We start from the raw sequence: 144,179 nt of genomic DNA, 5'->3' as shown, positions 1-144,179 counted from the left end.
GGAGAGGGAGGAGGAGATGGAGAGGGAGGAGGAGGAGATGGAGAGGGAGGAGGAGATGGAGATGGAGGAGGAGATGGAGATGGAGGAGGAGATGGAGGAGGAGATGGAGAGGGAGGAGGAGATGGAGATGAGGAGGAGATGGAGATGGAGGAGGAGAGGGAGAGGGAGGAGGAGGAGATGGAGATGGAGGAGGAGATGGAGATGGAGGAGGAGATGGAGATGGAGGAGGAAGAAGAGATAGAGATGGAGGAGGAGAGGGAGAGGGAGGAGGGGGGAGGAGGAGGAGATGGAGATGAGGAGGAGATGGAGATGGAGGAGGAGATGGAGAGGGAGGAGGAGGAGATGGAGATGAGGAGGAGATGGAGATGGAGGAGGAGAGGGAGAGGGAGGAGGAGGAGATGGAGATGGAGGAGGAGATGGAGATGGAGGAGGAAGAAGAGATAGAGATGGAGGAGGAGAGGGAGAGGGAGGAGGGGGGAGGAGGAGGAGACAACAACGACAGAGGAAATCTACTCCCTAACATCAACCAACATATTCCTACACCACATAACTATGTTACAAAAATATTCTTAGGTATCTTCCCCTTTCCATTTTTCTTAAGATTACAACAATCTCAACGAAGAAAGGATGAAACAATCATCATATACTGTGAAAAAACAAAATAAGTCTTTCAGGACTTTTGGAATAGCAGAGAGGGAGGGAGGTTTGGGAGGAGGGAGGGAGGGAGGGAGGAGGAGGGAGGGAGGGAGGGAGGGAGGGAGGGAGAAAAGAAAGGAATGTGGAATCGAGGAAAGAAGTTTTATGATGGAAAGCAAGAGAATGTACTACATGATGATAAGGATGCTGGAGGAAAGAGGAGCTCATGTGATGCTGAGAATAAATGGAACAGCTTCAAGAGAAAATCTTCTGTGTAGTGAGCGGAGCTGGTATCCAAGGTGTAAGGGAAGAGGCTAGCTCCACTCCAATAGCTCTACAATCACATTTGCCAGCACTTCTGCTGGGCTTATCCAGGAATACAACATTAGAAGAAAAGCCTATTTTTGCTGACAGCTGATACTCTATCACTATTTTTTTTTTTTTTTTTGCAATTACAAAATGGACTGCATCTGAACAGTGGCTGATTTTTCCATGCAGCACAATGAAACTTGTTACTTTATCATTGTTTTTTAATCCTCCAACTCTGAGCACCAAGGCCTCATCATAAAGCATAGCTACAAAAATACCTTTAATAGTAAACATCTTTAAAATACTTTACAACTAAATTCTACGTCCTGCCAAACTCTTAAAATACTGCTATTCAGAAAAGTTTAGATCCAAGATGTTTATAAACTCTTAGGTGATTAATTAACTTTAAGAAATCACCACTTTCTGTCACACCACTAACTGACAAGATTTAAAAGATGATTTTTTCCATGTAGAGATAAACATTAAACACATTTATTCATTGAATAAATAAAGTTGAAATTAAAATAAGCACAATTTGAAAGAAGAATTAGAGCCAAGAAAAAAATAACACTATCAGGTTGGAAGTGGGAGATTAACATTTGGCAATTTCCTTGGGCTATTACAACCATGGTAGTAATTACTTCTCTAGGAACTAATAAAAATCTTAATTGTCCCAGAAAGTATTTCATTGTGTTCCTTTGACCCAAGTGGCTTGATATAATAGATAATTTTATAGCAGTCATGGAAAACTGTGACAGTGCTGTTCTGAGAAGCAACGACATCGCAGGTCAGCTCTTTTAGGGCAGACTGATTTCTCTGTTGCTGCTACATGTTCATTGATGTGTAGTTTTCTAATCCAAAATCGACGAGTGGATGGACAATTTAAATAGTGTGACTCAATTTTAACACAAGTATTGGGGTATCATTGCTGTTGCAGGGTTGGATTTTTTGCTTGTTTTTTGAGACAGGTTCTAATGGAAGCCCATATTGACCTCAAATTTAGTACATAACTGGAGCTGACCTTGTACTCCTGATCCTTCTATATTTGCTTTCTAAATGTTGGGATTATAGGCATGTATCACCACATGCAACTATTTATTTATTCATTCATTCATTTTTCTTTAAATATTTTGCATTGGCTTGGATTTTTTGTATATTGATACAAATTTGAGATTATTTCGTTACAACATACTATACATACATTTCTAACTATGCAACTCATTTAACAATGTAATGCAAATTAAAAGACAATTTCTAAATCAAATATTAAGATCCCAAAATTGTAGTAAAATGGATCTGAAAAGAAAACAGTAGGAAATCATAAAGAGTGAAAATCAGTAGCAGCATATAGTACATGCAGCACACTAGCATACTGACTTCCTTATTCCTTAGTCTATGTCACTTGGACGATTCCTTTTGGTGCTTGTGAGAAGAGAGCCCTACCTCTAGTTCTTACCTATCCATTGGGCATAGAATGTCAGGTAGCATTAATATAAACTGCCTCATGTTATATAAAAGCAGGAGTTAAATAGTTATAAATCAAATCTATTTTAAAATTATACTTCCCATTTAAAGCAAGTATTTATATTATATATGGTAAAGAAATTTTTTGTTATAATAATTACTTTAACCCATAATCTAGTATGTCTAATAAGCATGGATACTTACATTAAGATTATATCAAATAATTTATATTTACTCATAGTATCTCAATTTCTTAGACAAGATTATATATAAAAACTCTATTCTTTAATTTAATGATGTGTTAAGATAATAATCTTTGTACAAAGGAGAAGGATTCTTGCTACTAATACAAAAAACTGCATGCCTTCAAATTATTCTAAGAACCTTCTAGCCTCTCTCTCTCTCTCTCTCTCTCTCTCTCTCTCTCTCTCTCTCTCTCTCTCTTCCCTCTCTCTCTCTCTCTCTCTCTCTCTAGGTTTTTCAAGACAGGGTTTCTCTGTGGCTTTGGAGGCTGTCCTGGAACTAGCTCCTGTAGACCAGGCTGGTCTTGAACTTACAGAGATCCACCTGCCTCTGCCTCCCAAGTGCTGGGATTAAAGGCATGCACCACCAACACCCAGCTACCTTCTAGCTTTTCAAGTTAAGATGCTGAGTATTGCTTTTAATCCCACATCAACAGCTGTTAAGGAAAAGAGCTTCCATCCCTTTCTGTCACACTAGGGAACTGACTGACTTAACATATCTGGCTCTCCTCACTGGAACATGAGTTCCTGGGGCAGAGATTTCTGTCTACTCTGGTCACTGCTGGAATCTTACCCGTATTAATAAGTTACTTTTATCTGCACTGAAAGAAGCAATTTACAGGAGGAAGGATTTATTTTGGCTCACAGTTTAAGATGGCACAGTCTGTCATGGAGGGGAAACAACAGTGACAGTGGGAGTAGCCTGCAGCTAAAGTGGGAGAAATTATAACAGGACATTGTCAGAGGCATCAAGAAGCAAAGAACTCAGGAAGACCTGGAGACAGACGGTAAATCCTGCCCTATGGCTCGCTATCAGCCAGCTAGACCCCATGTCCAAAATGTTCCACAACCTCCCAAAACAGTGCCACTAGAAGAGGATCAAGTGCTCAAAAATTGGCTTGTGGATGATATTCATATTCAAACCAAAAACAGTGTCTGTCATATTTTTAAGTATCACAAGGCAATGAATGAGACATCCCAGGTTGCTACTGCGAAGAACTACAGACTAGACAGCTTCAAACAATTACCTTCTACCATTGTGGAGGCTCCAAGTCTATGAGTAAGATGTAGCCAGTGCTGATTTCTCCTGACACTTCTCTTCTTGACAGTAGACTGCAATCTGTTTTCTGTGTCTTCACATGGTCTTCACCTATGAGTCCTACTATCCTTCTCAAGAAGACACCAATTTCCTCACTGTACCTTAATTACCTCCTGTAAAATCTTATCTTCAAATACAGCCACATTCTGGGCACTAAAAGTTAGGATTTTGCTATGATCTAATGTTTGTGTACTTCTCAAATTCATATGCTGATTATCAAATCTCCAAAGTGTTGGCAGTAAACGATGAGGGTTTTGAAGTGTAACTAGATCTTGCAGTTAGTGTCCCTCATAAGAGGTGGAATTCCTTTGCCTCCTTCTGCCCTTCTACTATATAATGACACAGCAAGAAGACACCTTCATCGAGCCAGACAGCAAGCCCCTACCATATAAGTATGCTGAAACTCTGATCCTAAACTTCCCAGCCTTCCAGGGTGATAAATACCTGCTTTTACTAATTACCTAAGCTAAAGTATTTTTGCTACAGCGCCCAAACAAACTAAGAGAAGTTGGGAAGAGACAAGTCAGCCCACAAGACAGAAAGGAAGTCACAGTAACTTTCCTTCACAGTAACTCTTTAATATTACATGAAATATAGAATGTTTCAGTGAATGACTAAATACTCAGAGCATTGATTTTTAAACCTTTTTCAAGATAATAATCCATTAATTATACTGCACATTACCTGTCAACAAAGAGTCTTGTTCCACTCGAAGTTCACGAAAGAGAAGAACCAAATCAACGGCAACGCCAATTGTATCCAGGTTCCTGTATTAAATTTTAAGACAGAATTAAGCTAAATATATGCTCTTCTCTAATACTGAATTTCAAATGCTGATTTAATGTATAATGCTGAGACTACTGATCAACAGTTCCTACAGTGGGCAAAATAACAGCTTCCAGAAATGTGCACATCCTGATTACTAAAATCTATAATTATTACCTTATCTGGTAGAGACAACTTTGCACATAAGACCAAATCAGTAATCTTGAGATGGAAGGGTTGTCTTGAGTTATATGGAGGTTTACTGTACCACAAGGCTCCTTACAAAAGGAACACAAGAAAGTTGGAACCAAGAGAAAAGAGGCTATACGCCAAGAAAAGTGGTAGGCCTGAAAGTTGGCAAGCAAAGAAACTAATTCTGTCACAGAAGCCTCCAGAAGGAAGTACTATTCATGCCAATTTCTTATGAACTGCCAAACTCCAAAACTGTAAGTGTGTGCTGTTTAAGTTTTTGTTGTCACTGCAACAAAAGTAAAGTGACACAAATCTGAGTATCATTAGTGGGGTGCTGCTGTAACAATTACCTGAGAAGAAGGGTGAGACTTTGGTTAGTGGACAAAGGGTAAAAGACACATAACAAAAAAATCACAGTGCCTTAGACAGACTGCTGGTAGAAACACACACATGAAGGCACAGCTGGCAACATTTGGAAAGAAATGAGAACATGTTATTAGAGACTACAGAAATGGTGATCTTTGCTATGCAGTGCCAAGAGTCCTTGGACAGCATCCTACAGCTATAAGGAAAGGAAAGAAAAAAGAAATGCCTAAAACTGCCCCATGAACTGTGATCTTCTGCCTACTGTATTTGAGAAAAAGATACTTATTTCTAGTGTTACAGGTCCCAGAAAAAGTGGAACTTTGTCCCAAAATGGATCACCATCCAGAGTTTCATATGTAACTCAGGTAATTCGGAGGATTAGATGTGGGACTTCTAGGTTTCGAGACTTAGAGGGCATTCTGAACATAAGCTGATGCTATACTAGGTTTAGAATATCAAGACCTTGGGATAGCACAAAAATGTATTTTGAAAGCAACTGATGTGAATGTTTAAGATCAATGTGTGAGCTGGGATAGCAAAAGAATCTAAACTCCTTATCAGTTTTTTAAGTGACCTATATGGGCAAGAGACACAGTAATAGATGCAATCTGTAGTTGGTCTCAGTCCTGAGCACCTGGCACAGAGTTCCTAAAACACTTATACTTTCCTGAAAGACAGGATCACCTGATCACACCTGAGTTTTATGGTTTAAAAGTAACTCAGACACAGCTTCAGAATGGTGTACTGCTGCCAGAGGACCTAACCTGTAAACTTTCAGTCTCAGAGAGACAAGGGAGATGAAAACTGAATTCAACACCCACAATCAATGTTTTAAATCAACCATGGCCATATAATGAAAACTCCATTAAAAAACTAACACTGGAGTCTGGGGAGCCTGCAGGTTCCAGGAGGATGGCACACGCAGGGAGGACATGGAAATATCACTCCACCCTATATACCTTGTCCTATTCTTCTATTTGGATGTTCCTAGTACTATTCTTTATAATGAACCAGAAACCTACTTTCTTAAGTTCTGTGAATTGCTAAAACCGAGGGAACCTTATCATGGAACTCTCAACTTCTAGTCAGTCTTACAGAAATGGGGGTTGCCTGGGACCTGATTCTAGCTAGCATTCAAAGTCACAACTGTTTAATCACAAAGAAGTGGCCCCAAAGTGGTAGTGCTGATAGCAATGCTTCAACCCCCACCTGAGCTTGAGGTTGCTAGGAAACATTAACCAAAAGCATTTCTCAGAAGCCCTTAACAGCTAACTGAATGCTCCTGGAGATGTCAGCACCTGAATACTTCTGACTATTCCTATAACACCTCCTCTATCTGAGCTGCTCTCCACATAACCCTATTTAACCCAGAAACTTTTATAGCTGGCTGCTGGTCTCTACTATCCCAAGCAACCAGTTTTCTTTTTTATTAAAACCATTCTTTCTATCCATGGAGAATGGCTGTTTCGGTGGTTTCTTGCTGCACCTACTTAGCAGGGGAAAAAGACTGTGTTCGGTGGTCTCTTTTGCTGTGCCTACTTACAACAGCCACCTAGGAGTGAGCCTTTTAAATTATGATAATTCCCATAGATAGTGTCAGAACAGGAGTGAGTTATCAAACATCCAGTTAGTATCAGTGATTCAGAATTAGTGTCAGCAATCACACAAGACTATTTGCATGTGATTAAATTAATGACCAATTCTGAGGTGGGGAGATTACACTAGGCAATCTATTTATTACAGGTCTTCGTGAGAGGGTCACAGGAAGTCAGAGCAGAAAGAGAATCTGTTAGACACTACACCATATCCTGATGGTGGAGGAGGAGTGTGAACCAAGGAAAGCAGAAGACCACTAGATAAGAAGAGACCTCTCCAAATCACAATTTAGTGTACGGGTTTTGTCTTGTGTGAGTCAGTCAAAGAAAGAAGTCACTCCAAAATGAATTTTGTTTAAGCCTGTGTGGCAGCCAGGAAGTCCAGCCTCTGATGGACTGAACCTTGAACAGCCCTTAAAAAGGCATATTTATTGATTGTTACACAAAGTTATTTTTTTGGGGGGGGGGGTTTCCTCATACCAAGGTCCCTAATCTAATCTATATACTTCTGCAAAGGAAAGCATCACATCCTTGTTACTTTAGTCCTTATTGTGTACCATTTGCAGTGCCCAATAATCCAAGAGCTCCAGGTGTGCTGGAAGAGTCTTGTGACCAAAGTCATTCAAAGGCTATAACACTTCCTCAGAAAAACAATTATACACATCACAGAAAACAATCACTGTTTTCCACAATGAAATGATTTTTTCAGTCAAAGTACTTCTAGAAAACAACTATTCATTCTAATGTTTACCCTAGATACAATGACTCTGCTAGATTCCTATAACACCCAAGGATTAAAACAAGGTTCTGCAAGTGAAGCACCTCACACCATGCCTTTCCTACCTGCTGAGGCCAGCACAGCAAAGATGCCATGTGCAGGCTTTGTTCTGGGCTTCCCATGCTTCCCCACCTGGGACAGTACAGAAGAAACTGGTACTCTGGCCAATGTTTCCGGAACATAACGTTATGTTTTAAAATACTGATAATGGGGCTGGATAGATGGCTTAGCAGTTAAGAGCACTTGCTGCTCTTCTACAGGATATAAGTTCAGTTCTCCACACCCACTAGCTCCAGCTCCAGAGGATCCCATACTCCCATCTGGACTCCATGGGCACCCATAATACACATGTAGTAGACACACTGACACAAAAATAAAAAAACAATCTTTAATAATGTTTTGAAATTTAATTAGTTTTTAAAAAAGCAAAGTATTAACTATTATTAGCAAGATGATTGTTACTTCTATCCATTTTCTGTAAAGAGATGGCAGGTTTGTTTTAGCACTGATGTTAAGACAACTCCAGCTTTTCTTCCTTTCCTTTCATCTTAAAAATCTCATTAATCATCTTAAAGCCTCAGGTCTAAGACTGTCTAAGCAGCCAAGGGAATCAAATGTCTCCTGGACCAGCTCAACTTCACCCATCACAGCAGTGATGGAGAGGCCTTGAGGCCCTGTTTAGATGTACATCAGGAAGGAAAGGTGAGCATCTGCTTGGGGCTTCTGACTTCAAGTAAAATATTCTAAAAAAGAAAAATTAATAAGAAGTTTGTTCTATAAAAAGCAAGAGAGAAAGCCAGGCATGGTGGCATATGCCTTTAGTCCCAGCACTCGGGAGGCAGAGGCAGGCAGATCTCTGAGTTGGAGGCCAGCCTGGTCTACAGAGTAAGTACCAGGATATCCAGGGCTACACAGAGAAACCCTGTCTAAGGAAGAAAAAAAGAAAAAGAAAAAGAAAAAGAAAAAAAAGCAAGGGAAGGGAAAGTGCTGGGCTCTAGGCGTGAGATCTGCACAAAGGAAAGAGCAGCAGAGAACATCCTATGCTCAGTACTTAACACTACTCAAAAACAGGCACAGCTAAGACAGACAGAAAGTGCCCTGAGCTTTAGAGTCTTAGACACATAGTCTCAGGAACTTATGAAATAGTCCTGCTCAATGTAAATACAGAGCAATTGAAACATTTACAGTTAAAAGGAGACCAAGAACTACAGGTGAACTTGGGCAGGCCAAACCTAGAAATATGGAACCAATGCCAAATTCAAATCACTCATATGAAATATCAAATTCTTCAAAATAAGTTACAAATTGCAAACAAAAAAGCTGAATAATTCCTCTTGTTAAACAAGAGACTACAAGAAATAAAGAATGTTTCCCTGTAAAGGCATTATCAACAGGTAATACTATAAAGCCAAAACATTACCACCACATAAGAAACACTCAGAGGCTTATGTGTCACTACCTGATTGAATTCTGGTTCACAGAGCACTCTATACAAGCATTCCGAAGACATCTGAAACATTCTGTGATTAGCTGAAGACTGGAAGCCAGGTGCTCCACTTGGGAAGGGTCCCTGCAGGCCAGCTCAACAGCGTGAGTAGATTTCTTTAAGATATCCAAGACTCTCTGGAAGATCGTTCTGGGTGCTGTTTCCCTGGAAGAAGATAAAGTTGTTATAAACTGGGCGGGTGGGAGGCGGGATTGGGGGGAGGGGCACTGGACTGACTGACTTACAAATGCCCCCATCCCCAAACTGCTTTACCTACTCCAGAGGCAGGAGGAGCTAGATTTGTCTATTCCAGCTCCTTCATTATGAAACACATGTTATGAACTGCAGTGCAGAGTGTGTAGCTACTATGTGTGGGGCACTGCTGGTAGTGCTTACGTGTGTTTGCTCACTCTACCACAGAAATAATCCTAAAATCAACACTGTCCTCTCCATTTTATAGGCCATGTAAGACAAAGAGCTGCTTGCCTACATCACCTAGCCAATGAATGCCAGAGTCACAATTCCAATTGAAGTTCTCTGATTCCAGTATTTGCATTCTCCAGGACAATCCAAATACAGTCAGATGAACTCTCTTGCTTATGGATCTGCCACTACTCATTGTGGACCTTGTACTGGGCTATGGGAAACAATATTCCAGAAGGGCTATATAGAGGACAAAAGAGCATGTCACTCTTCTCTTTAGATCCCAAGAAGCCAGCAACAACCACACCAAACTTTACATAAGAAACTGCAAGTGAGAGGGAGGGAAAGAGGAAACAGAAGAGGGTTTGTAGTGTGCCAGCTCCCCTATGAGGATGAATGCCCAGCAGCAAGATGACCTACAGCTGTGCTCTCTCTCAGTCACCTCAGTCTTCCCTCATGCCAGAAGTATAGCCTACTATCATTTTTTTGGTGCAGTTTGGTACCTAAATGAAAGCCAATTTCCTCATTCCATAAATCCCCTAAAGAAACAGCAATCTGCTTTTAAAGATAGAAGAGCCGGGCGTTGGTGGCACACGCCTTTAATCCCAGCACTCGGGAGGTAGAGGCAGGTGGATCTCTGTGAGTTTGAGACCAGCCTGGTCTACAAGAGCTAGTTCCAGGACAGCCTCCAAAGCCACAGAGAAACCCTGTCTCGAAAAACAAACAAACAGAAGAAGAAGAAGAAGAAGAAGAAGAAGAAGAAGAAGAAGAAGAAGAAGAAGAAGAAGAAGAAGAAGAAAAGCCTCTGGGATGTTGGTGACGCACACCTTTAATCCCAGCACTTGGGAGGCAGAGGCAAGTAGATCTCCAAGTTCAAGGCCAGCCTGGTTTACAGAGCAAATTTCAAGATAGCCAGGGCTACTCAGAGAAACCCTATCTGGAAGGGGTGGGGGTGGGGGGACTGAAGAAAAACTGTCATGTGAGACATTTAAGAAACTCTTAGGGACAGTCCTATCCACCTGAATGTTCTCCTCTATTCTCAATGTAGAATTACAGGACTAAGCCAGACCACAGAAACTCCAAGCTAGTAAGCAACTGGTGTAATTTTTAAAAGGTGGTACGAGAGAGAAAGATGCCATGTGACAGAGTTCAAGTGGAAGGTTTAAAAAAAAAAAAAATTAGGGAAAGGGGAGGGGAAAGACCGGCCTCCCAGGGATAGGAGCAGCAGAAGAGAGGAAAAAGAGGCAGAGAAAGAGAGAAACAGAGAGAGGAGGATGGGAAGTAAGCAGGGCCCTTTAAAAAGGGAGCGTAGTCAATGTGCACAGTGGTGCTCTTAGTGGCTGCGGCTGAGGGCGTATCCTGTCAGAACCCCAAGGACAGGCCAGTAAAGATCCCTGAATACTAACAGTAATAACCTTGGGCTGCCTGGACATCATCAAAGACATTCCATAAATGTCCCTTCCTTTCCAGGACCAGGGGATATAGCACATGGCTGCTTGTGTATTATGTGGTATCTTTCAGTCTTTTAGAGACAGACATCCCATGTTTGTCTATGTCTGGATCTTTGATAAATCTAGAGGCAAATATATAGCTCATGGGTTTTGTTTGTTTTTTGGTTTTGGTTTGGTTTTTTGGTTTTTCAAGACAAGGTTTCTCTGTGGCTTTGGAGGATGTCCTGGAAGTAGCTCTTGTAGACCAGGCTGTCTCACAGAGAGATCCACTTGCCTCTGCCTCCCGAGTGCTTAGCATGTGGGAGACCCTGAGTTTGGCCTGCTATTTATGTTTGAAAAAAGACACAAGTGAGGAAATTGTGGAGAAGAGAAAAGCCAGATAAAGTGGAATTCATACTGTTGTAAAACATGAGCTATATCCAGGCAGCTGGCTTTTAATCCCAGCACTCGGGAGGCAGAGGCAGGCGATCTCTTTGAGTTCCAGACCAGCCTGGACTACAAGAGCTAGTTCCAAGACAGGCTCCAAAGCTAAACAAAGAAACCCTGTCTCGAAAACTAAAAAAACAAAAAAATCTAAGAAACACACACAATTATCTGCCTGCCCTCACACCCCCCCAGTCAGCATTATTTCCAAGGACAGGTCAGTTCAGAAAATTTTGACACAATGTTTCAGTGACTTAGTAGCCAAACAAAAAAGTAAAATTCACATGCCTGGGCAACTATATGAAGCAATTACAAATGTAAGACATTTTTCCTGCCGATACTCTCAAAAATAATTTTAAAAAAAGAGCAATTACTAACACTACCATGATAGCATTAAGGATTAATGAATATGCTGGAAAAAATACCCAAGAGTTTGAAACACACTGAAGAAAGACAAGAGTATTATGATTTCTATGACAAAGTTAAATCTAATTACCTATATGTGTTCTAATGCATAATTTCAACATTTATTATTTTGTCTTACAAATAAAAACAGAGGGCTGAGGTAGCTCATGGCACTACATTTGACTAGTATGCACAAAATTCTAAACTCAAACTTTAGTAGTGCAAACAGTTCTACAACTAGAATAATCTACAGTAATATATCTATTCTCCTCAGATGGCTAAGAGATGTGAATTCACACCTGTGATGATAGAGCCAGTCCTAATTCTTTCAGCTGGTCCTTCAGATTCTTCACAGATGCCACTGACCACAGTGAACAGTCTTCCCTTGAAAACCAGTCATTCCTTGATCTATTACCATCTGTTTTACCAAAAACTGATGACTGAAGCAGCACACATTTTAGAGCAAAACTATCGCTACAGACTAAAGAAGATCTTTATTCTCAAGAATAATGATATTTTTATAATGTATTAGAACAGTTAATTAGTGAACTAACCTACAAATATATAATCCCCAGTGCTCCATATTCATTTGTCATGGATGCACTAGGTCCTAATAACAACAAACAAAATGGAACTGAATTTAAGATCCATCAAAAGTCTCCTGAATTCCAAATGACTACAAATAGCTTCTACACAGTAAGCAAACATGGCATGTCTGTCAGATACAAAACAACCTGTGTTTGTAGCACAAAGAAAAATAACTTGGGAGAGTGATCATTGTTATTTGCTCTCCCCGGATTCTCGACCCATGAGCTCCAGCAAGCACCATGCACTTCAATCTTCTGTGTCCTTCCACCAGCATACACTTGCCACATTGTCCTCACCCAGTTTTTTGCCTGTGAGAAGTTAACCTGTGATTCTGATTCTAAGGAAAATATCCTACCACTGAGCTATGCCCTCCAGTCTAAACATCTCCTTTTTCAGAAATCTTTTAAGGACCATATCCCTGGTGAAACTTATCCACTACTCCAATCGGTATGCCCTGTAACTCTGTGCTCCAGCAAACTAGAGACTAGCTGACTCTTTTGTATCTCTAGTCCACTGGTACTCACTAACAGATCTTCTCTGCCTTAAACAGCAAGGACGTTTGGCACAATGAAAGTGGTCCAGGCCTGCACCTTGCTGTCCAGGAAAGTCAGTGCACTTGGAGGCAGTGCCTTAGAGATACTAGCTTAATTCTTTTTTCTTCCCACTAAGAGCTCTACATATTCTAGATAAACTAGAAAAACAGTACTTTGTAAAATGTGGCTCTAACGTAGATAGGTATCTTGTGATTCCTATTTTATACCTCCTTCCCCATTCATTACAACAGACTACTTTGTAAGGAGGGTCTATATAGCCCAAATTAACTGTATCTTAAACTTCCCAAAGATGGAGAATATGTCTGAAATGTTTGTTTTCCTCTACAAAAGTTGAGAAAGAAAAAACAAAAATATTCCTCCAGAGTCTTATGACAAATAGCTATGGATTCTATTAAGCCTACCTGAAATATTACAAACATGATCACTGTTTATTAGATTAGGACAAAGACTTTCCTCTCAACAACAGTAAAAGCATTCACCTCTCCCCACTACTCTCCCTTCTCCATAGCCTTGAAAGAAAACTATTTGGCATTACAGTTCTGCACAGCCTATGTTCACAGTCAGGACAATGTAATGCATCTAAATATGTAATGATTAACGACAATGAAATAGCTGGTAAAGATCAGTCAGTCATTCCCATATTACAAACATTAATAATAATTGCTGTCAGTCCTACTTTAACCAAACTAACAAAAATATTCACAAAGGCTTTAAGAAGCTTAGCTACTTCATTCACAGAAGGCAGAGTATTTATGGAGACAATTAAACTTCAGCCGTTAGACGTTCCTATTAGATAGGAATGTATACCCTGAAGACAATGTATAAATGAAATGTTGTGTTAGTGGACAAAAAAATTCCTTTGAGTTACACAAAAGGTAGAATTTCATTTCCTTCAAGTTTCAACACATTTGTTGGTCTTGGCAAGCCCTGTTTGAGTAAAATTAAAGAAAACTACCTGTGATTATATGTCACAGGTTAGACAAGCCTAATACACCATATGTACACACATTTTACAGTTAATTTATCAGTGGACCTCCTACTGAAAAGGAAACTAACTCCTAGACATTGTAACTGCAACTAAGACTATCACACTTGTTTAAAAATTATTCTAATACCTACCACTGCATTTTTTTAAAAGCTGGCTTAAGTATTTAAAGTATTTTAACCATTGTGGTTAAGAAAAATAATTAAAAGTTCAGATTTTTTTTCTAATCCCTAGTTGTTACATAAAACCATAAACTTTGCCTCTTGATTTGATAAAATTGATCAAAAGCATAATAGATTGATAGATATATAAATAGATAACAAGATAGATAGATAGATAGATAGATAGATAGATAGATAGATAGATAGATAGATAGATCCACAAAGAGCCTAGAGTAAAATTCTGAACATCTGAACTCCACCTTTACCAAGACTAAGCCTGTCCTTTGTACATTCTACCTTCTCCTAGCTCCCATCCAGGCTCAGATGGTCCCTGTCAGCCCTAACCAATTCATGTTGCTGGGTCACAAAAGTTATGTATAAAAAGCATCTCAGCAAATATTTTAGGCTCTGACAGCCAGATACTCCCCAAAACAACTTATCAACCCTGCCCTTTATCAGAAAAGCAGCCTTAGATGACACTTGAACAAATGAACATGGCTAAGTCCAAATAAAACTCTACTGTGTTAGGGCTGGAACTGTATAGTTCACTGGTTAAAAATGATTACTGCTCTTACAAAGGACTGGAGGTCCTTCCCAGTACCCTCATCAGGCTGCTTATAACCACCTGCAACTTCAACAACTAGGGACTCCAACACCATTCTCCCTCTGAAGGCACTAGCACTCATGGACACAGACACCCTCCCAAACATACTCCTAATTAAAAATAAAACAAACCTTAAAAACAACTTCATTATGGCCAAGCATGTGGCTTACTATGCTGTAATCCAGCATCTGAGAAACAGAGGAAAGGTGATATCAACCTCAAGACCATCCTAGCCTACAAAGCAAGACCTTGAAAAGAATATTCTCTTGTAAATATCATAATTTAAAATTCCCATCACTTTCAGGAAGCAACTAGTTAAACACAAAACCCACCCTTCATTCATAGGCCATAATATAACAGGTGGTGGACAAAGTCTGGCAACTCCTGTCTTACTAAGATTTCTCTAACATACTACAGTCCTCTCCAAACCCCACAAAACCATGGTTTCCCTTTCCCATCATCCTCATCACAATCACTTTTTTCATTGCAGCAAATGTAGCTCAATGGCATCATGCTAAGTGAAAGAAGAAAGGGCAAAGTAGCATGGAGATGGAAAGCAAACTTTACCAGATACAAGAACCCAAGAAAGAAGTGTGTGTAACAGACACTTAATGGTGTTGGCAGGAAAGGTATGAAAGAGGGATGGCCTACTCCAAGGTGGGGTCTGCACTTTCTACGACAACTGTGATCCAGAAGGCATGCCTAAAAAGTAGCTTCAGGTACACTTAGAACATACAGGAGACTAACCACCAAACTTGGGGAAATTTTTCAGTCTTAGATACAGGATGAACATATGTAAGGGTCTGGAGACATGTCTCAGCAGTGAACACCTGCTGCCCTTGCAGAGGACCTAAGTTTAATTCTCAGCATCCACATGATGGTTTACAACTACCCACCACTCCAGCTCCAGGAGATCTGACACCTTCTGACCTCCACTGGCATCAAGCACACATATGGTGCGCATACACATATAAAGGTAAAACACTCATATACATAAAATAAAAAACCTAAAAAATTAAAAGGATATATGTAAAACATTACACTAAGATGCCAGGTGATGGTGGTGCACACCTTTAATCCCAGCACTCAGGAGGCAGATGTCATTAGTTCAATGCCAGCCTTGTCTACAGAATAAGTTCCAGGACATCCAGCATTACATAGAGAAACCCTGTCTCGAAAAACCAAAAAAAAAATAATTATAAATATGATTAATAAATATAAGTAAATAATTACTAGGAATTTTATTCCCAAAAAATTAGTAATAAGCCATGTATGAGGGGCTGAAGAGATGAGTGGTTAAGAGTACCCATATGGCAGCTCACAACCATTTGTAACTCCAGTTCCAAGAGATTTAATGCCTTTTTCTGGCCTCCTTAGGTACCAGACACACATGTGATACACAGACATATATACAGGCAAACACTAATACACATATAATAAATAAACTTCTCTTTTAAAAAAGCAATATTTGAGTATAGAAATAAGGAATGGGGGTTTGGGGGAGAGAGGAGGAGGCGACCAAATATATCCAATCCTGGAGAATCTGCTAGGAGGCAAAGGCACAGCTGAGATCATAGGAAGTCAGGGACAGGACAGATGAAGCCCCATGAACAACAAAAGATTATTGCAGACCAAAAAAAATTGAAAAGGGAATAAAAATGAAATTTGCAAGAAAATTAATGGGCCTCATAAGTTTATTAAGCAAGGTGACTCAAACTCAGAAAGGAGAAGCTCCATGTTTATGTATATCTCTCGTATGTATATCCTAGCCTATAATGTACACATGTAGATACCCAAACCATATAAATGTGGGGAAAACTTAAAAACTTAGACGATCTAAAGAGGGTAATACTAGGTGATGGAGAAGGATGAAGTATAGACAAAAGGACTCATAAGCCAGTTGTGGCAACACACACCTCTAATACCAGCACTCAGAAAACAGAGGCAGACAGGTCTATCAAAGTTTGAAGCCAACCTGGTCTGCATAATGGGTTCCAAGCCAATCAGGGCTACAGAGTGAGAAGCTATCTCCAAAATAAAACATCATGAAAGAAGATATAAAGCTTTTATTTTTTTATTTTCAACTGAAACACAATTTGGTAGATAACGTCACTTCAACTTCTTATGAATTGAAGTAGCAAGAACCATCTTTACATTCCAAAAGAACATAATGTGTTAGTCTTTTGAGGCAGTGACTGTGAAAGCTGGGCTTTCTTTTGAATCCCATTGACCAGTAGTGCAATAGTAACTAGACACAATTAGTCAATGAATACATTTATTGAATTGATCCATTCAAAAAAAAAGTGATTTAAAAAAATTAATAAGAAGGCAGGGGGTTTGTGAACTGATTTTTTTATTTCTCTCTTTCCTTTTAAAAATATATCAAATATTCTGTTATAATTATGTAATATATAAGTTATGATGCTATACTTGAACGGTGCTGGGGGGGGCGGCAGCTGGGTGGTGGTGGTATACACCTTTAATCCCAGCACTCAGGAGGCAGAGGCAGGCGAATCTATAAATTCAAGGCCAGCCTGGTCTATAGAGAGAGATCCAGAACAGGCTCTAAAGCTACATAGAGAAACCCTTTCTCGAAAAACCAAAAAGAAAGAAAAAAAGAAGATAGGTATAAGAGTTGATTTTTATGTTAATAAACTTTATTTAGTCATTTCACATTACATGGTTACCAACACATCACAGTGTACTCCATAAATGCATATAATTATGACTTATCAAAAATTAAAGTCCAATCAGCAATTTAAAGAGACCAGTAAATGAAGCATAACTACTTTTCCTCTAGCCTAATTCAGTTGTTTGGGTGACAACACAAACAAGTGTAATTTAATTGCAAATGGATACAAGGAAATGTTTAGATCCATGAATCCAAACTGAACTAAAAAGGGAAATGTGACATCAGAAAGGGAATGAAGAACAAAGAGTGCGGGATAGGAAACCCAACCAACAGGCATGTTAGAGTAGAGGGTCCCAGAGAAAAGACAAACCAGGTAGCCAGAAGTAGGGCTACTGAAATTAATTATGAAGAAAGAAGCTAGATTAAAAATAAAGTCCAGAGCTGGGCGTTGGTGGCGCACACCTTTAATTCCAGCACTCGGGAGGCAGAGGCAGGCGGATCCATGTGAGTTCAAGGCCAGCCTGGTCTACAAGAGCTAGTTCCAGGACAGCCTCCAAAGCTACACAGAGAAACCCTGTCTCGAAAAACAAAAAAATAAAATAAAATAAAATAAAATAAAAAATAAAAATAAAGTCTAGATAAAGTGCAACAGGTGGCAGCGTGAAAGTGAGAACGCTTGGAAGTTGAGCTCACAGTCAATGAAATGAGGTTGGGCAATGAAAGAATTACCCATGTAAACACTGAAATGACCAAGATTTAAGACAATTATAGCAATGCACAGTTAACAGTAAGGTAAAGCTAAACTTTTCAAATAAGATGGAGTGGCCCACAGATATTTAAATTGCAAGACTGATTAAACACGCAGTATATTGTCATAGCACAGACAAAAAGTTGGAGAGAACCAGGCACAGTGGTGCAAGTCTGTAATCCCAGCACTTATGAGCTAAGGCAGAAGGGCTGAGCTAAAGGACAGCATGGACTACACAGCAAGATCATGTCACAAAAAAAAAGGGGGGGGGGTCCTGAGAAGGGGTTACCAGTGCTGGCTAGTCTTATAGAGGATGGGAGTTTGGCTCCCAATACCCACTATAGGCAGCTCACAACTGCATGTAACCCCAGCTCCTCTTCTGGCCTCCTTGGACAAGTACACACAGATATAGAAAACAAGAATCAGGGTAAGTCTGACACCATCAGTGACAATCAAAGACAGTACCTAGCCCATCTTGAGCTACAAAGTGCAGAGAAGACAGAAAACACCTCCCACTGTTGAAAGCCCCTGGGAAAGGCTTGTAAGTCTTCTTTAATGTCTTTTAATATAATTTCTATTCTCTATATCATGATCATAATGGTGACCAGAATAAAGATGGTAGCTAACATCTAAATTGTTCTTATGTGCTAGCCAATATTCTAGGTGTTGCACACAAAAACTTCTTGGTGGCAACAATAAATAAGTATCGTGCACACATAACTATAGTTTATCTAGTCTTATGGACAGAGAACCTGGCTCAGATGAATAACAATTCCAGGGTTTCTTTGCTTTTCAATATCCTTACTCACAGATCACTGACAAAGTCCTTGAGTCCAGTAACCACTACAAAAGACCAGAAGAATGAAAGAGCTAAAATGCCCCTCTCCGGATTCTGGTATCACAAACATATCCTTATTTGTTTTGATTTGCTGGTTCAAATTCCTTCCTAACTACTTCATTCACTTAAGATAACTGCATATGAGAGGTGGCCTCACTCTCTGAGCACTTATGTTTTGAAGCTGAGTCAGAACACCTTACCAAATAGCTTCGTGTGTATTCCAGCTCATGGAATAGGTAAAAATAAAGGAGACTGCCATCACAAATTTCTTTTTATAGAGGAACTTGAGGTTTTCTCAAACAATTGAACTGAATCATGGCTGAGTCAAAATGCCATATGGCATCTAAGCTGATGACTTGTCTGGGTTTTTTGTTTGGAGGGGGTTGCTATTTTGTTCTTTGGATCACTCAAAGACTTGCTGGCCACAGGCTCAGTAATGTTTAGGAAAATCCATGTGTATGAGTGTACACAGACAGATTTATATTTTACTCCTGTGGTATGCTGACCTCTGAAGGGCTTAATCTATTTGCTTTCTTCATGAAAGTTAGTCAACATATTTATGCAAGCAACTCAGAATCCTAAGTAATTTTCCATCCCTTGAAATAAGCCATTAGTCATAACTGAGGTTTCCTACATATTCCTAACTATTCTCGTCTGTGCTTTTATTTTACATATAATGGCTCAAGAAAGTCATAAAAATACCATCAAATACCCATTAAATGCTAGATGTGAATTTAAGAATTGGGAATCCAGAGTTAAATAAGAATCCTGCCTCTAAAAGGATAGCAGGTAAGTAAGTGCTTTTAATACTCTGATAGTCTTGAAAAGAGGCAAAAATACAGGACACAGGCCTAGAGATTGCAAAGACTTCCAATATTATCCATTATTTCTATGCCATTATGACCAAATATCTAACAGAAACAACCTGTAAGGTAGAATTTATTTTGACTCACAACATCAGAGGGTATATATACTCAGCCCAAGGTTATCTGGCCCTATAAGCTTGGGTGGAACATCCTGTTGGCAGAAGCATATAGCAGACAAGAATCTCGTGGCAGACAGGAAGCAAAGAAAAGGGAACACATAAGAGAACCAGAGCGTAATATAGCCTCTAGGGCAGCAGTTCTCAACCTGTGGGTCATGACCCCTTTGGCAAACCTCTATCTCCAAAATATTTACATTACAATTCATAAGAGTAACAAAATTACAGTTATGAAGTAGCAATAAAAATAATTTTATGGTTGGGGGTCACCACAACATGAGAAACTGTATTAAAGGGTTGTAGCATTAGGAAGGTTGTGAACCACTCTCTAGCTAGGGTCATATCCTCAGTGACCTACTTCTTCCAACTAGGCCCCACCTCCTGCTTTTTACTACCTCTCAATAATGCAATCATATGATGAATTCATCAAGTGAATAATCCATTGATCAAAGAAATCAAGATCCAATCAATCCCCAAAAACCCATCAGCTAGCAACCAAGTCCTCAATACATGACTAGTGGTAGTCATTTCATACTTGCACCATAACAAAATGAGAATTGAAATGGTAAATAAATTATGAAGGAAAATTACAAGTATGTACATACAAAGAGATAGAAAAGGTTTGAGGCATATGTAAATTTAATGTCACAAAACTTGTGCTATTTCTTCGTTAATAATTGGAAGCAAGCCAAAAAGAGTTCATTTACTATATAAACTATAGTTGCCCCACAAAACTTGGTAAATTCCTTAATCTTCATTGCCAAATTGATTGGATCTGGAATCATCCTAGGAGACACACTTCTAGGGATGTCTATGAAAGTATCTCTGGAAAGGTTTAACTGAGGAAGACTTGATGCCCAAACTGTAAAAGGGGGAAAAAAAGAGAAGTCCAGCCAAGCACCAGCATAACCCCAATTCCCATACCCCCATTCCTCACTACAATGTGAACAGTGCTTGTGGTAGTTTGAATGTAATTGGTTCCCATAAACTTGTAGGGAGTGGTATTATTAGGAGGTATGGCTTTGATGGAGTGGGTGTGGCCTTGTTAGAGGAAGTGTGTCACCGAGGGGGTGGGCTTTGAGGACTCCTATACTCAAGCTATGCCCAGTGTCAGTCTACTTCCTGTTGCCTTCAAATCAAGAAGTAGAATTCTCAGATCCTTCTCTAATACCATGTCTGCCTGCATGTCACCATGTTTCCCACCATGATGATAATGGGCTAAACCTCTGAAACTATAAGCCACACCAATTAAATATTGTCCACAGAGAACACAGTCAACAAGACAAAACAGATCCCTACAGAATGGGACAAGATCTTCATCAACCCCACATCTGACAGAGGGCTGATTTCCAAAATACACAAAGAACTCAAGAAACTAGACATCAAACTACCAAATCATCCAATTAAAAAATGGGTTACATATCTAAACAGAGAATTCTCAACAGAACAATTTCAAATGGTGGAAAGACACTTAAAGAAATGCTGGACACCCTTAGTCATCAGGGAAATACAAATCAAAACCACTCTGAGATTCCATCTTACACCAATCAGAATGGCTAAGATCAAAAACACCAATGACAGCTTATGCTGGAGAAGATGTGGAGAAAGGGGAACACTCCTCCATTGCTGGTGGGAGTGCAAACTTGTACAGCCACTGTGGAAATTAGTATGGCAATTTCTCAGAAAATTAGGGATCAACCTACCCCTTGCATTACCACTTTTGGGCATATACCCAAAGGAGGCACATTCACACCACAAAGACATTTGCTCAACTATGTTCATAGCAACATTATTCGTAATAGCCAGATCTTGGGAACAACCTACGTGTCCCCTCAACTGGAGAATGGATAAAGAAAATGTGGTATATTTACACAATGGAGTACTACTCAGCAGTAAGAAACAGTAACATCCTAAAATGGACACAACTAGAAAAAAACAACCTGAGTGGGGGTAACCCAAAACCAGAAAGACAAATATAATATGTACTCACTCGTAAATGGATACCAGACATAAAGCAAAAGATACCCAGCCTACAGTCCACAACCCCAGAGAAGCTAGAACCCTCTTCCAGAAACAGATGGAAGCAGATGCAGAAATCCACAACTAATCAATGGGCCAAGCTCTTGGAGTACAATCAAAGTGAGGGAGGAGCGATAATATGAACAAAGGAGTCAAGACCATGATGGGGAAACCCACAGAATCAGCTGACCCAAGCTAGTAAGAGATCACTGACTCTGGTCTGACAAATGGGGAATCTGCATAAGAGCAAACTAGACTCCCTTAATATAAGTGACAATGGTGCAGCTGGGACAATATATGAGGTCACTGGCAGTGGGTCCAAGATCTAACTGTAATGTACAAACTGACTTAGTGGAGCCCATTCTATATGGAGAGATACCTTGCTCAGCCTAGACACAGGGGTGTGAGGCTGGAGAGGTGCCTTAGTCCTGCCTCAATGAGATGATGGGACAGACTTAGTAGACTTCCAAAGGGAGGGCTTACCCTCTCCAAGAGCAGATGGGAGGCGGGGGTGAGGGGAGTGGGAGGAGAGAAGGGAGAGGGAACTGGGATTGGAATGTAAAACATAAATTTAAAAAAAAAAAGTGTTTCTGTGGTCATAGTGTGTCTTCACAGTAATAGAAACTCTAAGACAACAGGTCCTACCACTATGCCTTCACACAATGGCAAATTATATTCAGTGAGTTAAAATCTTAAGTTGCTTTTTGTCAGGCATTTGGTCACAGCAATGAAAAAAGCAAGAATATAGGTAGTGAATAAATAACATGGCACCCTGAACAGCTTTTTAGTGTTAATAATTATTAGCTGGGCGTTGGTGGTGCACAACTTTAATCTCAGCACTCGGGAGGCAGAGGCAGGCGGATCTCTGTGAGACCAGCCTGGTCTACAGAGCGAGTTCCAGGACAGGCTTCAAAGCCACAGAGAAACCCTGTCTCGAAAAACAAAAAAAACAAAAACATAAAAAATAATAAATAATTATTATTGACTAGCACTGTTAAGACGTGACTTCCCCCCCCCTCAGTAGAGCCAATTAACTTATCCTCAACATCCTATTCAATTCAATGTTCACTGAGTATCAAAACAGTCTAGGCACCCTGCCAGGAGATGCCCCAAAGATAATAGTTCCTGCCCTCAAAAAGAGTGATAGTCAGTAGGAAAAGACTGATAAGGAAAGGGTATTCTATTATAATAAGCTGGCAAGGTGAATAAGGAAACAAACCTGAAACCTGAGTTCAATTCCCAGGACCCCAATGGTGGAAAAATTTGAAACACCCCCCCCATAAAAGTATAAAAAGAAAAAAAAAGAAAAAAAAAAAGGACGTTCCATTCTGAAATGAAGAGACAGTGAGAAGTTCACATTTTAACACCTCCCTCCTTCCTAATCAATTTAGTATGTTCAGGTTTTATTTTATTTTATTCTTTTATTAGTTCAAATTAGGAACAAGCTTGCTTCACATGGCAATCCTTTCTCCCTCCCACTCCCCCTCCCCCCCAACATCCCACCTGCCCCTAGCCATCCCCCCTCCACTCCCCAAGCAGGGTAAGGCCCTCAAAAGGGGCTCCCCAAAGTCTACCACATCATCCTGGGCCAGGCCTAGGCCCTTCCCTAGTATGTTCAGTTTTAAAAATTAAAAATGTATAGACTAACTTATAAGCAAGATATACACCTTCACACACAGAAACTCAATGGGAACACTCCACTATAATCAAGTCTGAAACTAAAAAGCCAACATATCCACAAAGCAGAATCCTATAACTAAAGCCAGTGGTACACACCTTTAATCCCTGCACCAGGGAGGCAGAGGCAGAGGCAGAGGCAGTCGGATCTCTGTGAGTTAAGAGGCCAGCCTGGGTCTACAGAGTGAGTTCCAGGACAGGCTCCAAAGCTACAGAAAAAACCTATCTCAAAAAAAAAAAAAAAAAACCTTTTTTATTTTTTTTTTAAAGGACTGTAACTAAATAATCCTGACTGGATGCCAAAGGCTAAATATTCCCTGTACATTGCGGTGATCAGAAACACCACGTGGTTCAGAGCCAGGACATGACTCCTCTGCATGTGAAGGATAAAAAGATCTGCAAACATTGTAGCCCACATGCAGGCTATATGGAAAACAGAAGCACAGAGGGCTTCACAGGAAGGGCCTGGTAGAAGATGCTGGCTGCCGGGTAACTAGACACATAGATCTCTAATACTATTACTATCAAAAATCACCAACAAAGTACTGGTTTTTAAGCCAAGATCACTGGATCAGGCACAAGAAAATGTAAAACCTTCACAGTGGGAGAAGTGAGCACAGAAAGGAGACATGGAAAACAGTTGTTGCTAAAGGAAAGGTCTTGAAGTAAAGGTTCACAGAGAAAAATCACAAGAAAAACTGGTTGCTATCCCTCATTATTCCCAATGACCCACTGACAATTTGTGTCCTAATACTGTAACCCTAGGCTATATTGAACTAAGTCCTAGGGCCCAAAAGAACATGTCAGTCTGACAAGATGGCTCAGAGGGTGAAAGCCCTTGCAGCCAAGCCTGACCATCTTAGCTCGATTCCTGAGACTTACATAGCAGGAGAGAATGTAGGCCATAAGGTTTCCACACACAATAAACAAGTAACGACGTACCCTTCAAAAAAGAAAACTTACAGGGGACTAAAGGGCAAAGATGGCAGTTACTATAACACAAAGAATATCAGCTCTGGGCACCCAGAAAAGCCATAGTTTCTTCAACAAGATGAAGGAAGATCTAGAACCCTGGGGTTCACTGGGAAGTCTCAGTACTTCCATGCTTAGTGATCCTATGAAAAAGCAACTGACATAACTCCAGAGTAACAAAGCAAAGGTAACCAAGGGTTCAGACCCCTTAGCAACAGGGCTCGTCCAGGCTGAACCCAAGGTAAATCCAGTATGGTGGATAGAGACAGCTGAGCCTTACCCTATGAACGCCTCTGCAACAGTGTTCCTACTAGAATTCTTAGATTCCACAGGCTGCTACCTTGAAGACTGACAGTGGACAGCCTCAGACCAGAGAAAACCTAAACAGAAGAGCAGACTGTAACTCATGCTACACTTCAGCCCATACCTGGACCTGGCCAGCCAATGACATCAGGATCAATTTTCAACCAACAACCAACAGGCTAATCAACTATTTAAGCCATGCATCTTCAGAAGGGTAAATTGGAGATTGGAGTCCACATGTTTCCTGAAGAATTAAGCTTCAGTTGCCCATCGCAGTTATCAGCCCCACACAGCATTCTTACATTAGTTGTCTTCTGATTTTTTTTTCCCCTAGATTTTCATTCAGTCACAAATCAGTTGGCTCAGCTCAACCTCTAGAAACATAAAGCAAACACTGTCTGGCATAGAGAAAATATTCATGAAGCAAAACCCCCAAGTACCACATTACTCACAATGTTAACAAATAATACCCAATGCTTCTACTTTTCTTACAGCAAATTTTACTATTTAATTTTTACTTTTTTATTTATGTGTACAAACTAATGAGTAAGTGAGTGAGTACATGTGTGCCATGATGCACATATGGAGGTCTGTGTTGGCTACTTTTTTGTCAACTTGACACTGGCTAGTCATTTTGGAAGAGATGGAACCTCAATTGAAAAAATGCCCCACAAGACTGGCCTGTGGGCAAGCTTGTGGTACATTTTGTTGACTGATGATTAATGTGGGTAGTACTATCCCACAGAGGGTGGTGCCACCCACAGCTGGGTAGTCCTGAATAGTATAAGACTGAGCTGAGGCTGAGCAAGCCATGAGGAGCAAGCCAGTAAGCAGCACTCCTCCATGGCCTCTGCATCAGCTCCTGCTTTGAGTTTCTGCCCTACTTCCCTTCATGACAGACTGCGATTGAAATATGTAGGCTGAAACCCTTTCCTTCCCAAGTTGCTTTTGGTCATGGTGTTTGCCACAGCAACAGAAACCTTAACTAAGATAAGGTCAAAGATGACCTTTAGGAGTGGTTCTGTTTCCACTTCATTTCTGAGTCATGATCTTTCATTTCTGCAGGGTTGCTGATTGGCCCACAAGCTTTTTTTTTTTTTTTTTTTTTTTTTTTTTTGGTTTGAGACAGGATTTCTCTGTATTGCTTGGGAGCCTGTCCTGGAACTTGATCAATAAACCAGGCTGGCTTCGAACTCACAGAGATCCGCCTGCCTCTGCCTCCCAAGTGCTGAGATTAAAGGCCTGTGCCACCAAAGCCCGGTGCCACAAGCTTCTTATCTCCTGTCTCTGCCTCCCATCTCGATATAAAAGTCCCAGAGTACCGGGATTATACATATCCAGCTTGTACCTGGATTCTGGGGATCTTGCCATCAGACTAGCATGGCAAGTGCTTTTACCCACCTAGCCACCTTGCCACCCAAAGTTTACTACTTCCATTTTGCCCCCACCAGTAGAAACACTTAAGTTGTGAGTAGAAAAGGCCAGTGATATTTGCTCAAAGTCCTTCAGCCATGCTCAAATGAGTTCTTTTTGGGACTACTGATATAACAAGAATTAATTTATAGGCAGAAAACGACAATATAACCCATCTAGATATGGCACATTCCCTGGAAAGTTCCCTTATTCTTTCCATGCTAATCCCAACCTTCTTTAACAGCCACTGTTGAAATGTGTATTATCACTAACATTGACTTGTGTTCCAGTTGGTAAAAGTATATGCTTTGTAACTGGCTCTCTCATTCAGGGTTTCTGGAATTCTTCCATGTTGTTCTGTGTCAGTAGTTCATGTCTTTTTTTTTTAATAATTTATTTAACTTTATTGTATGTACATGAAGGTAGCAGAACCCCTGCCTTATGGTTCTGATCCTCTGGGAGAACAGACAGTGCACTTAACTGCTAAGCTATCTCTCCAGCCCCAGTAGTTCATGTCTTTTTATTGCAAAAGTTTTAGCCATTCTCCCAATGATAGACATTTAAGTTGTTTCCATTATTTAGTCATATTATTTAAGTTATTTAACTTTACAAAAACCTGCCAGTATGTTTCCCAAAGCAGTTACATCTTTTATAACCCCACCAATAACATATAAGAGTTTCTATTGTCCCCAAATCTCACAAAATATTGAAGTTGTCATATTTTAAATGTAGCCATGTTAATCAGCACACAGTTTGTTGTTGGTGTTTGAAGAGGTTACAGCTGGTGGGTTGGTTTTAATTTTTTTTTTTTGTCTGATTTTTATGTGTATGGGTGTTTTGCCTACAGAGTTGTGTGTATACCCATGCCTGGCCCAAGAAAGCCAGAAGAAAACCTTGGATCGGGTAGAACTGGAGCTACAAACAGTTGTGAATAGCCATGTGGGTGCTGGAAACCGAACCCTGGTCCTCTGGAAAAACAGCGAGGGCTCTTAACTACTAAGCCACCTCTCCAGCCACAGTCTTGTTCTATATTCCAGGCAGGCCTAGAACTCTCTCATAGCCCAAGCTGGCTTCATAATAGCAATCTCTTCCAAGATTTTAGAAACGTATCACCACACTCATATCCACAGATTTTATTATGGTCTTATGTATTTACAAGAGCTCTTTTAAAAAAGAGTTCACACAGAATACAATTCACCCATTTGAAGTACCCAACCACATACAGGATATATATATATATATATATATATATATATATATATATATATATTCAGTGTTAATTTCTTAAATTGTGGTAAAATATCTGTAACATGAAACTTGCCATGCTGGCTACTTTTAAGTCTACAATTCAACAAGTTTACTTTCATTCACAACTCAACAGCCATCATCACTACTACCTATTTCTAAAACTTAAACATCCAAAACTTGAAATTCTTAATCATTAAGTAGTAACTTTCTATTCCTTGCTGCCCAAAACCTGATATCCTCTAAATTCACTTCCCTATGAATATGCTCTATGGTACATAAATGGAACCATATAATACTTATCTTTTTGTAGTTCCTTTAATTTCTTGGTGAATCTATGCTTAGCTTTCCGAAGAACCATCAAACTGGTTTTCATGTAGGCCACAACATTCTACATTCTCACCAACAATGTATAAATATTCAATTTCGGGCTGGAGATAAAATTCAGTAGCCAAATACTAACTCAAAAGTGCAAAGCCCAAGGTCCAATACCCAAAACCACCAAAAAATCCACATATCTTCACTGATGCTTGTTCTTTCCTTTTTTTTTTTTTTTTTTTTTTTTTTTTGGATAACAGCCAACCAAAAGGTTGTAAAATGGTATCTCACTGTGGCATCCACTGCTTTTCACTAGTGGTCACTGAGTACTGAATAATGTTGACTGGCATTTATACATATTTATTAAAGCACAAATGGACTATCTTTCCAGTGAATTGTAGAAATATTTTATACATTCTGAAACCATCTTTTGTTATATATATATATATATATATTACAAATAGTCTATGCCTTGCCATTTTGTCTTACAGAGACCCACCTCTGCCTCAGCCTCTGCCTCCAAGTGCTGAGACTAAAGTTATGCGCCACCACTGCCAAGCCATTATTCTGTCTTTTGATCTAGTATTTAAGTCTATATGGATAAAGTATTTCACTTAAATAGGATGTTATTATATCTTAAATTTAAAAGAAAAAAGATTGCTTAGTAACAGAGGTAGGGGGCACCTATGGGTTAATGAGGGATATGAATGACAAAGTACAATGACATTGTATATGAAAACATAATAAACCCCATTATTTTGTACTACTAAAAGAGACTGATTTTTTTAAGTCTGTCTAGATCACAAGGATACTAATTTCTTCTAGATACTTCAGATATTTAGATCTACATTCCATGTTGAAATATTTTTCTGGATGGTTTGAGATATAGGTCAAGGTTCATTTTATTCCAAGTAATAGACAAATTGTTAACAATGTGCTTTAAGTTGATTTTGGTTTTAAATTTATAAATACTTTATAAACTCTAGCTAGAAATTAATTTTTTCACACAAAATATTCAGCATTCAATAAAAAGAGCCAAATGATCAAACACACACACACACACACACACACACACACACACACACACACACTCGATAAAAAGTTATCAGGCCCAATCTTTATAATCAATATACATAATTAAATGAGAACATCAGTTTCAACAAAGTATAGAAATATAAAAACAGATATATTCAAATACATAACACAATGATAGCAAGTTTGATGAAGAAAAGATGAACAAACTAGAAGGCAAGTTAAAAGAGAAACTTTAAGCAGAAATTTGAAGAGAAAAATAAGTTAAGAACTGGAAAGATCCTCTTGGAACATATGGAGTCTGGGCTAAAAAAACACGAGGTTTACCCAAAAGACACACCAAAAACAGTGAAGAGCACCTGCTGCTCCTGCAGAGGACCTGAATCCGTTCCTAGCACCAACATTATGTGGCTCACTCCCCTATCCCCTAGCCCATTAACTCCACTTCCAGGAGACCCACAGGCCCTGCATACATGCACATACATATAGACAGAAAAAAAAACAAAAACAAAACACTCTCTTTTTTTTCTCTCTCTCTCTTCCATTTTTAAAATGAGGGTATGGAGAGACAGCTCAGCAGTTAAGAGCACTAGCTGACTTTCCAAAATTCAATTCCCAGTACTCACAAGAAGGCTCACAACTGTCTATAATAAGATCTGATGCCTTCTTCCAGTGTACAGACATACATGCAGACAAAACACCCTAATACACAAATAAATAAATCTTAAAAAAAAAAAATTAGACCGGGCGTTGGTGGCGCAAGCCTTTAATCCCAACACTTGGGAGGCAGAGGCAGGTGAATCTCCGTGAGTTCAAGGACAGCCTGGTCTCCAGAGCGTGTGCCAGGATAGGCTCCAAAGCTACACAGAGAAACCCTGTCTCGAAAAACCAAAAAAAATTAAAAAATTAAAAAAAATAACAACAACAACAAAAAAAAAACAATTAGGTGACAACGCAGAACTAGAATCAAGAACTCTGCACCACCATATAACTGCATTCTCCAAGCACCAGTTCATCCTTTCCGAGCTCCAAACTGACTGAAACGGGGTCACTGCTCCACAAGAACCGAAACCAAACCTCAGAAGCATTCTCATCTTCACCCCACAGCAGCGAGCCAGTGGTCCCTGAATCCTACCCATTCAGTTTTACAGATTCCTCAACATCCATCCTCTCCTTCCCCACAATGCTCTAATCTGGGCACTTTTTCACTGGGATTTCTGCAACAGCTGCTGAAACACACCCTTCCTCCTTCATCCCTCTCTCTGCTCTAATGTCTCTCTGTTCTCTTTCCAATGGCAATCAGAAAGACTTTCCTCACAAACACATTTTATCAAACCACTTTTTTTAATGAAGCCATCAGTAGTTTCCCATAATTCCTCTCACAAAAGACCAAATCAAGAAGTCTATGGGCCTTAATCTTCTCAACAAGCTTACGTAAAGGAAGTCAATGTTCAACTGTCTCCTCTGTCCAAGACATATTGTCTGGTTGTTTCTCTGCAACTCTACAAAATCAATATAAGACCCTTTCACAGACACTGCCTTTTCTAGCTAGCCCTTGAATCTCTAGTAATTTTACATGTATGGGTGTTTTGCCTGTGTGTATGTCTATGTATACCATGTGTGTATCTGATAACCATAGAAGCCAGAAGGGGACATCAAATCCCTTTGCACTAGAGTTACAGATGGTCATGAGCTTCTATGTGGATTGTAGGAATCAAACCCTGGTCCTCTGGAGAAGCAACAATTGCTCTTAACCACTGAACCATCTTCCAGGCCCTCTCCAATTATCTGTCTTTCCTGGGCTGGAAGGAAGGACCTTTACTGTGTGGATATCTACTACATTATCTTTACACAGCAATCCCCTGACATGTCTGATGAAAGGAATTATGTCACATTTGTTTTTGTAACTTCAGCCCCCTGCAAAGACTTGTTTTATAGTGCTCAATATACGGTTAATGAATAAGGTATAGGTCCTGCACGGTATAAACACACCCAAGCAGCAGATCAACCAACATTATTTCCCAGAAGTATCACACTGATCAGCGTCCTACCCACAAACCCAAGCAGCAGTACCTTGGGGCCTTCAATACCCTTTTAGATGCACACCCTTCTACTGCGACTGCAGATGGGAAAGTACTCAACTCAGCATTTTTTCTTGTTGTTGCTGTAGTTGGTTTGTGTATCTGTTTTGGGGATAGGGAGACTGTCACAATGTTGACCAGTCTGGCACTGAACTCAGAGATCCACTTGTCTCTGCCTCCTGAATGCTGGGATTGAAGACCTGTGCCACTATGCCTGATTCAGTTATCTGTCTGATTGTTTGTCTGTCCGTCTATCTGGCTGGTTTGGTTTGGTTTGGTTTTTCAGTACAGGGTTTATTTATTTATTCATTTATTTTGGTTTTTCAACACAGGGTTTCTCTGTGTAGCCTTGGCTGTCCTGGAACTCATTCTAGAAACCAAGCCAGGCTCAAACTCACAGAGATCCTCCCGCCTCTGCCTCCCAAGTACTGTGATTAAAGCGATTATCTGTTTTTTACAAAGGAAAAGTTCTACCCAAGCCTACGTGCTCTTTTCCACTCTGATCTCTGCTCTCTATCCACACTGGGATTACATGTTATCTCCCCACAAGAGAGAACAAGGGTTCTGAATCCTCTCACTCCAATAACTAAGCACAGTACTTGGTGCAGGGGAGACCATTACTGTTGAGAAAAAAATACTAATGCCTGTTTAGTGCTAGGTGTCAGGAATGGCCCAAGGCTGTGACATGCATAATCTCATTAAATTCTCACTACCATCCCACTAAGGGGGTACCCTCCAACATCCCTTCCATTAAACAGAAAGGGAAACTGCAGCACCAACAATACTATAAAATCCAACAGGAACTGACAGCCTCCCATACTTCTGTTTCCAAGTCTTATTTCGTCGCAGCATTGGAAACACGCACCCTATGTCCCATTTTTAAGGCTAGAAACAGAAAGGTCGGAGGCAACGCTGAGCAGATGTCAAGAAGCCAGTCCGGATCTGCAGGCTCCCGGGCATCTCCCTTTAACCCAGTGGTGGGAAGCAAGCCTGAACACGCCTCCCCGGCCATCGCCCGCCCTCAGGGCCTCGCCTGAGGAGCCAAACCAACAGCTTCCTCACAGCCAACTTGGGGACCAGCGTTGCCACCGCCTGCCTCCTCGGGGCCTGGGCAAAGCCTCGTCCGGAGCAGGCCTAGGCGCGAGCCACAGAGCCACAACCTGAGCGTGGGCCAAGCCTGTCTCGCCCGCCGCCCCGCCTCGCCCGCCGCCCAGCCCAGAGCCCCTCCATGGATCTTCTTCCACCTAACCAGCAGCCCCTGCACAGTTACCGGTTACGGTACTCCTTGAAGAGCGCGGTGAGGGCGCGCAGGGCCTCCAAGTCCTGGATGGGTGCTGGCACCATAACGCCCGACAGCCGGGAGGGTGGCATCCTGGGCGCCGCCATCTTGCCACTCACTCTTAGCCGAACCTGACGAGGCGGAGAGAAGAGCGAGAGAAGAGGAGACAAGCGACAGGAGAGGAGACAGAGACGCGATCTGCACGGCTCCGGCTTCCGCAGCCCGTGTCACCCAGATCCCGCGCAGCTGCGAGGCAGAGAGCGCGAGACTAGCCGGCTCGCCTCAGGCTGAGAGGACAACGCAGCGCAGCAGGGGGAGGGGGCGAGGGCGGAAGTCCCGCCTGAGGGGAGGGGGCTCAGCGGAAGTCCTGCTCCTGTTTGGGAAAGGAGGGGGGTCTTCGGGTCCTCAGTGGGGCATCGGGGGCAAAGACGCCCCCAAAAGGACAGAATACTGACTGGGACGAAGGGGGCGGGGACGGGGTGTGCTAGAGACTGTCTTGTCAGGGACAGATGTTCACCCTGAGGAAGGGCTTCCATAGGTGGGGCATAAACTGTGCCCCCAGAATAATGGATGCCGTCCCCTGAGGGGTCCGGGGAAGGGGGTTCCTTCAGAAGGGAGGAAAGGGGATACTGGCCAGAGGTGTCCCCTTGGGAGGGGACCTGGAAAGAAGACTTCCCCTCAGGGGATTTGTTGCTGGACCACGTAGTCCCATTGCTAGAGAACCTGGAATAGACTCCCTCCAGAGAAGGGAGGCTAGATTGAAGTGCTCCATGGAGGGAGACCTGAAATGGAGGTTCCCCCATGGGGAAGGATGCTGGCTACCTAGAGCCTGTATACGACGACCTTGGACAGAGGTTTCCCTCACAGGGAGAAGACTCTGAACAGAAGTGTTCCCTTGGGAAAGAACCAGGAAGGAAGCTCTTCCCACAGGGGAGGATGCTGGGAAAAAGTGTCGCCATGAGTGGCGTTTTCATTTCATTTTCATTTGTGGCTGTGTTGCAGCCACAAAATACCTAACAAAAGCAACTTTTAAAAGGATAGGTTTATTTTAACTCACAGGTTGAGGGTACAGGCCAATATGGTAGGGACTCATGGCACAAGTGCCTGAGGCAGCTGGTCACATTGCATCCATAGCCAGAGGCAGACACCAATGGATGAATGCTGCTGCTCAACTGGCTTCCTCTTTTTTATACAGACCATGGAACTGTACCACCTACATTTGGGGCAGGTATCCACATAGTTAATCTATATACTCCTTCACAAACATGCCCAGAGGCTTGTTTTTTGATGGGGGGTGGTTTTTCGGGGTTTTTTGTTATTGTTGTTTGGGGGCTTGGGGGTTTGTTTTTTGTTTGTTTGGTTTTGGGGTTTTTGTTTTGTTTGTAATTCTAGAGTTTGTCAATCTGACCATTAATCTTTGCCATCACAACAGGAGACCTGGGGAGGAGGATCCCTCTAGGGGACCAGATGCTTGTCAGATATATCCCCACATTGGGGCTGACTTTTAGAGTATTTTCTAAGCCGGGCAGTGGTGGTGCGCACACCTTTAATCACAGCACTCGGGAGGCAGGGGCAGGCGGATCTCTGTGAGTTCAAGACCTGCCTGGTCTAGTTCCAGAACAGCCTCCAAAGCCACAGAGAAACCCTGTCTTGAAAAATCAAAAATAAATAAATAAATAAAAGTATTATCTAGTCGGGAGGTGGTGGCATTTGCCTTTAATCCCAGCACTATTTGATACAGAGATTGGACCTTGGCAGGTGAGTCCAGACCCACATCATGCGGACAAAACTTACATGGTAAGTTTATTGGGGGAAGAGAAGGGAGAGGGGGCAAAAACCTGCCTGTCTCTTCAGAGGAACAGCAGGAAAGAGAGTGGGAATAGGTGAAGTTTGTCTCTTAAATGGACCTTTTGCGCCTGTGTACAGAACCAGGGTACTGCTTGCCATGCACAGGAGTGACTGACCACTCTGTCAGGTCCTGGATGCTAACACACACACACACACACACACAAAGAGAGAGAGAGAGAGAGAGAGAGAGAGAGAGAGAGAGAGAGAGGCACACAAAACCAAACCATATCCCTGTAAGAGGCAACCTAGGACAGAAGGCCAAGAGATGCAAAGGAGGTCTCCTTAGGAAAAGATACTGCAGGGGCCTGAGGGGGAGGTCTCAGGCAAAAGGTCCCCCTAAAAAGGTAGAAAACCTGGATCCTCATATTTAAATGTTATAATCTGTGCTCCTCCCTGGGGTGCAGCAACCTGTCACCAGTCTCAGACCCTGAAAGCTGACTTCATTGTGCTTTCTTATCATCTACTGATAATACTTGTCACTTGTCAAGTAATTAGAATAACTCATCAAGGTTTTAAAATACAGAGAGCCAGCAAAATAGCTCAGGCTGCCAAGCTTGATACCCCTGGGGCCACATGGTAGAAGAGGACCAACTCAAACACATTGTCCTTTGACCTCCATTCCTATACCCACATGTACACACACACACACACACACACACACACACACAAATCAATGAAAAAAAAAACCCACACTTAGAAGTTGTCTTAGTCACTGTTCTATTGCTGTGAAGACACATCTTGGCCAAGGAAACACTTATAAAAGAACCACTTAGCCAGGCGTTGGTGACGCACACCTTTAATCCCAGCACTCTGGAGGGAGAGGCAGGCAGATCTCTGTGAGTTCTAGGCCAGCCTGGTCTACAGAGCAAGTTCTAGTTCCAGGACAGGCTCCAAAACAATACAGAGAAACCCTGTCTTGGGAAAAAAAAAAAAGAACCACTTAATCAGGGACTTGCTTACAGTTTCAGGGGTTAGTCCATGATCATCATAGCAGAAAGCATGGAAGCAGGCAGACATGGTGCTGGTGAAGTAGCTGAGAGCCATATCCTGATCCACAGGCAGGCAGAAGAGAAGAGGGTGTGGCATGGGACAGGGGTGGGGGGCAGATGACCAGGACACACACCTGGGTCTGGCATGGGCTTTTGAAACCTCAAAGCCCATCCCCCAAGTGACACACTTCGTAATCCTTCTAATCCTTTCAGATAGTGTCACTCCCTAATGACTAAGCATTCAAATATATACAGGGGCCATTCTTATTCAAACTACTGCAGAAGAAGAAGAAAAAAAAAAAAGCAAAGCTCAATTTGCCAGCAGTAAGGCAAATGTGTTTTTCTAAAGGGAATGAATGTATTTTACCAGAATTAGCTGATGTTGTAACCCATATATTTTCTTTCCACCACTCTCTACTGATTGTACTATAATAGACAAGAATGGTTGTCAAACCCTGTACTGGGAAGTAAACATACAAAGATTGGCAAAAGATGTTCCAACCCTTTAGGAACTCACAGACTAGAGGGACAGAAACAGAAGCAAATGTACTGGAGCAAACTGCTGTGACTGGCAGCTCTCCCAACTACTGGTGTCACTTAAAATATGTAACTATAAAAACACTAATGGTCAAGTGTCATATCTTTTCCACTTCACTAACTCCACATTCATCCCTTCCACAACTATTGCTATGTGACTTACTAGGTGCCAGATATGAGACCACCTGACAGGCAGGCTCGGGACAATTCAGAGTGTTACTCCTGGGTTAACAAGGCAAACCTGCCAATTTTTGTCTTGAGCTGTTGATAGTAAAACACACTTCTCACATATGAAGGTCTTCACCCTTAGTTTCCTGTCTTCTATTGTGAAGCAAAAAACTACACTGAATCCCCCAGAAAATGTCCCCCTGTCTTAGGTAGGGTTACTGCTACTACTATTACTGTGATCAAACACCATGACCAAAAGAAGTTGGGAAGGAAAAGGTTTATCTGGATTACATCACTGTTCATCAAAGAAAGAAGTTAGGACTGGAACTCAAGAAGGTCAGGAACCTGGAGACAGGAGCTGATTGATGCAGAGGCCATGGAGGGGTGGGTGCTGCTTACTGGCTGGTTCCCTAGGGCTTGCTCAACCTGCTGTTTAATAGATCTCCAGGACTATCATCCCAGGGATGGCCCCACCCACAATAGTCTTCAGCCATTAATTAAGAAAATGCCCCCCCCCAGGCGCACGCCTTTAATCCCAGCACTCGGGAGGCAGAGGCAGGCAGATCTCTGTGAGTTCGAGGCCAGCCTGGTCTCCAGAGCGAGTGCCAGGATAGCTCCAAAGCTACACAGAGAAACCTTGTCTCGAAAAAAAAAACCAAAAAAAAAAAAAAAAAAAAAAGAAAGAAAAAAAAAAGAAAAAAGAAAAAGAAAGAAAATGCCCCCGAAGGCTTGCCTACAGCCCAATCTTATGAAGGCATTTCCTGTTGAGGTTCCCTCTTCTCTGATGGCTATAGCTTGTATCAAATTGACATAAAGCTATCCACCACATCCCCTCTATTTTCATTTTCTGGAATATTGCTATGGGCTCCTTATTTATTTCTTAGCTACATTCTAAATTAAAAAAAAAAAAAACTCAGTATTTCACTCTGTTCAAAACCACTGATGGATTACACTCAGATTCCCTTTTAATTGAAATTCTAGCTTTCTCTCCACATTCCATTATGAGTCTATGTCCTCAATTCTTCCTCCTCCCTGTTTTGCTTCAGCCAACTGGCCTCAGGAAAGTTGCCCTCTACCACAGACCTTTGTACACTTTGTTGTACCTTTTGCATGGGATACCTCCCCACAGATAGCTGTATCATAGCTTCCTTCAACTGTCTGCTCAGTATCTTTTTTCCCTTCTCCTCCGATCCACACTAGCATTATCTTCACTTTTTTTAAGGTTTATTTTTTTACTTATGTGTGTGTGTGTGTGAGCTTTCAAAAGGATATGTGTATCATATATATGCAAGAGCCTGAAGAGATCAGAAGAGGGCATCAGATACCCTGGAACTAGAGTTACAGGGGATTATGAGCTACCATGTGGGTGCTGGGAACAGACTCAGTCCTCTGAAAGGGCATCACACATTCTTAGTCACTGGGCCATCTCTCCAGTCTCAAAAATAGACTGTCACTATCTGAATCCATGTTATTGGCATTTGAACCTAGGGCCTTGTACTTGTTAGGTGAGCGCTCTACTGCTAAGCCACATGGCCACCCCCACCTCTGATTTATTTGAGGAACATCTAGCTCACATGTTGTCTAAGATAGTTGTAAACTACTGCACTCGAGCAACCCACCTCTGCCTCCCCAGTGGCCAGGTTTTCAGGCACTGCCAAGACGCCTATCTCAATCGATTCAATGAGCATCCTGGTCAGTTTACTTCAAACTGCAATACTTCACCTAACCCCAGGCCCCAGGAATTTTCTCTATACACCTATTCTAGTTTGCTTTCTACTGCTGTAATAAACACTTTGGCCAAACGCAACTTGAGGAGGAAGGGTTTATTTGGCTTCCAGGTTAGAGTTCATCATCAGGGAAGCCTGAGGCAAGAACTGAAGCCAAGATCACAGAGGAATGCTGATTACTGGCTGGCTCCTCATGCCTTTCTCACCTCAGTTTTCTTTTGGGGGGTTCAAGACAGGGTTTTTCTGTGGCTTTGGAGGCTGTCCTGAAACTAGCTCTTGTAGACCAGGCTGGTCTCGAACTCACAGAGATCCACCTACCTCTGCCTCCCGAGTGCTGGGATTAAAGGCATGTGCCACCACCACCCAGCTCACCTCACTTTCTTTTTTTTTAAAGATTTTATTTATTTATTATGTATACAACATTCTGCTTCCATGTATATCTGCATACCAGAAGAGGGTACCAGATCTCATTACAGATGGTTGTGAGCCACCATGTGGTTGCTGGGAATTGAACTCAGGACCTATGGAAGAGCAGCCAGTGCTCTTAACCCCTGAGCCATCTCTCCAGCCCCTTACCTCACTTTCTTATACAACTTGGGTCCACCTGCTCAGAGCTGGGCATCACCCACAGTTGGCTGGGCCCTCCCACATCAATCATTGATCCAGAAAATGTGACACAGACTTCTTGACAGGCCAATCCAATGGAGGCAATTCCTCAGTTAAGGTTCCCTCTTCCTAGGTGACTCTGGCTTGTGTCAATTTGACAAAAACATGTAATCAACCTAATGCCTAACACATTCTGCACTGCAGAATTTGACATACTGGTTTTGTTTACTATTACTTATCTATATGTTCACTGCTAGACAGCAAGCTGCAAAAGAGTAGAGATTCCTGCTTCTAATGTCATGTCTCCAGCCCAGCACCTGGAAAAATGCCCAATGTATGACTATGGATCAATAAATATTAATGAATGAAAAATAGTTTATAATATATAACATTTTCAGAAAGGATCAAGGAAATGATACACACTCTGAAGAATATAACCGTTAAAAGAGTTCAGAGACAGGGGAAGAGAGGAAAAGAGGAAATAAAAGAAAAATATTTTTTAAAGGCAATATGACATAGAAAAAATAGAATTATGGGTAAGAAAAACAAAAGAAAGTTAAATTTGTCAAACAGCATGTGACATTGACTACCCAGAATCGATGGGGGATCTCAACCTTGACTGAGCGGATGTGAGCAAGTTAATATTTCACTTGGTTCAATGGCATCTTTTTCTGTTATGCAACTGTTTGCCTTAGATAAACCAAATGGGCAAGCCACCATTTGAAGTGTTATAGAAGAATTCAACCTCAGGTGTAGCTTGTGACATATATTTATATCGAGAGCCCACCACACAAAAAAGAACCAAGAGCTTGAGTAATCAAGAAAAAGAGGGGGGATGGAGAAAAGGAAGGAAGGAAGGAAGGAAGGAAGGAAGGAAGGAAGGAAGGAAGGAAAAAGAAAATCGGAGACAAATGTGGCTGAAGTATAAAGCAAATAGACTTGGACCAAATGCACGTGTTTTTAGGGAGAGAAAGAGAGAGGAAGTAGATACTAGAAAGAAGGGAAGATCATCTTACACTCTACAGTCCACCATGGAGAGGAATCAAGGAAGAAACCTGGAGGCAGGAGCTGATGCAGAGACCACAGAGGGGTGTTGCTTACTGCCTTGCTTTCCCTGGCTTGTTCAGCCTGCTTTCTTATGTAACCTAGACCCTTGTGCCTAGGAATGGTACCACCCACAGGATACTGGGCCCTCCTATATCAATCAATAATCAACGAAATGCCCCACAGACATGTCCACAGGCCAATCTGAGGGAGGCAATTCTTCAATTGAGGTTCCCTCTTCCCAAGTGTGTCAGGTTGACAAAGCTAATTGTGACATCTTTAGTTCCTCCTCTGTCTTCGCACTAGAAGTTTTCATTGTGTATCAACTTCTACACGAGACCTGTGTGCCATCAGGAAATGCCCTAGCCACCAGATACCTGTCTTCCCGCTCTTACTGTCCTAATTAGCTTTGTTAACTTGACACAGCCTACAGTCATCTGAGAGAAAAGCCTTGATTGAGGAGTTGCCTAGATCAAATGGGTCTATGCACACACCTGAGGAGCGTTAGCTTGATTGTTGGTTCCTTTGAGAGGGCCCAGCCTACTGTGGGCAGGAGATCCAGGGCTACGTAAGAAAGCTAAGCACAGATATGCAAGCAAACCAGAAAGCAATGTTCAGCACTGTTTCAAGGCCTGGCTCCAAAGCATTTCTCTACTCTGGGTATATGTAATAGACCCTTAATTTAGCTCTTCTGCATTTTAATAGTTTTGTTTCTTCTTGCTGGATAGTTTCTTCAGGTCCATCAACCAACAGGAACCTACACATAAATAAAAACTGAATAAATAAATCTTAAAAAAATAAAAGGAATAGAGAGTGTGGAGAGATGGCTCAGCAGGTAAGAGCCCTGGGTGCTTTTCAACAGATCCTGATTCCACTCCCAGCACCCACAAGGCAGTTCACAGCCATCTGTAGCTCCAGCCCCAGGGGAACTGATGCCCTCTTTTGGCCTCTAGAGGCACTGCTTACCTGTGGTGCACAAACATTCATGCAGGCAAGATACACATAAACTAATACAATTAAATTAAAATCTTAAAAAAAGAAGAAGAAGAAATTCTGGAACAGAGGGATGGGAGGATAGCACAGTAAGAATGTGCCAGGTACAGTTAACAGAATGGAAGAAAGACCCTAGAAAGAGAATTAAGAGCCAGGTCTAGAGGCAATACTTAGCTCTAAACCACAGCTTCAGTGAGCGCAGAGCAGAATGGGTGAAATGAAATGAAATATATTTATAGACACATCAGAGTGAAACTGCAGAGAACGACAAAGACAACCTGATAAGCCACAGGAAACACACAGTTTCTTTTTAAGGGAGTGACAATTCAAGTAGGCTACATTTAAAGCAGAAATACTAGAAACCAAAATATTGTGCTGAGATCTTCCATGTGCTGTAAAATATAAATAACTACCAACAGACCCACGCAAAAGGAAATGGAGAGGAGTGAAGACAATCCCAAGAGGAGGAGGCCATAGCAGAATGAAGGATGACCTTCTGAGGATGCAAACCATTAGCATCACAGAAAGGGACCAAGTGATAACTGATCAAGCAAATCATGGTATGTCCATAAGTAGGATACCTACTCAGCAATAAAAAGAAACAAGATATTAATACAACAAAGTGAGAGAATTGGAGAATCAATTATGCTGAACAAAATGACCCAAGCAGGAGGGACTGTGTACTGTGTAGTTTCACTGTATGAAGATGCATTTGGTGAAATCCAACACAATTCAGTTCATTGTATGAAGTTCTAGTGAGATTATAGCGTAAGGGTGAAACTGGAGAGAGAGAATAGGATGTGAGGGTCAAAGCCAGGAATGGTGGTACAATCTGTAATCCAGCACTTAGGAGGCTGATTTAGGAGGGCACTGTGGGTTTAAGGCCTGCCTGGACTACATAGCAAAACTATGTTCCAAAACAATGGGAAGGGCAGTGTTTTAGGATCATGGAACTATTTTGCCACAATTGTGATAGTCAGCAATTGGGCATTTTGTCTTGAAACCATGTACTTTAAGAAGGAGAATCTGCCTGGGCGGTGGTGGCGCACGCCTTTAGTCCCAGCACTCAGGAAGCAGAGGCAGGCAGATCTCTGTGAGTTTGAGGTCAGCCTGGTCTAGAGAGCTAGTTCCAGGACAGCCTCCAAAGCCACAGAGAAACCCTGTCTTGAACCCCACCCCCCCCGCCAAAAAAAGGAGAATCTGATTTTGCATAAATAATGGATAGTGAAAAAAACAACAATAACAAAAAGTGTAGCTGGCCCTGGTGTGTAACTGATAGATCTGCATTCTTGCTGTGGACAGTTTCCAGACATTGACTAACAGACACCCTAAGCCTGGGATCCCCAAGTAAACAGAGATACGGGAAGCAGATCAACACTCACCTGACCTTTCTGTCTGGACTCATTTCCCAAGTCATAGAAAGAAAGCTGTTACCAAAGACAGCAAGGCAAACTGAGTAAGTCAAAGAGCCAGGGTCACAGACACAACAAGCCCACGTGGCTGGAACTTCTAAAGGTAAGAGCTAAGCTGCTGGGTGATTCCAGAGGCCATCAAGAAGCTGTGTCAGTTTTAGGCTGAATATTGAATTGTGAATGTACTGTGAACCCACTAGGCCAGACAGAGATACCTGGGAGAAGCAGCACCCCTGAGTACCCCAGAAGCTCACACAGAGCCAGATGCCAGACTTCTAAAGAGCTACAGTGAGAATAAATACAATGGGATACACCTCAAAAAACATTGTGGTAACGGAAAGAAATCACACCAAAGACTATTTCTATGAAATCTCTAGAAAAGGAAATACTATAAGGGCAAAACAGAACAAAACAAAACAAAATTTCTGTATTTGCCTAGAGTTGGGAGCAGAAACAGGAACTAAACAAAAAAGACACAGTCTGCAAAAATAAACAAACACAAAAAAGACAAAAAATTTTGTTTTCTGTTTCTTTAGACAGAGTGTCATGTAGCTCAGGGTAATCCTAAACTTGTAAACTTCCTGCCTGCTCTTTCTAAGTGAGTCAGTCACCCTGTCCAGTTTGAAAGTCATCAAACTTGTCAACTATGGTAGCATACACCTTTAATCCCAATGCTTGAGAGGTGGAGGCTAACAGATCTCTGAGAGTTTTAGGCCAGCCAAGGCTGCATAGTAAGACCCTGTCTCAAAACACGCACGCACGCACACACACACACACACACACACACACACACACACACACCGCACACACACAGAGGGATGGGGAAAGAGAAAAGGGAAAGAGAGATAAAAAGAGAGAGATCAAACTTACAGGAAACAGAATCTCCTGGTGATGGGGGGGTCCTTCTGTGTATGTGCTTGTCTTACTGGTTAATAAATAAAGTACTGGCCGGGCGGTGGTAGTGCATGCCTTTAATCCTAGCACTCGGGAGGCAGAGGCAGGTGGATCTCTATGAGTTCGAGACCAGCCTGGTCTACAAGAGCTAGTTCCAGGACAGCCTCCAAAGCCACAGAGAAACCCTGTCTCGAAACCGCCCCCCCCAAAAATAATAATAATAAAATAAATAAATAAAGTACAGTTGGCCAATAGGAAAGCAAGATAGGCAGGACTAGGAGTCGAGGAGGAAGTGATATAGCAGGCAGACTCATATATAAGCAGGGACAAACAGGAAATCGCTCTCTTGCTCTTCCTCCTGCTCTCTGCTCTGGAGACGCCATGTGATCCTGGGAAGAGGATGCCAGCAGAAGCCATCCTCGATAAGACAAGTCTTATAAAATCTATAGACTTATGATAATTAAGACTGAGCTAGCATATAAGAAATCCTAGTCAATTGTCCAGCAGCATTGTAAACTAATATAAGACTCTGTATGTTATTCTGGTTGCCCACATGGCTGCAGAACTAGGGCAGTGGCAGCAGAAAGACTTATTGGTACATCCTGGCTTGTTACTGGCCCTTGTAAAGACAGACAGAGGGCCTGACCAGGATCTCAAGAGGCTGTATGCCCATAAGACCCATTATCATGCAACAGTGTTCATTATAGGATGAAAGACCTTCCCCTGCGATGGAGTACCAGGAAACTCCACATAGCACAAGTCAATGACCCAAGCTCATATCATCCACCATCATATTGCTGGCATGCCCTAAGTTCTTGTGACCTATGACCACAAAGGAAGTCATCCCTTAAGACCAAAAGATGACAAGAGCAGAGGTGTGTAGGGGGAAATGCTGACCATGCCCGCTTGGGGGTGGCACAGGTGACACCGACCATGCACACTTGGGCGTGGTCAGAGTGATGTTGCTAGGCTTTAAATACAAGGGACGCACCCATGTGGCTCTCTTTTTCCCATCCTCCACCTGGCTGAACAGGACTGGCTCTGTTGTGTGAGTACTTCCTAATAAACCATCAGTTTTCAAACTAGTTCTGACTCCATTGCGATCCACATTAATTGTGTTCCACTTTAGAGGTGGGTCACAGGATCATTTGGAGCATTATTCTATGATAGCTGTTGTACAAAGTTAACTCAGAGTTGCTTCAAATTACGAGTCTTGGGTCTGGAAAGATGGGTCAGCACTTGCTGCTCTTCCAGAGAACTTGAGTTCAATTCCCAGCACCCACACAATGGCTCACAATCATCTGTAACTCCAGTCCCAGGGAACCTGACACCCTCTACTGACCCCTGGGGATACCAGGCATACATGTGGGTATACAGATACCCATGCAGAAAAAAGACACCCATACATATAACACACAATATAAATACCAAAAAATAATTTAGTATCTTACCTTTCTGGAATTTAGAAGATTGAAATGCGTCTCACTGAGCTAAAGTCAAAATGTTTACAGGGCCGCTTCCTTCTGGGGTCTCTATGTAAGAATGTATTTCTTTGCTTTTTCCAGCTTAGAGGCCACTCACATTCCTTGGCTTCTGGCACCTTCTTGTATCTCCAGAGCCAGAAAGGCAGGGCTGAAGATTTGCCTTCTTGAACTGCCATCCTTCTGTTTTTATCCTTCTCCTTTTCTGACTCTAACATTCTCCTGCCTCCCACTTTTACTTAGGAAGACCCCCATGATTAATTCTGTGCCCATTGGGGTGATTCAAGGCGAGCTCCCATCTCAAGACCAGCTGTTGAGACCTTTGATCCTCCACCTCCCCGTGGCTAGTAGAACATGGACAAATGCATAGCCTTGGCGAAAATGTCTCCAATGAGACGGGTGGGAGACAGGTGCACTCTTCCTACTTAGGACTCTGCTGACCATATAACCGGAGCCACTCTGCTCCAAATTCTCAGTCACTGGGCTTTGTTCTCCTCTGATGGCACTTAAACAATCTGCAGCTATTTAAGTGACCATTCACTTATTTATTTATTGTCAGTTTCTCTAAAGGGAAAACTTCAAGATGGTAGAAAATTTTCCCATCTCCATCCGATGACCACGCATGCAGTCTGGGATCAGATTGGGGAGGAAGATGTGCGTGAGGCTAAACAAACAAAAATAAGCACAGAGAAAACGATGTGTGGCTGGAGAGAGGCTGAGCAGTTAGTGCTTCGTGCTCTTGCAGAGCATGGCTAATCCCCACTGTCAACTTGACACAAGATATAATCATTGGAGAGGAACCTCAATCGAGAAAATGCCTCCAGAAGACCAGGACATTTAATGAGTAAATAGTAGAGGAGGGCCTGGCCCGTTATGGGTGGTGCCATAATGGTGGTCCTGGGTTTTATATGAAAGCAGGCTGAGCAAGCCAGAAGAAGCATGCCAGTAAGCAGCTCCCCTCCATGGCCTCTGCATCATTTCCTGCCTCCAGATTCCTGTTCTGTTTGAGTTCCTGTCCTGACTTTCTTCAATGATGTGGAAGCCTAAAACAAATAAACCCTTTCCTCCCCAAACTTGCTTTTGGTCATGGTGTTTCATCACAGCAATAGTAACCCTAGCTAAAACACCATGGGAGCAACACTACTGGGTATTTCTGTGAGAATGCTTCCAGAAAGATTTAGCTGAGAAAGGGAGACCTACCCTGGATGTGGCCAGCAACATCCTGCTGTTGGGACCCTAGACTGAATAAAAAGGAGGCGAGGTGAGCACCAGCATTCATTTCCCTCAGGTTTCTGGCTTTGGATTTAATATGAGAAGAAGCTCCACCCTCCTGCTGCCCCCATCCTCTCCCTCTCCCCTTCCCCTCCATGGTGCACAAATCTTATCTGCAAAATGAGAATGGAGGAGGGGTAGCCCAGGATGATGGGGTATTCTTGGTGTGTGTACATAGAACGTGTACTCCTAGGCAGAAACAGGGTCAGGGAAATCTGTACCTGCACATCCAAGATTTCCTCCATCATGAGCCAGAAGACAGAGCACTTGGGAGGAGAGGTTGCTGGTTTGGAAGAGGGTCTAGGAGAGGAGGCCACTGATGGTGTGGAACCAGCAGCTGACTCTGGGTATCATGTGTGGGGGCTTTCTCCCCATGGGTTCATGGAAGCTGGCAGAGGGTGGAGGAAACAGGTGCTGTGAAATCCCCAGCTCAGCCTGGTGAGCAAAGCAGGAAGCACAAGGGCCAAGTAGTTGGGGGCACTGGCAAGAGAAGACTGGCATGATGCTGTGGTTTGGAGGCCTGGAGGTGGGGAGCCGGGGTGGGGGGGAGGCAGTGCCATGGGAAAATGAAAGGAGCTGGGATCAGGATGAGGTCAAGGGACCGGCCAGCTGGAGGCGTGAGAGGCCTGGCAGGCTCGGAAGCTGTGGTCAGGGAGTGGGATCGTGGAGAGAAGTTGGAAATGTCTGGTGATGACAGGGCTGGGCAGTGGGCAGCCGCAGTGCAGTGGAGGTGAAGGTTGGGCAGGGGAGTGTGGGAAGGGTGCACAGATCTGACAGCATCAACCCCATGCAGGCCTTAGGGTGTCTGGGTGACTCACAGATGGCTTCTCTGCCCACACCTCTTACCCTCCCTTTGTCCTTTGATGTCCTACTGTCTTTCTGACAACTGAACCATGTATTCTCACTGCAAGACTTTCCTCAAACCCAACTTATTTTCCTACACTGGACGCATCCCTTTCTAACCCTCCCCATCATCACCTTCCTGGTCCCCAATTTTTATGTCACTCATTTCCTCCTCTTCTCTTCTGGCCTTGTTCCCACCATCTTGTCAGTCATGAATCCCCATGAATTATTTGTCCATAGCATCGTTTCCCTCTTTCTTCCCACCCATGCCTGGTGCTTGTGCTCACTATCTGTGTCATTCCTAAGCATTCAAAGGGAAAATCTGCCTCCCAGAACTGACATCACACATCTAACCAGAGAAGGGAGAGAAACAATTGATTGACAACAGTCACAAAAACAGGCTGGTAGAAGCTCCAAGAGCAAACAGAAACACACAATTCCAAAGTCACACACAAACGGTTTCCAGTTAGGCTCTGCCAATCTTGGAGGTTGAGGATAGGGCAACAGCTTAAGCAAGTCACATCTCTCAGCATCAATTACCTAATGGGTTATTAGGAATACTGGTTGAAATTTGCCTTTGCTATGCCTGGCATCTTCCTTATCTGCAAGGGATGTGCCATGCCCCCCAGCACATGCTTGAAGCCATGGTCAGTACCAAGCCCCCCCATGCTTTCTCATATATATATGAGAAATATTTATATATATATTTGATAAAGCATATTATAAATTAATACAGTAAGAGATTACCAATAATAAAGAATCAGAAAGCCAAGTATGATGGCACATGCCTGTAATCCCAGCACTAACGATGCAGAGGCAAGAGGATTGCCACAGTTTCAGGCCAGTGTGTCTACACAGTGAATTCCACACTAACAAGAGCTACATAGCAAAGTCTTTTCTCTCAACAAAATAAAACAAAACTAAGTAAAACAAAAAAATAGAAAAAAATCAGAATTTACTATAATAAAATTATCTAAATAAGGTCTTTCTCTCAAATTGTCTTACTATACCATATCCACCTATCTTGTTGCTATGCTGGGAGATGATACAATACCTACACGATGAGAAAGAGTGACAAATGACTCAGACATTGAAATATGGTGCTGGACCATATGTAAAGGCTGCTTAAACATAGGCATTGTGACAAGGAGAGAGCTGATAGGATTAACAGAGAAACATTCTGAGTGACTAAAGAGAGGGTAACACACATAGATGGATACACTGCACACCAGGATGATTTACTTGTCAGGCTGCACAGAGTTGAGTGGTAACACTCCATCATGCTGCTTATAAATGTCATGCAATTTAAAGTTCCATAATTGTTTATTTCTGGAATTCTGCACTTAGTGTTTTCAGGCTGTAGTTGATGAACTGAAACCTCAGAAAACAAAACTGAACATCCTGGTTGAACTGCTCTAGTCAGATATGTCCCCGTAGAGCCTTCCCCAAAGTGTAACAAGTAGTGCAGGAGGCTCTGAGCTGGAGACAAACTGCTTGTGAGTTGTTTCTGGGACTCAGTTTTTCATATATAAAATGAGTTACTGACATCTGCTTTGCTTGCTACGAGGGCTGTTGGGAGAATGAATACGCTTCTTAAAATGCTCCATGGAAACAAAAACAAAAAACAAAACAAAAAGCCAGGCACTGGTGGCACACACCCTTAATCCCAGCACTTGGGAGGCAGAGGAAGGCAGATCTCTGTGAGTTCAAGGCCAGCCTGGTCTATAGAGCAAGGTCCAGGGGCAGGTTCCAAAAATACACAGAGAAACCCTGTCTCAACAAACAAACAAACAAACAAACAAACAAACAAAAAAGCTCCATGGATGAGGAAATTTACTCTTGGGTAATTAATACACACCATCTCTGCGGTTTCTACACTAACCAGTGTGATTTCCTCCCCTTTCCTCTCCACCCCCCTGCTTCCTCTACCTCCTCCTTCCCTCTCCTCCCCCAATCCCCTCCTTCTCTACCACCTCCTTCTCTTTTTTTCTTTTTGAGACAGATTCTCATTATGTACCCCAAACAGCTTGGAACTTGGGGTTCCCTGCTTTTGGGTTCACAGATATGCACTACCATGCTGGTTTGTCCTAGCTTCTTATAACAAATACCAGGTCAACATGGAACCTCCAGACTGGGCTCAAGGAGCAAACACTCCAAAGGTCACCTCATTCTTGTCATTCAGCCCGTCCAAGTGTCTGAGAAGAGCTCCACCATCAAGCACCTACATCTTTGCCTGGAACGCTGTCCAGTCCAGGGGCCCAGGCATGCCCCATAACCCCATAACTTAGAGGCTCTGTCTGCCTCTAAGAGGTGCAGGTGGACAATGGTCAGTATGAGCTCAAGGGACAGTCATTGAAAGTGTCTGCTGTGCGGCCAGTGCTCCGTATGTTCACTATTATTATCACCACAGGTTCCCCCTGCCAACTGCATGGTCATCTCTGTCCTCGCCCCCCTCAGGACAGTGACATGACTCAGTGGCCTCGTCTAGACTCCCCCAAGGATGAACACCCACCCAGGATGACCCCCCATCTTCAGGTGCTTTCCAACTTGGTTTTTGTTATTTTTATACTGTACTCAACCCCAGCACCACACAGCCAGCACCCCAGATAGACAATGTTAAGTAATTGGTGGTTTGCCCCTACCCCCTTCCCTGCTCTAGACTTCTGGGAGAGATGTTTGTACATGACCTGCGATGAGAGGAAACAGACTGGATGGGGAGGGGATTGGAATCCCCGGCTACTCCCCTAGAGCCAAGAGGCCTTTGCTCCACACTGGCGTCTCTCGTCTCTGCCTCCAGCAACAGTACTCGCCTTACCCTGCACCAGAGTGTCATGTGTCCTTGCTCTGTGCCCTGCCAAAGTCCATGCCACAGTGTAAATCGACACTGCCCCCAGCCTCTCCAGACAGCTCTTGCACCCTAGCCTAACTTTATCCTCTATTTGAGCTTATGACACTTTGCACCTTTTATGTTTACAGCTGTTATAGTTTTGAATATTTCCTTTAATTTTGTTCCCTTCAATGACATTCTGCCAAAACATTCTGTACTCTATTGTCTCTAGGGAATACAAAGGTTGGAGAGATTCAGTGTGACAGCCTAGAAGGCAGGCAAACCAAGGCAGGCAGACAGAGGTGCCTGGCAGGCCATGCCTTAGACATTCTGTGGTGGGGATACCGGGAAGTCACAAGGGCCCAGAGCTGCAGCTTCCCCCATCTTCTCTCTCAGGGGCTCACATTGGGTCCTTTCCGAGGAATTCTAGGTGTTATTGACCGTGGGTGTGGCATTATTGTGTAGTGAACACATTACAGGGAAAGGGGTCCCTAAAGGGGGAAAAGCATGTTGGAAAGACCAGGAAGGAAGGACAGACAGAATCATGACTGCCTGCAGTGGAGAATTCTGAAATATACTGGAGGCAGAACAAGATAAACTACTAGTCTGGAAAAAGCTACCTCCTGGGGAACAACAAGCAGCTATGGGAGGCCATTGAGTGCCACCTGGTGGCCACTAGGGGAAATGCTTTGTGTGGGTCCGGTTCAGGTGGGCAGTCCTCTACTGCCGAGGTCTCTCAGGGTCCAGGTCAAGTCTCAGACACCGGTTAGAAGTCTCTAGTGTCCCTCAAGAAGTGAAGAGAGAGGTCTGTCCTGGAATTCTCTGCGATTCTCACCCTCTGCCCGCCCCCAGACCACACACACCCCTTCCGTTGCTCCTAGCCGAGATTAAACGCCACCCCGAGGCCCGCTCTTAGCACCGAATTTTGCTGTCTGTAGTGCTGGAAGAGCCATCTGTTGGACAAAGGATGCTAGTACGAGATAACCACGAAGGTGGGGACTAGAAGCTAGATCCTGCTGTTCTTTTAGGAATGTCTCCATTCTCCTTATCAAAACTGCCTTCTCTTCAGTTGTATCCTGTTTGTTTTTGTTCAGACTTCTGTTTTTCACGCAATAAGAACAGCTTTCTCATCCTCTTGTAAACACAGCTAAGTGTCCCCGCTTCATCATTCTTTAGGGTGAGATTCCTAGCCCAGGACAATTTTACCCTTTGGCAGGACAACACTTGTCTAGAGGCCTTTTGGGCTGTTATACTGGAGGAAGGAGTCTGCTACTGACCCCTAGTGAAAATAGAATGACAGTGCACAGGATGGCGTCCGTTGCGTTCAGAGTTAATAACCAAACACCAGCAGAGTTAAGGGTCAGTTCTAGCTGTCTCCAGAACCAGGACCCTTCTAGAGGTCTTTTTCACTCATCTTTCATATGACCATACGGAGCCAGATCTGTCCACCTGCAACTCTGACTGTAGTTTTGGCTCAGCAGCTGCCTGGCTGTCCTTGGTTCTTATGGTCCATCCATCTTCCTTCAGTGTTTCTGAAAAAGAACCTGGGTGGTATACAATTAAGTAAGAGACACACATCACTCTGCAAAAACAGTATTATCCTTTATACATACACATTTGTACTGCATGGGTTTGATTTTAAATTATAATTATTGTATAACTCTTTCCCCCAGCTATCCCTTTAAACAAAGAAATGGTGAAGGCTTGCTAAAGCCCTGAGTAGCAGGCAGAACAAAGAAAAAAAGACTCTTGTCAAGTCAAATATGAAAGCCTAGGGCCCCTAATTATATCTTGGAAGGAAAGCTTTGTCCTAGTGACACTCTGGCTGGCTTTGGGCCAGCTCAGGTTTCCCCCTTGACGATTTTTAGGAAGTTTCATGATATGGAGACATTGTTGAAAAACCAACTGCTTGACTTCTGCTGAGCAATCAGCTGCAGATATCAAACCCACTCCTGCCACTTGGGCGGCTCAGAGTGCCTGGTTATCTCAAGCAAAATGAGCTTGCAATTTTAACCCGAGCTTCTAAGTGAAGTCAGGCCACTCTGCCTGCTTCCCACCTGGTGTGTGTGTGTGTGTGTGTGTGTGTGTGTGTGTGTGTGTGTGTGTTTCACAAAGGATCTCTAAGGAAGCTTGGTTGAAAGGTGCAGACTGATCTCGGATACCTGACATTCTGCATTCATGTTGATCATTAAAGGAGCAACAAATATTGTTTTTCTTTTGTAAACTAAAGAAAAGGTGTTAAGAAAGGCAGCTTCTTTTTCCCCTCCCTCTCTCTCTTCTTCCCTCTCTCCCCTCCTCTCCCCTCCCCTTCTGTTCCACTCTCACTCTTGTGCCTGGGAACAAACCTAGAGCTTAGCTCCATACACTCTGCCATCAAGCTATACCCCCACCCCCAATTCAGTCTCTTAAACACTAAATTCCCAAATGACTCCTGTCAAGATTTTAACTTTTTTGTTGTTGTCTTTTAAGGCGGGGTCTTACACAGCCCAGGTGGGCATTGAACTCCCTTTGTAGCAGAGAATGACTTTGAACTCCTTACCCTCCTGCTTCTACCTCTCAAGTGCTGGGATAACAGTATGCTTTATCACACCCTGTGTTTGCCATGCAGACATGGACCCCAGACTTCCTATAGGCACTAAATGAGCTACATCCATAGTCCAAGTATTTGATGACTTAAAACAGTAAAAGTTAATGGAAGTAACCGGACTGTCATGCTATGCCCCACCCCCTATGCCTCATTCATTTGCTAAAGAAAAGTTTGTTTGTGGGGTCAAGACATGGAGTCGACCGCCTGTTTCTGTGCAAAGTGTTCATTCCTGGGCAAGGAGTGTCTGGAGACCAGGAATATATTATAAATCATATTTTTAGTAAGAATGACAGAGCTCAAGAACCCTTGCCTTAGGGAACCTGCTCAATGTGTCAGTTAGAATTCAGTCCGCTGTAGTAGAACGAGCCTGTTCTTGTCATGGGAGGCCTGGCTCCAGAAGAAAGGGCCTTCTGGGGAGCCATCAGGGCAGACACAGTGGTGGCACCAGGCAGCAGAGTGCAGACACCTTTCTGCACAGAGCTTTGGAGCCCCCCAGAGCTGGCCTCTGTCACTCAGCCATCCAAGCCCTTTCTTGGCCTGATGTGGACATGCAGGGAGCCTGTGGAGAAGCAGGGCTTCCATTGTTGCTCAGGTTTATCATCAGGCTTGGAATCTGTTCCTTTGGGGAACAGAGCTTTGGAATCACTGCATGTGATTCTGAGAAGGAAAAAAGGGTCAATATCAACTCACTGCCCTCCACAACCCAGAGCCTTGCACCAGGTACTGGGTACAGACAGGCTGTCTGCTTGAGCAGGAGTGGGTTTTCATTTTACACCCTATGACTTGATGATTCTAAATGTCTATAGGTCTGAGGAGGTGACTGGGACAGTTCACTGAAGGGCTCAGGAGACATCAGCTGGAAAAGGAGGCTGCAAGTCTTTTGTTTGTTTGTTTTTTTATGAGACAAGGTTTCTCTAGGTATCTCTGACCATCCTGGAACTCACTCTGTAGACCAGGCTGGCTTGAACTCACAGAGATCCATCTTCCTCTGCCTCCTAAGTGTTGTGATTAAAGGTGTGTGCCACCACTGCCTGGCTGTGACACTAAGTCTTAATAATGACATACATTGGGCCTAGAACCCCAAAGAGCTATGTTCCCTCACTGCTGAGTCATGTGGTCTCCACCCCAAACCAAGAGGGAGCCTAGCCCTCCAGCCCTGACCTTCTAAGGCCCTAGTGATTGTTGGCCTTGTGGCTACTATGAAAGGGTGGCAGTGACCCTTAACCAAGACTTTGGCTGTATCTGCAGCCCACTGCTTCAGAAATTCTCATACCAGCTATGCTGTTGAAAACCCACCTCTGGATCCCACCCTGGACCTTTCCAGTTCCGGTTTCTGGGAGATGGGCTGGCTTCTGTGTCCTGCTGTTTTCTCAGAGCAAGCAGCAGCAGGAGGGTTTTCTTGGAGGTGTCACCATCTCCCATGCACCTTCCAGCAAGCAAGGCTTTGCCAGCCTACATGGGTTTCCTGCCTTCCTTCCCCTATAGGCTGTGTGCTAGGCAAGCCTCACCCTGGCATCCCTCATCTCAGCAAGCTCATTTGTCCTGCTTAACCAACTGAGGGGAATGCTATATAACGCCTAGAGCCCCTCCTCATGTGAGTTTCTATAGAGGCCCAGAAAACAAAAAAGGGGATGAGTTGCCAGCTGCACCAGTCTCACTGGTTTCTGCTTCGCTGGCTGTTGTGACTCTAGCTGTGTGTGCAATGCTCTCAAGAAGTACTTCAGGTGGGTGATAGGACCATGTGTAGAGGAGGAAGCTAGGGCACAGAGAGGTGAAGCAACTGGATCAGGCCACACAGCAAGGTGGGAAGACCTCCAGGTCATTCCCTTGCATGTGGTGTTTTTGCCAGCCCTCTCTGCTACCCCAAAGTGTTCCTTACTGTAGAAAATCTAGGTGCCAGGATCATGGATGCTTGGGGTTTGATGGAAGAAGGTGATAGTGAGAAACAAGGCATCTGAGGGTAGTCTGGATCCAAGACAGTCAGAGGGGAAGAGACACGAAGCAACTATACCCCAGCTTGCTTCTCCATCCCTGTTGATCTCTGCTGGAACCTCAAGAGAAGAAAACATCAATTCCTTGTAGCCTGCTGGTCTGGAGTGACGGAAAGGTGGACACTTGTACCATCACAGCAATCTCCTCCTAGGCATGGGTCAGCCTCATGCCACGTTGTCCCAGGCACTCAGGGATTCACAGGTGCTCAGCACCCCAGTAGCCCCTAAAGATGGTGCCTCTTTTACCTGCTCCTCCTTGCCTACTCCATTGCCATGAAATCTAATCACAGGAAAAGACTTCTTTGAAACAGACATGCTCCTGGGCCAGGCCATGTGGCTTGCCTCCTAGTCGAGCCTGTTTGTCAAACCTGAAGGGGCTTTATGCTTAAGTCAAATTGTTCCTAATGCATTTTCTATTCTCTACAAAAACCACAGCCATCAATTAAAATTTTTTAAAAAGCAAGCAAGAAAACCCGTGAAGCACACTTCTCTGTCCTGACTTACCATTTTCTTTGATCCATTAAGATCCGAAAGCGAGCCCTTCTTCGTCTCTGGAGTATGAGGCAAAGAGGGAATAATTATCCATAAAGTGGTCATCCAAGTGTTTGTTTTGTGATGAAAGAAAACTTTTGAGAGCTTGGAAGAAAGAAGGAATATGTAAGTCTCTCCAGATGCCATCAGTAATAATATTAATGAATTAATGATTTACCCGAGTCTTATATGTCTATTTGCTTTGCTGCTCATAAGCATACATCGTTTCCATAGTAACCTTGACATCAGACCAAACTCCATTGCTCTGGGAACCAAAGGGCAGCTCTCAAGGAAAAGCATACAGTCTCACTTGCTCTTTTCAGTGTTTGCCAATGGGAAAATGATAAATTGATATGTTCTAAAGGAGCCGTTTGTCTTTTTCCCTTCCTTCCCATTACCACCGAGGCGTGACATTTGAAACGCCTACTGTATCAACATCTAATTCTACCACCTTCCTTCTCAATGTGCCTTTAGTCTTAGCCAAACACCGCTGTTCTCTCCAACGCTTTTCATTTATTTACATACGTGTGTGCATATGCTCACACACACCATCAACTTCTTACCAACAAACAAAAATGTTGATTTATTTTCTTAGCTGCTTAAAAAAAATGTCCATAATCCCATTGCTCATGCACAATGCTGCACTGCAGACATTATAAATGAGCTGGTAGATGAGGATGGAAAGTTCTGGATATACCAAGTTTTAAAAGCCCATGTCTTCAAAATAGCTTAAACGTCAGTGAGTCGAATTTCCTTAGTACAAATTCACAAAAGAACCTGATTAGACAGATGAATATAGGTATCTAAGAATAGAATAAATACAGATTTAAGACTCTTTTCTTGAGGTGCTGTAGTTTGTGAACACAGTCTTGTAGGCTGGCTCAGTGGCTAAAGGCATTTTGCTGCTTTTATAACTCTGGTTGCAGGATATCCAATGCGCTCTTGTGGTTCCTACGGACATCAAGCATACACATGGTACACTTACACTTAGGCAAAACACTCATGTACATAAAATGAAAATAAATCTTTGGGGTCAGAGAGGTGACTCAATTAGGAGTTCTGGCTTCTCTTCCAGAATTGGGTTCCCAGAACCCACATCAGGCAGCTCACAGCCATCTGAAACTCTAGCTACAGAGGACCTGACACCTCTGGCCTGCAGAGGTGCCTGCAATCATGTTCATGTACCCACATGTGCGCGCACGCGCGCGCGCGCACACACACACACACACACACACACACACACACACACCCCTATACATAATCAAAAATAATAAAGATAAATATTTTATGAGAAAAGAAAATATCTTTGTAAGAGGACTTGATTTCAACTTAGGGAATAGAAAACCAAAAAAATAGGAGGCCCAGGAAGGACTCTGTATTTGCTGACAAGCAAGAAACCAAGGGGTCAGAGCACATTTTCACCCCTTTCAATTTTTAGATCTTTGGTAGCTTCGGGAGAAGTAACCATCATGGTCAAGGCAAAGGCTTAGTGGTGAGGGTGTCCTAGGAGGGTAAGACACACCTTTAGCCTTGGCTAGGCCTTTGGTCTGGATGGATGGAGAGATCCAGGCAGATGTAGGACGGGGTGCTGTAAAGGAACACAAAGAACAGGCTTCATGCAGCCTGAGAGAAACAGGAAAGCATTTCCTGGAGCTAGGACAAGGCCCTGGAAGGCACACAGGTCAGGAGATAGATACAGTTTTAGTGCAGGTTTTGGCTTCTCTGTTGCTCAGACTCAGTGTGATTCAGTAGCACTAACTGCCCTGCCTGTGACTCCCCATTGTCTCTCCCGAGCTGTGGGAGAGACTGGAGAGTCCTCTTCTAAGACCAGAAATGCAGGAGGGATGGTCCAACGCCCATGTTCATACAGAGTCACACAATGGGAAAACAGAATGCTAAAGGTAAAGTGGTCCATTTTGGTGGCTGACAAGTGTCATGTTTTCTGAAATGGACTCAGAATCTGAAGTTTCAGGCTACGAACCTTAGAACCTCCAGAGAAGGTTGGATTTTTCCTGGAGCCAAAACCATAAAAAAACACCCAAAATTCCTGGTGTTTCTCAAGTACGTAGTTCTTTTACTCCTACAGTGTGGTCTTGATCCTGAGGGACTGGTGCATGGGGAGCTCAGCTTGACTGAAGTGTTTGTGGAGAAACATGAAACCAGGCAACCCTATCTCCTTCCTCTCAAGTTTTCCACTAAAAAAAAAACATTGACCAACATTTTAAAAAAATTTATTCTCTCGGGGCTGGAGAGATGGCTCAGCGGTTAAGAGCACCGACTGTTCTTCCAGAGGTCCTGAGTTCAATTCCCAGCAACCACATGGTGGCTCACAACCATCCGTTATGAGATCTGGTGCCCTCTCTTGGTGTGCAGATATGCATGGAAGCAGAATGTTGTATACATAATAAATAAATAAAATCTTAAAAAAATTTATTCTCTGACAGCTTCATATATACACATAATGACTTCTAGCATTTCACCTGTTACCTTCTCACGTCCCCTTCTCCTGCTTAAATCCTTCTTCCAATAAGATCCCTCCCCTGCAGGCCTACTTTCATGTCCTTTAGCACCGACCTACTATGTGTAATTGGGGTGCATTCATGAGCATGATTGAAAGGCTACTTAATAGCACATGGGCAATCAAGCAACTTATTCAGTGGACACACCACTGAAGAAGCTGAGGTGCCCCTGAGCCATCACTGTCAATAGTTTCCTCAGGGAAGGTGGGGGCCTCGTGCTCTTCCTGCTTCTGTGATGAAGGGTTGACAGGCCCAGTCTTGAGTGGATCTTGGAGGGGTGACCGCAGTTGTTCATGAGTACAGTGGCCATGCCATGTCCAGAAGACATTTTTGTTTGTTTATTTGGTTGGTTGATTTTTAATAATTTGTTTTTATTTTATGTGTATTGGTGTTTTGCCTACATGTATGCTTGTGTGAGGGGGTCAGATCTTGGAGTTACATTCAGTTGTGAGCTTCCATGTGAGTGCTGAGAATTGAACCCGGCTCCTCTGGATGAACAGCCGGTTCTCTTAACCACTGGGTCATCTCTCCAGCCTCCAGAAGACATTTTTTAAGACTTATTTTACTTGGTGCATAGAAGTGTTTTGCCTGTGTGTGTGTGTGTGCGCGCGCGCGCGCGCGCGCGCGTGTGTGTATGTGTATATGTGAGTATGTGTGTGAGTATGTGTATGTGTGAGTATGTGTGTGTATGTGTTTGTGTGTAGTGTATGTGTATGTGTATGTGTGTAGGTGTGTATATGTGTATGTGTGTGTATGTGTATGCGTTTGTATGTGTGTGTGTATGTGTGTAGTGTATGTGTATGCGTGTGTGTTTATGTGTGTATGTGTATGCGTGTATGTGTATGTGTGTGTATGTGCATGTGTGTGTGTGTGTGTGTGTATGTGTGTATGTGTGTGTATGTGTCTATGTGTGTGTATATGTATGTGTGTATGTGTGTATATGTGTATGTGTGTGTAGGTGTGTGTATGTTTATGTGTGTGTATGTGTATGCGTTTGTATGTGTGTGTGTATGTGTGTGTGTATTTGTGTAGTGTATGTGTATGCATGTATGTTTATGTGTGTGTGCATATGTGTATGCGTGTATGTGTATGTGTGTGTATGTGTGTGTGTGCATATGTGTATGCGTGTATGTGTGTGTGTGGTGTGTGGTGTGGTGTGTGTGTGTGTGTGTGTGTGTGTGTATGTATGTGCACCCCATTCATGCCTGGTATCCATGGGGACTAGAAAGGGGCACAGGAGCCCCTGAGACTGGAGTAACAAGTGGTTGTGAGCTGCAGTGTGGATTGGGAACTGAACCCATGCTTTCTACAAGAGGAGCAAGTACTCTTATCTGCTAAGCCATCTCTCCAACCCCTAAAAGATGTCTTTTTGCAGCAGGATTCGCATCTGGCTCTTGTGTTCCTTCTCCCTCTTCCTTGATGTTCCTTGAGTCTCAGTGGGGTGATATAGATGACTTGTTTAGGGCCAAGCACTTCACTGCCCCCTTTTCCCAGCACTTCACTCTGTATTAACCACTGCCTGCTGGGATAGCTTTTTCTGTTAAAGGCTGAGAGCATCGCTAGTCCGTGGATATAACCACGAACATTTAGAAGGCAGTTGGATCACATGTCCACTTAACAAGATAATAATAGCGTGTTCCCCCAGGGCCTATGATCTTTCCAGCTGCCAGGACTTATCCCGGTTTATAGTACCAGACATGTTCCTTCCTGTAGAGGGGGCCACAAATCCAATCAGAAAGCAGTTGGTTACCCCCACAACATACGTGCAACTATTTCACCAATGGTCACATCTAACCAGGCCAGTCTTTATCATAGCTCAAAGGGTTGTAACTGTGTAGGGCTGTTGATTTTTTCTTCCAGTTCAGTTTCAGCTTGATTTCTTCATGTCCTACCATCAAAGGGCATGGTGTCTTCAACAATAGAAACCAATGTAGATGGCTGTAGAGGTAGCAGGAACACAGCTGTGCACTTCTCACACAAATTAATCAGACCTCCTGGCTTACAAGCAGATAAGGGAGCCACAGACTCTCAGGGTTGAACCCTGCCTCAGGCTCTGAACTATATCTGCATCTTCCAAGAAAGACTGTGAGGGCTACATGGTTTAGTGAGGAATGAGAATGCTCCAAATGACTAGGGAAATGCAATGCCCTGGCCTGGCTGCTTGGCCTCTGGCTTGGTTAAATTCATAGAAGACATCTACTACATTTCCATATGACACTCGTGGTCATGACACATGTGGACATGACGCCAGTCCTCTTCACCAGCAAAGGCTACTTAGGGCTTCTCAGCTTGTTGGCTGTAGCTGAGGCCTAGCTACATAGTTTAAAACACACACACACACACACACACACACACACACACACACACACACACACACACACACCAAAACAACAACAAAAAAGCAAAAAACAACTTCGGGACAGCCAGAGCTACACAGTAAGACCCTGTCTTGAAAAACAAGCAAGACAACAAAAACAAAACAAGGTTTTACCATGTAGTCTTGGCTAGCCTAGAACTTGCTATGTAGACCAGGCTAGCTTTGCACTAAATGAGATCTGTCTGCCTCTGCTTCCTGGATGCTGGGATTAAATGTGTGCACCACCATACCTGACTCTTACAGAGCTTTCTGAAGCATGATGGGACCCTGGCTAAGACAGTCCTCTGTTGTTTAATGACAGGTACATATGCAAGGGACTGCTTTGTTGGGTGATCTCATTGCTGTGAGAACATCATGGGGTATACATTCTTATACCTGGTGTGTAGCACCTCACATATACCCCGGGTTGTGGGACCACCATGGTACATGCAGTCTATCCTTGGCTGAACCTGAACATCATTCTGTGACCATATTTAAAGGCCCAAGAGCATAAGGTGGAGAAAGAGGGAGAGAAGGGAGAAAGAGAGAGACAGAGAGAGAGAGAGAGAGAGAGGGAAGGAGAGAGATATATGGGAGGTGGCAGAGACCTTTTAAAAGGGAACACAGTGAATGTGCACAGGTGGTGCTCTTAGTGACTGTAGCTGAGGGTGTATCCTGTCAGAACCCCAAGAGCAGACCATTACAGATGCCTGCACACTAGTACCTCCTAGTGCTTCAGCCTCCTCACCAGCACCAAGGGATAACTCAGAGGGGCCTTAGGAGTACCCCTGTCTGTGGTACACACTGCATGTGGCTGCCAGCAGTCTGCATTAGTCACTTTTCTGTTGCTGACACAGAATACCTGGACCATAAAACAAAACAAAACAAAACAAAATCAACTTTGGGGGAGCAAGGATTTGTTTTGGTTTATAGTCTCAGAGAGACTTTCTCATGCTGGGGAAATCATAGCAGCAGGAACAGGAAGCTAGCTGGTCATGTTTCACCTGCACACAGGAAGCAGAGAGGGAGACCAGGAAGGGGGGTGGTCAGGCTCCACCGCCTAAGGATTTCACAAGACTCTCAAACATTGCCACCGAATGGAGACCAAGTGTTCAATTACAGGAGCCTATGGGGCACAATTCTCATTCAAGCCACAGCACAGCCACCTGATATAGGATGCACGTGATTGCTAGCCCCTCAGAAGGTACTGCTGTGTGTGGAAAGAACCCTTCCTTTAGCTGACAAGGGGATGAGAATCTCAGTCCCTTGGCTTTGTGGGTAAAAATCACCCCCCTATTTGCATACAAGGGAATAAGAGATCAAAAATCCCAGAGATGTGTCAGTCACACAGCCAGACATGGGGGAAAGCAGAAATGCAACCCAGGCTTTTGTGATTTCAAAGCTTTTATAGTTTTGTTCCTTTCCAGACTGATGCTCCACTGTTCAAATACAGTGAGTGTGGGGACTGCATCAAACGTGCAGTCCTCCACAAGGAGGACTAGTTAGCACTCTGGATGTAGCTTACCCCTTCCTACATCAGGGTCACTCAGTCTGCCACAGGCTTTGTGTGGGATCACCAGGATTTGGCCTCATCTGTGTTGTAGGATTTTGACTCTGTAGAGCTCTGCTCATTTGTGTTCCTGTGCAGCCCACACTGACCAAGCTGTCAGCCGTGTTCCTGCTCAGACTGGCTTAGGGAATCAGAGCTAGTGCTCCGGAGAGGCACAGATCTGTTTTCTCTCTGCGTTTTCTCTCTGTCCCTTCTTCAGGCTCAGTTTTCAGGGTCAGCCCCACCCTCTCCGCGGAGGTAGCTTCGTAAGACAGAGCATTGAAACCCTGCTCTCACCTGAGTATTCTAAATTTAGGTCATAATCACAGACGATCAATCAGGACTTTAGACACTGGCATCCGCCCCTCCCCCGCTCTCATGGAAGAGGCTGTGAGCCAGAACACAAAGCTTCTTTTTTCCCCATTACCCGATCTGGTGAATAAGGTGGGGTCACTTTCAAGGTGGGGTCAGTCAGAGGAAAAGCAGACGACTTGTGCCCTGACCCATGGGGAAGGACAGATTAGGCCCTCCTCTGGAGGGTGGGTAGGTGCAAGCAAGCTTCTCCAGCAAGGCAGTCCCAAAACTGTGGATTCTGCTCTTCAGCTTGGACCGCCATGCTTCTCCGCTGTCTTCATTCATTCTCACTTCCTCCTCTTCTGTAATTTCCTTGCTTCTTTGTTCCTTGCTTGGCCCCCTTACTGCAGGCACCCACCTCTACCCACCTCTACGTGCATGCGAGCATGTGTGTGTGTGTGTGTGTGTGTGTGTGTAAGCTCCTTTCTTAGAGCTATTGTTCTTGTTCGATGAATCCTTGCTTTCTTCAGTCTCTCTAAGGGGTTCATTTTTGGAGAAGAACCCTGTGCTTTAGGTATGGGGTAAGTACTGCATCATTCAGGGTTTTCAGGGAGTCGCCTGCTCTGCAGATGGACCTTTTGTTATTACTGACACTGAGTCTCACTGTGTAGCTCAGCCCGGCCTGGAACTTGCTATGTAGAGCTGGCTGATTTCAAACTCTAGATCCTCCAGCCTCATAAAAGCTTTATCTCAGAGAGACTAGTTGTCAAATCTGCCTCTACCACAGACAGCTGTGTGCACTTGGATGCCACATAAAATCCTCTCACCTGCGTTTCCTCACCTTTAAGATGCCTGTAGTGGGTGTAGAGCACCTGGCCTGCTCCTTCAGATGTGTAGTTGGACTCCACAGCTATGACCACCACTGTTCATGTTACCACACCCTAGTTAAGGGAGATGGGACCCTTGAGTACTCCAGGCCCCCACAGACTGGTCATGGAGGGTGTCCTGCTTTGTCAGCTGCACACAAACCTCTCCCACTCCTCAGCTGCTTCAAGGGCAGACCTCGTGTTAACTGTTCTCCTAATTGCAGTTTACCTCCTCTATATATGGCCTTTTATTCTAATTTCCTATAAGATGGCCCTTGTTGCCTGGGCAACCGGGAGCTGGGGCTCAATTCTTCTCTTTGACTGTCATTGCCCACTCTCCTCACTTTCTGCTAGCAATCATATAGAGGAACACAAGACTCGCAGATACATCATGTACTAAGCTTCTCCCCGCCACACCCCACTCTCCTCGCTCCCCCTCCAACTAGTTTTCTTCATTCCTGTAGACAGTTAAACTTCGACTTCCATGTCTTTTGTATATATACTTTATGTATCTGAAAAGACCAGGACCCACAGATGAGAGAAAATGTAACGTTTATCTTTCTGAGACTGACTTAATTCTCAGTGTCTTCAATTGCATCCATTTTTCTGCAAACAATTTCATTCTTCTTTATAGCTGAAAAAATTCCATTCTGTTTATAAACTACATTTTCTTTATCCATTCTTCTGTTGATAGGCACCCAGGTTGGCTCTGGAACTTGGTGTCTTAGTCACTGTTCTATTGCTGTGAAGAGACACCATGACCAAAACAACTTTTTTTTTCAACATCCAAAGCTATTTATTTATTTACAGTAAGATCCAGGTTTAATTTTTGTAGCTGTGGCTGGCCCTTCTGCCTCTGGCACGTTCGAACTTCTGGCCCTTGGAGTGGACATAGGTTTTGGTATGGCTGTGTGGGGCTCCTGAGACTTGCCAAAATGATGGTTTACCTCTTGGCACTTCTGAGGACCAGACAAAAGCACAGTGCCACGGTCCTTGGGAGACTCCAGAGCTAGCTGGTCAAAGGTGAGGATCTTGCCCCCAGCCTTCAGGAGTGAACTCTGGTTGTCAGGCTTGGTGGCAAGCATCTTTGCCAGTGTTCCAGTGTTTAGCTTGTTTAGTTCTTTGTATAGTCTAGATGTTAATCCCAGCCAGATACCAACATCTTTGCAGTCTCCATGCAGCCCCCTCCTGCATGTCCTGTTCCTCTCCTGCCATGTCAGGGTTGTACATCTTCTTTTGTATCCATAGCACTCTCTCAGTTAGACACACATTCTGAGGTTCTGGTTGTTAGTCACTTTGATGGTCACAGAAGGAACCTGGTGCCTGTCCCCAGTGGGATCCTGGCCCATATACTCGACAAACATGTCCAAACGCATTCATCACCCCTTTACAGGTCCTCTGCCCATTCCTCTTTCCTAGTTTACCTATGGCATCGCTGCCCCAGACAGGGGTGCTTTCCTCCACTGCACAGCCCTGTTTCCTCTCTTGAAAACTTCTTTTGTGAGTCAGGCTCTTGCTATGTAGCTTAGATTCAAACTCTCCTTCCTCCTGTTTCAGTGTCCAGAGGGCTGGGAGTATAGGTGAGTGTTCCTCCTGGCCTCTGAAGGCATCTTAAACACTGGAACCTTGTGTGTATCTAAGTCAAGCATTAATGATAATCCTAGGTTCCTGACACTGCTGGATGAGTGAACAATGAATGACCCCCAACATGGTCACATGTTTTTTTGTTTATGTACATTCCAGTGTGATATTTGCTTGTGTGTGTGTGTGTGTGTGTGTGTGTGTGTGTGTGTGTGTGTGTGTGTGTGTTTATGCACATTGAGGCCTGAAGTTGACATCGTGGTTCTCCCTGTATCTCTTGACATTTTATTTGTCAAGGCAGCAGCTCTTACGGAACCCGGAGTCTCCTATTCCCTCTGCCCTAGAGATCCCTGTCCCTGCCTTCTGAATTCTGGGGTTACAGGCAGCTGCCCACACTTGCCTGGCTTCTCCCTGGACTCTGGTTGTCATGTTTGCACAGCAAGTGTTTTATCTACCAAGCTACTTCCCCAGCCCAAGGTGTCATTTTCTCAGGAAGGCTCATTGGAGTCATTCTAATTTAATTTACATGTATTTATTTAGTGTTTAGTTAGTTTAGCTGTAGTGGGCACAGAACCAAGAAGAAAACAGTGGTTCAGACGCATAGCCACAGCTAATGGAGATAACATAAGGGAAGGTGTAAGAGCACAAAAACCACACAAAGACAGCCTTCTCAACCCTACACACCCACACCCTGCCAGGTTCCCCATCTCTAACCCACACCACTAACCACTCTGCAGGTATGTCTCATTATTTCCATTTTATCCACCAGAAAATGAACCCAGAGAGCTGGAGAGACTTGTACAGACCCACAGAGATGTGGCATACATGGCTGCCTCATGAGCTCAGGGTCTCCCTTCCCAAAGTCTGTGTTTCTTACTGAGGACAGTACCTGCTTAGAGCCATTTTTATTTATAAGGGTTTTTTGATAAGTTGTGTGTGTGTGTGTGTGTGTGTGTGTGGTGCTGGAGGTGGGAGTGTGTCTGTTGTACCCAAATTCTGAACCCCCAAATCACTAAGAAACCCATTCCAATGCAAAAGCAAAGAGTCTTTAATAATTAGAGTTAACTGTATTAACTCGGGCCTTCTGTCAGTTCCACCACATGGAAGGTGGAGTGAGAAAGACCCAAAGGGGCTGAGAGCCAGGGATTTTATTGGGTAGAGCAAGGGGAGTGTCTAGGGCTTCACAATAGTCTCGGGATTGATGCACTTTCAACTGTCCTGTGTTGACTGGTCAACTGGTTGCTATGGCCTATAGGCCCTCCCAGAGCAGTTGCTATGCTCTGCATGCCACTGTTACAAGACCACTACTACAGTAAAGCACATCCGGAGACTACCAGCTAACTTCTGATTGGTTCCTTGCCATATAGAGGGTATCTGACCTTCTAATGACTGGGGCAGGTCCAGCTGCATGGCTTACAGCCCTGAATGCTGAGTCAGAGGCCTACATCTTGCTGGATCTTTTCTGCAGCCTATCATGGCTGCTAAAGCAGGGAGCTGGGTGAGGGTCTGGTCCCTTCATGTCAAAACCTGGGTCCTGTGCACAGTGTGCAAGCTTTCTGCCACTGAGCCACACCCCTACCTACTAGAGCCATTTTAATTTAATTTACACTCATTTATTTATTTATTTATTTAGTGTTTATTTGTTTAGCAGTGGTGGGGATGGAACCAAGGCTGTGCATTCTAAGCTGGTATCTTACCAAGCACTTAAAGTCACTTTAATTCTATCATCTGTCTGTCTATCAATTATCTCTCCTCCCACTACTCTCTCTTTCTCCCTCTACCCACCTGCCTACCTACCTACCTATTTACCTACCTCTTTGTACTGGTGGCAGAACCCAGGCCACATAAGCTAGGGCTCTACCTTTGAGCTATACTTTAGGCCCCCAATATATATATATATATATGGCTTGAGTATTTGCCTGCATGTATGTCTGTGGTGCCATGTGAGTGCCTGGTACTCACAAAGGTCAGAAGAGGGCAGTGGATCCTCTAGAACTTAAGTTATAGATGGTTATGAAATGCCATATTTGTGCTGGGAATCGAACCTGGATCCTCTGCAAGGGAAGCCAGTGGTCTTCACCACTGAGCTGTGTCTCCAGCCCCTGGAGCCATTTTCCAACAATGCTATGTATGTTGTATTTTCCTAGGTATGTTGTGAATATTATTCAGTGTGTCTCCAAAACTGCATCACAAAAATGACAAACTACTTGGAGTGGGGGCTCTTTGGAGGATATAGAGAGCCTACTTTAGGCACTGTCCTTGCAGAGTGTTGATGGATAATTAGAGTTGATTGCCACAGTGTTATTTTTATTTGTTTTTGCTAACTCCAGCAAAGTATGGCTTTGCTGTTTTCCTTTTGTTAATTTCTTGTTATGGAGTCTTTCCCAAATGATTCCAGAGTCACCTGAAGGTCAGGTCAAGCCTGGCCAGGCAAATTAAAGTCATCTGTTCACAGAAGTGTTCTAGCTGCTAAGATAGGGTGCAGTATGGCTTTCTGGAAGTTTGTGACCTGCAGCAGTATTTCTGGTTGATTGTGTGGCATTTTTTTTTTTGAGATAGGGTTTCTCTGTGTAGCTCTGGCTGTCCTGAAATTCACTCTGTAGACCAGGCTGGCCTCGAACTCAGAGGTCCTCCTGCCTCTGCCTCCAGAGTGCTTGAGATTAAAGGCATGCACCACAATCACCTGGCTGTGTGCATTTGTTTCCTTTTACAGCACCAGACAAGGAATTTGAAGGTGAGACCTGGGCTGTGTGTTTGTGTTAACAGTTTCCAATGCCATCCCCTTGAGAGGGGGTGTTCGTGGCAGCCATGCTGCAGGGAGTGAGCTGTGTCAGGAACCATCAACACCACAACCACCACCTATCCCCATCCCCAGTGGAAAAATATAGCCTTGATCTCACCCATTAGCAAGCCTTCCAGGCAAGAAGGGTGCAGAACACTGCCTACTTACATTTGATGCCTTAAATAATTGTTCTCTGTCATTGTTCACTTTTGTGTGTTTTGTCTCCTCATATTTATGTTTCCTCCTTTAGTCACAATATCTGAACAGGACCTCGGGGATGCAGAGGCTGAATGGCTTACAGCCTCGGAAGCCTCAGTTGTCAAGTAAAAATTTAAACAATGATAATCATCAGAAGGATGATAGAGATATATGATGTCTGCAGGGTGCAGCCAACAGCGATTTTATTGATTACTACAAAGTCCTTGAAAGCCAGGCATAGGCAGGAGAATCCCTTTCAGTTCAGGAATTTGAGGCCAGCCTGGGCAACACAGAGACCTTGTCTCAAAACAAAAATTCAAATAAAGATCACTGGGCTAGGGGTGTAGGTCAATGGTTGATACTAGCTTAATTCAATTGCAAACTCTGGGGGAAGGGGGAAGAGGCCCCAAACAACAACAGAAACTCAGATGGCTTTGGAAGGGCCTGCTTGACCAAGCATAGCTTCAAGCCATCAGCAGCTTCCACTTCCCAGGGTTCAGAATTCTTAGAAGACTCAGACTGGGCTGGGGAAATGGTAGTCTGGTAAAGTGCTTGCCAACCAAGCATGAGGAACTGAATTTAATTCCCAGCACCCATGACAAAAGCTAGATGCAGTAGCCCACCTTTGTAATTCCACCATAGGAGTGGCTGAGGCAGGAAGGACCCAGTGAGCTCCAGCTTCATTGAGAAATCCTGTTTCAGCAAGTGATGCTGGAGACAGACAGTGGAAGATAGACACCTGACATCAACCCCTGGCCTCCATCTGCAACGCACATACATAAGAACACGTATGTAAGTGCATGGCTAGGAAGACATGTATGTACATGATGTACACATATCACAAGCAAACCGTGGCAAAGGCATAACATATAGGGCTTCTTGGGGTTGGGAAAATGAGCCGTCTGTGCACATGAACGTCTTAACGCTAACTACCTTAGGACTCCGTTATCTGGCAGGACAGCTGCATGTTGGGGAGGAGGAGATTCTCACATGCGTGTTTCATCCCGGCCCAGTCACCCTTGCCAAAGATGACTCAGGTGAACATGTTATCCCTCCAGTTGCCAGGCGCCTGTTGTGATCCAACCAGTACAGTCATGCCAGGCACCCAGGCCACTCACCTGTGCGGCTTGCAGAAAATTCCCTGGCTTGTCTCCACTAGAATCAGGATGCAAAGAGGGGGAGAAACTGACTGCTCCCGGGGAGGGGAAGAGGAGTATGGTGGAAGGAAAGTGTGATGAGGAACGGCACAACCAGTGTGAACATACCAAAGTACCAGGAACACACAGAGCAGGCTCAACACAGAGGAGCCCTCACCTCCTGCGAGTTTAAACATACAGGTCAGGATAACACCACGTTACAAAGTATGGCAAGTTCTAGAAGGGCAAAACAAAGTCAATGACACAAGGTTACAGATGGGGGCCTGATTTAAATAGGAGGAGGAGCAAATGGCACAGTTTTACAAGGAGCGTGTAAATTAAGACCTGTGGGGAAATGTGGACAAGGATATTTATTAGTCAAGGGAACAGCAAATAGAAGTCAGACAGGTTTTGGAATGTTTGAAGAACCATAAAGAGGCTAAAGAAGCCAACATACTGTGAGCAGGGGCTTGCGGCGGAGTGCTGTCACTTTGCAAGCAAGGATATGTAATATATACCATTCTGCTCAATGAACCCCACTAGGCTGGGGCTGGGGTTACCCATGTACTCCTAAAGTCTTGTTCCAAAGATGCCAGCTAGGATTTTGACTCCCACCTCTGCTACTTCAAGTGTGGGAAGGGGGTGGCTTAAACTCTTAGAACCCTGTCTGTCAGTGAGCTGTTCACACCTGCCTCTGAAGCTGGGGCTGGAGTGAGGAAATGTCTGGAATGTCCCCGGTGTGGCTTGGGTGTGCAGTGGGCTCTCATCAAACAAGCGCTCCTGTCTTCGTTCCAAACAAACACCTACCCTGCCCTTGACTGGGGAGTAGGAGGAGATTTGACTCTGTTGCTGTCCTGCCTTGCCTCTTGGAAGGACCTGCAAGAGAAATGAGCAGCACTTTCTAAGGACCTGAGTGGGGACCATACCAGTAAAATATCCAGAGGATGCATGGCTTCTCCCTCCCCCATTTAGCAGAGGGAACTAACAGAGAAACCTGGGAGGGGGCTGGGGGGACAAGGATAAAGGTTTTTAAAACTTTGCTGCAAGCTTGTTGGGGCAGCACATGGACTGAAATGGGAATGACGTATAGAAGATGGCATGGCCCCCAAGGGTGACATGCAAATTGGAGAAGTATTTCACAGTTCTGGAATCCAGGAGACAATGGACTAACACCGTGGACTTGCTGACAAAGCAAACAGACCCGCTCTACCTCTTTGAAGGAGATATTCTTCAGAAAGGAAGGCTAAGTAGAAATGTTCTCAAGAACATTTGCTGAGAGAGAAGCTGGACCAGCACTCCAGGACCCGCAAACAATTCTCCAAGAGAAGCATGGGCTGCAGGGAGACACAAGGATGCAGAAAAAGGCACACACTGTCTGAGCATCCAAAATATTAGCTCTGTGGAGCAATAAGGAAGGAATGCACACTACAGTCTAGGAGGTCAATGGTACCAGTGTGGGAGAGGATTGATAAAACCCGCACTGTTCACCAAAACAGACCCCACGTTGGGCTTTCAAGCAAGTCTCAGCAGATCTCAAAGAGCTGAACTCCCACAACAGTGTGTTCAGACCACAGTACAATTAAACAAGAAACTAATAACAGAAAGCTCATAAGAATGTTTGGGAACACATTTCTGGATAACTAGAGGAGAAATCACAACAAGAATTAGAAAAGTCTTTGGATTGGAGGATGAAGAAAATAAACATACTGGAACTTGTGAGCGGCAGCTAAGGAAGAACAGAGGTGGAACTTTCTAGCAGTGTGTGCACCAGAAAACAGGGAGCTCAAGCCACGCATGATGATGTATGCCTGTCATCCCCCAGCACAAGAAAGGCAGAGGTAGGAGGATTGCTACAAGTTTGAAGGAAGTCTGGTCAATATAGTGAAACTCTATGGGGAGGGGGCACTTACAAACAACTTTCAGCCAATAAAAGTGATGACCTGGAGCAAACAAAATGGCTCAGTAGGTAAATGTGCTTGTCACCAAGCCCACTGACCAGAGTTCAATCCCTAGGACCTACATGATAGAAGGACAGAAATGACTTCCAAAAGTTGTCTTCTGACCTCCACACATGTGCCATGGTATATTCACATACTGCCATACCCCGCAAATAATTTCATAATAGAGTGACAACCTGACAATCTGCAGACTTTCATTTGTCCTCCTTGGTGAGACTGTAGCTTATAGTACCTCTTAGCTGCCATCTACATCTCCCCCACAATGGGATTCCCTGTCACTTGTGTTGTCTTCATACATAGGGATATCATACTTCCTTCTGCTACCTGCATAAGAAGTAAACCACACGAATTATAGATGGCTCATTGTCACTTCACGGCTGCTTCAGCAAGGCCTCGGCCTCCCCTAATATAGGACACTCTTACATGGTCCTGTTCACTGGGCCAGCTTTCATAACCATCATGGTTGTGTATACATCTCAGAGCAGCTCAGCCACTTGCCCTCATCACACAGCTTATTAGGGCAGGACCAGATTTCCAGCATAAGTTTTTATCATCACACTTTTTATGAAATGTACATCCAGTGTTGCCAGGGAAACTACATCTCCACAGTGCTTCAAGCTAGCTGTTCTCTTCCAGCTCAGCCCACAGGACTCTGGTCAGACCTCAGAAGGTACCAGCTGACTGTCTGCCTGGCTTCTATCTACCACTGAGCTCCGTCCTCAGCTCCTGGCTCCCAAGGTCCCCAAAGATGGCAAAGATTACAGCAAATTCTTGTGATGTCCTGGCTAGATGAAGCCTTCTTTGCCCCATCTGTTACCAATCACTGTCACATGAACATGGCTGTTGTCCCCTGTCTTCTTCTTCTCTCTATATATAGAGAGATGGCTTCTGTTTGCCTTTGCTCAGTTTCTGTGTTCTAATGGCACCTTCCTTTTCTCCCTCACAGCCAACAGGCAAAACTGTGGGTGATGATTTAATAAGACTAATAACAAGTAAGTGGTGTGAATAGCCCAAGGCCAGGGATAAATCAGTGGTGACAGCTGCTGCCGAATACTGCCTTATGGTGTTGTCTCCCACTGAGGCCTATGCTGGCCTTGAGGAACTGCTCCAGCCAGCCTGTATCCTGCTGCTTCACACATGACCTCTGCTCTGGGGCCAGGGATTTGCTCGATCATCAAATTCCAGTAGCAGTGTGCAAGCTGTGGTTAATGGATGTGTCCTCAGAGAGATCTAGAACAATGAACTCTGGCAGCAGGGCAGATGAATCAAAACATGGAGACAACAGCAAAGTCCCTCTGCTAAGAAAAAAAGTGACAGAGATAACATTTGCAAAATAGGGGTTTTACTGTGGCCCATAGTCTTTAAGACTTTTTTTTTTTTACCATTTAGAGTGTGTGTGTGTGTGTGTGTGTGTGTGTGTGTGTGTGTGTGTGTGATGTGTGCGCGTGTGCGCGTTATTTTATTTTTATGTGTATGGATGCTTGGATGCTTTGCCTGAATGTGGGTTATGTGCCTGCAGTGACCATGGAGGCCAGAAGAGGGAATCAGATACCCTAGAATTGGAGTTAACAGAGGATTGTGAGCAGTCATGTGGGTGCTGGGAACTGAAACCAGGTTCTTTCCAAGAACAGCCAGTGCTCTTAACCATTGAGCCATCTCTACAGCCTTTCTCTAAGTTTTTTTTAAAAAGATTTATTTTTATTTATATGTCTCTGTGAGTGTATGCCACATGTGTGCAGGTGCCCAAAATGGCCAGAAGAGGGAATATGCTGTCCTCTATTGCTCTCTGCGTATTCCTTTAAGTTAAGGTCTTGCCCTGAACCCGGGGTCATGTTTTCTTAGCTAGGCTAGAAGCTAGCAAACCTCAGGGATCCTCCTTGGATCTGTGGTTACAGGTGTGTGCACACCCTTGGAACTGTGGTTACAGGTGTGGGCTAGGTGCCCAGCATGTTACATAGGTGCTGGGATCCACACTTTTGTGCTCATGATTGCACAGCAAGTGATCTTAACTGCTAAGCTTTCTCACCAGGCCCTTGTTTTTTGAGATAGGGTTTCGATATATAGCACTGGCTAGCTTGGAACTTGCCATGCAAATCGGATTGACCTTGAATTCACTGTGATTATACTGCCCTTGGAGAAGCTGATATTACAGGCATGAGCCACCACACCCATCTGAGTCAAGTGATTTCAATTGTGATAATCCTTTTATCTTTCCCAGAAATTATTTTTAATTCATGCCTCATTTTGCAAGAAAATGAGACATCTTCCCTTTAAAACTATGCTTTAAGGCTTTTTATGGTAGCTCAAATCTATAATCCCAGCACTTGGGAGGCTGAGGTAGAATGATTTGAGGCTCACTTGGGCTGTACAGTGAGTTCAAGGCCAGCCTGGGATACAAGAGTAAAGATCCTCCCTCAAAAATAAAAATTAAAGCTGGATGTAGTGGCCCATACCTTTAATCCCAGCATTTGGGAGGCAGAGGCTAGTAGATCTCTGAGCTTTGGGCCAGCCTTGTCTACAGAGCAAGTTGCAGAACAGCCAGGGCTACACAGAGAGCCACTACTTCAAAAGAACAAGACAAAAAGAAAAAGTGTGCTTTAGTGGCTCAGTGATAGAGTACTTCTCTACCATGTCTAAGACCTTGTTTTGTTTTGTTTTGTTTTTAAAGAGTTTTTGGAGGTTGGAGAGATGGCAAGATGGCTCGGTGGTTAAGAGCCCTAGTTGCTCTTTCAGGGGCCCTGGGTTCAATTCCCAGCACCCTCATGGAAGCTCACACCCAGTTCCAGGAGATCTGAAGCCCTCTTCTGGCCTCTGTGCCTCTTCATGGGTACTCTGCACAAATACACATGCAGGAAAAATTACTGTACACATAAATAAATAAAAAGCCCAACCTTAAACAGTATGATAGAGTAAGGAAATGGAGTCAGAAACAAGAGGAGAGGCAAGATTAAACTATTAGGCAGTTTTTATTCAACTGAACATTGATCCTCACTGAAGTCAAACTTTTATTATTTATTTATTTATTTAATTTATGCTTTTGGTTTTTTTTGAGACAGGGTTTCTATGTTTATCCCTGGCTGTCCTGGAACTCTCTTTGTAGACCAGGCTGGCCTTGAACTCAGAGATCTGCCTGCCTTTGGCCTCCCTCTGCTGGTATTAAAGGTATGGGCCATCACTGCCCATCTATACTCATTTCTTATGTGAAATTATACTGAGTTTTATCTTAAACAGTTTGGTACATAATTGATAAAAAAAAGTAAAAGTGATAAAAACAAGTCAGGCTTAGTGGCAATGGCCTGAAATCCCAGCATCAGGAGCATCCTCACAAGTTCAAGGCCAGCAAAGTCTCCCTAGGGAGACTCTCTCAAAACAAAGCAAAAAAGGCAAGAAAACAAATCTGAAGTATGAAGTAGATGGATGTAGCTTCCACTTGGCTGGAGGAACCTACCGTTCTCCACAAACCCCTTCTGATTAAGTCTCTAAGAGCAGCCACTATGCTTCCTTCTTCCTGTACATCTGGGGCTCCCCCATCCCTGTGCTACATAGGAGACATGAAAAACAAGTGTATAAAATTATTCATTTATTGGTGTGTGTGTGTGTGTGTGTGTGTGTGTGTGTGTGTGTGTGTGTGTGTTTGTGTGGTGCACATGCACAGTGTGTGAAGGTGCCTGTGGAGGTTGGAACAGGGTGTTAGGTGTCCTCCTCTGTCACTCTCTACTATTGCTTTGAGGCAAAGTCTCTCACTGGTCCCAGAGATCTTGTCTCTACCCCTTTAGAGCTGGGTTACAGGTATGTTCCAAATGCCTAACTTCTTATGCAGACTGGGTGGAGGGATCAAAATTTTAGTCTATATGGTTTCAGCCCCAACGAAGGCCCAGCAAGCCTTCTTAACCACCGAGAAATCTCTCTAGTCCCCCAAAAGTTCAAAACAGGGAACAGGCAGTGACATCTCCTATGGACCTGCAAAAGCAGATCCCAAGCAAAGGGAGGGGAAAACAATAGGTGTTTGCTGAGCCCACCCTGGGGACAGGTGTTGGGCCTGTACCTGACATTCCCAACCTTGTTTCATTCACACAAACAACTTTCAGGGTAGTAATTATCAGGCCCATTTTGTAGATCAGAAAACCGACATGGGTGAAGAACACCCTTTGGGAGGATCTGAGAGAGTTGCAAAGAAGTACTGGAGTTCAGCCTGTGGGACTGGTGCCCCAGAAAGAAGTGAGGAGAAGCCTCTTTCTTAGTGACTGGATGCTAACCACTTCTTGGGAATATTGACTGTGACCTCCCTGCTTAGGGAGATTTACTGCACTGCTCAAAGCAATGAAGCCAGCCCTGCCTGTAGGGTTTTTGTTTGTTTGTTTGTTTGTTTGTTTGTTTTGTTTTGGTGCTATTATAATTTCTGACCATCTGTATGCTCAAGGATTTTAACTAATAAATGTCCTACAACTATTCCTGAAATCGAGGGGAATATTTATTTGCAGGCAAGAACAGAGGGCCTTTGCATAGGAAGGGCCCTGCTCTGGAGGCATCTCTGGGTTTCTGAGGCTCGTCGTTGCCCTCAGCTAAGTGGCAAGACTGACATTGATCTGAAAGTGCTGTGTTGCTGCGGTATAACACACCAAGCATTGGAGTTTCTCTAGGCAGCTTGCCCTTGTCCAGTGTGCAGTGTCTTCATTTCCAGCCTCTGCTAGAAGTGACTGCTGCTCGTCGGAACCTGGAGTTCAGGTTTCTGAGCTTCTCCCTATTTGGCTTCCTTCTGATCCTGAACATTGAGGAATCCTTCCCTAACTCACTGACCTCCCAGCCAGGCCACACTCCAACTGCACCAGAGTCCTCTACCACCCTGGCACCATGATCAACAGAAAGGTTGGCAGGATGGTACACAGTCACTAAAACAAACAAACAAACAAAAACCAAAATTCCTTGCACTCTCCTAAATGAGCAAACTCTGCTGAGTTGTGTGCACAGAAGTCTGGAACAGGAAAGGCACCCAGGACTCAAAAGCACATCACAGGCTGAGGGCTTCTCCTTGAGCAACAGAGATATTGGGCTATGTTGACAGCCCAATGTGTCCCATCATTGAAGGCAAGCACCAGCATACTGCCCTAGGGACACTGAAGTTTCCTTTGCTGTGATCTGGGAACAGTGTGCTGGAGTGTTCAAAACAAGACTTCTGGAAGGTTCCAGTAGCTCAGGGGAGGCTCGGGAGAAGAAGCAGTTTCAAGTGGCAGTTCCTCTAATTTAGAGAGGTAGTGTGGAAAAAATAATATGGGGATGATTCCTTTTCGTCAAACCAGATTCTTGACTTAGGGGTGCGTGGCGGGAGCTGTATGTGTATGTCTGTGTGTGTGCCCGTGCGCGCATGTGAGAAAGAGCCATGCACCCCACTCAGTAAGAAGTAGTCCTACTTTACATTGGAACCAAGCTCTGGCATGAAGTGACTTTATATAAAGGAGTACAGAATAGGTGTTGAGCCAGGATCACCATATGCCCCCTGACACAGGAGCCCATCAAGGACATGCTGAGCCAAGTTCACCCCAAGGCCACACTGTAGCCCTAGCTGTGGCAGCCTTTGGGAGTCTCAGAAGTGAGTGAGGACTGTTTTCCACTTGGCAAAGTAGATGTATTTTATCCCACAGCCTATCTTGGCAATTCGATGCTTGCTCTTCACAGCCCCGTCTAGATAATTGCATAATTAATTGTGTGCAGGTAATTCACCCACGGGAGGTGGTTACAGGGAGTGGGGACACAGGCTTCCACTGCACTGGAAAGGTGCCAGGAAGCTTCTGTGCAGACCCCATCATAAACATGCCTGCCAGTGTGTTGGGGGACCTTGGCATGCTCATGAGACCTTAGGGGGACAGCTGGACTGGAACCTAGTGGCCTTGTCACTTTCTGTTTACATTATGGGCTTAAGTCAGAGGTTGTTCCTCAGAGAAGAAGCTCTGCAGGTGCTTGGGGTGAGCAGGGCCCTCAGCCCAAGGTTGAAAGGAGCCAGCCTTCCCCAGGGGCTTTGACCAGTCCATTTCCTGGATGCTTCTGGAAAGCAGTGCCCATGATTTTTACTTCCACATATACGCCATGCCACACACCTCCTCATTGTCCACAAAGCCACACATTCGCTCATGGGTCCCATGAAGCCAATCTTCAAAGGACTGGATCCTGGTGGACAAAGTGTTGGAGTCAGGGAGATGGTCCCCGAACAGACTTGAGTCTTGGGATTTCCTCTCTTCCCATGCTTGCTTTCTGTTGCCTCACTATAGGCCGTAGATTCCCAAGGCTCCAGTCTGGTACAGCTGTGGGTGCTGGGAGGGGATTTGGCATGGAGGGGGGTCAGCCCAGAGTAGTGTCTGCTTAGTATCCATCCACGGATGGCCAACATCCATTTCGTTCCCTATTACACTATTCCTTTGCATAAAACTTGGGGACAAAGCATGGGTATATGGCAGCTTATGACCTGTCACTAGGAAGGCAACTAAGCCCCTTCTTCTAGGGTCCCAAATGACAAACCAAAGGTCCCGCTGGGGAACCAATGAGTTTCCTAGGCTTACTTACAGAGCATAGGTGAGGCGTTACAGGCAAGAGTTACAGGCAAGCAGCCACACTGGGAGGTCTGCACCCAGCATGGATGATGGCTTCCACACAGCTGCATAGATGAAGCCTCCTTCCCTTAGTCCTCTCCAGGTTATATACTGTACCCCCTCCCAAGCCCCAATTAGAGCAGAATTGAGACCTGCGTACAGCTGACTAGGAGGAAGGGCTGGCTACTCAGGTGAGTGTCCCATGGCCCTCTGCTCCGAGGGACAATGATAATACTAAAAAAGCTCAGCTGTGATTATCTTTCTGCAAGTAGGCACAGCAGAACTCATGATTAGCTCTGAGGATAGTGCCATGCAACACGAGTATTTGAAAATTTAAATAAAATATTAAAATTGCAAAAAAACCATACAGCTAATTCCAGTTTTTTGTTTTGTTTTGTTTTGTTTTTTTGCTAGAGTAAACCCAAGAACCCTGCTGGAATTGGAAAGGCGGGCTCTCTACCTTTGGTTCTGTCAACTGGGGGTGCTTCTCTTTCCTGGTTCATTGTGTGGTTATTAACACTCTGGCCTGAGCATGTCTCTGCCTCATGTCACAGAGCTCCTGTGTGCAGTTGGGTAGGTTTCTTTCTGTTGGGGTTTGCCTACTAAATGTCTCTCAGAGCTCCCACATTGAAGATTTGGGCTCCCAGTGCAGCAATGTTCAGTTTTGGGGCCTTTGGGAGGTGACTGGATCATGGGAATTCTGACTTCATCAAATCCATTGAAGGATTCGTAACTTAATGGCATTTTGGAAGGTGGTGGGAACTTCAGGAGATTGGCTCTAGTAGCAGGTCATGGGGACATGTTTTTGAGAGCAATAGCTTGTTCCTGGCCCTTTCCATCCTTCTTCCTTTATTTATTTCCTTGTTCCCAGCCATATGCTCTACCTTGTCACAGACCTAGGAGCAATGGTGCCAAAGGGACATGGGTTGAAATTTCTGAAACTGTGAACCTGATAAATCTTCCACTTGATTTCCCAATGACACACTTTTCTGGAACCTTCTCTTCCAGGTCATTCTATGAGATTAGCAAGTGATTCAACCCAGTGTCTCTGTGTGTTCACTTTCTTGTGCTTATAAAGGACTTTCCATTTAGGGAATCTCCTCCAGTATTTAAGGAGGCAATTAAGAAGGGTGCACTGTCACCGGGGGAACCCTGACAATGTCTTTTAAGAATAATGGATACTGATCCGGGTGTTGGTGGCGTACGCCTTTAATCCCAGCACTCTGGAGGCAGAGGCAGGTGGATCTTTGTGAGTTCGAGGCCTGCCTGGTCTCCAGAGCAATTGCCAGGACAGGCTCCAAAGCTACACAGAGAAACCCTGTCTCGAAAAACAAAAACAAACAAACAAAAAACAAACAAAAAAAGAATAATGGATACTTATGGGAACACCATAAACTCCACACAGGGTGTGGTCTGAGATGTACATAGTTGGGGTTGAGTGCAATTTACACTCAATTTACACTTGTCCACTATGTCATCTCATGGATGATTAAGAAATGGAGACTAAGGTTGCAAAGCCACAGGCATTTGGAGCTTATTTGTGTGGCTCCATTGTTGGCAATGTTGCTTCCCTTTGTCTCCATCATCTTTACTTTAGAAGGTCAAGGAATGTAAGGTCATACATGTGCACAGTGTTAGTATTCAGCCTCTGTACTGTCCTGCCTTTGGAGTTCTGACAGGATACATCCTCAGCTGTAGCTACTAAGAGCACCACCTGTGCATATTCACTGTGTTCCCTTTTAAAGGGGCCCTGTCCACCTCCCATTCTTCTCTCTCTCTCTCCTCTCCAACTCTCTTTCCTCTCTCCCACTACTCTTGTCCCTGGAGGCTGGTCTCCCCCTTCCCCTTTTTATGATCCCTTTGCCCTAGTAAAAAACCCTCCACTTGAACTCTGTCACATGGCATCTTTCTCTCTCCCATTGCTTTTTTAAAATTCCAACACACAGTACTTCATAGTTTGCAGGTCTCTTGTATAGACCTTTGTCACTCCTCACTGCCATCTTGGGATTAACATCTCCATTTTGACATGCAGAAACAGGCTAGGAAGATGGCAGTGACACCTGCCAGCCCCAGTGTGGCCATCTCTGAGTCTGGTAGGATTGGCACTCTGTTCTCTTCCTTCCATTCTGCTCTCCCACCTGACAGCTCCTAGCCTTCATCCCTTCTTTGACTGTTCTTCTGCCCCAGGGACTGAGCATCTCCCTCAGGAAAGGCCCTGATTAACATCCTGGGTCACATGCTCATCTACAAGCCAATCAACATCAGGAGGCTTGGCTCAGTCCACCAATAGTAGCTCACACACTAATGGCTACAGATTGAGTGAAAGTGGGTCTGGGGAGAAAGCTGGGGGAAGAGTGCTTGGCATAAAAGCATAAGGAACTGGGTTCAATCCCCAGATTCTATGTAAACATGCTAGGGGTGTCTGTATTTCTAACATGGGAGGGCAAGACAGATCCCTGAGGCTTGCTGGCCAGCCAGTCTATCCTTTGCAGTGAATCCCAGACAGGTGAGAAATCCTGTCTCAAAAACCAAGGTGGACAGTACCTGAGGAATGATACCCAAGTTTGTTTCTTGGCCTCATGTACACACACACACACACACACACACACACACACACACACACACACACGTATACATACATATCCCAGGAATCCCCTTTGCTGAGACTAGAAGGGCATATTTGGTCCTCAAACTACAGGTAACCTGCAAGGACTCACACACCTCTGGTATTCTGCCCCTCCTCCTTGAGATTCCACTTTTCAGGAAGAAAAGAGAGGAAGGGAGTTTATTATTTAATCTATGAGTGTGTGTGTGTGTGTGTGTGTGTGTGTGTGTGTGTGTTGTGGGATATCTGTACACTGTGTGGAGATGTATTGCTGTGACTAGCATTATTAAAAAGCTGAATGGCCAATAGCTAGGCAGGAGGATAGGTGGGACTTCCAGGCAGGGAGAGAACTCTAGGAAGAATAAAGGTGGGATTCACCAACGAGACACAGGAAACAGGAGGTGTAGGATGGAAAAAAAAGGTGACAACACATAGCAGAATGTAGATTAATATAAATGGGTTAATTTAAGTTATAAGAGCTAGCGAGACAAGCCTAAGCTAAGGCTGAGCTTTCATAATTAATAATAATTCTCCGTGTCATTATTTGTGAGTTGGTGGCCCAAAGAAAAATCTAACTACTGTGTGTGTGTGTGCTGTGTGTGTGTGTGCTGTGTGTGTGTGTGCTGTGTGTGTGTGTGTCTACAAGTGCCCACAGAAGCCAGAAGACAGCATCAAATCCCCTGGAGCTGGAGTTACAGGCAGTTTTGAGCTACCTGATGTGGGTGCTGGTGACTGTACTCGGTCTTCTCCGAGAGGACCTAGTGCTCTTAACTGCTGAGCTCCAATCTCCCTTTCCCATCCAGACTCTTCAGCATGAAGGAGCTGTTCAAATGTCCTCTGTGCATCCTGCCCCTGACATGATGCTCCCTGGACTGTCTAGCCCTACCAGGGTCATTTCCTAACCATCAATCAGCTCAAGTTGGCTAGACATCATCAACTCTTGTGTCAGGGTAGCTAGGCATGGTTTGGACAGAGCAGTGACCCAAACAAATGACCTCAGGAAAACTGAGGGTTCCCAGAGGCTGGGTTCCTGAGAGTTCCCAATACCAAGTAAAATTGTCCAGACCTTCCGGCACTGACACCTCCAGGAAGATAAACACTGTGGTTGGCCAAGGTCTCAGTGAGGGTCAGGGCTCAGGATAAGAAACTCTGAATGTGAGTGCCTGAGACAAGAACAGAGAGTAATTACAAAGGAGGAGCCTGGTGCCGAGGCCCTGCCCAGCCCATCACTGATGCTGAGTGGTGTCTTCTCACCGATACATTAGATGCCTGGATCTGGTCTTACATGGAGCTCTGGGGACAGGGGAGGCTTCGGAATGGCCTTAGGGGAGATTTGCAGTCCTCTAGCTCTTGGAAGAGCTAGCAGAAGCCCCATCTGAAGAGAGTCTGTAACAGGCTGTCAGGAAGATCAGAACTTTATTTCCCCCCTGTGAGGAATGGTGGCTGCAGGGTACAAAATGCAGCCACCCCCATCGACACCAATCACCCCTATGGACAGGTTGAAACATACCTAACATTCCTATGGATATACTGGGACACATCAGCCCCCTAAGGGATACACTGGGACACACCAGTTGTCCGAATAGACACAATGGAACACACCAAATTGCCCCTATGAACACATTGGGACATACCAGCCACCCCTATGGATACACTGGGACCCACCAGCCACCCCACAGAAACACTGGAACATACCAGCAACCCTCATGGATACACAAGGTGAAACCAGCCACCCCCAAGGACACACCAGGCCACACATAAACCTTGCAGCTCACATCTTCACCAAGGGGTCATCTTTTGAACAAAACTGCAATCCACCTCCCAAGTGTCCCCGAGGGATGCTACCAGGTACTTCTGGGGGGAATTTATGGTACATTTATTTATGTGCTACTCTACAGCAGCCATCAACTTGAAACATACACAGCCCAATTGGTTTACAAAAAAAAAAAAAAAAAGTAGTACAAAATGTCAACCCTTATGTAGTCTTGGCAAGAACTGGCCACCTTTTTAGCTTTCAGATGGACTGATGCTGTCAAACTCTCTCCTTGGTCCTTAGCAAGGCAGGGAAAGGGAACAAGATTCAGCCTTTGCATTAAAGAAGCAAGGATTCAACCACACCGCTGAGCAACTGAACTTAGTGTTTAAACACCATCGTACATCAGCTGGACTTACTGATGTGGCTCAGCTTAATGCAAGTGGTCCTACAAACCAACATGAAACATCGGGGATGCCCGAGGGGTATAGACAGGCACCTGGCAGTCGCTGGCAGCGAGGACTTGGCCAGGGGGAGGGGTACATCCCTGACTATGCTGCAAAGCACCCCTTCAGAACCAGAACTCGGAGACAAAGATGTGCACATTGACGACATTCCGGTGGGAGATCACACCCCCCAACACATAGTTCATCTCCAGCCTCAGGACAGCATAAAATGGGCCCACGATGGGCCGTACTTGGCGCACGACACCTGCGGAGAGAGCAGAAGGCATGTTGTTGGATGTCAGCAGGCACAGAGCAACATGGGTATCTGGGAAAGGGATTCCCTTGGGATTTTCCAGACTAGAGGGGTAGCCCAAGGCAGATGCTTGAATTGCCAGGGTAACTATCCCCTTCCACCTGGTCACCCTGGGTTGTTTCCCATCACTAGGGACAGGTGACAGTGAACTCACTACCTCCTTTCTGTCACCTACAGCTTGGAATGTGAGGGAAGCATTGAGTGTGGGCCTTGTGGATCAGCAGGTCTAGGGCAGTCTCTTCTGCCCTTGTGGAGCCTGGGTTTCCTGATCTACCCCATTCGTCTGACAGGGTTTCAAAGGCCCTAGAGAAGGCCTGAGGCCCAACATACCCTTCTCTCCTTCCCTCCTTCCCTCCTTCCCTCGCAGAGCCTAGGTGGGACTACTAGGAAGAAAAACAAGCAGTTCATCCCTGGGACATCTGTAGGTTACAAGGGTGGTTCCTCACCCCTCCCCACTTCTCTAGGAGGAGCAGTTCCAAGTCTCTACAAGATAGGTCCTTGGACCTGCAGCATGTAGTCCAGATATCCCCAGCACATCATCTGCCAATACTTCACCCAGAGGGATTCAGGACTTACTCACCTTAACCTCCCTCCAGATTGATTTACACACACACACACACACACACACACACACACACACACACACACACACACACACACACACTCCTCCACAGGCACTGGGGCCCATGCATAGCATTCAAGATCACCAATAGAGGCCCGGTTTCAAAGTTAGTGAAGGGTCCAGGGTTAAAATCGGGTAACTACTGTGTTCCAGTGGAAGTCTTTGCATTATCCAACAGGGTCAAGAGTAGAGATGAAGAAGACTGGGAGAATCAGGGAAGGCTCCTCAGAGGAGGTGTCCTTTCTGCAGAAGAAGCAATGTGAACCAAGCCTATAGGTCCTTCCCAGTACCTCAGGCACACCAGTGCAAAGGACAAGAGCTCTGACATCCTTGTACTACAAGGTCTGATATCAGGACAGGCCCAGAAACATATGGATGAAGGTATATGCTTCTAAATGCTTAGCAACCAGCTCTCTGATTGTATGCTGCTCTCAGAGTCAATGTGAGCTCTGGCACACCTGTTTGGATGTCCAGTGAAAAGTGAGCATATGACCAGTGAGATGACTTAGTAGGTAAAAATGTTTGCGGCAGAAGCCTGACTTTAATTGCTGGAACCCATGATGGGATGATAAAATGGATTCTTGAAAGTTGTTCTCTGACCTCCACATGGATGTTATGGTGTGCACGGGCAGACACACACACACACACACACACACACACACACACACACACACACACACACAAATAATTTAAAGGTTTCAAAGTGAGCATAAAGTGTGTGTAGCATCACACCATTTATGGAGATACAGCTGTCAGTTGATTCCAGGCTGGTTTCTGCAAATGAGACTGCCATAGGCTTAAAAACTGTGCAAGAGGCAGCCTGTCTCAAGCTATCAGTGGCCAGTGGGCAGTAGAGGCCTGAGGGAGAACTGATGGTCATGATGGCTTCTGTCACTATGGCTAGTTCCTGATTGGGACCCTCGAGTTCATGCCCAGAAGATGTTGGGCACAGCACCCCCACTTTGTCATTCTGGGCTTCTGTTGCATTGACCAGGGTGGATCTCCAGACCTCTCCCTAAGCAAACCTGGAGAGGGCAGCACAGACCTCATAGGTGGTCAGCAACCCACTCTCATCCCCACCATGGCAACAGTATTGCAACCTAGTTCCTCTGAAGACCTATAAACACACATGGCTGTTATCAAAAGCTTATGGTTATCCTTTGCCTGGCAGTGGGCCCCAACAGTCAGAGTACTCCTGTCACCCCTCCCTGGGCTGGGTCTGCCTACCAGGTTGGATGGAATCACAGTGCTGAGCCTATAATATTCCCAGCATGAATCCATGCATGACACTGTCGCTTTCTCTAGGTCCTAGGCCTCGAGAGGTGTCTACCAGCCACTGTGACTTTAGCCATCAGAGAGCAAGGGGTGTCCTTATCACTCTGACTATGGCTAAGAAGTCACTGCTCAAAGAAAAACCTGAGAGGCTGATGAGCTGGTGACTCATTACAGGACAGTGGCATCATAAATGTCCTCGAGCTCAGATAAGAGCCTGCTTTGTCACTATTAAGCAGTATTTAAACGTATTTTTATAGGGATTGGAAAGATGGCTCAGTGGTTAAGAGTGCATACTTTACTTGCAGAGGACCCAAGTTCAACTCCCAGCACCCACACTGGGTTGCTCATGACAGGCTATAACTCCAGCTTCAGAGAAATCAAAGCCTCTTCTGAACTCCCATACACATATCCACACATAGGCTTACACATATATACATAATTTTTTAAATTAAAAGTATATTTTATACAATACTGATATTTTATATATTTTGTTCAAAATACAATTTAGAAACAGGTATATTGTTGATTGTCTATAATGACATATATGATTTCAACATATAACAGGGACATCATAAACTCTTATCTATTTTTGGGAGTGGAGTTTGCAACAGAGTCTCATGTAATCCGGGTTAGCTTCAAACAAACTATGTAGTGGAGGATTACCTTAAACTATTGATCCTCTGGACCCCATTTTGGGGGATTACAGGCATGTACCACCAAGCCCAACTTGTGTATAAGATCTTAAATGACAAAGATCTTGTTATATTTACATGTTGGCATAATATTTACATGTTGATCATACTGTTACATCTACATGTTGACATGCATGTCAATCTATCTTATTTGAGTGAGCATTCCTGGATACTCATGGACTCTTCACAGGGCCCACAGTTCTGTCACATAGTCATGTCCAGGCATGTGATAGGTGCCTGTCATCTAACTACATGAGAATGTAGAGAGGGTTGGTGACATGGCTAGGTTGGTAAAGCACCTGCCACGCAAGCTTGATAACCTGAGTTTGATACCTGGTAAAGGGGGTGAACAGACTCCCGAAAGCTGTCTTCTGGGCATCTACATGTGTGTGTGCACACATGCACACTAAATAAAATAAGGTTCTAACAGAGAATGTAGAAAATGCAACGGTAGTTGTGGAGGGAGGGCCTGGGTCAGAAAAGTAAGACAGAACTCACATATAGGGCCCAGGGATTGAGTGTAGCCAACCTGGGTTAGAGGAGCTGCTTAACAGCTCTGAGTCTCAATTCCTTTTCTGTGGACAGAGATAAAAACCAACAATCTTCAAAATCAGAACCCAAACAAAATGGTGGCACAGGGCTGCAATCTCAACTACTTGGGAAGTGAAAGCAGGAGGCTTGAATGTTCCAGGCCTCCTTGGGTTACAGTGTGAGTTCAAGGCCAACTTGGAAACTTAATAAGATCCTGTCACAAAATAAAGTTTTAAGAAAATGCAGCTCAATGCAGCCTCTGTGCTCCAATGGGTAGGAAATGTTTGCATCTAAACCTATCATACCACAGAATCCATGGAGGGTCATTTCTGTCATAGCCAAGGACTAGAACTCCATACTGTTGGCTAGTTGTTTGATTTGTAAGTGCCACACAGTGGGCCAAGGCACCAAAACACATTCTGCATCAGGAAAAGGAAGACTATGGGGCCTCCAGGTGCCAGGCCACATCACTGACATGAGTCACTTTTAGAGCCTTCAGTGGTTCAGGATCTTTGCACATAGCAGGAAAGATAACTAAGAGCAGCCAGTGATGCTGCCTGGTTAAGCAAGAGCTTGTGTGGGTGCAGGCACAAGGAATGTGTCCCTTCCTGCTCATCCAGAATCTTCTGTTTTCTGCCCCTTTGACCTGATGTCTGTGTGACACCTCCAACTAGCCACAGCCTCACTCAGCCCAGAGCTATCTTTCCCACACTAGACCCGTCAGAGGACCTGGTTACTTCCCTTCCAGCCCAGCCACACATTGCTGCACCTCCATTTTCAGAGAACAGATTTTCTCCATTTCACTAGTTCAAGCATGACCTTTGCCCTCCTACCCTCATCTTGACTGAGACCAGGCCACAATGTTTCATGAAAGATGACACAAATTAAATAACCCAGCTAGTGCCCAGTGCCTGGCACTCAACAGATGCCAAATAAATGGCTGGTTATTGTGCCAACTTTTTATTCATAGCTTTCTATCACCTTCCATCTTTTCACTCACCCATCATCCATCTATGCATCTACTTACTCACCAGTCAGCTGATTCATCCAGTAACCCATCCATCCATCTATCCATCCATCCATCCATCCATCCATCCATCCCACTGACCCACTCATCCATTTATCTAACCCATATATTTCATCCATTCTTCCAGCCATCCTCCCATCTACCCATCTATCCAACAGAGGTCAATCTATGCAGGGAGATTTAAAGAAGTTTCTACAGAGGTACTGATATTTAAATTGGGTTGTGCTGAGTAAGTATGGACCCAGAGAGTGGGAAGAACATGTGTTCTCAACTGTCATGCTCCACCTGCCTAGTTCAGGGGATGTTCCAGCTAGCTTCCCACTCAGGGCAGAGACTGCACAGTGCTCATGCCTGCTCCACCATTCCCAGGGCTTGGGCAGGCACCTGGCAGGAGTTCAGCCATAATCACTGAAGGAGATGAAGGAGAGTGGGAGGAAAGGAAAGAAAATCAGTTCTTGAGGCTACACTGTCTAAGAGTGCATCACTGTTTGACCTCATAGGTAGTATTTCATTTGTTTTGGAGACAGGGCTTCACTGTGTAGCCCTAGCTGTCTTGGAACTCACTCTAGACCAGGCTGGCCTCTAACTCAGAGATTCCCCCTGCCTCTGCCTCCTGAGAGCTGGGATTAAAGGTGTGCACCACCACCACCCAGCTAGCATTTCATTCTGTATTCTCTGTGTAACACTCACCTAAATACTTTCTAAGAGCAAACAGTCCCTTCTCTTATGGGGCCCATAGTCTATTGTGGGTTATGTCACAAGCTGAGAGACATGAGGCCCAGTTTCTTCCTCCTGTTTTGCTGAGCTCAGCTCCCTTCTATCCCCAGTCCCATCACCGTCCCATGAGGTTCACTATGACCACTTTCTTCAACATTGTACTTCTCATTTTACATGATCCTATTCTATATTTGCCCATAGCATTTGCTTTCTTATAGCACCCTAAGAAGGGGGCTAGGCTCTCCCACTGAAATGCTTTCCTGCAATGCACAGTGAGAGACCTTGGAGCAGCTACTCCTAAATGAGATGTCTATCAATTCCCTCCCCTCAAGACTTAGGGATCTATGCAAAAGAGGAGGCAGAAAGGGTATACAAGCCAGAGGTGGATGACTCCAAGGAAACAGTGTCATCCAGACACAACAGAGCTGATGAACATATGAATTCACAGAGAAGGTGACAGCACACACAAGACCTGTACAGAGGCAAACCAGACAAATATCCCAGCACTGAGAAGGGAGTGGATATAAAGTCCCACCTCTAATCAAGAACCTATTTGCAACTGATACATGCTGGGAAAGGGAAAATCGGTTTTTACCAGTAGAATGTCACTAGGTATATCAACTACATTCCAGAGCATGCTTCACACTCAGGAGTAGCTGACCAACACAAAAAAGGACTCCTATATATATATATATATATATATATATATATATATATATATATATAGTGTGTGTGTGTGTGTGTGTGTGTGTGTGTGTGTGTGTGTGTGTGTCTTTTGTTCTTGTTATGGTTTGACTTTTTTTAGAGAGAGAAAGAACATGAAGTTGGGTGGGTAAGGTGGGGAGAATCTGGGAGGAGTTGGGGAACAGGTAAGTATATGATCAAAATATATTGCACAAAATATTTTAAATGAAAAAGCAAATAAGTATTTGCCCTGCAAGCACTGGGAGTTATGGAAGGCTTTGGCAAAGGGCCTATTAGAGTGGAGACTGGACAGTGGAGCAGCAAGTGGTCTACTTCCATCTAGCCTGGCATTCCTATCCCATCTGGTGGGATATTCCCACCTTTGCAAAGGCTCTGGAAAAAAAAGCAAAGAGGGGCTGGGCAGACGGTTCACTGGGTAAAGAGTTTGTCTTGCAATCACCAGGACCTGAGTTAGGATCCTCAGCACCCAGGTGTGGTAACATACACCTGTAAACTAATAGCAAGATGGGGACAGACATGTGGATCCCTGGAGCTTGATGGACAGCCTAGCCTACTCCACAAAGTTCCTGTCTCACATAAAAGGTAGAAGGTGCCTAAGGACCAACTCAAAAATTGTCCTCTGACTTTCACATGTACACTGGGCATACACACACTTGCCCATCATACATGCATGCACCTGTATTTACACGTGTACCTTCATACTCATGGACATACGTGTGGGTACACACTTGTGCACACACAAGAAGGGGAAGAGGGACTGTCGTGCTGAGTTCAACAGCTTTAACCTTTCAAATCCTCATCTTAGGCATTTCTGCTCCAGGTCCCAGGCACTGTTGGTATTCCTCCTCAGCCTGTCTGCACCTCTTAGAGATATAATTAAGCCTGTTTTTCCCCAATGAAAAAATGTAGCCCCCTGGGGCAGCTCACCTTCATGTCTCGGCTCTGCTGTGTAACCTGAAGCTGATGCTCTGGGATCCTTGATCCTGAACAGAAAGTACACAGGTCCAGTAGGGGAAGTCTGTCTCTTGGGGCTGGTGGTCCACACACTCGGCCCCAGAGCCCATCTGGGCTCCTTCCGTATAATGTATTCAGTTGTCTATCAACTGTTTGAAATGACATAAGCTTGTCTGGGCTCTCTGTACACCTGCCTGGCTTTCAGACACTGTGTCCAGATATCTGGGTCCCTGGGCTGGCTCTGTGCTGGCCAGTTGTGTGACCTCATGCAAGGCCATGCACAGTCTTAAGTTCAGCTTCTGACATGAAAATGCTGTGACTTGAACTGACAGAGTGTAATGGAGTGGACAGGGCTGTCAAGAGTATTTCAGCGAACAAGATGATGAGTCCAGACACTGTGTACGATGCTATAGCAATGGAACAGACAGCAGCTTCAGTTGGGAAAGGTACAAGTGACAGTCTGAATGCTACATGTCATCACCATGCAGAGCATAAGAAGTCAGACTAGGGGTAGCGCACATTTTCCTCCTCACTGATCAGTACAAAGCCAAGGCCAAGGGCAGTTTGTCTCAGCAAGTCCTGCATGCCTAGGTCCTAGAGCTCCTCTGTGCCTGATTTACTCAATGAACGGCTGCTGAATGCATGAACCACACAGTCAAGCATCAAGTGTAATTTATAAAGTTGGAAATTATCACCCACAAGCAGAAGTATTGGGAAATAATGACCAACAGCCCAAATCATTTCAGATAGGGACCATCTGGGAGGAGAAAGGGCAATGATGAAGGGTTGGGCTCACTGTCTCACCTCAGTGGCCACCCTCTTCCCACTTCACACATGTCAGCCACCCGGAAAGAAGCAGTCACCAGATCTCAGTAAACCTCCTAGGATCAAAACCAGAAGCTGGGACAGGCAGCCTGAGCCAAGCATGGAGAAAAACTCAAGGAAAGAGAGCTGTTGGCTCAGACTGACCACTCCCACCCAGGACCAGAAGTGTGGGGACTTTGGGATGTTTGCACACATGTCCTACTATATGGCAGGGAGGGACCCCACACCTGAATGTGAAGTTAATCTGTTTCATATTCACCTTCTACACACGATCAGGCATGCCACAAACTTCAGAATGCTGCAGGTGAAGCTGAGTATCACCATGTGGGATATTTCACCTTGTGGGATACTCTTCCCGTGGCCTTAGACATTCATCAAGTTCCAGCTTTTAGAGTATTCTGGATTTGGGGGGAAGTAAGCAATGCTTGACTTGAATCTACACAGCTTGGGTGCAGATGGGTTGGAAAAGAGACTCAAGGGCAGGAGTGGGGAAGATCCCATGTGGCTATGCTGAATTTGGTCCCCACCACTGAGCTGTGAGGACGATCATTTATCCACAAGGGGGGAGGGGCCAAAAATGAACCTATGAGAGTAAGATGTCCCAAATTCCAGCTACCAGGGCCTTGCACCAAAGCTCAGCTGTCTGTCACCTCACCGTGTGACACAATAATGGATGCTTCCAGTGTATACTGCCCTGCCCTGACTAAAAAATACTCCAGCAATGGCTTGGAGAGATAATTCAGTAGTTAAGAGCACTGCTGCTCTTGAAGAGGAGTGGGGTTTGGTTCCCAGAATTCATATGGTGGCTTCCAACCATCAATAACTCTAGTGCCAAGGCACCTAACACCCTCTTCTGACCTCTGTGGATACAAGGCATGCACACAGTGCACAAAAATATATGTAGGCAAAACACTCAAATCCATAAAATAAATAATTCTAAAAAAAATTCAGCAAACTCGGCAGAAGTTTCTGGAATTCTAGAGCCATCACATCAGGAATTAGGGCTGTGTCTGAACTCCCCACACTCTGCCTTTCCTGCCTGCCTGAGAAACCTCGTAATGGCTGGAAAGGAAGGAGGACAGGTGTCTAGGCTGCATATTTAAAATACCAAATGTCACTCAACATGTTTCAGCAAAACTCATCAGCCATATTTTGGGATTATTATAAATGTGCCCCGCCCCAAGTCTCCAGTGAGCAAAAGCAGATGCATCAAACAGACACCTGCAGGCAGCCAAGTGGAGGAGGAAAGCCCAGGGTGCAGCTGCCCTGGGGAGAAATGAAGAGAAATATGAAAAGATCCAGCTCGGGTCTACACCTCCCCGACCCATGTCTGGGACAGGGACCCAGCATTTTCTGCAACACTAGGCCCCCCTACAGTTCACCCACTAAGTACTCTGGCTGTGACTGGGACCAGTAGCATCATTTTCTGTGGTTTGTTGGAGGAAATAAAGCTCAGGGTGGCTGAGTGAGCCTCTGAAGATCATACAGCCAGGAAGAGGCAAACCAAGACAACAACCAGAACCTGAGCTGCTAGGCCTTCCTCCATGCCATGTGGGTGCCATGTGGCTTTAACAGAAGGTTTGGGCAATGTTCTGGAAAGATGTGCCAGCTGAAGCTCCTACTTACACCGAGTTGGTAAAAAGTGTAACTGTGATAAAATGGTCAAAGTATTGTCTCCCCTTTTCCTGTGTCCCTGCCTTGACCCTAGTCCCATTCACTTATCTGCAGGGTCCTTCCAGCCCCAGACCCATACTCACAGATGGCCTCAAATGCACAATTTGAACCCAAGCAAAATGAACCCTCAGGTACCCCCTCCTAAACTTCCCTCCTTCCTCTCTGTGATGGTCAGTCTTCATACTTGATTAAGAATCACCTAGGAGACTTGAGGACCACATCTCTAGGTTTCTCAGAGGATTAACTGGGGTGGAGTGGGGCCATGCATGGGATAGGGACCCAGATAGTACAAAAGGAGAATGGCAGCTGAGTACTGGCATTCCCTGCACCCCCCTTCCTAGCAGCCATGATGTGAGCTAATCCACCATGCCCTCTCTGCCATGATAACCCATGCTCTTGAGAACTGTGGGCTAAAAGAAACCATCTGTTGTTTCTCTCAGGTCTTTTGTTACAACAATAAGAAAACCCTATTCCCAAACCCTACCCAGCCCCCCAGAGCCAGCTGACAATGAGAACCTTCTGGCCTCAGGGTCACTCATCACCAAAGTTCTCTTAGTATCGGAGTTCTCCCCTCCACCAGGCCCTTGGGCCAGGCCCCATCATTTCCACTCAGGCTTGCAGCCCCTTCATCTTCACCTTCTAGAAGGTGAGTCTGATAAGGTCCTTCAGTGTTCTAGACATCTGATGGGTGTGAGGCCTGGTACCTCCTAGTAGGGGTGTGTGTGTGTGTGTGTGTGTGTGTGTGTGTGTGTGTGTGGTGTGTGTGTGTGTGTGTGCACATGCACATATATATGAGTTCAAAAAACAAAGAGGGGAGGCAGAAGGAGCATCGCTTCCATCACCCCCTTGTCAGTGATGAGAAAGGCACACAAACCTTCACCTGCTACTTTGTTCCTGAACCCTCCCAGCCCCACTGTTACGTTCTAGCTGTGGCTTAACTTTCCGAAAAGTGGTTCCAGGACTACAGATCCAGGTCCTAATGGTCCCCTCCAATGTGTCTGTCCTAGCTCCATGGAAACAGCCTTACTAAGGTCACCAAGGCCTCATCGTTGCCAACAATGGTGAATTCTTGGTCCTCATCTAGCTTGATTCTCAGCAGTACAACTTAGCAGCCCTTCCTGGGTTCTAAGCCCTTCCCCTATTCCTTGTCTCGGAGACCTCTACCTTGGCTTGTATTCCATCTGGGCCTTTCTTTGCCTTTCCTTTTCCTATGCTAATGAGCTCATCCACTCTTGAGGCTCCAACTACTATCCCTTCTGGAAGGATCCAGCCCAAGATTCCAGCAATATCTCTGAGAGTGATAATGAAAGGCTCATAACCTTACATTCTCCTGTCGCCATGTCACCACTTTGGCCACTTATCAAATACCTGCCATCAAACCAGAGTCCCCATCTGGCCCATCAGCAAACATGACTGGCCTTTCCAACCATATCCCTATCTGTTCACACCCCACCCTTCCTACTGGACCCCTCGTGGTTAGAGCCACCACATCTGCTCTAGCTGCTGCTCAGCATGGTGAGCACACCCGCCTTAGGGCTTTGTGCATGCTGTGCGCCTCTCCAGCTTGCCTGAGGCTCATTTCCTAGGCTTCTCTGGTCTTTGCCAGTGTCCCCAGTATCCAGATTTGGAGTGGTTTGCCCTCCCTCCCTCCCCCCAAGCCACCTCCCCTCTATCACACTTTCTGAAGTGCTGGTCACCACCAGACTGTGTATCACACTGTTGCTTGCCACTGGGATAAATAATTCACACAGTAGGGGGGCTCGTCTGTCCCTCCGACTGCCTTGTTCCCAGTCATGTCCCAGAGAACAGCCTGAGACAGGTTATAAAAGATGAATTGTTTACTAAGAGGAAAAGAAGGTGAATTCTGTGGTTATAGTCTAAGAGAAGAGAGAGGATACTTTGGGGTGTGGTCATGGCTGGGGTGAGCACAACAGGCTGGAGGTTCCAGTGGGCAGATCTGAGTGCATCATGGCAGCCTGTTGGCTGGGCTTCTGGCTAGGTGCTGCTTAACGCTACAGTGATAAAGACAAACAGACTGTCCCTTCTGTTGTATTTTGAAGAGGCGAGCAGGTGGGAGCAGATCTAGGCTGCAGATATCTCTCCAGCCAGGCAGGAGAGAGAGGCAAATTTGACACTGGCTGATAGCAGGGAGGGAGCCACTCAGTGGGTCTCAGGTACTACCACTCAGAGTGGAGACTGAGCTCTTTCACCACAGTAGGCAAGTACATTCCTCAAAAGGATGCTTCCTGGGCTCTGTAGTGCAGCCAGGCTAGGGTATGACAAGGCGATGGGGACATGCTGTTTGGGAAGCAGCTGCAGGGCAGAAGTCTGGTCAACAGCAGCCAAGAGTGCAGTGGGGTGGGTCAGGTGAGCAGGGCTCACATCTGACCTTGCTCAGAGACTATACAAGAGTCCTGTCCCTGAACTGTGCTCACATAGCCCATCCGCAGCCCTGCCTGCTGACCCTTTTGTCATTCACCTATGGGCATCATGGGGTCTTTCCCTGGGATGGGTAAGGGGATCATGGATAGCTCCTTTGCCACCGTTGGCCCTTTATACACTCTCACTGACTGTGAAAGATACCCGCTCAAGGCCCATGCCTTTCACCTTTTCAGAAGGACATGCCTGCACTTTACAGTTCCCAGGTACTTAGGCACATGTCCACAGGGACCAAGTGAGCATGAAGGATGAACTCCCCAGACACTTGCCAGGCCGGTCTTCTAGTCTAATCTTAATGATCACCACTGCCCAGGAATGAGGCAGGTATAATACTGGTCCATCTTTCTTAGGGCCCTGGACAGTTCCACCCACACAGTTTCAACTGCCTGACTCTTGTAACTGGGTAATGGCATGTTTGGTGCTTAACTTGGGTGGGGCATCCCAATCATATCTGTTCCTTTTTTTGAGGGGGTGGTTGCAGGGGCTGTTGGCCACCAGCTAGATTAGGCTATGGGCCTAAGGTTGGGTTCCAAGCTGCCCTGGCAAAGAAGGCAACACTGCCACAATTGGACAAGCACTCAGGCTACAGTAGGATTCCAGGGGTCACGTAGAGCCACCTGGGCAAGGACAGAGACTCCTGGTTGTTGCTTATGGCCCTTTAGCATCACTTCAGTAGATCCCTAGGAAAGGTCATGACCCAATGAGATCCCATGCCTGTGGGTTGGGGGGGGTGTATGTCTCATATGTGTGAGACCTTTAAACTTCTGTGTCTATGAGCTTGGGGATGAGCCATCTCCTATGGTGCTCTGAGAGTGCTTAGGCTGTCAGGTACATCTCATCTTTGCCCCATGGGGCCCCAACACAGGGAGCACAAAAAGTGTCTGTCCTTTTCTTACCCTTCTGTCTGGTCCCCTTTGAGAGAGATGCTCCCCCCACCCTGCCTGCACCTCCTGCCAGCCTCGTGGCAGAGTCAAGCCCTGGCCCATCCCAGACTGAGGAGGAGGAGGCTGGGCCTCTCACCCGGGAAGCAAGTTGGCTGCTGGCCAGGGTGTGGCCCCGGGTGACAGGGCTGTGCCTCCCAGAGAAGAGAAGGCGCCTAATCCCTGGGATTTGCCGTGAAAGCCAGGACAGGGTCAATCACTCGTCACTGGGCAGGGATGGCTGTGCTGTTGTTTTAGGTGGAGTTTCTGAATGTCGTTTGCAGTGCCCACTGATCCCAGGCCAAACCTGCCAAATTGGATTTCAGGGCAGGGTCAGTCTCTGATATTTAACCCCTTAGGAGGGGATGGTTTAAAGAGGCAGTTCAGATCCTTCTAGCTGGGCCAATGATGGTGACTTGATGCCAAAGAGCCAAGACAAGCAAGACTTTAAGTCTTGACTCAGTTCTTCTGGCTAAGAAAAAGAATGTGAACTAGCTCAGTATCTTCATTCACAGGCTCCTATTGTGGGGCCACTGTGTGCAGTTGTACAGGTATGTACTGCATATAGACATCCCTAGCATTTTGTAGTGTGTAACATGTTCGACTGCCCATGAGAGTTTTGTCACATACAATTCTCACTCTCTTGAGATATGCAGCCAACTCCTGAAAAACAAGTACCCTCAGCTATGGAAGCTCAATGGATACATGCTAGGGAAGCTTCCAGACAGCATTCTGAAAACAGGTGAGCTACTCGCATGAGCAACTGCTTTCCATTGATCAGTGCAGGGCCTGGCACAGGGCAGGGTCACATCTGCCCTTGTGGCATGAGTAAGATAATTCAAGACTGGCAGGACATGGGAGGCATATTCTCCATTTTGCTTTAGGCCAGACCAGACTCACTGACCCAGACTATTGGACACACCTGCTAAACAATTTCCAGGCAGTGACGTAAATTGGAGTGAACAGTCTTGCACCGTCCCCTTACACTACTTGTGTATTAGCACCTAAGGGTGCTCTGAGCTCTCACCAGAGAGGTCCAAACTGCTTCCCCCAAGGGCTCATTTGTCTAAGCAGCCCATGCAGGCTGCTCTAGCCTTATATTTAAATACATACACCACCTTGATCGTTATGGTCCCATAGGGCAAGAATTACTGTGTTGATCTTCTAAGGAGAAAACAGAGGCTCGAAGAGGTTGTGTAATCAGCATAAAGCTACATAACTAGAAGCATAGATTCCCCCCCCCCCAATCAAGCCCAGAACAACTTCTTATCAGGGCCTTTTGGAATCAATTGCAAATGACCCTAACAAGGAACATCCTAACCCTTGGTATTTTTCAAATAGTAAGCTTCAGTTGATGAACCCTGTGCTCAATGCACTCAGAGATGAGACTTTAAATATTGGTTCAAAATGAAAAGTATTTCTGTGACCTTTAAGAGGGGACATATGGGCAGCGAATAGTGGGTCATGCCTATAAATCTCAGCTCTTGGGAGGCTAAGACAGGAGGACTGTCCTAGTTCCAGGCCAGCCTTCAAAAAGAGATTCTATTTTAAAACAACAGTAGCAATAAATAAAAAGATGGGGTATGAGAGTGTTATATGAGGCAGTGATACACTCAAGCTCAGGTGATGTTGGAAACATGGAATACTTTTTGCATTAAAGATAAGGGTCCAGGGGCTGGAGAGATGGCTCAGTGGTTAAGAGCACTGGCTGCTCTTTCAGAGGACCCGGGTTCAATTCCCAGCACCCACATGGCCGATCACAACTGTCTGTTACTTCAGTTTCAGGGGATCTGACACCTTCACACCAATACACATAAAATAAAGTTAAATAAATTATTAAAAAAAAAAGATAAGGGTCCATTTTGAATAGTGGCTAGACCATCTCTTACCACTAGGGCTCAGGTCCTCGGACACACACTCCAGTTCTGCACTCCTCCCAAGCCTCAGTGTGGACCACGAAGGTGGTTCTCCTCTAAGAGACACCTCCCTAGAAGACAGGCTACATGCACTGTGCAGAGCGGCCTCAGCAATAATCCTTTAGTTACAGTGACACTATGGAACTCACGCCTGTTTGTTCTCTACCTACCAGCTGCAGCCATGGACCTTAACAAAGACTCTGGCCCAGACTGCTCTCTCACCCTGCTCTTCAAGTTAGTGGGAGGTGTGTGTCAGAGGCACTACCCCGCTGCTGGTCCCGTGAGACACCATCTCCTCTCTGGAGTCTGTGAGGAATCAACTGCACCTGCTCTTTCCTGAACTCAGTCGTGCTGCCTCCTGTGTCCCACTTGACCCTGAACCTGGATCTACTTTCAGCCCAGGTAGGTCTGGCATTTACAGCCACTCTCAGATCCCACACCAGAGGTCTGATTCACAGCACCTGAACCATCATTGGAATTTCTGTAGGCCTCTATGTACCTGGCATGTGAAGGCCTCTCTCACAAATCCCTTTCTGGGTCACACTGAAGGGACTCTGTAATCAGAGTGTCTCTTTCCTAACCTAACACAGCATCAGTGCCCAAGCTGAGGAGGCCATCCTTCTTCTTCTAGGGGTATCTAGAAACTGTGTCCCCCAAAGCTATCTAGGGGGTGAGGAGCTTAAGGACAACAGAAAATAGACCTATAGGCCTGACTGTCAGCTGGCTATAAAACCCAAACAGGCACTTCCTATTTTTCCTCTGTAAATAGCCATGCCAGTCCGAGTGCCTATCATTCTCAAGGCTGCACCCAGAACAAATGAAGAGGCTCAGTGCACAGGTTGGGTGACAGAGCAGCATGGGCACCAGGTGACTCCAGAGGAAAACTTGGTAAAGTTTCCTAACCCTGTTCCTGCACCTAAGGTGGCTATTACCAGGGACAGAAGGCCTGACTCTGATGTTATATTTCTATATGACATGCCTTCTGCAAGGCAGAGCATAGAGCCAATCAGAAATCAAGCATCACGTGCATCCACAGACTCAGCCTCCCACCCATTCCCCCCCATATATACCCACAGGCTGCTCTCAGCCCCTACACTCTGACACACACACACACACACACATACACACACACACACACACACACACACAGAGAGAGAGAGAGAGAGAGAGAGAGAGAGAGAGAGAGAGAGAGAGAGAGAGAGAGAGATCTTGAAGTGTAGAGGTCATGACAGCTTTTCCCTAGAGTTGTTTCCAGTTAGGAGGGTCCTGTTCAGCTTTCAAATAACTTCCCTGGATCACAAGCGACCTCAGTGGTCACCTGAGTTCCCCACCCTGAAACTGCTCAGGCACTGGGGCCCTGGAAGCCAGCCTTCCGGTTCATGGGCAAATGGAGGCAGGAGAACATGGTGCTGAGTGCCCTCACAAGCCTTGGTGTAGCACCTGCCAGAGCAGAGACACCTGGGCACTAGCCAGGTGGAGAATTGGAATAGGTGCTCCAGAATCTTGTGTCTCCCCCCCCACCCCAGTGAACCTCATCTCTTGGTCATGAGGATCTGAGGTCTTTATTCCTAAATGTCAGCTTAGACCCATTATTTCATGACTATTTAATGGGACCGAGACCTGCCTGCTGTTGATAGATACCAGTGGGATAGACACCACTGGGCACAAACTAGCAAGAAATGGGCTTCATGGTGGCCTGGAGAGAGTGGAGTGGGCAGCTCTGGGTCTGACATAGTCCCCCAACACCTCCCAGCTGTGCCTGCCAGTTGTGGTACCTTCTCTGAGAAGCCTGCCTTGTGTGCCCCACATCTGTACCACCACAGCTGTCACATAACTACTAGGTCATTTTTGAGGTTTCTAAGGATCCAGCGGAGGATGATGGGGTGCAGGGTCAGGATGGCAATGCAAAATTAGGTCACACCCCCCAATCATGTCAGCTGAGTGTTCTCAGCCCCTCTTGGCTTTGGCAAGGTTTTAGTAGAAATTTTGGCAAAGCCAGCCCTCATTCTAAACAGATTATTTTTTTCCCTTCTAGAAAAAGAGTTGAGAAGCTGTAAGTGGGCGGGGTAGAAGGGAGGCCTGGGGCCCGGGTACCCACTAAATCGCAGAGGCCTGGGGACAGTGAGTGGCCCTCACTCGTCGTGGCTAGGCCTACCCATTAGTCATTATTCAACTTCTCCGAGCACCCTGACTGCAGCCTGGGCTCTGCAGGGTGAAATGCGAGCACAGAGCAGGATAGGGAGGCTCTGTGGTGGCCTGAGCTTGCCCCAGGCATTAAATAGAGCATTTCTCCACAGGCTGGAGAAGCATTCTTCATGTCTCACTGACAGCTGGAGAGAGAGGAATGCAAGGGGGCTTTGCAGAAACATCAGCTCCGCCCTGGGCAGCGCCTCCCTGATCCCCTAAGACCCAAGGACTACATTAGAGGAAGCCTAGCCTTTTAGGTTTTTTTTCCCATTCACTGGGGTACTTCACTGTCTTGTCACTTTCAAGGGCTTGAATGCCATGGCCACAGGGGCTTAAAGGTTCATCTGCTGGTTATTTTTCTGGGACTTCTAAACTTGGAGAACTTTCTCTGTCTATGCCAGCTCTAGGGAAGCCTAGGTTCATGCCAGTTCTGGTTCTCCAGTGCCAGGTGGCCCTCTCCACCTGCCCTGCCCCTGAATGGAGATAATTTTTCCATGTTCCAGGGACTGAATGCTAGTTTCTGGTGTGTCACAGGCTCACTGATCTGTGAGGCTCATGCATATGTAAGGAGGCTCTGTTTGGGCCTTGCCTTTCTAAGGATGCCTTCTTTAGGAAGTGCCCATATAGGTTGTGGTCTAAACAGCTTTTCAGCAAGCCTGGTGAGCATGCAGGTGCCCTTACGTGGTCATATGCAGGCCCATGCTCCTTTCCAGGGAACCGGGAGCCTCCTGAACCTGGATGGGAGCAGCAGACAGCAGACTTGCATAGCCTGGAACCATGCTGGAGTTGATGGCCAAGGACTGAACAAGAACGTGGGGGCTAGAGTGTGCAGTGGTGACAAGAAGTCATGAGAACTAAACCAAATTCTCAGGGTTGCTTCATGCTGGGCTGAAACTCAGGAGGAAATATCTCCCAGTGGTCAGGTCTGGAGCCATGTACAGGGTAGCTTCTCAGGGCACATACCCAGGTACCCAGAGATGTTTCTGGGCAGGAAACGGGAGAAGAATTAGGATACAGGCAAGCTCATGGAAAATGTTCTGAGCAGAGAACTGAGTCCAGAAGAGATGTCTGAGACCAGGGTACAACCACAAACACAGCCTTGGTCCCCACTCCAGCTGGTGTCTTTCTCTATCTGGGAGATGATGTGTGTACCAGATGGAACACCCTGCAAACTTGCTGAGGCATGGAAAAGGCAGGGCCACTCAGTAGGCAGGGAGATGAGCCCCAGGAATTTCTGAGGGCCGGGGGCCCACCCCCATGCCACCCAAGCCCAGAATTCCAAAGATCAGGGCACCCATGACCAAGTGCAGTGAAGAGAGTGCTCAGTCCCCATGGCCTCCATTGCATTCCACTACTGGATGCCCACCTTCTGAAGCTTACCTGTGGTCACTCATCACACACCTGGGGCCACTTGATGATCAGCTGTGCCCCCAAGTCACTAAGAAAAGACTGGCACTCTCACCCCTCAATGGCCCTTGTTTCTTCTTTTGTGGAAGTGGTTAGAAAGGATAAAGCCTCCCAGATCTAACCCAACCAGAATGTTCTGGCCTAGCAGATGGGAAGCCAAAAAGCAGACATAGCCAGGCTTCTGCCTGCTCCTGTAGACAATCATGGGCACTGGTGGTATCAGACTCACTCCTGCCCAACTTCCCAGCTTTGATCACTCCAGGACAAATTTAGCTGAGAACAGAAGATATGAACATGGCGGGGGCTAGCTCCTAAGAGGAGAGCTAGGGTGGGTCAAGGAGGCCTGACTCAACCCGGCAGGCACACTGTCTCAGTCTATTGATGGGCCAGTGCTTTCCTCCGGGGGAAAGGCAAGAAGGTGTGTGTGTGTGTGTGTGTGTGTGTGTGTGTGTGTGTGTGTGTGTGTACAAGTGCGCACGGGGGTGGGGCAGTATCTACCTCTATGAATGAGGGCCAGCCAGGGCCAGTAACTCAAGTATTCAGAAAGTGAAAGAGAGTGAGAAAACTGTAAGGGTCTTGGGTTGTAATCACAGGGTCCTGGGCTGTGTCACACCCCAGTAGCAGGTCCCTCAGGGCAGACACTAAGGGGCTTCTGCAAGCTAGTGCTAGGGTGCTCATTGTTATCCACAGGACAAACCTCTAGCACCACCCCCTACTTCACCTCCCGTCGGCCATAGCTGAAGGTGAGGCTTATGATGGCTGGCAGCCGGGCTGCGTGCCCTCTCCTCGGAATCTCCTTGAGGGCTGCTGAACCATTAATTGTAATTAACTAATTATCCTTGCTGCCAAAAAGTGGAGGAGGCGGCTGGGGGTGGTGAGCCCCCACATGACTCCGTCGTGTTTACAACATGCAAACCCATTTAAGAGCTTGTAAAGTTGCTATAAATGGCTCTTTGGCAACAGGAGAGTAACGATTCCCTTTCTCTAGCTGCCAGTTTAGCAACTGTCAGGGATGGGGCGGACAGCAGGGATGGAGGATCTGAGATCCAACAGCGCCACCTGGGGACCAGGTTATCAAAGGCTCTGCTCTGAGCCAGGCCTCATGGGCTCCATGGTGTGAGCTTAGAACACAAGGGAAAGGAACAACAGGTCCAGGAGAGAGCAGGGACTGTCACTGTTTCTCAACTGCTTTAAAATGCTCAGAATGTAAATCTAATTCAGAAATGGTAGATGAGACTGTGTTCACTCTATGAATAAAAACTACTTAAAGACAGTTCGGGTGAGCTACTGTGACAAACGTTACAGATGGGGTGAGCCTAAAGGGTTTTCCAGGTGAGCAGGTTGTATTCAGGGTCCACAGACAATAACAGGAACCACAGCCCCCTCTACAGAGCAAGACTGGCTTCCTGGCTTCTCCCACAGCTCCCCTCCAGGAGGTTGCCAGCACCTGTCCCAGTGCCTGGCTCATCCTTTCACTTCCTCTTCACCAAGTCCCGGTGTCACCAACACAGAAGGGTCCTTTGACTGTCCTTGCCTCAGCCTCCTTTGTGCTTCAGAGACACTGACCATCCTGGGATCAAGAACAGCAGGCTCCACAGACCAAAAGGATGAGCAGTGGCAGCCTGGGTTCCTACCCAATGACACACAGGGAGGGGATGGCAAGTGGCTTGAGACTGCATGCTCAGTCAAGGTAGTTCCATGCCTAGGACAAGATTGAGGAGATGGTCCTCTCAAGTCCAGTTTGCTTGTCTTCTCACAGCACCATGGGAATAACAGACAGACCAGTTCCCAATGACCAACGCATGCTGCCTGGCCCTAGCACACTCAAAACAGCCTTTGAAATCTAGCTATAAGATGCAGGATCTACTTAATCTACCCATTTTGTAAGTGGAGAGACTGAGGCCAACAAGGTTTACAGTAGAGTCAATGGCATGGCTAGGGTGGATCCCCAGTGGATTCTTTCATGCTAGGTTCCCCAGACTTGAGTAGAGGGCTGCTGGCTAGAACCCGGAGGCCAGGTGGAAATGGACTTGGGAAGAGACTCTGATGGGAGCAAAGAGGGTGCAGAAAGGTTGTCCCTATACAGATCACAAGACCTTGTCTGATGCTTTGGGTTCTGCACAGGGGCACTCACCCACAGTCATGCTATCCTCATAGCGTTTGATGATATCAAAGGAGTCCCGAAGGTTCCCTTCTGTGATGTCAAAGATGATGTCAGCCTGATTGGCAGGGTACAATGGTGTGACAGCCCTCAGGAAGATGATCTCTGCAGCAAATGAGAGGGTGGTATGGAAAGGTTGTTGTGCTGGTCCATCCCTCCCCTCCCCAGATACTTGTCCCAACACCTATCATGATGAGGGCTCATTCCTAAGGTGACATCAATGAAATCACCAACCCCGTGTGGAAGGGTAGAGAGTTCTGACCATCATACCATAGCCTATCTTTGTATCAGTGTGGAAAACTGAGACATTGAAACAAACAAACAATGATGCTTTTTATCTGCCTTGAGGTCAGGGGGCCAGTCAGCAGTGTGGACTCAGCTGGACGGTGATGGCTGAACCATGTTCCAGATCACCTCATGGTGAAGCAGTCCAAGCTGCCTTAGCCTTGGGAGCACCACTCAGATTCCAGCCTGGCTCAGGGTAATCTTGGGGAAGTCCTTTTTCTGGGTCTCAGTTTCCCTATCTATAAAGTAAGAGAAGACGCTGGCTGATGTTCACTGAGGGTTCCTTTTAGAGCTCTCTGTTTCCTGAAGCCAAAGTATTACCAGGTGTCTTGGCTGCACCCTTGTGAGAAATCAACTCCTATGTCAGCACAGGTTAGAGCACCATAAAAATGACTGATGGGGACTTGGGAAAGATGTGTGTAAGGTTGTTTTTTTAAAAAATAATTATTTAAATTGATGTTATGTGTATTAGTGTGAAGGTATCAAATCCCCTGGAACTGGGGTTACAGACAATTATAAACTGTCATGTGGGTGCTGGGAATTGAACCCCGGGTCCTGTGGTAGAGCAGCCAGTGCTTTTAATGGCTGAGCCATATCTGCAGCCCCATGCATAGGTTTGTTGAAACCTCACTTTACACAAGGCAAATATCAGCTACAAAGACTTCTCTGGATGAGTGAGCAGGTGGAAAGAAAGTGGGGGCTGAGCTCTTCCCCTCAGGACAACATCGGCCTTGTGGGTCTCTCACGTCTTCCCCCACTACTGTCGCCTAGTGATCCTGTATGACACTGTCAGTGTTGGCCCAGGGGTCACCTTGGATGACTCAGTCACACATTCTCCTGGAGAGGAAGGGCCTTTCTTATTAGTGTGTTCCCAGAGCCTGGCACACAAGCTCACTGAACGTCTGCTAATAGACTTAGTCAATGGGTCAGGGAGGGAAACTCCATGCACAAGAAAGATGGTGACTGGGGACCAGAGAAGCCCACAGCGGCACACCCCAGAGTGTGACATGTGTGACATGAAGAGTGGTTCACTTAGGAGCATGCAACCCTAGCCCGACTCAGGAAATGTGAGGGCAGCAGCCATGTCCTTGGAGAACCAGGAAGGACAACTGAATTGTCATGTTATTCCTGGGGTAGCTGTTTCCAGTCCGGCTACTGTATCCAATCTGCCCCATTTCCCAAGAAGTTTTGACACACCAATTTCATCTGTTAGTACCTCTCAACAGTTCTCTGAGCCTTGGGGTGAAGCTTCAGCTTCAGGTTTAAGCTCCTGCTCATCCTTCCAGCCCCATCAGTGTGTCTTGGTCCTCAGTGCCCTCACTGCCCCACTCACCTCCAGACCTTGCCAGCTGTGATCTGCTGCCAAGTTTCTTCTTTCTCTCACTTTGGCCAATCACCTCCTATTCACTCCTCAACTCCCCAGTGTTCAGTCTTGAATCAACACTGAATGCTATTTACAGAATAAGTGTCACCCACAGACCCCTGGTGGGAAAGGTGTGCCTCCTACCCCTACCACATCCTACAAGGAAAGGAAGGGCTTCTGCAGGCCAGGCCCTCTGCTCAATCAGAAGGAGACTCTGAAGCATGTCCCAGGACCTTCAACTTGATCTACTCACCCTCAGGACGGCTGAACTCTCGGAAGGTGGGCAGCGAGATGACTGTGTGGGAGATGGTGTGCACAGGGTCTCGCACACAGGCCTCATCGGTGGGACGGCAGGACTTGATGCAGCGGACAGTGTCTGTTTTCTCTTGGCGGAAACTGCAGGGAAACAGCCCAGGGAGGTTGATGGCAAAGCTGGGACCACAGCTCTCATGGGAAAAAGCAGCCTGGTACAAGTAGCAGGCGGCCCAGAGGCAGTTCTATCAGTGCCTAACAGTGGCCTCTGTGGCTCGACTATGGTGTATGAATCTGTGCATGGTCCTTCCTATGAAATGGGACACAATCTGACCTAGCTGCTAACGTGCACAGGTTGAAAACTGCCAACGCACCAAGTGGTTATTAGTCTACCACTGAAGCACACATTCACTTCTCAGCTGTTCAACAACAGTATTGAGTAGCTAGAGGTACTGGGTACCATGGACACCAAAGTGAACAAGGGTCTGTAGGATCCTTCACCCTGGGAACTAGCAACTGAGCAATTAGCAGGGTTTGGGGGAGGTGTATAAACTGCTGATCTCAGTGTCCATCACAGAGAAGTCAAATCCAAACCACTAAGGGATGGGAAGGAAAAGGCTAACAATTACTGTAAGCCCATGTTCCAGGTACTGTGCTAGACTGTTCTTAAATACTTTACCATGAAATAAGACAAGGTTGGGGAGATGGCTCATCAGTTAAGGGCACTATTTGCTCTTTAATACAATCCACAAGGCAGTTGGTTCATAGCCATCTGTAACATCAGACCAAAGGGATCCAACACCCTCTTTTGTCCTCTGTGGGCACTGCACACACTGGTGCACAGACATACATGCAGGCAAAATACACACACACACACACACACACACACACACACACACACACACACACACACACATATATATATAATTAAATTAAAACTTAAAAAAAGAAGGTGGCCAGTGTCTGGGGAACAATACCCAAAGTTGTCCTCTGGCCTCCACAGGACACGTGTGTATACAAACATACATATATATGAAATGATGAAATAAAAACAGATATGAACATAATACAAAATGAAGTTCTAGTTCAATGAGTTATCGTAAGGCAAACATCTTTATAATTATCAGCCATGTCAGGGGGTAGAGGCAGAAGGATTATAAGTTCAAGGTCAGCCTGGTCTATATAGTGAGACCCTTTCTCATAAAAACTATTCACACAAAGAAAGAAACCTTGTCCAACTGCCTGAGGTCACCTCGTGTGCACCAGAACAATATCAACTCTTCTCTACACTACAGCTAATCCCTAACCTGGGCCCATAGCAAGCCTCTACTTGATTTCTTTACAGTGTTTATTTCTTTACAATGTATATTTCCCACAGTGTATATTTCTAGCCAATCATGAATTTGTCCATGCATAGGTTACAGCTGTCTTTAAGCTCCTTTTGACTGACAGTTTCCCCTCCATCCTTTCATTTTCCACACAATCAGGGAAGGAATCTAGTGCATTTCAGCCACAGAGACCCACATTCAGGAGTTGGCTGCCAGCATCCTTGCGGTGTGGTCTAGAGTGCTTCTCTGTCTCTGAATTTCCCTCCCATTGGCTGCTGCATTCGGCACAGGCCCAGTCTTGTTGGTAAAATGACACAGGTGGAATGTCTCTCATCAGGTCAGGTGGTTTCTGGTCTTTCTCTGATACCCACAGCCGTTGGTGCTCAGAGCCTACACCCACCGTACTAGTTAGCTTTTGTCAACTTGTAACTAGCTAGAGTCATTTAGGAAGAAGGAATCTCAATTGAGAAAACACCTCTATCAGACTGGCCAGGTGGCAACTCTGTGGGGCATTTTCTTGATTACTGATGGATGTGAGGGGGCCCAGCCCACTATGGATCCTGTCACCCTTAGGCAAGTGGTCCTGGGTGATATGCCTTTTTTTTTTTTTTTTTTTTTTTTGGTGTGTGTGTGTGTTTGAGACAGGTTCTCTCTACATAGCCCTGGGTATTCTGGAAGTCATTATGGAGACCAGGCTGGTCTTGAACTCAGAGAAATCTACCTACCTCTGCCTCTTGAGTTCTGGGATTAAAGGTGTGTGCTACCATGCATGGCTGGTCCTGGGTAATATAAGAAAGCAAGCAGAGAGAGAGAGAGAGAGAGAGAGAGAGAGAGAGAGAGAGAGAGAGAGAGAGCGCCAATAAGAACATCCCTCCATGATCTCTGCTTCAGTTCCTGCCCTGAGCTCCTCCCCTGACTTCCTGTCCCAATGGACTATAAACTGTAAGGTAAAATAAATCCTTTTCTCCCCAAGTGGCTTTTGGTGATAGTGTTATATCACAGCAACAGAAACCTAACTAAGACAGCCACTGACTGTACCTGGGGATGGAAAATTGTCGACAATTCACTCTCATTCACTGGCTGGGCCTTCTGTGTAGGGAAGCAGTTTCATATATGTACTGCTATGCGGTCACGAAAAGGTCCAATTCTACCCTGATACTAATCAGTGTTATAGCTTGTAGATGAAATGCTCTCCTTAGGCTCATGGGTTTGAACACTTGGCCCCAAGCTGGTTGCACTGCTTTGAGAGGTTAAGAAACCTTTGGGGCAATGGTTCTCAACCTGTAGGTCATGACCCCTCTCAGGAGGGGTCACGTATCAGATGTCCTGCATATCAGATATTTACATTATGATTCATAACAGCAGCAAAATTACAGTTATGAAGTAACAACAAAATAATTTTATGGTTGGGGGTCACCACAACATGCATTACAAGAACTGTATTAAAGGGCTACAGTGTTAGGAAGGTTGAAAACCACTGCTTTAGGCAACAGGGTCCAGTGGGAGGAAGTGGGTAATGGGTAGGGGTTTGGCCTGGCCCACTTCCTGTCCTGTTTTCTGAACTGCCATGAAATGTGCCAGTTGCCTCATCTTCCTACCCCAACCAAGAGTTGCTCCTGCCATCACACCCACCATGATAGACTGTACCCTCAAACCATGAAATAAACACCCTCTCTTCCATTTGAGAAACTAATACAAACATGTACTTGGGTTTTTGTTTTGTTTTGTTTTGTTTTGTTTTCCGAAACAGAGTTTTTCTGTGTAGCACTGGAGCCTGTCCTGAAACTCACTCTGTAGACCTGAATGGTCTTGAACTCACAGAGATCTGCCTGCCTCTGCGTCCCCAGTGCTGGGATTAAAAGTGTGCATCACTACTGCCTGGCCACAAACAGGTGTTTGTGTCATGAACTATGTGGCTCTCTATTACTCCTCAAAGGATTTTGAGGGAGGGGGAAAAAGTTGGAGTGAACTCATGGTACAATCCAATCTGATGAGGTTTGGTTCACTGCCATTTCTGTCCTTTCTTGAAACTCCCTTCTTGGCCAGAGAGAAAAGGTGGCTCTGGGGTTCCTGGTGCCTCCATAGCTCTGTAGCCTCATCAGGAGTGCCTTGCTGCTCACTGGAGCCACTTCTCCAGTGAGCCCTAGGTTTGTCTATCTGTGGTTAGTGGGAACTGGTGATGCAGGATTGCAATTTGGATAGCAACAATCCCCAAAGCAGCCGGGCTGGCCACAGCTTCCAGGCATCCACAGTGGGCATTTAAACAGTAAAATACATCAGTGGTGACTGATGAGATGGTTGTCAGTTAAGTACTCGCTGCCAAGCCTGATGGCCTGAGTTTGGTCCTTGGGACCCACATGGCAGAAAAAGAGAATCAGCTTTTGTAAGTTGTCCTTTGAGTCCCTCTAAATAAATAAATGTAATAAAAAAAGAAAATACTCTGTAAACTAACATTTACAATTCAGAACAAAGTTTACAAATTTCTTATCTTCTCCAGGGGTCCAGGGGATAGGTTTTGCTCTACTTCACAGTCCCAATTCTACAGACACAGAACCTCTCACAAGAGTTCGTCTGACTGATCCCATGTTTCATACAGACTAGGCTCAGATAATCACACTAAGGTGACCATCACCCATCAATCACTGTAAATACTTTCTCTAATATGTTCTCCTTCTTCTACTAATTTTAAATAGAAAGACTATATCTGCATAGTCTGAGCTATATGGTAATTGGTAATATGCTGCTTCCCTCCAATAGTCACTCAGCTGTAATGCCACAGTTTTGGGTCAGTGTGTGCATGTTCATAATGGCATGGACTCTTTGTCAGTTTTGCCGGGTAGAAAATCCTGCATGTTTCTTAATTCAATCAAGGTGGTAATCAAAATGAACCATTACAAGGTGACATGTTTTTTCTTAGGTGTCCGTTGTTTGTTTGTTTCCTACCTGGTAAAGTCCAATAATTTTACAAGACTGTCTTTGTAAACTGCATTAGTTTTCCTGAGTTCATGTCATGTATGTGATGTGTTCTTCCTATTTCAAAGCTAATTGTTAATTTTTGTGACTATTTTTGGTCAGTTATCATTTACAATACTGACAATACAGAGATGCCCATTGTCTGTATGTTGGACCTTCTCTGCATACCTTCAGAGTTCCCTGTCATCTGCATGCTGCATACAAAGATGCCTGTTATCTATCTTCAGGGTGGACTTGCTTTGTGTGCCTTGAATATTTATTACTTTTCCTTAAGACTTTCCTCTCATTGTTCTACTTTGTTTCTCTGTTGCTATAATACAACATTAGGACCAAAGTGACTTGGGTGGGACAAGTTATTGGGCTTACTATTCCAGGACACAGTTATCCATCATTGGGAAGTTGGAGCAGGAACTCAAGCTAGGAACCAGAGAGGAATGCTGCTTGCTGGCTCACTCATAGGCTTATGCTCAGCCAACTTTCTTTTACAGCCAGGGACAACCTGTTCAGAGAATGGTGCTGCCCACAGTGGGCTAGGCTCTCCTTTATCACAGACTAACCTAATAAAGACAATTACTCAATTAAGAAACTTTTTTTTCCAGGTGATTCTAGACTGTGTCAAGTTGATGGTGCTAACTAGGACATTTACATTATCTCTCTTTTTATTTTTTCCCTTTTCTAATTTGTTTCTCTTTAGTGTTTAATTTTTGTTTCATTTCTCATCATTTATTTTTATTAAAGAATTTAACACTTAAAAATGACACATTAAACTGACCACCTTGTTTTTTATGTTTTAAATTCTAATTCATATTTTTCTTCCATGTTTTGGTCTTTTTCTGAACATTTTTGGCTTATTTCACCATGGTATGTTTTTTTGTTCATTGTGGTTTTTTTTGTTGGTTTTGTGTTTTAAGACCCAGGAGACAGGGTCTCATTCTCTGGTAACTTTCTTGCCTCCTCAGCCTTACAAATGCCAGCATGAGAGTTATGAATTACCATGAGTTAGTTGCTGAATATTAGAGTTTTGTCTTTCAAATGAGCTTCCACACTTGGGACATCATACTGGTTCATAGTCTTTGTTCTTAAAGGATGTTGAGGATAGAACTTCAGGGTGTGAATTTGGTGACACTGTGATGTTATCCCTTCAAAGACATATATATATCAAAGCTCCAGCCTCTAGTACCTCAGAAAATGGCCTTATTTGGAAGCAGATGTAATTAGCGAGGATGAGGTCACAGCAGAGCAGGTGGACCCCCCAGTCCAGGAGGACATTAGTCCTCCTAGGAAGAGACCCATGACAAGACAAAGTCACAGGAGGTGAATGCTGTATGATGGCAAAGGAAGAACTGGACGGATATTAGTATAAACCAAGGGATGCTGAAGGTAGCAAGCAAGACACTGGAGGCTATACAGAGCCATTCCCCTCCAGGAAAAAGGTGCCTCTCTTCTGATGGAGCAAAGAGTGGCAAACACCTAAGTGGGAAATAACAGACACCTACTATAAGCCACCTAGGTCACAGTCCTTGCTACAGAAACTAGTAAATGGACTCTGACCTGGATGCTTTTTGGTTTTTCCTCTTTAGGGGGAAGTCACTTTCCTGGCATTTTAAAGTTGAAACAGTTCATAGTCGTATTTCTGACCTCCTTGGAGCCTTCTAGTTTGCTGCCTCTGAGGTCCCCTCTCTGGCATGCCTCTATACAGTCTGGGACCTTCCTCTTCAGTAGTGTCTGTTGTCACTGTCAATTTTCTATTCTGTTTCCACAAACTTCCCCTAGAGACCCGATCACTGGGGAAAGCTTTGGCAGCTCAGTCTCCAGGCTCCATCCTAAGCTAATCCCACCATGGGCTCCCACACTTCTTGGCCACTGTGAGGCAGCTCTCACTCAGTTGCTCTGAGCTCCCAACATTAACTTGCTACTCTTTCTGTGGGTGTTCACTAATAGGGATTCTCCACTATTTTTCCAGTCATTTTCCACAGATGCAACCAACATGCAGAGGCCCTGACTTGCATTTGGGTAGTGTGTGGAGATGTCTTTTTGCTTTGTTTAATAGTAAATATCTTCCATAGAGTTTTAATCTTCCTGCCCAGTTGTTTTGAGTGTTTTGGAGGTAGGATCCAGAGAACTTCAAAAACTCTGCCTGCATCTCTCAGGCTGCCCATTCTGCAGATATTTCGGCATTTCCAAATTTTCCTTCCTTTTTATTTTATATGGTTGTTTTGCCTGCAAGCATGTATGTATACTGCATGCATGCTGTGGCTAAGGAGGCCACAAGGGGAATCGGATCCTCTGGGACTAGAGTTACAGTTGGTTGTGAGCTGCCAATGGGTGTTCTGGAAGACCAGCCAGTGCTCTGAACCCTGAGCCATCTCTCCAACCTCTACTACCATGTTTTATCTGTCGTGCTCTGTTCCACTATACACTGACTCCTCCTTTTGCTGACAGAGTATCTTGCTGTGGATCTTGGGGACCATAGAATGGGAACAAACCTTCAGAGACATCTAATTCCAGAAGTATTCCTTCTTCCTCTTAGGTGGTATAGCTCAAGACAGACCCTAGACCAGGCTGTGAGTTTCAATGCTGGCCCTAGCATATGCCAGCAGTGGAGTTTGGAGCAATTTACCTCAACTGTGGTTCTGTATCCTGCTCACCAAGTAGAGAAATGAATAGAGTTTGATCCCCACAGTTGTGAGACTGAACAAGTCAAATGATCTTATTTGTAAGTAGGGTCTTAGGACAGCATTGGGCCCGCTGTGAGTGTCACGTATCTTCCCAATACTGATAAATATCTTTATCTTTTCTCCTTGGATTTACCGCACTGACAAGGTGAGATAATCACAGGTCTTAGAGGCTTCTCCTATTAGTAACCACAGATACATCCAAACTCTTAGAGCCAGAATCTCCCATTAAACTAAGAACCAAAGGAGCCTTTGGCTACCTCCCAACGGGAAGTCAATGCTCACCAGCTAGATACCAGGTATGGTCTCCTAAGTCACTTCTTAGACCTTTCAAAGCATCCACAAGGTGGCCCTGGATGCTCTGAGAGAGGACAGCAAAGCTAGGGGCAGAGCTTGTGTGCAGGAGGCAGGAGACTCAGAGACCTGCTTGTTTGTCCTTCACCATCTGGTCTTCAGCAGCAAGATCTGGGAACAATGCTCTGTAGTTCTGGAAGCTTTTCACAAGGGGGGGGGGTGGAGAGATGGCACAGAGGTTAAGAGCACTGGCTGCTGTTCCAGGGGTCCTGAGTTCAATTCCTAGCAAACACATGGTGGCTCACAACCACCTATAATGATGTCTGGTGCCCTCTTCTGGAGTGCAGGCAGAACACTGTATACATAATAAATAAATCTTTAAAAAGTGGGGGTGGGCTAGTGATATGACTCAGTAAGAGTGCTTGCCATGTCTTCCAGAGGACCCGAGCTCAGTAAACAGAACCCATGCTTAGCATGGCAACTCCAGCTTTGGGAAAATCCAGTGACTTCTTCTGACCTGTGTGTACACACATTCTCTCTCTCTCTCTCTCTCTCTCTCTCTCTCTCTCTCTCTCTCTCTCTCTCTCTCACACACACACACACACACACACAGATACTAATAGGAGCTCCACAAAGGAGTTCAAGCAGAGGTAGAGAGAGAGACACTTGAAGACACTGTGGAGGGGACTGTGACAAGCCATGGAAGATTGCTAGATAGGCTTTGAGACTCCTGCAGCACCCACCCCATCTTAAAAATCCTGTGGCCATGAGAACAAAAGTTGTGCCTGATTATTCTGGTCATCGATGACTGTCAGACTAAGACCTTTGGACCCTCCATTCCAACTAGAATCAAGGTCCTTACAGACCTTTCTGGCTTCATTGAGGACAGTCTTGAGCTAAACCTTGAAAATGCTATCTATCCGCCAAACCACCTACACACGCACCTACCCTTTCAACCACCCTTTCTTCCATTTTATCCACCCACCCTTTCTCCCATCCATCCGTCAGTCTGTCCATCCATCCATCTATCAGTCCATCCATCCATTCATTCTCCCACCCAACCATCCTATCCAGTTATCCACTTATTTACTGAGTTATATCTTCAGGTCAAAAAGTCCAAAGGTGCCCAAATTAATCACAGATACTACCCCTTCATTCAAAAGCTCACAGCCTAGCAGGTGCAGCAAACAAGTTAACAACTTTAAAATGCTGGGTAAATGCTCTGAGGAACGTTGCCCGGGGCTAGGGAATGCTAACCAAGAAGGCTTCACTGAGGAAGTCTGTAAGAAGAAAGACAGCAAAAGCCAGGCGTTGGTGGTGCACGCCTTTAATCCCAGCACTCAGGAGGCAGAGGCAGGCGGATCTCTGTGAGTTCGAGGCCAGCCTGGTCTCCAGAGCGAGTGTCAGGATAGGCTCCAAAGCTACACAGAGAAACCCTGTCTCGAAAAACAAAACAAAACAAAAAAAACCAAAAAAAAAAAAAACCAAAAACAAAAAACACTCATAGCCATAAAATAGATATTATCTCTCTTTTAAAAAGGAATAGAATAGGGGCCACAACTACATGCAATAGATGCCATGAAGATCTTAGGCAAATTCTTCAAAACACTCCAGTTTCCGAGCAGAAAATAAACTGCGGGGAGAGCTGAGTGGATACCAGGAGATCAGCAGAAGGTGGCTAGGCTGGAATCATGATGGAGAAGATAGAGGCAGGAGGATTAGGATTCACAGTGGAGGTACAGTAACAGAATAGAATAGGCAGAGCTGGGGTACATATACCACCTACATGATCTTGGGCAAATCACACAGGTTCTCTGAGTATCCACAAAGACAATACAGACTGAAAGTATACAGGAAATATCTGATAGACACTTTAGGGTTCCCAGAGAACATCACAATAGTGTTGACCTTTGTCTCCTCTTGGCACAGCACTGGGGTTCAGTAATGGCCAATGAGCTGATTTATCATTTAGCCAAGAGCTTCGTCCAAGAAGTATCACTTGTGTTTACTGTTTTCCCAAAACATAAGGTTAGTTAGTTATACACTCAGTCCCGGTGATCCTGTAAGGAGCCCCAGTGGCCAGAAGGCCTACTTCCTCAGGCCACACAGGCCAAGTCATAAGAGCCAAGCCCTTCCTTTTTTTAGGGGCTGTTTCTGTATCTGAAAGATGAAAGAGGCAGAGCTGCAGATCTCTGAGGGTAAAGTCCCTTTCTCAGCCATCAGTGCTACCCTTTGGGGTAACACAAGAAGAGACAGTCCACAGGTATAGACCAGGCCCAGACTCATTCTTTCCAATAAATGAGCTCTATTGCTGGGATTCTCAGGTGCCTAGACCTTATGAAAGATATCCCCCAGTCACCTGTTAGGGAACCAATTCTGGAAGGGGTGCAGCTTACCCCAGGAGAGAAAAGGCATAGAGACCCCTGTCCACGCCAAATAAAACCAAGGCACAAGAGGCATGCTGTGTGAGATGGCTGCTGGGACTTTATTAGAACCCCAAGGGTAGGAAAGCGACAGGAAGGGGTGCCCAGGGCCCAAGCAAGCACTCAGAGCTCTGCAGACACAAAGATATAAAGCTTGGCCACAAAGGAGCTGACTGTGCCATGGCGATAGAGATCCATCTTGACGGTCAGGAGCAAGTCCCTGGGTTCAGGGATGGGCTTGGTGAGGGCCACCACCCCACTGTGGTGGCTCACCTTTCGAGTGGTGAAAAAGCCCTCCTCATTGCCAGCGGTGATGGCCAGCTGCATGCTATCCCCAGGGACAGCACTGGAGGGGCCCATGCGGAAAACCACTGCGGGCACTTGGATGTTGGTGGGGAAAGAGAGGTGGTAGTAGGTTATTCTCAGAGGCAGCCTGGGGCACTCCGGGTTCTCATGGCAAGGCAAGCGCTCACAGCGGCTGAAAGACAAGTGGACAGAGAGACAGGAAGAGGGTTAGCGCCACCTCAGCAAGCAGAGAAACAACAGAGTGTGGGCAAGCGCGGATCACTGGATGGGACCTGCTTCCCCTCTGGCCAATGCAGCCGGCACAAAGAGCACCGTCACTCACCTGGAGGAGGTGCTGTAGACCTCCAGGCCACAGACTCAGGTACCAGCCTCTTCCAACACCCTCTGGGGCACTGGTAGCTGAGGTCAAGCCATACCCAGGGTGAGATGTGTCCCTTTCTCAAGGTAGAGAACCACCTCTGGCACACTCAGCAGGGATCTCACCCAGACAGTGGCTAAGGCCACAAAGAGCTCCTGGGTGGGTCTCAGGGATCACCTAGAAACCATCATCATGGCTATTGCCATTTATATCACATGTGGGGCTAATCCTCATACATTCATCAGTGCCATCACTACCAGTGTTCAAGATGACTAGCACCATTTGTCAGATGAGGAAACAGGTTCAGAGGAAGCCACAGTGAGGAAGAAGCCAAGTCTATGCTCAGGGGTAAGGTCAGCTTCCTAGTCTTTGTGATTCAGCTTTAGACATCTGCTCTAGTTCATCCGCAGAGACAGAGTGTAGACATGACAGGTTCTAATATCCTGTGACAGGTCTGAAGTTCCTGTGGCAGGATGGAGACGGGTCCTAACTTCCTGTGTGGTGGAGATGAACACAGGTTCTCACTTCCTGTGACAGGATGGAGATAGGTCCTAACTTCCTGTCTGGTAGATATGAAGACAGATTCTCACCTCCTGTGACAGGCTGTAACTTCCTATATGTGGTATAGACAAAGAAAAGTCCTGATTTCTTGTGTGGTAGAGATGTCCTATAACAGAATGGAGACATCTACTAACTTCCTTGTAGTAGAGATAAAGACAAAATGTGGCAGGATGTAGGATGGAGACAGCCCCTAACTTGCTATGACACGAACCGACTTCTTATGATAGGGTGAGGATAAGGTCTCTTAGTAATTTCTAATGACAGATTTTTAACTTTCTACAGCAGGATGTTGAAATGAGGAAATGAGCCGTGTTCTATGTCCTGAACACTAGGGCCAGCACATTCTAAAGGCAGTGTGACACAGCCTTAAAAAGAAGCAGAGCCAATATGTCAAGCCCTTCTCAGGAAGTTCTGCCATTTTGACTGTGTTTGGATTCTCCACTTGGGGATATTTTTCTCTCCTGGTCTTTCTTTCTTTTGGCGTTTTAAAGTCTCTAAGTCTTGTCCTAGTTTAGATCACACTTGACACTTCCTGTGCATGGCATTTCTGTTTGCATCTTATGGGATGAGTATCAGGGCTGCTAGGAAGTCTTTCATTTACTTGACTATTTACCATTCTCGCACTAAGAAAAGAACAGTCCTACAAGTAAGATTCATGACACGGTAACAGGCGAGGACCATGCACACTAAAGAGTGGAGTCTGGGAGGAAGAGCCCAGAGCCAGTAGTAGGGAATAAAGTGGGCATGGGCATTACTGAAAGGCAGCTACTCCTAGAGATGCCAAGGACCAGGTCAAATGGGGTTGTTCTACATGCCCAGGAGATCTCTCTATCAAGGAAGGGCCTTTGATGACTGGGAGCTGGGAAGGCAGTGGAGAGTCAGGGAGGCCGCTGGGATGAGTTGTTTTCCTCTGATGTGTCAATGGTAGTAAGCAGCAAATTGGAGTTTCAAAGTCAGCCATCACCCTTCAAAGGCACCACACACACACACACACACACACACACACACACACACACACACACACACACGAACGCACATACATGCACGGGAGGGGGGGATTACCCCAGTGCTTCAGGAATAGTCTGAATGGGTCTGGTCAGTAGGTGGTGCTACAGTCTCCTTCATGGAATTTGGTTTTCCCACTTGTTCCATGGGGCCCTCTACTGACCAAAGACTAGGTCTTAAGTTGCCAAATAAGCACTGGAATGGGAAGGCGAGAAATGTGAGGCATGCATGATGTCCTGGTTGAGCTCCTATGACCATCACATCCTGGCGATTGGGACACTGTCATCCAACAAAAGAAAACCCAAGCTCTCCCTGGCAAGAGGTGCCTCGACCGGCTCTTTTTAGGCCACTCACTTCCCAGGTGCGACAGTGGCTCCTTGGATTTATCCCCTGCATCACCACAGGGCTCAGTTCCTACTGCACTTTAAAAATCACCACTATACAGGCTGGCTAGGTCCTTGATTTTCCTTCTCTGCCCCAAATCTATTAAAATATCCTAGAAGTCATAACCACTGTGTGTGGCAAACTGCTGGTCAGACTAGGGACAGAAATAAAACCTGTTAGCTGGCTGGGTGTGTTGGTGGCACACACCTTTAATCACAGCACTCAGGAGGCAGAGGCAGGTGGATCTCTGTGAGTTCAAGGCCAGCCTGGTCTACAGAGCGAGTGCCAGGACAGGCTCCAAAGAAATACAGAGAAACTTTGTCTTGAAAACCAAAAAAAACAAAAAAACAAAAACAAAAACAAAAACAAAAAAAGCAATGTAAGAAAAAGAAAAAAGAAAAACAAAACAAAACAAAAACAGAAAACCTGTTAGCTGAATAACCCAGATTGGGAGAGGGAGGCATCACTGAATCTATTACAGAGTAGGGCAAAAGGGAGCTGGACCTGGGACCCGCCTGGCATGGGGACCAGGCTCACAGATCCACAGGCATATTCCCTCCTCACATATGCATTATGGTACAATGTGCCTCAATTCTCTAGTTCAACGACTTTGATTATAGCACCCCAAGTTCTGTGAAAATGACCAGAAGCCACTACAGGTGAGAGGCAAAAACCAAAAGGAAGGCTGCTGGGCCACCCCTGTGGCCATCTGTTGACATTTCCCTCACATTCCCCCAGGACCTGGCCAAGCCCCTCTTGACCTCTGTGACCACTTATGGCACTTTCCTAAGTCAAAGTACCAAAGCTACCCAGCGTCATGACAGCTTTTTCAACCATACCCCCAGAGTGGCTCCACAGAGCAGGGGAAAGATGTATCCAGCCCCCACCGAATGCTAGAGACGGCCTTAAACACAGGAGTAGCAGGCACTCTGAGGTCAGGACCCTAGCTGCTTTGGCATGTCTACAAGACTCATTTGTGGCTTGTGGCCCTAGCTTGCTGGGTCAGGCTCCTGGGTAGCCAGGAGCATCATCAGAGAGAAGGAAGCTGCATGAATTGAGAGAGGGTCTGAGGCCCAGAGAGTGGGGAGGGAGAGGGAGAGGGGGAGGGAGAGCGACAGGAAGGTGGAAGAAGATTGGTTTCCACATCTTACCCATCATGGTTCCAAAACATGCCCTTAGGAGAACCACAACTGGTTCCTTTGTATATACTCATATGACGTGTATACACACAAGTGCACATGTGTGCACATGCACAGAGATGCCCAAGGTTGACATCTGGTGTCTTCTCTGATGGATCTCTTATATAGTGAGGGAGGGTGCCTCACTTGAACTCAGAGCAGGAAGATTTGGCTGGTTTAACTGGCCAGCTTGCTTTGGGAACCCACTGTCTCCACACTGAGACTACAGATGAGCTGCTATGCCCGCCTGGCATGGGTGCTGGGGATCTGAACTCCAGTCCTCACACTTGTACAGAAAGCATGTCACCTGCTAAGCCATCTCCTCATCCCAGTTCATATTGTCTCTTTTTAAGACAGGGTCTCATGTAGCCCTAGCTGACCCTGAACTCCTGATCTTCTTGCCTCTAAATCACCCATGCTGAGATTACAAGTGTTATGCCATGGCATCCGTTTAACACTCTTTCTAAAGGTCAGGGAATTAAGAGGCCTGGGTTTCTAATGAGGAGGAATGGAAATTGTAGACTAGAAGCCTCTCATCTGAGATGTGCCTGGAAATGAGCCACTCCTCACTAGCACCCCACCTCCAGCTAGGGTGAGCAGCTTGATGAAAACCTTCCACTGGAGACTCAGGCCCCACCCCACTCCCTCCACCCAACACTGGTCTCATAACTGGTCCACACCCCTCAACAGGGCCCATCAAAGGAGAAATTTATAACCAGAGAGGACTCCTGAACAGCTAGCAGTCACAAAGTCATAACCCTATGTGATGAGGGATGTCCATCTGTGTATATGTTTATCTTATTGGTTGTTGAATAAAGCACTGTTGGCCAATAGGGAAGCAGGATAGGTGGGACTAGGAGTCGAGGAGAATTCTGGGAAATGTAGTAAAGAGACGTCACCATGTGATCCCAGGAAGAGAGGATGTGTAAGACCCGTGTCCTCGGTGAGATAAGTCCTTATAAAAATATATAGATTAGTAGTTATGGTTGATAATTAAGACTGAGCTAGCTTCTGTAAGGCAAAGGAGACAGTCACCAAGACAAAATGGCAGCCCACAGACTGGGTAAAGATATTCACCAACACCACATCTGACAGAGGGCTGATCTCCAAAATATACAAAGAACTCAAGAAGCTAGTCCCCCAAACACCAAACAACCCAATTAAAAAGTGGGGTACAGAACTAAATAGACAATTCTCAATAGAGGAATCTAAAATGGCTGAAAGACACATGAGAAAGTGTTCAACATCCTTAGTCATCAGGGAAATGCAAATCAAAACAACTCTGAGATACCATCTTACTCCTGTCAGAATGGCTAAAATCAAAAATACCAATGACAGTTTATGCTGGAGAGGATGCGGAGAAAGAGGAACACTCCTCCACTGCTGGTGAGAGTGCCAACTTGTACAGCCACTGTGGAAATCAGTATGGTAACTCCTAAAGAAAATGGGAATGAGTCTACCACAAGATCCAGCAATTCCACTCCTAGGCATATACCCAAAAGAAGCACATTCATATAACAAGGACATATGTTCAACCATGTTCATAGCAGCATTATTTGTAATAGCCAGAAACTGGAAGCAGCCTACATGCCCCTCAACCGAAGAATGGGTAGAGAAATTGTGGTACATTTACACAATGGAGTATTACTCAGAAGAAAAAAACAATGGAATCTTGAAATTTGTAGAAAAATGGATGGAACTCGAAGAAACCATTCTGAGCGAGGTAACCCAATCACAAAAAGATAAACATGATATGTACTCACTCATATGTGGACCTGCTTTATGATACATAGTAGTGACCATGCTTTATCAGAGCTGTTTTTAATGATGTTGCTCAGAATGGTTTCCTCCCAGATGATGACTGAGAAGCTAATTTAAAAAAAAAAATGGTGCCAAGTATCACAAGAGTAACAGAACTGTGTTGTTTTCTGGGATTTTGTTTTTTACTTTTTTGTTGTTGTTGCTTGTTTGTTTTTTTTGTTTTTGTTTTGTTTATTTTTAATGGAGTGTGCTGGTTGTCTCTACAATTTTGTTCAAATGACTGCAGAACCTGGAAAAGCTGTTGCTGCTATTGATGCATAACATATTGCCATTATTGCTTGCTTTCTCTCTCTCTCTCTCTCTCTCTACCTATGTATGTACGTATGTATGTATGTATGTATGTATGTATGTATGTATGTATGTATAAGCTAATTGAAACTCAAATATGTGATGAATCCAAGGTGTTTCAGTTAGTGCTCAACTGTGCATGCAAATTTGATTTCATCTTTAGTAAGTAGTAAAATTATATGCTTGCCAAAAAAAAAAAAGTGACAAACTGGAAGACAAATGTCACACAATTTCAATTTTATGTGTAATCTAGAAATGATGAACTTATGGAAACAGGGAGCAGAATTGTGGCTATTAGGTTTCAATGTGGGCCTTCTAACAATGGGGAAACAATTGGTTTAAGGATATAAAACTGCAGTTGGACAAGAGGCATGGACTCTGTGAAGTCTTGAGGTCTACTGAGAGCATGATAAGTATGGTTGATAACAATATGCTATATTTTAAAAGTTTTGAGATAGTATACGTTAAGTGTTCTCAAAACAAAAATGATGAATATGTGTGATATAACATGTTAATTGGTTTAATTTAGCCATGCCATTGTGAACATACTGTATTCTGTATCATAATTGTGCATGACTTTATTTATGAGCTAAATAAATGAATGGAAAAAAAAGACTGAGATAGCAAATAAGAAACCCTAGTCATTGGCCAGCAACACTGTAACTAATATAAGACTCTGTGTGTTATTAGGGGGCCCTAAAGCAGCGGCAGAACCCAGGCAGCCGGCGGAAAGAGTTATCGTTACACATATGCCCTTCAAACGCTATTTCAAGCTTTCCCATCTGAGAGTCAAGTGACCTTAGACATAGTCTTGTCACCCACTGACCAGCAGAACAAAACTGACAATGTTACTCAAAAAGAATTGTGCCTTGAGGAGAAGAACAATGCCTCACCACCCTCATCCCTACCATAGCTCAAGGGGCGGGCTGGGCCAGTACTGAGCCAGGCTTGCTACCCTTGATTATCAACACCTGACCAAGCAAGTAAGCTTGTACTACCTTACCTAGGTGGCCCAAGGTTGATCCAAGGCCACAGCACTTATAAAGGCCAGGACCAGAAGCTCAACCTTTCTACATTGCAGCTTGAGTCCTTATATCCATCCCCACATGGCCTCCCAGATTCACATGCCATAACCAACAAAGACGCAGTTCCCCTTTATCCCAACTGTACTGCAGGATGAGTGTGTCCTGGAACACTGCTCCTGCCCACTGGGAAAAACCCAGGGTGAAGTCTATGTAAAACAAGCAGAGGTTGTGACCCACAATCATGGGTCACTCTCAGGGAACTCTGAAGACCACCCCACCATTCCATTTTACAGCTGAGAATAAGAGCTCCAAGAAACCCAGGAATCTGAAACCCAAGTCTGCTTGATTCCCAAACTACGACCTTTAAAGAATGTCACAGCATCTCCACAAGGCTTGAGTCTTTACTTCCCAAGGGGGTTCACTTAGGACTCCCCAAACCCTCAGCACAGAGGATTCCACTTCCCCAATCCTCACTCTCCGGCACTTGGTGACACGTAGACTAAGGACAGAAAGTGTCACAGGAAGATGGCCATCTTCCCAGGGTTGAAGCATCATTTCCCCCACTCCGTCATCCCTGTGTCCACATCCAGTCTGTTTTTATGGAGAACAGTTTCTTCTTTCAGCCCAGAAACAGCAGGGTGGGACAGCTGTGGCCTAGTGCATCACCCCCAAACTGGAAGGAAAGGCACCCCAGGTGTCCTGAGGACACCCCATTTCAGTGTGCAGGTCTCCAATCTCCCCCATTAACCAATTCATCTCCACTAATCTTACTTCAAGCCTGGTCAACACCATCCTATTTGCCCACCCCTCCCCTGGCCAGTTTGGGCTTACTACATACACCCTCTCAGCATCCTGTGTACTCTCTGTTCACTATCTGGCATGTGTTCCTAGAAGCTGGCCCAACGAGCAGGACATCCATGACCTATTGTCTACCCAGGAGCCTGTATGCAGTCAGCCTACCAGCACCTGGAATTTGCTCACCTTAACAATAACTTCAGCAAACAAGGTCAATCTGCCTACCCATAGACTCATATGTCTGTCCTGACCCCAGCAGGACAGCCTCCTCCTTCAGCTTAAAGGCTGTGCTGGAGTCAAAGGTTACCATCGCAACCAGAGCCAACTCTGGAATCCTCAAACCCAGTCATTTATAATGGGAAACAGAACTCGGCCTCAAACCAAGGGTGCATAGCTTTCTTGGTGACTCAGGGCAGCTCTACCACTGCAGCCAGGCTATTGCACAACTTATGAGCTCTTGGGGATGTGACACATTTGCAAACCCACTTCTAGAGTAGCTTTTCTCTGACCCAGACACAGAAAGAAATAAGGCACCTGGTGGTGTTGAGACAGGGTCTCAGTATATAGTCCAAGCTGTCCTCAAGCTGGTGATCCACCTGCCTTTTCCTCCTAGTACTGGGATTACAGGTTTCCATCAACACATCAAAAAAGGTGATAGGTTTGTAAGTAGATTAAAAGCATGCAAGAGAAATCCAGTAGGTCAGGGGATGAGGGCAGGGCAGTGTAGGCAAGCAGCCCTAATGTCAGAAAAAACTCAGGGTTTCCAGGATGGAGCAAGCTGGAAGCTGGACACAATCTACAACAGAAAGAGCTGCCCCCTGGGTCCCATGTTGAACACTGGAGCCTGAAACATCATCAAAAAGAAAGACTGACCACTGAGCAGGAGGGGTGGCTGGCCAACAGCCAAAGACAAGCGTGAGGTCAAGAGATCACAATGGAAAACGCAGGCTGTCCAGCCATGTGCTTGCTTTGAGCATTTCTGTGCTGGTGGGGAGGTCATCGGTCCACAATCCAGGAATGAGCCCCCAGAGTGGAGCTTTTCCGTAACAAACAAATGAGGTTCTCTGGGTAGAACTGAGATGAGGGTGGTTGCAGTGAAAACCATGGCCTGGGAGTCCTCTGAACTCTCTAAGGAAGGAGTTCCTGGACACTGCAGAGGACACCATGGTGACTGGAGCTTACAAGGGCACATGGTCACAGTTTCAAGTATAGGACACAGGATATCCCATGCTGTTCCCACACATCACTCAGCTGGATGGAATCCAGATGCCTTAAAAAGTCACCTTGAGTCCTGGATTTTGGCCAAGATATTGCCACCTGCTCATCAGGGTCAGCAAATTCTCACATGTGCATGTTACAGATGAAGTGACTAAGGTCTATCTTAATGGCAGCATGCCCACAGTCCAAGACTCTGCAGTCATTGCCATGGCCTCTGGGGATAATCTCACTGGCCCTCAGAGACCTTGAAACCAAGAACCAGCAGGTTCTTAAGGCTGAATAGGAGAACACTAAGGCCACAGCTTGTGAACCACCTGCCCATGCCCAGAGCTGGGCCTTTAGGAAGCCCAACACAGGCAGATGAGAGTGGGCCCCATAGACTTACGTGTCTGCAGAGCGGCGATAGTTCTCAGGGCATTCAAAGGACAGACAGCGGAAGCTGCCCTGGATGTTGAAGCAAGTCTCATTGATGGAACAATTATGGATACCAGTCACACACTCGTCAATGTCTGCAGAGAGAGACCAAGAGGCAGTGTGGTATGGGCTAAAGCCACAAAAACCACCCCCACCCTTGCCAACTGTGTATTAACATCCTGTCCCTCCGTGGGAGCAGCATCTGGTGCCAGATCTGTTGACCAGACACGGAGAGTTACAAGAACACTAGCTTATCCACTATCCCTGGAGTGGGGGTATGCCCGGAGAGCAGATACTGTGTGAAGACAGTTCGAGCACCAGCAGGGATGACAATACAAGCATTACTACGATCCTCATCTTAGAGAAGGTTCACAGAGCCTAAGGAACCCATCCATACATTCTGTATAAGTGACAGAGGCAAGCTTTGAACCCAGGAAGGGAGGTACTAGAATCTGGTGCTCCAATTACCTAGCATCTGTCTATGGCTCTCAAGGAACACGACCCTGACCTCATGTGTGACTGGCTACATCCTGAGGACCAGAAGGGTCAGAGCCTATGGTCCCACATCACAGGTGAGGAAATGAGGCCTAAAGGAACCATGCATCTTGCTTTGAGTCTCAGAGTGTGACTGAAGTGGTTAGATGGGGCACCAGGCCTGGAGATCCTGCTACAGGGCCTGGAACTTCTAGAGGTGGGGGAGCCCCTTACATGATATTCCAAGTGGGCGCGGGGCTCAGGGGTACCTCCAAGCCTAGGAGGCAGCTGTTAAGAAGTGTCATGTGTCTGATTGTCACCGGCAAAGCCACCCTGGCCAATCTCAGAGACCACAGTTCAGGAATGTGGGTTTGTGGGTTGTTGTTATTTTTAATCTTTTATTTGGAGGGTGGGGGTGGGCATGTGCCACTGCATGTGTGTGGAGGTCAGAGGACAACTTGCAAGAGTCTGTTCGCTCTTTCCACCATGTGGGTCCCAGGCATTGAACTCAGAATCATCAGGCTTGGCAACAAGAGCCTTACTCAGTGAGCCATCTTGCCAGCCCAGGAATGTGTTTTTGCTGCTTCTGGGCAGTACTCCAGGCTGTGGTGAGGGAGCTGGGCCAGGAGAGCAGAAAGCAGGACTGTGGGGGAAAAAATGGTCCTGTCCAACCTCAGAGGAGTGGGCCCCTTCCAGAAAATGGCACAGGCCCCGCCTTTGGCTGATCACCTTCTTTGTTGTTGTTGGTGATAGTATGTGTGTGTGTGTGTGTGTGTGTGTGTGTGTGTGTGTGTGTGTGTGTGTGTGGTGTGTGTGTGTGTGCCCATGCATGAATCTTCTTCTGTTATCACCCACATTCCACCCCACCCAACAAACTGGTGCCCAGCACGTGGATAGGTGGGCTGGTCAGCCAGCTCCAAGGAACTGTCTCTCCCTGCACCTGTAGTGCAGGGGTCACTAGTGACCATCTTCATGTGCAGGACCTGTCTGGGGCCTCTGGATCGTCCTCTCATGGGGACTTGTAAAGAAGAGGCTGATCAGCTTTGCCTGTGATCTGCTCTTCCGCAGCTCCCAGTGTGAGCCAGAGGGCATGCACCGGATCATCTGTTCACAAGCTTGTTCTCAGCACTGTCAGTAACCAAGTAGGTGAACATGGATGCCAGGGAACCCAGCAAGGTCTTAGGAAGGGGAACAAATACAGATAGACTCTGCCAGCTCTCACCACCAAGCCCATGCTAGAGCTGACCCTAGCCCACTAAACATTCACAACCACTGGAGTCCCCAGATGCAGAGACCTCTGAGTTCTCATACCAGACTACAGCCAGCCCTTTGCAGGAGCAGAGGCATCTGACACCTGCTCACTTCTGTAACCTAGGACCTGGCTCGCAGCCTGTCTATTCAATGACTGGGTCAGAGGAATGCACAATTAGACTAGACTGAGGACAGGGTCCCTGAGTCACTCTTCCAAGGCCAAAAAGGACAGAGTGAGAGAGTTTGGCTGTTCTTATCTGACAGGACCTTCACAGAGCCCAGACAGCCTTGAGGACAGGCTAGGTCTTACATGTGGGACACCAGGACACCTCTCCCTCCTCCCTGAAATCATTCCCATCCATCATGGTACAGCCCCTGCATCTGGGAAGCACATATCTCTCCCCTGACACTGTGGGATTTGTAACATACAGGGATGACCCCAACACAGGTTCTGCCTCACTCACCTTGGCAGTTGCGACCATTGGGGGCTAGCCTGTAGCCAGATGAGGGGCAGCTGCACTGGAAGCTTCCAGGGATGTTGATACAGCGGTAGGAGCAGATGTGACCTCCAGTGGGCAGGGCACACTCATCAATATCTGAAACAGCACAGTCAGAGTTCTCCCTCAGGATCTAGCTCTGCTCCATGGCCACAGCTGCAGCTAGGCCAAGCTAGGAAGAGGCCTCAAGCACTGGGGCTGAGGGTGGCTATGAAAACCATCATAAAGAAGGGGAAATTGATGCCTGGAGAGGGAATGGGACTAGTCTAGAGATATTCAGTCTAGGGATATTATAGTGTGAAGTATGTACAGAGAATGGGAATAGAGAGCAATCTGCTAAAAACAAAACAAAACAAAAACAAAAATCACCTAACCCAACCAGTCAATCAAAGAGAAAACTCACCACCCATCACATGACGGTACAGGCTAAGTCTCCCTCATCTGAAATGCTTGGGACTAGCAGATATTTGCCACTTATATAAATAAGATGTCTTGGGGATAAGAGTCAAGCCTAAACCCCAGTTACACTTGTTTTATACACAGACTAAAGGCATTTATATACAGTATTTTCAGTGCACCTGAGTTTGGACTATGACTTTCATGGTATAGAACTTTCCACTGTGTAATATCAGTACTCAAAAAACTTCAGATTTAGGTGTGGGGACATAGCTCAGTGAAATAGCATCTGCTAAGCAAGGCCTATGTTGGATCCCATACCTCTACACACACACACACACACACACACACACACATACACACACACACACACACACACACACACACACACACCTCTACACACGAATATGGCTCCACAGGCACACGCGTGTGCAAGCACACACATAGACAGCATTTTGGATCTCAAACTGGGGGTTTTCAGCTTGTTATAACATCAGTACCATTTGCCTTTGAAGCTCCCAGGTGCTCTGGAGAGAGTTTTGCATTTGACAGAGAAGAAGTTGATGGCCAGGCCTGGTGAGGGTGGCTCTGTCTCAGGGGTTCTGTGGCCCTCAGGTCACTCCTCACCTCTCAGCCACTTACTGCTGCCAAGCCCTGTGCCCTGTGGCTCAGAGTGCCAGCACACCAAGGGGTTACCATGGCATGCATATTAAGAGAAATCCATGAACTGGTTTATTCTCTTCCTAACCTCACTCTCAAGCCCAGTAGAGGGTCTCTGAGACCTATCAGAGGAAAAGCAAGGATCCAGCCCCACCTCCAAGGGAGCAAACAGGTGGAGAAATCCTGTCAGGCTCTCTGCCGTGAATTCTGAAATGCAGCCAGAACCTGCTGTGCGTTGGGTGGCAAGGCCAGGGTGCTCCCCACAGTACCCAGGGTGCCTCACCTTCACAGGTGACCCCGTCCACATCACTGAGCTGGTAGCCTCGTCGGCAGTAACACTGGTAGGAGCCGTAGACATTCGCACACTCCTGGCTGCATGGGCTGTTGAGGCACTCATTCACATCTAGAAGAAAAGAGGTTCCTAGGGGTTAGAGCTCAGAGCCACATCTCAAGTCCCTGCCTCCCCTACAGACTGAGGATACAGAGAGCAGTGAGCAGAATATTTCCTCATCACCTCCCTGATGTTAAATAGGGAGGAGAAGTCTGAAGTTACAAGACTGAGATGCCCAAGGAGTGAGGGGCCTCCACTCCAGCTTGCTGTAGCTGAGAAATCTGGAATTTCTCCACCCCTGCTACTGCCTGTGTGAGGCTACATGATCTCCTGGCAGGATAGTAGTGACAGCCTCCATGAGCCTGTCCCCACAGGGCATGGGCTCAGCATGACAGCAGCATATCCAGAGTCCTAGCATGACCACAGCCCCTTCTAGCTCTCAGTGGAAATCTTTCCTACCCTCCCCACTTCATCTCCTAGGTTGTGACACAGGTGACACAGCCTTGGTACTTCTAAATCTCTCAACTTTGGGGCTAGTTGCAACCCAGTTATTGGTCACCAATTCCCTTCACTTAGAGCAAGCTCCAGGCCAGGTTCGGTCCACCACTTGTTTTTGTAAATAAAGTTTTATTGGCACATAGCTATGAACACCTTTGACACATCCAGGAATAATAATCATAGATGATAACACAAGACACTGTTGTCTGTGCACAGCAAGACTCATGAACCCAAACAACCGACCAAGCCCTGCCAGGAAGACTTGCCAAGTTCCAGCATGGCGGCTACTGGCTTAGAGTCATGTCTCTGGAGTGGAGACTTTAGTATCCTTGAAATATCTGCCTAGTAAACTCCAAATGAGTCTTCGAGCAGAGGAGGGATGTGGCTAAGGCTGCTGGCCACCCCGTGACCCACTCTCACCTTCACAGGACCGGCCATCCACAGACAGCCGGAAGCCTGCAGAGCAGCTGCAGTGGTAGGAGCCTGGTGTGTTCTCGCACTTGTGGCCACACAGGCGCCCGGGATAACGCTGGCACTCATTGATGTCTGAAACAGAGGGGCAGTCAGCTCAAGGCATGCCCACTGGAGCAGGGCCATGTCCCACCCTTCTGCCCAATGGCAGCAATTCATGGACTTCTGCCCTTAAGTCCTTTCATGTCTCAGAAGGAAGGGCTGAGGCCTCTCTTGACTGTATCTGTGTGAAGCCCTGTGCTCTGACAAACGTGGCACATCTGGACAGATGCCCTTCTGCCAGCCTGCTCCCCACAGGAGAGTCTGCTGGGTTTTGCTGAGGGGCCGGGGGGATGGTTAGGGTAGCTGTCAGCCTCCATCAAGGATCCTGGTTTGGTAACAGCAAGTACTATCTGGATAGGGTTTGACTCCACTCCTGGTCACCTTTTGATCTGACTGCCTTAGAGAGTTGTGCATCCAAAGCCCTGGAGCTCTATAGGTCTGTAGCAAATCTAGAAAAATCACTGTTATCTTGCCAGATGCAGACTTGGGCTGGAGTCTTAGAAATGCTTGGAGGCTGAGGGTCAAACAGAACACCTGTCCCATGAGGAAGCAGGGAGACACCACTAGTGCCCTGATGGTGGCCCAAGTCCAGGGTGGTGGCAGAGCTGCAGCTAGACAGTGTCTCCTGACTGAGGGTCTTCACTCTGGGGCTGCCTACACTTGGGACCTCCTGAGATGAGGATGGGATGGACACGGTCATGGTCACTCTAGGTGCCACAGACTGTCCCCCGTGTGGAGTCACCTGGCCAGGGTCCCGAGGGCCCGAAGGACATTCACATACCCACGCAGGTCCTGCTGATGCCATCAAAATAGTATCCAGCCTTGCACTCGCAGCGGAAGCTGCCAGGGGAGTTCAAGCAGTTGTGTCCCTTCCCACAGGGTTCCGCTGGTGGTGAGCACTCATCCACATCTTGTGAAGGAGAAAGGAAGACACACAGAGCTTTTTAGAGTGCAACACTAAACAGTACACTGACAGCAGCCATCTACTCTTCATAGAACTTCTACAATGTGCCAATCTGGAACAGCAGCTGATCCGCCGCCAAGAAGCCAGCTCTGATCTCTAGAGACAGGAAGTAGCCAGGGCTGTCAGGGAGGGGCTAAAATGGCCTAAGGACTGTGGGGAGGAAAGCCCCTTTCCTGGCAGAGATCTAGGCCAGCTGATTTCCCTAGCCCAAGTCAACACAGGAACAGGAACATAGTGGGAATGAACAAGACACCACCTAGTGGTCTTGTGTTCTCTGGGGAATAGCAAGATTTATGTCACCTAGATTTGCTGTGACCACTTTAGGAGAACTGAATTGTGAGTGTCCATTCTTAGTCGCCAACAGGCTGTGATCAGGTAGCCTGAGAACACTGGGCAGACTGAAGGTAAGGCTAGAAGTACTGGTGTGCTACTGTAATATAGTCTGGGCAAGACAGCAAAGACCTGTGCCCGGGGAAGGACAATGGGACGGATGGACAGGCAGAATGTCTTCACTTTGGGGACCAACTCTCTCTTCTAGAGAAGGGAAGGACTGTGCTGGAAACAGAGAGAAAAGCCAAAATTCAGAAATTCAGAAGTGTGTGTGTGTGTGTGTGTGTGTGTGTGTGTGTGTGTGTGTGTGTGTGTGAAAGAGAGAGAGAGAGAGAGAGAGAGAGAGAGAGAGAGATACCAACCGACACAGCGAGTTCCCTCTTCATTGAGATGATAGCCACGGCCACAGTTGGGCACATTCTTCTGACATGTGTACGAGCCCTCTGTATTGATGCATGTCTGCCCCACAGGGCATGGGGCACTTATACTTAAACATTCATTAATATCTACAAAGAGAAGAGACAAGATGCAGCACGGTTAAACAGCGGCTATCCATGAATACAGCTGCTGAACCTCCAGAAGAGCCTTCCCCTTCTCTCAGCAAAGAAACAAACCAATAGGCCCTGATCACTTTGCCCTACACAAGGGTAAAGGTCAAAGGACAAGGCAGCCTCAGGTCCCTCTCTTTCCTCTCCCCCTGCTTCCAACCATAATTTCTCCATCTTCTGTGGCACCTGCTGGCCGGGCTTTTCTGCATGCATCTGACCCACACAGGTAGATAGGTCTCTGCCCTCATCTTGGTGCCAGGAAGAGAGGTACCCACCCCTCTGTACCAGCCCCAGACCACAGTGAGGCCCTAGGCTCCTCTGGTGGTTGGGTGGTCCCTGTCTACTTCTCCTTGCCAGCCCTTGGAAGCCCCACCCCCAGGCAGTGTGGTAGTCATGCCTCCGATCACATTCTCCACAGAAAACTCCTTCCTGTGTCCCCCATCTGGGCTGATTCAGGCCACCCAGAACTCCCAGCATGGCGTCTCCTTTCACAGCTATAATATGGGGTCCACTGGCCATTCACCACTGGTGGACACACACAAATGTGTACTCAAGGAACACTGGGATATACATGCGTTTTACTCTTCATGCTCAACTTCTATGCCAAAGCCAAACCTCTTCCTAAAGCATGCCTAAAAGGTTCTAGCTGTCAGAAAATCGGGAGCATCCTAGTTCACACATTCCCAAAGCACCCTGGGGTCAGGGGACAGCAGGAAGGGAGCAATGGTGGAAGATTCACACCTGAAGTGAGAAACAGGGCCTGCTCCATGATGGCCAAGCCCTACTCTCCTCAGGCTGTCTAAAGAGCCATCCCCAATTCCCTCCTATCCCTGGAATAGGCTTCCACATAGACAATGCAGCACTTCAGAGTTTACAGGGGGATTTACATCTGTTACCACGGTGGACTGAAATCACCAGCCTGCAGGTGGCAGAGCCAGCATTACTGTCTGTAGGCTATACTAGGAACCCAGAACCTGGAGAGAGCAAGCAACTCAGGCTCACAAGGGTCAGAAAGGGCAACAGAGCCTCTAGGGCCCTGGCATCCATTCTCAACATCACTTCCGGTCTCCTTCCTCAAGATCCCCCCTAGCCAAATCTGGCCCACTGCGTATTCTTGTAAATAAAGTTTTATTGGCAGCCAGCCAGACCTGCTGCCTCACATGTGGTCCACAGCTGCCTTTGTATGACCACTACAGGAGCCTGGTGGTGACGACAGAAACCAGATGACTGGAAGGTTGATATCCATTATCTAGTCCTTTACACATAGATTGGCAACTCCTGCCTGTGTCAGTGGCGAGTGCTGTGGCCAGCAGTCACACCCTCAGCCCTGAGTGCTCTTGTCTGGAGTGATTTCCCAAACTGTTATTTGCAACAGTGGTGTCTCTTGAGACTGTGTGCTCCTTGGAGAAGAGAGTTTCCTGGCCTGAGCTCTATGAAAGTCAGACAATGGATGAATGAATGAGATCAAAAGTGGATCAACAAAGATATGGATTGGAAAGGCCAGATGAGGGTTTGGGGACGTGCTGCACGCTGTCCCTCGTGGGATTCCTGTGGCACTGGCACAGGCACTCTAGCTGTCATTCCTGGTTCACTTTGTCTTAGCAAAAACACTTCTAAGACCAGCTGGAACCCATGATGGCCCCAGGATCTTTGAAGATCTTTGAACACCTGTGGGCTAGCATACAGGAAGCACTGCTCTCACCCACTCCTCACTCCCTCCACCAGGGAATGGAGGAAAGAAGGGGGCATGAGGTTGAGAATGAAGAAAAAGAATAAGAAAGCCTCCGGAAAAACTTCTTCACAGTGTCGAAGAGTCAACCTCAAAGTTCTAAAAACTTTTACGTTTTTTAACAAGAAGGCCTCTGCTTTCCCAGCCCAGCCTTCAGTCTTCTGTGTTAGCCTGACGGGGCAGGGTTCATCTTTCCTTGCACAGGGATGGGAATGGAGTGGGGTTCTGGGAAGGCAGATCCTGGCTTCAGTGTTTCCCATCATAGATGGGGCTGCTTTGGGAAATCAAGGGAAAGTGGGCAGAAGTGTATGGGTTATCGGCCTTGGATACAGACAGAGAAGAGAAAGCCTGCAGCTCTCTCTTGGATGGCCTCCATCTTTGGTTTTTATTTCCATTTGGTTTCCTGAAACAGGGTCTAAACACGTAGCCCAAGCTGGACTTTAATTCCTATAGAGTTCAGACTAGCCTCCAACTCACAATATTCCTCCTGCCTCAATCTCTGCAAGTGCTCGGATGACAGGCGTCACCACAGGGTGCAACTCTTCCCCTTATTTCCATACACTGTCTCCTGATAGCTATTTATGTTCATGATGATGTTATTTTAAATGTGAATAAAAATGCTGACACAGAATTATTTCTAAACACATTGTCAACAGGGGAAAACCAAGTAGTCCAACAGTCTAGTTCTGTTTCCATGATAAAAACAGAGGCACAATGCCCAGAAGGGCAGCCCAGCCCACCTGGAGGCTGGCCCAGCAGGTAGGGCATTAGTTTCTGCTCTCCCTCATTTGTATTCAGGTATGTGTGGTTTTTACACTAAAAGAGGTAATTTCTAAAAGAAGTCCTTAACTTGGCTGTGTACAAGGAAAAACTCCCCCCATGTCAAGCCGGGGAGGGGAGCTCTGTGCTGAATATCTCTGGTCCTTGATGTCACTGTGGACCTACACAGAGGTGATGGGAGAGGTTGATGTCAACAGGTTGGGATCTGGCCAACACCCTGGACTCCACCAGGGCTTAGATCTGATATGGCTGGGAGAGGGAGATTACACAGGGGTGATGGCTCACTGAGCACCTCTGCTCCTGCACTCTGTGGAGGAAAACCTATAGCATACCAAGACCTGCAAAGATTTTCTCATAGAGGAAAGCAGGGCCAATTCTCCCATGAGTCAGGGTTTCCATCCTCAGCTGATGTGGCCTCCTCCAGAGACCCCTGAGAAGGCTGCAAATCTTGGCAGGACCCTCTTTCCTCCTGCCCAGGGGAGTCACAGCCACCCTGCTTACAACACGTGTGTGGAATGATGACAGTCTGATTTCAGGAGGCTGGCAAGAGGCCAACTCACAACACAACCAGCTCAGACATCTCTATACCAGTTAAGACCCAGGCTGTGTGGGTGGGGCTCAAGTAAAGCTCCTGTCCTAAATGGTTCTACCTTGGGGGAGTAAGACAGGGACAGGGAAATAAAGTTTCAATTCCATTTCAAAGAAAAGACCAGGGCAAGGTTATCTAAGAGCTAAGAGAGAAACGAGAAAGAGACTTGCACACCAGTATCCAGTCTTTTCCTTTAAGAGGGGAGAAAGGAGACTGGGTTGCAATCAGAAATACCTGCAGTTTGGAGGAAGGGACTCTGACCTCAAAGAAAAGGTTTAGAAGCTCCTGCCTACCAAGCAGGTCTGGGCTGAAATGCTAACAGGCAGGTAAGAGCCCCGGAAGCAGCCTTTCCTTGACCTCTTATTGTCACACCAAGTTCACATCATCTCCTCTCCTTCTCATATTGGTCCATTCTGCTATCAACCCACCCATCTGCAAGCCTCTTCATCTTCCAGGCTGAAATTGTCTCCACTGAGCACAAGGTCCCCATCCCCATCCACTCTATCCCGTCTCTATGAATTCAACCATTTTTGGCGAAACAATTTCTAAAGGCCTAAGTGGCTGTGACAGAGTGACCACATACCAAATACTACTTTCCATGTACCCGTCTCATCACAAGCACCCACCTTAGTCCTTGCTTCTAGCCTCTCAGCCAGTTGTTATAGTCACTCCCATCTTATAGGGGAAGCACTTGAGGCTTCAAGGGAGCAAGCAAATCTTAGGACGGTAAGTTCAAATCTAAGTATCTCTGATTCTAAAACCCACACTCCATCCAAACCATGGGAATTAGACCCTTAGACCAGTCCTTAGACCAAACCCGGCCCGCCAGCGGTTTAATAAATAAAATTTTATTGGGATACCACACACACCACCTGTGTATATATTCTGAGACTTTTGAACTGTAACTGCCCAGTTGAGACACTGTGACCCAGACATAGTTCACACTGCCTATGGCATTTGCTATCTGCCCCTTAAGGAAGCTTGCCAGCCCCTGGTCTCTGCTGATTGGTGGACCATTGGTGGACCATTCCCACTAGTGGCAGCATGTCTTACCAATGCAGTTGCCTAGAGCATCCTGTATAAAGCCGCTCTTGCACTGCAGCTTGGGTCTGCAACGGAAGGATCCCAGAGTATTCTGACAGATAAAATCGGGGGGGCAGTTATGAATACCACTCTCACACTCGTCAATATCTGGTGCATCATAAAAAAAGGAGATTGTTAGCAAGGGTCCCGCCAGAAGCATCTCACAATACTTTAACATTACAAGAAAGTACTTTAAAAAAATGTTCATTTCTCCGATTATAACCCCAAAACATTCCAACAGGGAGGGTGTTACGAAAAGGCCTGAGTGGGCCAAACTGTGTAAAAATTGCTAAAGACTTAAAAAAAACAAAACAAAACAAAATGCTCCTTCCCTGACTTATGAGGCAAGCTTTTTGTTATTTAACAAATTACCCAGGCATTCTCCTGGCAGGTATTATCACTCATTTAGAAGTGTATGTTTAGATTAGATCATACAGCAATTATCTCAGCGACAATAAACACAGACTCTGTAATTCTTTTCATCCTGAGGTCTTCTTCACAGCATTCCAAATATTAACAATAGTTACATCAAGAGAGGACAAGATGGATTGCTCTGCCTTGAAGTTCACAGCTGTCAAACGTTCAAGTGTAATCTACTCAGCTGGCTTGGCTCCCAGGTTCTGGAGTCCAGACACTTAGCCAGGGAGCAGTGCAGGGTGGGGCAACAGGATTGCTCAAGGGCTTGGCTGCCAGCAGAAGGCGTCTGGCTCTTGGGTCATCCCACATAATTCAGTGATCGACATTTTTATATAAGACATATTATGCTAGGAATCTTCACTGGAGCCTGGTCCGGTGCTAGCTTGGTTTTGTTTGTAAGAAAAGACAAGTGAGGACCCTGAACTTGCTTGTCAAGGATCAGACTCCGAGCTTTCTAAGGCAAATGTGCTAGCATCATTAACTCAGCATCACCAAGTTAAGACCAGTTCATCACAGGTCCAGCTCTTCCTTCATCTGCCCTGTGACACCTTTGTTTACTTGCAAGGGGGGCTGACCACCTCCTTCTTGCAGTAGCCCAGGCAGCCACATAGGGGCAGCACCACAGAGCCCAATGGGCCCTTCCCTCTACACCACACCCACAGCTGGGGAAGGGGAGGTTTTTAGATTTGGATGTGAGCTGTACCTTTGCAGTTATTATCCTCTGTGAGCTCATAGCCAGTCCCACAGCTGCTGTCCCGCTGGCAGCGGAAAGAGCCCACTGTGTTGATGCAGGATTCTCCCAGTCGGCAGTTATGGCTGCCTGTGATGCATTCGTTGATATCTAAAGAGATTAAGGTGATACAGAAGTAACCAGCAAGAACAACCAAGCTTAAGCCTGAGCAGAAGAAATGTTCCAGAATCCATAGTGGATCTGGTTTACTGCATTCATCAAGTTGTCCGATCAAACTGAGCTAGCTAAGTTTTGCTGTGGGCACATCTGGGCAGAACTCTGGAGAGGGTTCTCCACCACCAAATCAAGCCCTGTTAAGTTCCAGATTGCTTTGAGTAAGTGCCGGACCCCAGAATCACAGCATCTTTAAGAATCCCACAAAGGACGAAGCACCATCTCTATCTCTTAAATCCTTATTTAAGGGAGAGGCTAAAGGAGTTACCCAAGGCCTCCCAGAAGATCCTGAATCCAGAACCCAGGTGAACCCCAATGCAGCCCCATCCCCACAATGGTATCTATATTCTCCTGGAAGACAGCCTAATCCCAGAACCCAAACTCTAGGCAGCACTGGCAAGCAGGTCCCAGCTGTCCTTCAGGAATGGGGCTTTAGATGTTACCTTCACAGGAGACACCGTCTGACTGCAGCTGGTAACCCACAAAGCAAGAACAGACCACCTCGTCCCCGGTGTCACGGCATTGCTGCTTGCAGGGCCCGCCACCTGCAACCAGAGCCCACATGAGCTAGTGAACACAGTGAGAGACCTTCGGAGACCCTCTCAGGGTATACTACTGACACAGAAGACAGGCTCCTTGCTGCAGCCACATGTGGTCCTTGGGACACCTCCAGGCCTAGGGTCTGGGTACCTCTGGGGCTAATGAAGGCATCAGGAACCTGACAAGTTAGGTAACACGTGCTGTCTCTGTGGTTAGAGTGGACGTAAAGGCACACTGCTCACTGACAACAGGGGACTTGGAGGGAGCAGGCTCCATCGGAGCTCATGGAAGTATCCCAGCTGCCCATTCCTACTAACGCTGGCTCAGGTCCCAGTGCTGCCACAGCTGTGGGTACAGCCTCTTCCTACCTGGCACCTCCTCTGTGACCTACACTCCCTACAGAGCAGATACAGGGGTTCTTTAAGTGTAACCCCACCAGAACAGGCCTGTGCCTGCAGCTTCTTCCTTTGCCAATCCCTACCTTCCAGGGGCGCACAGGCTTTACCACGCTGGCTAATGTATCCTCCTAAGCTGCAAGCTCCCAGCTGTCACTCTCCAGGGAATCCTCTGGAGCCACCCAGAGAGGACACCAGGCTTCCTGGAGCTCTTTATCTCTCTTGCCACTCCCTCTTGGCCACAGTGCTGGCTGACACTGTACACTGACTCCATCATTGTGTGATTAAGTTCCTCCGTAATTAACACCCAATCACAGGGTGAGCCCTTGGGTGAAACTGAAACAGACTTGCCAGGCTAGATGTGCTGGAATGTTCCCAAAGAAAAATAGTTTAATCAGGAAAAATAAAGCTGCAAGGATACTCTGACTTAAGTGCAAAGGTCTCCTGGGAGACCACGACTCTAAAGGAACAACTGGGGCTCCAGGGTCACAAAGGCAAGAAACAGCTACTCTTCTGGGGCATCCCAAATGTGGAGAAGCATCACCATCACAGAGCCTGGGTGTTTGCTCAGGGTACGCACACCAGTCCTGCCTCCATAAAGCCACCGTCCCACACACAATCCCCCAGCTCTAAGCACTCTGGGATGGAGAAGACAGGGGGCCACTAGGGCCACAAGAGCAGAAGTACTTTTCAGCTGAGTCTTGGCAGCAGTCAACACTATTGCCCTGGACTTGGCTAGCTGCCTGCCAAAGGGCTCCCACAGGTCCCAAGACCTCACCTCGACAGCGGTCATTCAGGTACGGGTCCTCCTGTTCCTCATCATCAGGAATCTTAGCTGGGGGTAGAGAGATGAGACAAGATCACACAAACAGCATCAGATCTCATCTTAGAAGACATACCTACTTCTCTTGCCAGCATCAGACAGGAGGCCCATTTGTATACTCTGCACACTTTCATCTGAAGGGGAAGTTATGCCTTTAAAAGAACTCCTGACACATGGCCTGAACTGAATATCAGAGTCTGTGAGTATAAAGCTCAAGAGAGGTGAGATAAAATTCCCAGCAAGCATGGTGGACAGATGCCTGCCATCTTCCCAGGGCTTCCCATATGGCTCAGGAGCTCACAGTGTAAGTAAGAGCTGACTAAAGAACCAGGGGATAGGGGCTGGAGAGATGGCTCAGCAGTTAAAAACACATGTTCTTGAAGAGGACCCGGGTTCAGTTCCAACACCCACAATTGGCTCATAACCATAGTGACTCCAGTCCCAGGGGCTCCAACTCCCTCCTCTGACCGCTAAGAGCACTCTTCTGACCTCTAAAGAAGCATGGTATACATACATATATGAAAGAAACACTCGTACACATAAAAATAAATACATTAAAAAAAAACAACCCAAGAAGTTCCTACATCACAGAGCTATGTCCCTCAGGGCTTCAAGCACATCTGGCTGTAGGCAATGGGGAGAGGGAGAGCTTGTAGCAGCAGCTTCAAGATCTGTGGGAGCTGTTTCTGAGGTCCCACACTCCTCTGAGGAAGAGCCTGCTACTGGAACACAGAAGCATCCAGTCACTGGGCCACACTGGGCCAAATTCTCCCTCCACTGCTCATCATATAACCTTAAACGCCAAGATCTCATGGGACATCTGACCAGAGGACAATCACCCACCCTACCCAGGGCTGTCACCAGGGCAAAGTGAGGTCTTGAAGGCAAGACACTCATGGAGCCAGATGCCTGCAGAACACTTGAAACTCATCTAGTCTCACAGCCAGGATAGTTAACCTCATATGGCAACTTAATGGGATGTCATTATGAAGGTAGTGTTTGTTTTTTTTTGAGATGAGATTAGTATTTAAGTCAATGGGCTTTGATTGAGAGGAGCAGATGGCCCTCCTGGATGTAAAGTGAGCTTCCTTAATCAGCTGGACACTCTAAGAGATAGAGACTAAGGAAGAGAATTCTGCCAGTAAGAATTCTGCTCAAGTCTTTGGACTTGAGCCCAACAGCTCTTCCTGGGGACTCTGGCCCAGAAGCTTGCCCTTCGATCCTTCAACCCCAACCATGCATCTCTCTCTGCATAGCTGTCCTTTGGTATGCATGGATGTTACACAATATTTAACTATGTAAAAGTGTATTACAATTGTTTATGCTGTGGGATATTACTTAAATTATATAGAGGTGTGCTACATTTGTTTATGCTGCATTTGTTTAATTATGAAAACATGTGTTCCTGTTTCACCGTGCCTGCCTAAAGCACCTGACTGGTCTAATAAAAAGCTGAATGGCCAATAGCTAGGCAGAGAAAGGCTAGGTAGGGCTGGCGGGAAGAGAGAATAAATAGGAGAAATCTAGGTTTGAGAAGAACAGGAGGGAGAAAGAGAATGAGGGAGAAAGAGAGGGAGACCCCAGAGCCAGCCAGCAGACATACAGAAAGAAAGGTAAAAAGGCCCAAAGCAAAAGGTAGATGAAGAGAAACAGGCTAATTTAAGTTAAAGAAAAAAAAAAGTTAGCCAGAAATGAACATAGGCTAAGGCCAAGCATTCAAAACTAGTTAAGTCTCCATGCCATGATTTGGGAGCTGGTTGGTGTCCCAAAAGAAAAAGCCTGGTACACATGGGGATTGATTCCAGGATCCTGGAGGGCATTAAAATCCACATACAAGGAGCTGGAGAGATAGCTCAGCAATCAAGAACATGTGCTGTTCCTGCAGAGGACCAGGTGGTCCCAGCACCCATATGGCAGCTTACAACCATCTATAACTCCAGTTCCAAAGGATCCAGAGCGCTGTTGTGGCTTCCATGGACTTACATACACATGGTGCACTTAAATAAATGCAGACAAAACATTCATATGCATAAAATAAAAATGAATTAAAAATTTAAATCCATAGACACTCAAGTCTCTTACATGAAATACCATAACATCTGTTTGCATCTAACACATCTTCCTATATACCTTAATCATCTCTAGATTACTTTTAATACCTAATGCAATATCAGTGCTATATTAATAGTTGCTATTTCTGTTCAAAGAATGACAGGAAAAATGTCTGTACACGCCCAGTACAGAGTCAACATCTTTTCTCTGACGTTTTCTTTGAGAATGTGGTGTGTGCTTGTGTGTACAGGTGTTGTACTCATATATGCACATGTGAAAGTCACAGGTCAACATCTATGTCTTCCTTGCTCTCATCCTATTGTTTGAGGTAGGGTCTCTCACTAAACTGAGGCTTGCTGATTCAGCTGAACTGGCTGCCCAATGAGCCCTAGGGAACCTCCTATCTGCTCTACAACCCCAGCCCTGGATTAAAGATGCATTGCTGTTTTGCCTGGCTTATATGTGGGTGCCAGGGATCCAAACTCATGATCTTTCTTATAATATTTTTCATCTGTGATAGGTAGAATCCAGAAATGTGACAGCCACAGAACAGAGAAATCAACCGTGTCAAACACACACAACCTAGAAAATACTAACACACTGCTCCACAGTGGAAGGGGAAGGAGTTACCTGGATCCTGAGGGTCCCCACCATCACTGCGGGGGAAGTCTGAACTCTCTTGGCCCTTCACACAGCAGGCACGGAATACCAGCCCACACTGGTAGCTTATCATGAGATTGGGTTCACAGGTCTGGCCCCGGGCCTGGGCTGCCCTTCCCAGCACACAACAGTGGCAGCATCTCTGTGAACAAAGAGATTCTAGACTGGAGACAGGGGGTTGGACAAGTGGCCCTTGGGACTCCACAAGAACCCCAGGGACACACCTGATACCTCTTGTCCATGTTCTTAGGACATCAAGAAAACATCTGATATGGGTAATTTATTTAAATGTCAGAAGTATGTTGAAAAGCATGCTGGGCCCCTCCAAGCCTCTTAAGTCTGTTGGAAAGGAACCTAGAAAGTCTTGCATCTAGTAGGACTCCACTTCACCTCCTCACCCCTGCTGCATGACTACCCTCTTGGACATCCCTTTCCTAACCAGCAACCCCCAGCCCGGTCTACCCATCTCTAGAAGAAGGAAGCAGACAAAAGCCTGTCTGCAAGGTCTCATCTCTCTGCCAGAAGAATGGGTGCACGCTGTCTCTTCTCAATCCCAAGGGTTGGCCACAAGAGCCTCAAGGCCCCCAGAAAGGCATAAGACTTGGCCACTGTCTTCCAAAGAGACTCCATATCCCGAAAGTCAGACCTTTGTCCTAACCCAGGTCCTAGGGTACGCGTAAAAAGCCTCAAGTCAGTCCTATATAGACAAAGACCTTTCCAGAAAGCCCACAGCGAGAAGCCTTGCTTCAGCATCTGTGGAGGCCAAGGGGTCTTCTCCATGTCATCCTACCCACCCTGCTGCCACAGAGTGGCTGTGATCCCACCCTCCTCTGGGGTGTGAGTAATCTTTTCCAGAAACACACTTCATTAATTTAGCCAGGTAATCTGTTCCCTCTCTTGCTTAGAATGTTCTATTACTTCACACCTCTCTTTCCTCGAGTCTAGGGACGGGGCACAGCTGTCTTCCAGGCAGACAACATAAGCAGAGCCCAGCTTTTCCCAGGGAGGTAGTCTCTGTATACCCAATGTCCTAGTTGACAGACCCCTTACCCAGGCCACTCACTCTAGCCCTGCCCAGCACACCATGTTGGTGCCCTGCCTCCAATAAATGCCTGGTGGCTGTGGTTGTCATGGTAGACCATGTGGTTGTCACAGATGACCACAACTGTCAGGGCAGAGCCCAGAGCCCCAGACCCAGTAGAGCAGTTTCTACCTGTCTGCAGACACTCCTACCTACCCTCCCAGAACCCAGACTACAATCAGATTTTCACTGCCTGATTCTGCTGCCCCCTTCCTGATAGGGACAGGTGGTGTCCCAGGAAGCCACTGTCAACACTTCTGACAGTCACTCAGAGGGGCTGGGGGCAGGGATCTTTTCCAAATGGAGCTTCCCACCTCCCTGGTTTTTCTTCTGGGCCTGACCATTGATCTATTTGTGCTCAAGCCTAGAGATGCTGTAGTCACCTCCCAGGCACACCTCCCAGGAGCATTCAGGAGATCTTGCTACTTCTTCTGATTGTGTTCCATGGAGAATCCCCTCTGAGTCCTTGACAAGGCTGCTGAGAAGCCACTGGAGTGTGGACCTCTCAGAACTCTACTGTCCCGTGTCATTAGAGGCCCTAGCATAGATCTGGTGAGAGTTCAGAGCCTCAGTTCACACATCAGGGCCTCCTAGGCAGCAGAGGAGTCCCTACCTTGAACGGAGATTGTGAAGGCCCCAGAAAACCCCTGCTCTGCCTTCTGTCTTCTGCTAAAAACTAAACTGGGACAGGGTAATACTCAGGCTTTTCCTGTTTCCCCAAGGCAGAGCTGGGCCTTCACCATCTCACCCTTTCTTATCTGGGAGGCTGGCTGGTAAGACTCACCCACTAAATGAGAAGGGAAGACACCTGAGCGGTCTGATGTTCACAAGACAAGGTAAACAGGGTGGACAGGGATGATGGTGGCCATGGGTGATCCTCGGTCTCACTCACCTTTATGAATACGGTCTCGAGGCTACTGTTGTTGGGGAGTGTGGCGCAGCCGTCTGGCTCGCTGGCCAGGTTGATGCCTGTAGCACAGTGCAGCTCTTCCAGTTGGTTGTGACAACATTGCTCCTGGACCATCCTGCAGGCAGAGCAGAGGCTGTGCCAGGACTCTTTGGTGGAGCCAAGCACAGAACAGAAACCAAAGGAGCAGGATGAAGTTCTCTGGAGTATCCCCCACATCCTAGCTCCCACAGGGAGAGAGACACAGCATCTGGCTTACAGGAAGCACTTGGCAGGCGTTTAGTTAGAAAGACCAAATGAAGCATGGTGTCTGGGGTGGGAGTTCAGAGACCCTGCTCTGTGCATAGTGAGAGCCTTTAGCCAAGGCTGGCTACAGAATGTTCTTATCTATTTACAAACAAAGCAGCCTGGGCTACACCCTCCCCTCCTCCCACCTAGCCAGTTCTTCTCAACTTCAGCTCTGTTTTCCGGGCTCAGAGGGGAGGTTTCAGAGAGTCTTGTGACACAGTTTGTTGAAGGACCCAGAGTGGAAGACAGCAGCGACCAGGATGCCCAGCCCCAGCCTCCTGCCACCCACAGGCTTGGCTACGAAAAGCCAAGGGCTGAAGGCATGTGGGTTCATGCTGAAGGTCAGGGGTTCTGTTTGCAGGTTTAGAAGGGTCTCAGAGAGGGACAGTAGTCAGGGTGGCAAAACAGTATGTATGGGCCCTCACACAGGATTAAGCTGTAAGTTTTAATTGTATTTTATCACAATTTTCAAAGTACTATTGTCTGCAGTCTTACTGTGAGCTAGTCATCCACAAGGGCCCCAGGCATGTAAGCCAAATTGCCTGTCCCCACAGCACTCTGGGGCACATATATAAACTCTGCCCTGACAGGGAGGGTGCCTGGGGACCTGCATAGGATGAAAGAGACTGAGCAGGGCTGCCCAGGTGGACCTCTGCTTCAGGGCATCCAGGAGGCCCCAAGATTTGCAAAGGTTCCAGGGAAACCAAATCCTGGGAAGAAACCAAAGAACACACCAGTCTAGGGTCACTCGACCTTGCCTGTTCCAAGCCATCCTCTTGGATGGGATTCCTCTACATCCTGTCTGAAGCTGGTGAGAGGTGTGGGGGGCGCTGTTGCCCTGCCTGTCCTTGCCAGGAACAGCAACAGATGCTCCAAGGAGCACAGGACAGTCTAGGACAATGAGCAGAGCTCTGTGTGAAGGGCTCAGAGCACAGAGGAAGGAGCAGCAGGTAAAAGGAGGCAGTTACCCCATCCGCATCTCGGGCATCTGGCACACGTACCTGCACTCCTTGGATTCTGAGGTGTACGGCAACGAGCAGTCCCTGTGCTGGTTAGCCATTTGATTTCCTTCTGTACAGCAAGCCTCCATGGAGATGTCTGCGTTCACTGTGTAGGGAAGAGAACAAGCCGATGGGTGACCTGCTTGGTATCCTCCATCCCAGCCATGCCCCCTGCAGCCCCAACTACACCATCAGGCCAAGTCTGGAAGGGCAGTGAGTACACCCAGCACACTCTTTAATCAGTTTGTAAGCCAAGTCTGAGAATGCCAACTCTTCTCAGCTGGAAGCATCCATCCTACTCCTCCCACAAAGGACTGGGTCAGCTCGGAAAGCACCAAGCTCAATGCTGAGACCCAAGCATACAGGCCACAGCCCTGTTTTTCTGGTCCAGAGAACAAAGGGGAGTTCTGCTGACAAATGAGTGGCCGGACACCATCGACCTAGCACTGAAGGGACCACCAGAGCCTGCCTCCTCCAGAGGGGACACAGGAAGAACCAGTTTCTGGAGTCCACTTCCAGGTTCTCATTTAGTCTTTGTAACAAGATAGGGGAGGGGCTTCCACCCTCAGCATATAGATTGGGAAAATGAAGCTGGTGACAGTTCTGCCCTTAAGGACAGCGGTAGAAACAGTGATCAAAGAGGTGAGGGCAGTGCTGCCTTGGCACAGAGTGCCAAGTTTAAAAGTAAAAGCTATCTTGCCAAGCAGCTAGCACAGGCCCTCAGCAAAGGAATGGGCCAGAAACTTAGGTCCTTGGCCAGCCCAGGCCTTTGGCCTCACTATAGGCTGTGCCTCCATCTGCTATTGGCAGGTAAAAGATGCCCATGAAGCCCCAGGAAGGGGTAATGTATCCAAAGGTGCCACACACGCTTTGCTCTCAACCCAGGGACTTACAGGACAGGAAACATCAGTGCCAACAGCATTGGTTGCTAGGTAGAAAGCCACAGTCTTTAAGGACTTTACAAAACTCAGCTTTAACAGACACAATGGGGGCTCGAGAGATGGCTCAGAGGTTAAGAGCACTGGAGGTTCTTGCAGAGGACTGGAGTTCAGTTCCCAGCACCCTTATCAGGTGCCTCACAACCACCTGTAACTCCAGCTGCAGGAAATGCCACCTTTGCTCATTTGCATATACAATGGCATGTTCATGCCCATATTCACACACATGAATGCATACATTCATGAGCGCGCAAATACGCACATGTGCGTGCGCGCACGCTCACACACACACACCACACACATGAGCTCACAATCTAAGAGCAAGAAGCAAACATAAAAGCATTCACAGAAAACAGAGCCCTAAGTGTTCCAAAGAGGCAGCTGTGGTTTGGTCTCTAGATAAGTGCTTCCGTGTGACCCAATACCCTCTCTCATGTAGCCCCAACACACACACACACACATACACATACACACACACACACACACACACACACACACACAAACTCGCCAGATGTGATTACATGCCTGTCCTCAGCCTGTCTCCTCTAAGCTCTTCTTGTAACCCACCTCACACTGCCTGTCACCTCCCTACAGCCTGCTGACGCACTCAGCCAGTCTTTGGGTCCTGGGTTCCCATCTCAGAACCCTTCTCTGTGGGCACATCTCAGTTTCTAATGTTCACTTTATCCGACACATTCTCCCAACCAGACATCCTGACAGTGAGTTTATCCCTTGTGATCTTATACTTCAGCAAAAACTGTGACATGGAAGCAAAGAGTTGAGATAATGAGCCAGGAGGCTGAGACAAGAGGTTTTCTGCTAGTTTGGGTTCAATGCTGGTCCAGGATACATAGTAAACCACACCTCCCCCCACCCAGGGGGATGAGAGCAAGATTCGGGGAGGTGCACAGTTTTGGAGCCAAACAGACTTGGGCTCTAGTGCTGCAACTTTCTTTGTGACCTTGGCCAAGCCACTTCAGCCCTCTGACCCACAGCTTATTCATGCTCAAATAGAACTCATGAGACCTCTGCGGTTCTGAACAGTGGTGTGGCAACTTGTTAGAAGACTGGAGGGTCCCCAGGAATGGAAAGTGGCATGAACTCCTGAGCTAATTGGGAGCATGAGGATACGGGAGAGGGAGCTGCCACAATAAGAGCAAGAGAAGAGGAGTAGAGGAGAGGAAATGGAGGAGCAGAAATATTGAGTTGGGGGAAGAATAGAGGAGAGAGAGCAGGATGAGAGATACCATATCAGAGGGAGCCACTATAGGTCCGAGAAGAGATCTGGAACTAGGGAGATCTCCAGAGACCTACAAGGATGACATGATCTGACAATCCAGGCAATGGTGGAAGAGGATAACCTAAAAGCCCTTCCCCTAAAATGAGATTGATGACTTCTCTTTATGCCATCCTAGAGCCCTCATCCAGTGGCTGACAGAAGCAAAGACAGACATCCACAGATATACACTGAGCTGAAATCTGGAATTTAGTTGAAGAGAGGGAGGAATGAAGAGCAAAGGGGTCTGTACCAGGTTGGAGAAAGCCACAGGAACAGTTGGCCTGAACAAGGGAGAGCACATCGACCACAGATGCTGTCTGGGAGGCCAGTACAAGACTGAACCAGACCCCTGAACATGGATGTCAATAAGGAGGCCTCTGCACTCCAGGGAGCCTCTGGTAGTGGATTAGTATTTTTCCCTGGTGCAAGAAGGGACTTTGAGAGCTCATCCCATGTGAAGGGATACACTCTGGCCCTGGACACATGGGGAAGGGCCCAGGC

The 144,179-nt window shown here is 45.9% G+C and overlaps 2 protein-coding genes across 5 annotated transcripts in view; both read right to left on the bottom strand.

The window, feature by feature from the left end:
- The window catches only part of Atxn10 (ataxin 10), a 137,227-nt gene extending 104,913 nt beyond the window's left edge, over positions 1-32,314 (bottom strand). For all 4 annotated transcript variants that reach the window (XM_027396176.2, XM_027396177.2, XM_027396179.2 and 1 more), the window contains exons 1-3: positions 32,057-32,314; positions 8,906-9,097; positions 4,435-4,517 (exon numbers count right to left, since the gene is read on the bottom strand). In XM_027396176.2, coding sequence (XP_027251977.1) covers positions 4,435-4,517; positions 8,906-9,097; positions 32,057-32,172 — 391 coding nt within the window. In that variant the 5' untranslated portion in view covers positions 32,173-32,314. The remainder of the gene's footprint in view (positions 1-4,434; positions 4,518-8,905; positions 9,098-32,056) is intronic.
- Positions 32,315-80,100: 47,786 nt separating this feature from the next.
- Fbln1 (fibulin 1) lies at positions 80,101-141,897 on the bottom strand. Its single transcript, XM_035438813.1, has 17 exons — positions 141,825-141,897; positions 141,462-141,567; positions 140,158-140,290; positions 138,155-138,326; positions 135,428-135,484; positions 134,158-134,259; positions 133,514-133,651; positions 132,364-132,501; positions 128,027-128,170; positions 127,152-127,280; positions 126,278-126,403; positions 125,312-125,431; positions 123,940-124,071; positions 121,722-121,845; positions 102,706-102,848; positions 100,778-100,909; positions 80,101-80,704 (listed from the first exon to the last, which is right to left on the bottom strand). The coding sequence occupies exons 1-17, from the start codon at positions 141,895-141,897 to the stop codon at positions 80,565-80,567; spliced, it is 2,109 nt and encodes a 702-aa protein (XP_035294704.1). The 3' UTR covers positions 80,101-80,564.
- Between the last annotated feature and the right edge of the window lie 2,282 nt (positions 141,898-144,179).

This window comes from Cricetulus griseus, chromosome 2, assembly GCF_003668045.3.
Source record: "Cricetulus griseus strain 17A/GY chromosome 2, alternate assembly CriGri-PICRH-1.0, whole genome shotgun sequence".
NCBI lineage: Eukaryota > Metazoa > Chordata > Mammalia > Rodentia > Cricetidae > Cricetulus > Cricetulus griseus.
The sequence above is the reverse complement of the archived record's forward strand: the minus strand, read 5'-3'. Positions and strand labels throughout refer to the sequence as shown.

Excerpts from the sequence above, each read along its gene's own strand:
- Fbln1 (XM_035438813.1), bottom strand. The coding sequence starts at position 141,897 with ATGGTGTCCGGCCACTCATTTGTCAGCAGAACTCCCCTTTGTTCTCTG. Across the intron at positions 141,568-141,824 it reads GAAAAACAGGGCTGTGGCCT|TGAACGCAGACATCTCCATG; the intron begins GTATGCTTGGGT and ends TTCCCTACACAG. Across the intron at positions 80,705-100,777 it reads TGAGGATAGCATGACTGTGG|GTGTCGTGCGCCAAGTACGG; the intron begins GTGAGTGCCCCT and ends CTCTCTCCGCAG.